Source organism: Trichogramma pretiosum, unplaced genomic scaffold (genome assembly GCF_000599845.2).
Source record: "Trichogramma pretiosum strain Unisexual culture from Peru unplaced genomic scaffold, Tpre_2.0 scaffold87, whole genome shotgun sequence".
Classification (NCBI taxonomy): domain Eukaryota; kingdom Metazoa; phylum Arthropoda; class Insecta; order Hymenoptera; family Trichogrammatidae; genus Trichogramma; species Trichogramma pretiosum.
This window is the reverse complement of record NW_019641711.1, coordinates 441,646-555,432: the sequence shown is the minus strand read 5'-3', so window position 1 is coordinate 555,432 and position 113,787 is coordinate 441,646. Positions and strand designations below refer to the sequence as shown.

The 113,787-nt window shown below is 38.2% G+C and overlaps 2 protein-coding genes across 2 annotated transcripts; both read right to left on the bottom strand.

Annotated features, from left to right (window-relative positions):
* Window positions 1-8,791: 8,791 nt before the first annotated feature.
* LOC106657818 (solute carrier family 26 member 6-like) lies at window positions 8,792-78,217 on the bottom strand. The gene is made up of 16 exons (XM_023463232.1): window positions 78,069-78,217; window positions 77,830-77,943; window positions 62,180-62,341; window positions 62,003-62,113; window positions 61,691-61,878; window positions 49,104-49,268; window positions 47,965-48,069; window positions 47,765-47,898; window positions 47,543-47,705; window positions 45,261-45,437; window positions 27,740-28,012; window positions 21,955-22,137; window positions 18,066-18,370; window positions 17,234-17,978; window positions 8,935-9,268; window positions 8,792-8,847 (listed from the first exon to the last, which is right to left on the bottom strand). Exons 1-16 carry the CDS (start codon window positions 78,073-78,075, stop codon window positions 8,792-8,794), a joined length of 3,222 nt encoding a protein of 1,073 aa, XP_023319000.1. The 5' UTR covers window positions 78,076-78,217.
* Window positions 78,218-85,113: 6,896 nt separating this feature from the next.
* On the bottom strand, window positions 85,114-85,671 carry LOC111694576. Its single transcript, XM_023463227.1, has 2 exons — window positions 85,549-85,671; window positions 85,114-85,469 (listed from the first exon to the last, which is right to left on the bottom strand). Exons 1-2 carry the CDS (start codon window positions 85,652-85,654, stop codon window positions 85,135-85,137), a joined length of 441 nt encoding a protein of 146 aa, XP_023318995.1. The 5' UTR covers window positions 85,655-85,671; the 3' UTR covers window positions 85,114-85,134.
* Window positions 85,672-113,787: the final 28,116 nt, after the last annotated feature.

Here is a 113,787-nt window from a genome sequence, read left to right as displayed (position 1 = left end):
CCGACCATCGGTGGCCCCAGGAGCAGTCGAAGGCGGCTCTACGCGAATGTCGTCGACTCGATCCTCCTCTACGGCGCCGTTAGAAATAAAAATTTTAAATAAAATTGTTTTTTTTTGTAAATTGAAAAATAAAATAGAGTCTTTTTTCTTGATACAGAATAAAAATAGAAGATTATAATCCTATGAATTTTTCTTTGGTGAAAAAAGGAGAGGGCGAACCTCGAGTTGGTACGCTGAAGCTACCAACGTCTGGGGGCGGGGGATGTGACAGTCATGTAACGCTATCACATGCCTCTCCGTTCTCTAGCACGCAGTCCCACTGTGATGGGAAGCAGACACTACGTGTATCTGGCGCAGCAGCTGCAGTGACGCGCGTGTATGTAAGTGTGTGTGTGCAAGAGAGAGTTCACGTGTCAACGCACGCGGAATTGCCTGACTCTTTCTCCCTTACGGAGCAAGGGCCGACTAATTGGTCACGTGACCAATTAGAGCGTCTTACGAGCGCGTGAAACGAGTGAAGACGAGAGATACTCGGTGGTCGCGAGAGAGTAAGCATCGTGCGCGTTGCTCCGAATTCGACCGTTGCGAAACGGAGGCTTTTTGAGGTCTTGCCACCGCCGCACGATGAATGCGTGGACTCGAACTGGGCCGTTTACGCGAAAAATAAAGGGGAAAGGAAAGGCAACACTGGGTGAAATAAATAAAACTTCATATCAATTTTCTTTTTTTTGAAATAATAGAGTCAAATATTTATTATAAAGAAGTGGCGACTTATCCGGCTTTTTATATCACTCGCATACGCACTCACACACACACCTTACAAATAATGTAACCGTACCAAATAAGTTCAACGGCGACAATCCGGCTTTGGCGTAGTAGCTCTCGGCTGGGCTCTGGTCTGGCTTGGGTCGAAACGGTGCTTAGCACTAGTGGATGTTGCGTGAAGTGGACCATACTTCTCTGTCAGTAGCTGCTCGACACAATCACAGTGTCACACCGTGTCGCGAGATAATAATTACGATTTAACGCGGCAAGTGCGTGACACGAGATTCCCACGACTTGCGCGGGCGTATATTCGACGCGGGTCGATCGGGCACGGATCGTTGCAATCGCGAGAAGTATTTCCGACGTGTTGCATTGTGAATTTAGAGTCACGTTATCGTTTGACGATTGCGACTTCGTGAACTGTGCGAATCAGCAGCAGCCCACATGAACGAGAGAGTTAAGCCAGCTGCACTTACTGCGAGCGGCCATTAACGGCATTCAACACCTGTAAGTACCTCTCGAGTACTCTACCTTTCCGGCGTGTGCAATCGCGTCTCAGTGTGATTGAGTGAGTGTGCGATTGCGCTGCTGCGTTCGCTATTTAAAGGTGCATTTAATAAATACTGTATTACTTTGCCTATTTCAATTTCTGTTATATTATTTCGGCAACCCCCTTCCTATTTTTGAATTACATCCTAGGTTGGACCACGACGCCGCCGCGATCGGTGTGAATTGTCGCACCGAGTATTGAGCCATCCAGCGATCAGCGCGAGGACGCGCATGGCCTAGGATCCATCACTAGAAATAGTATCGGTCACGGAAACCGTTACAAATTATATGTTGCCCTATCTCGGTGTAAAAATTATGATAAAATTTTCATTCAAAATAATTCTGAAAACTGCGATATTATTGAAAATGTACGGAAAGAAATTTTTAAGTTGTAACTGAAATAGAAGAAAATTAGACAATACCCCAGTTTACTATAACATTTTTTTTCAAAATAACTATACCAAATTCTTTGGTCAGCTAATAAAGATACTGCACAAAAAAAATATAAAAAATAAAATTGCAGATATTGAGTTTGATGATCGAATTATCTTTATGGGAAAAAAATGTGTAACCTCGCTAATAGCAGAAAATTGAATGTTGCTTATGTCTTGGATGTAATGTCGAACGGTACTTTACACAAAACAATACTTCAGTCTGCTGAAAAAGCGACTCAAAAAAATAAATACATGAAACTGCTTCAGTCTGCTAATACAGTGACTTATAAGGGGGTTTTTGGGCGTCTCAAATAATTATAACAAATTATTCTGTTAGGTAAAATTAGAAATTGAAAGATAATAATTTATTGAATTGTATAAAATAAGATGCTAGTTCGTTGGTTTGTAACAGTAAGGGCGCCACCACGTGAAACGCGGCACGTGGACCGAAAAATACAAATAATAAGTTAATAATAATTAAGTGATATTATTCTGATGACTGGTTTTCGTCTTTATTCGTATTCAATCTTTTTTTCGTCTTCAATTTTACAATTAATTATTCGTCTAGCTTAGTGAGAGCAATAAACACTCGCGAAAAAGTCTCGGGGGGACGGGGGGTCACGGGGGGAAAGATTCTACTAATCGCGCGAAAGAGAGCTCGTATTCTTACACGTCTAGGTTACTTAAATTAGCTTACGATAAATCTTCTCTCTTCGTCGACAAGTTCTGGTGGCCGGCTTCTCCAGGAAGTTGGGCGTCGTCACCAGGGATGCTGCGAAGATGGAGACACACTTTTCAAGATCCTTTGCACGTTTTATTTTTTTGCTTTCTTTCTTTCTTTAACACGACACGATTCGCACATGCGTTGCGTATTAGCAGACTTGCTGTAATGGCTGACTTCTACGTGGTCGTGCTCGTCGTTTTCACGTGTCGTCTGAAGCGACACACGAGCGCCAATCGATTATTGATCGATAGGTCGATGATTCTCGTCTGCTCATTTCACGTGTCGGCGCTGTGGGTTTCTGTCTAGTACGTGTTCGTTGTTAATTTCGTCTGCTGCTGGATGTATTTGCTATCTCAATGGACTGTCTCGTAATCGTACGTATGGTGCGAGTTTACGTAGGTAGCAATTCAGATGTTTAGCCTGCGATTTTTCTCGACCGGGGTGCGGGTGTCGAACTAACCTGTCACCTGTCAAGTTATGTTGATGTTTAGTGACCTCCTTTCTCATATCGTTCTGTATTGTATACGTCTGGTGATAAGTGTCTCGTCGTCTTGATCTGATCTTGTCGCTTTGCTTCTCTCTCTTCTCCCGGTTTCAGGTGCTAAAGTGTATGTGGGAAAACATGAACGTGTGATAGGGGCATGATGTACAGAGTTCGTCTCGTCGTCATAGCTTATTTCTACGCATGAGCTCAAGAGTGACTTTCATCGACTTGTAGGGCATCAAGTATGCCGCTACAGACTATACAAAATTAATAACATACATTAGGCAGTACTGTAGTTTGCTAATAAAGCGACTGACGATAAAGAATTAAACAAAACAATTAGCAATTACACGAAACAATTTTTGTCTAGCATGATAATTCAATTATCGAAAAGAGCGTATCGCACAACTAATAGCAAATTGAGCATACACAAATAGGTTTAGTGGTGGATATAAAAAAAAACCTTTTCGGAACAGTCGATTAGGCCTTTAAATTATTTTTTTCTTAACTATATATTTTTTTCTAAATAACAACAAAGTACCTGACAAAAAAATTATAATTTGAAGGTGTTTTGTAGCCTGTGAAGGGGTAGGTAGATGGAAATACTTACTCACTTCACTTTCTGTATGTTAATAATCACTTTTATTTATTAATCAAGGTTGAATAGTTTGCTATTATTTCTAACTGTGATCTAACTTTACTTTTACTGAATCAAGAATAGTTTTTAAGTGTAATCAAAAGTAATTTAAGGCGTCGAGCGCTGGCAAGAATTAGGGGATTATCGATCTGTTGACTGTGCACAAGGCAACGAGAGAACAGAGAGTGGCGATCATCGCTCGTGTCGCAACGTGTCGGCCGGCGTCGCGCTGGACCGCACATCGACGAGACACGGAGTAGGGGAAGGGGCAACTGAAAGAGTGATGCCGCGCTATACCCAACACTCCCTCCCGTGGTATCATCCCTTCTATCAGTTGGTTCCTGAAACAGACAAGAAAAATTATTCTAACTTAAAATTCAAAATCTCCTCAGCTAACTTATTGTGTAGCTTGAGAGATAGCGGTTTGGTAAAAATATCAGCTAACTGATCTTTCGAGCATATCCAGCTTATTTTAACTAATTCTTTGGAAACGCACTCTCTAACATAATGGTATCTAATTTCCACTACATGTCTAAGTTTATTTCTACATCCTACCAGAGCGCTGGCCTCGGCAGCTTTATTATCGCAATGCAACACCATCGGGGTAAATTTACGTTCTAACATAAGTTCTATCGATTGATGCAGTCCTATCAATTCTTGACATGCAAGACTCATTGCTACATACTCAGCCTCACAAGTAGACAGTGATACGAAGGGCAATTTCTTGGTTTTTCACGATATTGCGTCGCCAAACAGTTTGACGACATATCCGCTTGTAGTCAGAGAATCCTTGCAATCAGCAAAGCTTGCATCTGAGTAACCTTCTAGCGAATCGAGCTTTCCTGTGAATATCAGTCCAACATTTTTCGTATGGGCTGCCTTCCATTCAACATCTGTAAGATTTGTTTGATGTCGGCTCAAAACATTTACTGCATACGAGATATCAGGACGAACGGTTCCAGCTAGATAAAGTAATGAACCGACAAGAGCACGATATGAGCAATTTTCACTGTTCACTTCTCGCAACTCTTTATGTCCTTCCTCTCGAGCTTTTCTCTCTCGGTTAGCAACTTGATTCGTAATCATTGGGGTTTGCTGGGTATGCATTTCACTGTAGCCGAACCTATGTAGCAGTTTGATAATATAATCTTCTAGCGTAAGCGATAACGTGCGATTTTTACGATCTCTAGTAATTTCTATCCCAAGGAAGGTTCGAGGAGCGCCTAAATCGGTCATTTTAAATTCTAACATTAAAGAGGTTTTAGTTGCATGCATTTTCTCACTGTCATTGCTCGCTATAAGCATATCGTCTACATACAGTAGCAATAACAGGAATTTCTTGTTTTCTCTCCAAGTAAAGAGACAGGGTTCACTGGCGTGGGTAGTCAGGCCGAGTTTCCTCGCTACTTGTGTAAATTTTTCATTCCATCTTTTCAGGCTAACTTTCAAACCGTAAAGTGCTCGCTCCAGCTTACAAATTTTATTCTTTCTAACTTCATCAGAGCAATTTATACCCTCGGGAATTTCCATGAAAACTTCACTTTCTAGCGTGCCATTTAAAACTGCGGTTTTCACATCTATCTGACAGACTTCCAAGTCTAACTTATTGATAATAGCGAATGTAGCTCGAATGATTTGCATACGAGACACCGGAGCATATGTTTCATCAAGCTCATAATCATTTTGATCTTTGAAACCTCTGCATACGAGTCGAGCTTTGTGCTTTATTTCCCCATTTACTCCGAGTTTACGTTTGAGCACCCACCTGGAGTCAATAATGTTGGGTCGTTTTCCTTTCGAGCTTACTGGTCGATCTACTATTGTCCAGACTTGATTTCATTTCATTTTCCAGACTTGATTTTCATTCATTGCATCAAGTTCCGACTCAATTGCTTCTAGCCAATGTGCACGTTCTTTGGACGACATAGCTTCTCTAAAAGACGCTGGTTCTTTTAGAATTTTCGTGACAAGTGCTCGAACGTTATCACTTTCCGACCAATTTCCTTTGAATTCTGTTGGATCAGTGTCTGTCTCTAGCAAATCATTATGCATCGTCGAGAGGATCTCGGGAGGACAACCTGCAAGTTGCTTCTCTCCCTCCGTTTCAGTCAGCTCATCATTTATCTTGTCAAACTTTACAAACCAGCTGTCTTTATTAATATCCAACATAGGGTTTCTCCAATCAAGCACTTCCTTGTTATCGTATTTATCACCATACACTAGCTTTTCATTGAATCTAACATCTCGACTTTCATAGTATTTTCCTTCCTCCGGTCTGTACAGTATATACCCAGTAGGAGTGTATCCAACAAAAATTACTCGCTTGCCTATCGGGGAAAACTTAGTACCTTGATGCCTTTGGACTTTCATGTAAGCCAAGCAGCCAAATCTTTTGATCTGATTGAGGTTTAGCTTACAGTCAGGACTGAATTTTAGTAAAGGTGCAATCATTTCATTCGAGCTGTGAGGGGTCCTATTGTAAACAAATGTTGCAGCATTTAATGCTAGGTCCCACATATTTGCCGGAAGGCATGAATCAAACATAAACGATCTGACTTTACGTTGAATAGTTTGATTGAAACGTTCGGCAGTGCCGTTATGCTCTGGTGTGTTAGGACAGGCCAATTGGAGTTCAGCTCCATATTTTGCTAAGACTGAACGAGTTTTATTTCCCGTAAATTCAGTACCTTGGTCACACCTAAGGTAGCAAAATTTCTCGTCGCGTCCTAACAAGTTTCTAGCACTGATTATAAATGAGTCGAGGCATTCGCTCGAATCAGATTTGTTTTTCATAGGGTATGCAATGGCTAGCCGAGAAAAATCATCTATAAAGACTGAAACGAAACGGTATCTTTTTGGGTGACTGGCAGGACTTATAGGACCCATGACATCAGCGTGTACGGTTTCAAGTGGCCTTGAAGCTCGTTTTCTAACAGATTTAAATGGCAATTTGTTGAACTTTGACACCGTACATACCTCACATTCTAGCTGTGCACTATCAAACTTTATCTTCGAAAGATCTTGAATATCGGGAAATTGTTTTTGAAATTCCTCAAGATATTTCAAAGATGCGTGTCCTAGTCTAACATGCCACAAAAGAGCTTTGTTTTCGGACAGAACATTGAGTTGTCTAGCATCACCAATCGTCTCATTTCCTGAGCTGTCGGTATCTCGCAAAACAGTAATTTTTCGATCTTTCAAGGTATGTTCGAAGTCGGGCATCGTCAAGCACGGCTCGACGCCGATCGAACTCCGATCAACCTCGGTGTACTCGCATAAGTTTGGATCTGATCCACTGAGAGTTGATTCCTTTTCCACATTATCAATCATTTCAACGTCTCGAGCTATCGTATTATTTTGTGAATTCTCTGAAGAATTTGATCTAACAGTAGTTTTTTACGGGCTCAGTGTTGTATTCGCGTTTTCTCGTGGACAGATAAGTGCGAATCTTATTCTTTCTAGCTAGTCTGTTTTGGGATTTGTAGTCAGTTTCGAGCTCAACTATCCAATAGGGTCTTTCATAAATACCGGACATGAATATTTGATTCGATAGGGGGTCAAAGATGTCAATGCGCTCATTGTCTAGAAAAATCGTCATCCCCTGGTCCACAAATCGTCGGAGTGATAACAAATTTTCCGACAATGAGCTGGCGCATATGACCTCATCCAACATGTAGTTTTTCTCGCTTTGAGACGCGGCCACGGTTCCCACTCCCTCCGATCTGAATGAAGCGGCTTCATCTTTATTGGCGCATGTGATCTTAAAGTCAGCATCGGTATCAAGCGATTTAAAGATCAGTCTAGAATTGGTCATATGTTCGGTAGCTCCCGAGTCAGCAATGAACCTAGTCAAACTACCACTACTACTCCTACGACAACTACCATCTAGTTTTGTCGACAAACAAGCAAGTTTATTGGTTAAAATTGACGTATTTTTACCTTGGGACGATGACGAACTTGATTTCGAGCTACTGTTTGATTTTTGAGGCTTATCATTCTTGTCACCTTTTGCCTTTTCAAATCTAGCTCTCTTGTTCTGTTGGGGTTTGTCGTCACTTCTAGCTTTCCTCTTGTAATTATTTTTAGTAAATCCACCACCTCTATTATCAGATTTTGAGTCATTACCTTTTTTCTTGAAGGCGCTGATCTGTGCATCACTGTAGGGGCAGTCGGGAGATACATGTCCTTCGTATCTCCTACAGCGATAACACATGGGGCCATTCCGGGTACAATCCTTGGACAGGTGACCCTTGTTGCCACAGGTATAGCAGGCTTTTTCGCCGGGTCTGGACTGGACCTTGACGTTCGCAGCTGACGGTACCTCGAGCTTCTGACCTTCCAACTTTTCTAGCTTCGCAGATTCCTGTTGAGTAATGTATTCTTTCAATTGAGGGATCGATAATAATTTTCCAGTCGAAAATTTGTGCAGACATTGCGTATCTCTAACTTGCGGTATGGCATGAACTATCGCATCGAATAAGGCATCCCTTACTTCGTCCTCAGAAAGCTCGTGTACACCTGGACTTCTATTGAACGTCATAACTAAATTATCAAATCTATCCCAGAAAGCCGAGGCTTTTTCCTTACTTGGATTATATCTAATATTGTACAGGCGCTTTCGAAGGACTGAAGGAGTGATGGCCGTTTCGTTTAGTTTTAGTTCTTTTATTTTTTCTAGCAGTTTGACAGGATCTCGCAGATGCGACACTTTAGAGTAATAAGAGATATCGATTCTGTTTATGATTAAATCTCTTACCCTAATTTTATCCTTTTCTAGCTGTTCTTCCGAGAGATTTTTCTCTCGACCGTTTACAGGATCAATAACGTACAGTAGGTCGCACAGAGTGAGCTCAGAGGAGAGAAAATCATAAAATATTTCGTAGCTGACTTCATTGGTCAATTTATAGCTTCTCTTGCTTGAGCTCTCTCCATTCGACACTTGAATCTGTATTTTATCAGATACATCTAGCCTGCTCGAATTGTCTCTGTAACGGTTCATTTCTTCTCTAATTGTCTGCGAAATCATGTCTCTGCTTACACCTTGAAAATGATCAGGATCTCTTACCGATATTTCAGGATTCTCTCCTTCCAACTTGTTGCATCGATCATTCAGCATGTCTAACTTGTGCATCACCTGCTCCGAAAAAGCGGTGAACTTTTCATACATGAAGTGCGAAAGTTCTCTGGCCACAGTCGAGTCATTGGTGCTTTTTTTTTAATTTAGCTCTAGCATCTTCATTTTCCTTTTCTAGCGCTGAATTGAAATCAAGGATTTTAGATTTAACGTTACTGTTCGAGCATTTTAAAGTAATTGACTCTTTGATGCGAGGTGTGGATTTACCGGCAATTCTAGCATTCAGCTGGTTCGTCATCTCTTCCAGCTCTTTCGACTGATCCGTAGGTTCAGGTTTGTCACCTGACTTCTCTGGGTTATTTACGGCGTCGACCGAGTTCACCTTTGGCTGTTGTTCGTCATGCTTGGTCTCTGTCAAGTCGGCGTTGTCACTCTGACGCTGATCGGAGTTTGTCGAAGCGATGGATGCAGCTATAACTCGTCTGGTCTCGTCGGAGATTTCCGACACCTGATGTCTTGCCCCAGACTCGGTGCAGACGAACACCGTCTCTCCGTCGATTTCCAGAGAAATTGATTCCTCGCCGATGTTGAAGTTTTCGAGCTAAGTCAGGATGAAGACTTGAAGTGTCCTCTCATCTATAATGGTAACGGCCAAATAATTAGTTTTAATTCATTGCTCTATCCAGCTGTCATCTATCATGTACGCATTCTAACTAAACTCATGTATTTCACGATATATAGTTAAATAAAAAAAACACTTGCATGTCTCGGAACACACGATAACATGCAATTCACATACACTCATAAAATACATATCCGTTTCGCGTATTAATTTTGTGTTGTATCACATCGTCTAGCGTTCACATAATTCGTTTGCTTGTACACGTGTTTCGGAACGCACGATTGTACACGCGCAGCAAACGAAGCTACTCACACCGTCCTGCACACATACACACGTAACGTGTCGTGACAGTTCTCGTGATACGTACGAGAGTACGCACCACGCGAGCGCGTATATGACGTGAATGCGTATACACGCTCCACGCACAGCAAATCGCACTCGCAGCAGTATACACGGGACACACGTGAATATACGTCGACGCGAGTTGCGGCCCAGTGCCTATACACACACGCACACACACAATTTCAATTCTGGCAGTGGGCTCGACTACGAGTCGCAACACACCTCGATCGGCGCCGCCTATCGGTCAATCGTCCAACTATACAACGACCGGCACTCGTGCTCGCGCGCGCGTGTGACTTTCCAAGAATTTTGAACGTTCGAGCGATCTTCAAAACAAACGAACGCGCGATCGTGCATCGACTCGTTTTGTCGTCTGTGCGAATGTATGTGAAAATGGCCGATATCGATGTTCGCCTTTTCTTTACGCACTACCGTTTTTCATGCACTCTATGAAATTTTTACAAGACTTACCTCTTGTGGTTGAGAAAACCTTTCTCAACTTGGAGCCTTCCATTTTTCCAACTGTAAAAGAAAGACCGATCAATTCTAGCTTCGTTTCACTGTTGCCGCTGCAACGAACACAATTGCCACACAACAGATTATTAACTTTCACTAAACCGCCCTTCCAGCAAGCAAAAAAACACAAAATAAAGGTTTCAATCCCGTAGTCGCGCAGTGGAAGCGTGCTGGGCCCATAACCTGAAGGTGTTTTATTGCCTGTGAAGGGGTAGGTAGATGGAAATAATTACTCACTTCACTTTCTGTATGTTAATAATCACTTTTATTTATTAATCAAGGTTGAATAGTTTGTTATTATTTCTAACTGTGATCTAACTTTACTTTTACTGAATCAAGAATAGTTTTTAAGTGTAATCAAAAGTAATTTAAGGCGTCGAGCGCTGGCAAGAATTAGGGGATTATCGATCTATTGACTGTGCACAAGGCAACGAGAGAACAGAGAGTGACGATCGCTCGTGTCGCAACGTGTCGGCCGGCGTCGCGCGGACCGCACATCAACGAGACACGGATTAGGGGAAGGGGCAACTGAAAGAGTGATGCCGCGCTATACCCAACACTTTTTCTATTATAAGTATTCTTGAAACAACTTTTTTTTCAATATGGGATAAAATTTTTTTATTGAAATCTACAAAATAAATAAAATGATTGTTCTGAATTAAACACAATTAAAAATAAATTCACTGTACATACTTTCTATTGCCTTAATTAATCTTGAACAAAATTCTTCGGTTACTGCTGAAACTGACAAATTACATTCTTCTGGAGAAGAGATTTTCTGCATTCCAATGTCATTCAGCTGCTGTCCTTTATTAGGAGCATCATCAAAAAAAGTCTGATTATAATAGGGCTGTGCGGGACTCGAAAAAACTCGACTCGTCGTGTTCGAGTTTTTTCCTCGAGTTCGAGTCGAGTAAAACTCGAAAAATTGGATACTCACACAGCCCTAGATTATAATCACTTTTGTAGCTAGGTCAGAATCCAGACTCGACGATGACTTTCTCCGGGAAGTCGCGATGTTTTCAAATAATTATTATCGTCAAGACGTATTTTTCAAATTTTTTACGTGTATTATAAGCATACTTATATAAATAATATAATAATCCGAAATCCCATGAACTCTTGTTTTTTAAAAGAACATTTATAACCAAGTATGTCCGTCTTACCCTCATATTTTTGTGCTACCATATGTTTCTAAACTATTCAATTGGTAATTTCAACTCGTAAACGATAATCAATTTCTTGGCTATGATATTATTGAAATCAAATAAATTCCGTCAAGTATTGAACAAACTAACAATTTTTTATTTTAAACTTTTATCCTACTGAAATGTTTGCAATAGAATAATTCAAAACCGTTGTTATATATTTTTTTAAAGTATAAATAGGGGCAAGTATGACAGTCTGATCATTTTGATTTAAACCTATATTTAAAATCCTTTCCTTTTCAAATTGTTGAAACTCACAATCTCAATCCAACATTGATTAATTACTTAACTATGATAGTAATGAAATCAAATATATTAAGACAAGTACTCACATAGAGTAATATTTTCATTTCTCAAACGATAACGACAATGCAAAGTTTGTAATAGAATGATTCAATAAAATAATTAATTAATATAATTGTTAAAATTCATAGTAACTACTGCTTGTAATAGGTCTATTAATCACTAGTAGAGGTATGTAAAAAATCTTACTTATGACTCTACTTGCCCGGCCGTCTCCATAATATTATATTATAATTATTTTATATTTTGTAACAAGGGTGCGAAGCAGTGGACTCATCCGGGAGTTGTTTTCACCTAATCGTAGCGAGAACAAATTTATATCTAAGAAATCCATATAATCTAATCGATCCAACTAGTGTAGCTGTTATTAAGTAACTATGAAAGCAAAGAAGCTTGAGTAATCTAGCTTATGAAATACTATAATCCCTCGTTTTGTCAAAAAAACCTTACTGCACCGGTATAGAAATATACTATTTTTTTAAAAGAACAAATATTGAAATTTGTGAGAGATTGCTTGTGTTGTACGACTGCGCAAAAGGATGCTCAACCTTAACGAGCCCATGAAAGTATGATCAGAGTCATTACAAAGCTCACGAGAAAATATGAATTTTCTTGAACGACGATGGATTAACTCCTTTGCACATGATTTGCAAGCATTACCACAACGACGAGGTGGAAATATTCTTTAAAATCTTATACTTGTAAGTACTTATTAATGAATTGAATGACGTAAATAGCTGAAAAGTCTTACGAAAATATTTTTTCATAATACCCCAGCCGAAACTAACCTTTTTCGTCCAGGCGCTCAAAACGAAAAAGTTAAGTTCTGCTAGAGGATTCATAAATTATAGTATACCCACCTATGAAGCAAAAAAGAAAGCCTCAGATCACATGTTCATCAGCCTCGGCTTCGCCTCGGATGATATTTACACGTGCTCCGAGGCTTTCCAGTTTTTTGCTACCTAGGCACGTGATATACTATTCTGCAACTGAGAATTGAGCGTTGAATCGTGAACGTCTATAAGTAAGATATAAACGCGAATATGTAAATTCGAACTAATGCTTTGATAAGCTTACACGAAATTATTGTGAGCCTCTCTTTTAGATTGGGCCAATATACGACTCCGTGTTCGCGTGTGTACACATACACACGTGAGGAATAAGTATACATTATACATATAGAGCAGTCGATACAGAAGCGATTAGGAATCATCGACAATTCAATCGAAGTATCTCTGGCTAGCGTGTACTCGTAAACATCTCGCCAAGCTCCAATGATCTTTAAGTACAAAATATGTACATAATAACACGTAAGGACGTGAGTATTCAGGAACGCTTATTTGCTCGAAATCCTCCTAAAACAGCTCCGTGGAGTATTGCTCGCACACACGCATACATAGAACAGACATACGCCAATCTGCTCTTACCTTCATATATATCTTTTCACCATACGCGCCTGTTTGAGGCTGATTTCGCTACAAGCGTGCTAAATGTATAATCCGCTCGGGGTTGTGCATGTAGCTCTGCTCGTACTATACACTCTGTCCGCATTGAGATCCGTGCGTATCTATATAGTCATGTGGTCAATGTTCATTGCTCGACGGGTTGCCTATATGTATATCTCACGCTGCGTAGCGTGAGATACGTAGCGTACTATTCTTTTTCAGTATTGGAGTAACGTTTTTCTGTATCTGACAATCTTTTGCTAGTAAAAGATATTATTTGGGAATTGTTATCAATGTCAAATTACAAAAGCACAGCTCGTAAAGCTACTGGATTGACGTTAGCCATTAGACGTGTACGCCTTTTCGGATCGAAGTAAGATAAAGTTGGCAAATGTGCCGGGCTCCCTTTTAATTTACGGAAACATTCTTCTTGATCTTTATCCCAATGGAATTTTGACTCGCTTTTAAGTGACGACCGCAGAAAATTCGTTTCCGTGCCCAAGTTTACTGAAAGTTTCCCAAAATACGTGATAAGACCCTGTCAACGTCTATTCCTTGATCAGACAATATGTGGCCAAGAAAAGATAACTCTTTAACTCTATACTTGTATTTTGTGGCATTCCGGGATATATTTTTGTCATCCAAAACTGACAACACTTTCATCAGACAAACATCGTGCTTTTCCATTTCCGATCCAAAGACAATGATATCGTCGAGGAGGTTGAAGGAATTTTTGCATGGCATTAAGTTAATTTCTAGGTTATTTTGGAAGATTTCTACTGCTGAATTTACTCCGAACTTCAATCTCTTGTATCTATAAATACCCTCATATATAAAAACCCGTCATAAATGTAGTTATATAAGGACTATCTTCTTCTAGTTCCATTTGATGGTAGGCATCAGTTAGATCTATTGTGGAAAAATATTTCGTCCTTCGCAGTTTTGCCATAATCGACTCGAATTTTGGTATTGGATAATTTCCTTTCAAAACCGTTTGATTAGCTCTCCTCATTAGAGTGAAGCGAAAAACACATGTTTTTGAAAATCGCTTCGTAATAGTGTACAAAGCTATTCTTTTGACATAAAATGAAAGTCAGCGTAAGCTGATACCTGTCAATTGAGTATTTCCACGCTAAGCAGCGAAAATGTTGTGTTTTTTTACCCTTTTTCGCGATTCTCCGTCTTTTTACCGCATTTAGCGCAAATATACTGATGATCGCCTTCCTAATTGTTTTTACCTATTCGAAGGGATAAAAAATATATTAAAGAATCCGATATATATGTCAGGAATCCAAATTTTGCTTTGGCTATTCCCCCGGGTGCATATTAAGCCATTTTTTCACGAATTTTCCTTTATTTTGCTCTTTTCTTTAATTAGCTGCCAGCAAGTCATTTTTTGACTAAATTGGATTCGGGAGCAACGAAATTCTTCGTTATAAGTGTATTTTTCGAGAGGTTCATGCGGCGAGCGCCTAAGATGGTCTCAAAAAATTCTGAACGAGATAGCAATTATCCATTTTTTAAGCACATTTTATGCCTAAACGACGCATTTTATCATATATTGTGAATTTAATATAAATTAAACAAAACATATTTTTTTAACTAATAAACTTTGGTATTGAAATTTATTTATAGTAATTTTCGATACAAGGGCCATAAGTAACACTTTTTGGCACGGCGTAGTTTAGGGCCCAAACGCAGCGAGGGCCCTAATAGCTGGGCCGAAAAGTGTCCCCTATGGCCCGAGTATCGAACAACATCTTATAGTACTGCGTAAAGTTCACATTTATGCCCCCTTTTCCGATTCATGAGTCGCACTTCTGGTAACGTGAAGTGAGGTTAGCGCACGAGCGCATGCGAGTGTGATGCGAACGCATCGGTGCCAGAATGTGCGACTTATGCCACAGAAAAGCGTGCCATAAATGTGAACTTATGCTAAACAGTGCTATAAAATTAAAATGGATACAAATTTATAACTGTACTGTCGTCGCTTAGGGATTAAAGGAAGGCAAGGCCAAATAATGTGTAACACTTTTACTGTCTTTTCTATTCGGGATCCCGCGTTCAAGTGCCTCGTCACTCGCCACGAAGTCCCTTCCTCGCCACGCTCTCGCGCCCCTCGTGGACTCCGCATACACTAAATCCCTTGTTTATTTTAAATTAAATATTTGTTGTACACATTTGTTTAATTAATTATAAATGGCACATAACATGTGAAAGAAAAGTTACAACTAAATAAGTTCAAATTATAGACTTTGAAAAATAATGATCAATAAAGATATTAGTATAAAATAATTAGAGTTAATAATTTTCTTATTAATTTTCTTGGATCTCGATGGAGTCCTTTTCCACAGGTTGTTTTTCTTCCTCCGCTGCATCTTTTATTGTGTTCCAAACACCGTTTACCCTTTTTAGATGAACAATATTTCGCCGACATTCCTGACCCGTTGTGTCAATTCTCACATGTACATTAGACCGGGTCGTTTTTGCAAAAATTTTTTGTATCACCTGGGCTCATGGCTGAGCTGAAAGTTCAAGGTTTCAGATGAAAAAAGCCGGGCTGCAGAAGTCAAAAAAGTGACCGGAACCGGTGTCGATAGGCTTTTGAAGTTTAAAAACGTGCTTCGGAAATTTAGCAAAATCGCTCTGAAAATGGCAATCATATATTAGATTGCTAACATTGTTCAGAAGGTAAAATTTATGTCGACAAGACGTTTTCTTACGTATTTTTGTGTGTAGAATCGAATTCCCTAGTCAGTTTTGACCTAGGAGGACGATTTCATTGAAAAAAATGCACTTTTTCGATATCTTTATTCTGCGTAAAAAACAAAAAATCGTCTTGTAAACGTTTAAAAATGAACAGAAAAAATTTAGAAAATTTTTTGACACTGCTAAAATTTAGGATTTTTTATGACGAATCCAATGGTATAAATTAGTATACACTTTGAAATTATTTTAATGCAGAAAAATACATCTTTATCCCAAAAAACGACATTACGAAAAATTGAAAAATCGAAAAGTGTATTAGTTTCTTCCAGGAAATGGCTAAGTAGAATCAACTATGGAAAAAATTGCACAAAACTATCTGATAGGTTTTTTTCTCACCTTTCCAACGCCGGTTTCAGAAGTTAAAAATTCGCAAGATTCGCTGAGATACAGCGATTTTTGTACGATACGTTTTTTTAGCTTAAAACTCAATAATTCTGAGCTAACTACATTCATCGAAAAACAAGCTTTTTCGATTGTTGAATCTTAAGCTAAAAAAACGTATCGTACAAAAATCGCTGTATCTCAGCGAATCTTGCGAATTTTTAACTTCTGAAACCGGCGTTGGAAAGGTGAGAAAAAAACCTATCAGATAGTTTTGTGCAATTTTTTCCATAGTTGATTCTACTTAGCCATTTCCTGGAAGAAACTAATACACTTTTCGATTTTTCAATTTTTCGTAATGTCGTTTTTTGGGATAAAGATGTATTTTTCTGCATTAAAATAATTTCAAAGTGTATACTAATTTATACCATTGGATTCGTCATAAAAAATCCTAAATTTTAGCAGTGTCAAAAAATTTTCTAAATTTTTTCTGTTCATTTTTAAACGTTTACAAGACGATTTTTTGTTTTTTACGCAGAATAAAGATATCGAAAAAGTGCATTTTTTTCAATGAAATCGTCCTCCTAGGTCAAAACTGACTAGGGAATTCGATTCTACACACAAAAATACGTAAGAAAACGTCTTGTCGACATAAATTTTACCTTCTGAACAATGTTAGCAATCTAATATATGATTGCCATTTTCAGAGCGATTTTGCTAAATTTCCGAAGCACGTTTTTAAACTTCAAAAGCGTATCGACACCGGTTCCGGTCACTTTTTTGACTTCTGCAGCCCGGCTTTTTTCATCTGAAACCTTGAACTTTCAGCTTAGCCATGAGCCCAGGTGATACAAAAAATTTTTGCAAAAACGACCCGGTCTAATGTACATCTTCCTTATTAACATCCATAACTGTATGAGGTACTGGATCGAAATTCGGTGTCAGTTTATTTGTCTTGAACATATTTTTTACAAATACTTGCTCTCCCACTTGTAGATCTTTGTCAGTAGCGTGTCGCTTTCGGTCCCCATATAATTTACCTTTCTCATCTCTTCATCGTTCGTCCAATTTTTTCCAAAATCAGAAATGGTTGGTAACTTGTCCCTAAATTGTCGTCCATAGAACAGTTCTGACGGTGTTTTTCCGGTAGTTGCCTGAGGAGTGCTATTGTACATCATTAAATAGTCCATAAGATCTGCTTTCCTGTCTTTTTTTTCTATTTGACTAATTTTTAGTCTTTTTAGCACGCTCCTATTTTGGCCTTCTACTTCACCGTTCATCTGTGGCCAGTAGGGAATGGTAGCAAGGTGAACGATGCTACACTGCCTACAAAATTCTGCGAATGTATCACTTTTGAACTGAGGTTCATTGTACGAAGTGATTATTGATGGAAAACCTAATCTGGAAAATATTTCTTTTGAAACTTTAATTGTGTCTTCAGTGGTTGTGCTTCTCATGATTTTTATCTCCTTGTATCTGCAGTAGTAATCAACTACTAAAAAGATGTAATATTTACTTGGTAAGGGCCCCATGAAATCTAATGACACATCCGCCCATGGTGCAACCGGGAGTTCACGTCGTTTCATTGGATTTGGAGGATCTGGTGCAGAAACTAGGGTACGACCCTTACAATTTTTTACTATATTTTCTGCATCTTTATCGATTCCCGACCACCATACTTTTGTCCGCAGACGCCCTTTCATGGCTACTATACCTGGATGACCTTCATGAGCTGCTTTTAGGACCTGTTGTCGCAGATTTTCTGGAATGACTATTTTATTTCCTCTTAAAAGTATTTCATCTTGAAAACACAATTCCGTTTGAAATATTTTATAATTTTGAATTGACTGATACAGGCCTCTTCATACAGGCCTTTTCTGATTAATAGAATCTTCTTGTTTATTCTTGATTCTTGTCGGATTTGGCTCAGCGATACTGCCACAGGTCGGCTGTACTACGATCAGATTGATATAGTTTTCATTGTCGAACGGCTGCTCTTGTTTTATTTTGCACAAACGAGAAAGAGGGTCTGCAATATTTGATTTGCCTGGTTTGTAGATTATTTTATATTGGTATGCTTGTAATCTTAGAACCCATCGTTCAATTCTAGCACATGGCTTGGATTTTTCTCCAAAAATCACTTCTAGTGGCTTATGGTCAGTGATCAGTTCAAATACCTTACCAAACAGATATGTTTTGAAGTGTTCTACAGCCCATACTAAGGCAAAAGCTTCTTTTTCCGTTTGGCAATATCTTTTTTCCCTTAGTAATCGTGTGTATCATCAGCTATTTGCTGCATGGCCCTTTGTTGCATTTATGCATAGTTCTTACTGCATGGCCCTTCAGATTCGTATGAACTTTTTAATGTTATAACCTCTTTCCTCTTGAGCGAAAGAACTACATTTCATTGTGTTTTTACAACTACGTTTGTACATTTACCTGGTGTTTAATGTAGTTTTTCTTTTCATATGTATTGTAACGGGGAACAAACTTAGTTTTAAGGCTGGCCAGCTCACACGTCGTGAAATCAAAAGAGACTATCAATTCCGGGTTACAAAATGATTACTCGTCGAGCCCGTTGCTCGACGAGTTACTTAAGTCCAGTGGTGTCGTTCGTGTGCCGTTGCTTGGTGAGTCATCTGATCGTCGAGACCTCGGGTGGCTGAAAAGGGAGGTCGACTAAAAGGAAGAACTCGCGTTTGACAATTTAAAAAAATGAATAAAGATTCTCGTTGTATTTAAAGTGAATGCTCAGTAATTTTGTACAGTGACTTTTACAATTCTCGCGAAACAAAATGTCGGAAGGGAGGCCGATCGCTCGCTCGCAAATACAATTGATAATCGCTTACTCGCTGTTGTTCGCCGATGACTGGTCGAACTCGCTCGCAGGATCTTAGGTGTAGCGTGGTTCGTCGGGGCCTGGAAGTAGCTTTTCGGCTGGTACAACGATGGCTCAGTATGTTGCAGTGCAGTGTTAACCGGGTCTGGTTCGCGCGTATTTATTCGGAGTATCTCCGGCGGGTTCTCACACACTTCACTGCACGCGATTTACAAAATTACAAATATCGATCGATCGCGGTGTGACTAGTCACGCTGGTGCACGGGTCAAGATTGACTCCTTTCTCTCTCATTCGTCGGCCCTTCTACTCACGCGTGTTCGCTGCTGTCGTCTGCTCGTCGTGCTCTCTGCACGGCGAGCTTCGCGCTGACGGGTCTATTCGCGCCCGCGGTTTTCAATTGAATTTAGAAATTCCATTACAGTATATATCCTCGTCGCCAATTGTACTGTCGTCGCTTAGAGATTAAAGGAAGACAAGGCCAAATAATGTGTAACACTTTTACTGTCTTTTCTATTCGGGATCCAGCGTTCAAGTGCCTCATCACTCGCCACGAAGTCCCTTCCTCGCCGCGCTCTCGCGCCCCTCGTGAACTCCGCATACACTACAATAACCTTTAACAATTTCATATTTTTTGTAACGATTGCGTATAATTTATCATCTTTCCAAATAAAAAAAATGTAAAATTAATTAACGATTTTTTTTTAATTTACATTTTTACAAAATAAAGTCCTTCTTTGTGTTAAATTTTTTCATATTTTCCCTTGATTGTAGAGTCGCTTAAATAACCCGGTTCCTACTTTCTTGTCCGTAAACTTTTGAAGAAGCCTCCGTAACTAATTTGACGAGTCTCTCCACTGCAACAGTATGGCACGGATATTACTCGAATTCCCAATCCAAAAATATATCAGCGTCTGATGATCGGATTGTTAAAATTTCGTCACTTAATTTTTTAAGAACTGGCGCTGAATTGTATGAACCATGATCAATCTATCATAAATTGCTGAATTGTATGAACATGACCAAGCTATCATATTATAACAATGAGAGGCATCGAAATTTATTGCGGGAAGTTTGAAGCATTTTACTTCTTGCGTCTAGCGTTTGTCACACCATCGATAAAAATAAGTAAAGTCCGAAATGGCAATTCATTAAAGTGTAGAAAACGTATTATCCACTGCAATGGCTTATTGATAAGTTTTTCCATACGCCAAATAACACCATTTTTCCAGCCAGTATTTACAGCTATTTCGTCGCAACCAATAATCTCTAAATTTTCAACACCTCCTTTTCAACAAGTAAATTGTGAAGTCCTTCACTGATATGCTGCTCGGAACCTTATTGAGGTACAAAATGACTCAAATATTTTGACCTTGGCTCAATTAAAACGATTATATGCTCTTCTTTTCTTATATTTTTTTTTATATTTATTCCCATTTCTTACCTGACAGAGAGTATTATCTTTTCTGCCATCAAAATAAACGGCCGTTAAATTAAATTCGATCGGTTTTTTGATCAAGTAGTCGTTTAAGTAGTTGGCGTTTTATGAAATTATTTTGAACTAAAATAAATATTAGTTTCAAATAGGACTTAGGAAAAGTATTTTTGCAATCTTTATAGTTTAATTTGAAAGAAAGGCTGCATTAACTTTAGATCAAAACAGCAAGTAAAATGCTACCTTTTACAGCGAGTGATTGTATTTTGATCGCCTAACTGGCAGATGAGAGATGAGAACGGAACTTCAAAAAAACTATTGGATTTTTCAAAATTAAAGCAACTTACAGGGAGAGCTTTTCAGGTGCGGGTCATGGATTTGCTCCAAAATTTTTTTACGGTCTCCTGGTACCCAATACTGAAGCTCCCTATGCTTAGTTTGATCCAATGGGCCTAAGGGCCCATTTTGTAGAGAATTTTCCACATTATAAAAAAATCTTTGTTATTTTCTATATCAAAATAGAAGTACTTAAACGAAAAAATAAGACGATCAAAAGTTTTAAAATTTTTCAAAGAATCTGCTTGAATTTTTTCAGAATTTTTGTGACCATCTATCACTTAATTCAAAAGGCCCAAATGTAACCCTTTTTTTAGTAGATTTTAGGACTTCGTAAAGAGAGTCGTAGATGGTCCCAAAAATTCTACAAAAATTCAAGCAGATTCTTTGAAAAATTTTAAAACTTTTGATCGTCCCATTTTTTCGTTTAAGTACTTCTATTTCGATATAGAAAATAACAAAGATTTTTTTATAATGTGGAAAATCCTCTACAAAATGGGCCCTTAGGCCCATTGGATCAAACTAAGCACAGAGAGCTTCAGTATTGGGTACCAGGAGACCGCAAAAAAATTTTGGAGCAAATCCATGACCCGCACCTGAAAAGCTCTCCTTGTTAGTCCAGTCAAATTTGTTTTGAACGTGAAAAAATTCGCAGCCGGCGTATCTCACCGGGATTCGTTAGAGTTTGATGATAGGAATGAAGTTATAATAAATGCCACAGTTGAGTCGATTGTAATTTAAACAATTGGGCCCTTTAATATTAGGAAAATCGGTTTTTCGGCTACAGATTGAAAACCGTAAATTGTATGAAAAGAAGTTTTGGACAAAAGTAATAGGTCCTTGCAAATTCTTCAATTCGATATATGTAACGTTGAAATCGGTTCATTTGTTTATTAAAAACGCTTCAATTGTCAATAATAATAAAAGGGACTTACAGACATCGTAGGAATACCTAACGAACTCTTGCATTGTTCATTTTTCGAGCGGTAAAAAATAAAAATATATTATTTTTATCATAGATTACAAAAGTAGAAGTTATTAACTTTTGATTTGAGCCCACCTAGGTATTTCTACGATGTTTGTTAGTTCCTTTTATTAATTTATTATTGACAATTGAGGCGTTTCTCAGATAAGTTAATAAAAAAAGGTTTACCTTTTCCGAATCTTGATGTTCGTGGATGGTATTATCGTTCGTGATAGTTTTTTTACCAGATGATAGCTCTTGATTTATAATAACATCAGCTATTTTATATAATTCTCTTCGAAATTTCGTTTTTGAAGCAAAATTCAAGCCTCCGCAGTAGTGGAAAATTTTAATTCCAGGTATTTCGACTGCCTATCAATATAAACAAATGTGGGATTATACAGCAAAACAATTGAAGCATGATAATAGTTTTATTTTAAGAAAACTTTCATAATCTTAAAAAAAAATGAGAATAGTTCACCATATTAGTTAAGGGGACAAATACACCTGTTATGAACTAATAAAGTAGGTCTAATTATTGTAAATAAATATAATATTCATACAGCGGCTACCCGTACAAAGGCATGCGTAAACCGTCTCTTGAATTTATGTGTGAGTGTGCTCGGCTAACATACGCTGACTCGTTAGAGCAGGTCGTATATGTATGTAAGTTTGCGTATGTGTGCAAGGCGCGTACGGAGAAAGCGTGACACGCGGGCGCGCGAGATGAAACCTGTGTCAAATGATGCAAATTCAACGAATATGAGGAATAAAACATAGTTTTACGAGCACTCACGTGTTTCTTCATCACCGGGAGATGACACGCCACTAAGGTCACCGAGCGACCCGATGAAGCGGCTTAATGCTATAAGTAATTAAGATTATTCTATTAATTTTTTCAATTTTGTTGTTTGTGTAGACTCATTCGTTATATCAGTATTCATTATGGATTCTTCCAAAAAATAATCTCTGAATTGTAAATTTTCCTCTTCATCTAGGTATACTTTTCTAATCTCTTCAGTTACTGTTATCCAGATTTTCCTAAATTGATTTCTTTTTGTTATGCTTTTTTTCACTTTTGCGAAAACTTCATGGTTTAATATCAGTGTATGTAATGAGGCTGATTGTATTTCATCAGGCAGGATAAACTTTCTTCCATCTGGAGTTTCAATTGAGGTTATGCAAAGCACATTTGATTTCCCATCTGCACTACCTCTCACTTTGAATTCAAACTTCAACTTTTCCATTGTTTCTATTTTCTTTAAACGTGAATGTTGTTTTATAATATGATAGTTATTTATTTGATTAACGTTGGTCTGGGGTACGATTAGTAAAATAATAAACTGAAAAGTTTCTCTGTAAACATGAGATTATATTATATCATAAAACTATTTACAACTTATTTATAAGATTCATTCAATACCTGTAAACATGAGAAACAAAATTCAATGTTTATTAATTATAATTTTGTCTCTCACAGACTAACAATTACTTTAACAATTACACTTCAACTTATAATGTTGTTCTCAGCTCAATAATTACTTTCCAAGTCACTTGCTCGTATCACGTGTTATCGCTTATCAGTACTCTACCTTATCTACTTGACTAACGCGGTAGAATTCAAATCCTTAAGAAGTATACTTCTTATATGAATATTCTCACAATATGGTCACACAAAAACTTTTGATGGTGTTGTAACGTCCTGCGACGAATAGCCTACGCCAAGGCAACCAGCCAATTCCGCGCTCCGACTTAACGCGCCTACACGCACCGATCCGGCCTACAAGACGCATCGTTGAAATATTCAAACTAAAAAATATTTTAAAATCAAAAAATATATCTCGCTGTCTTACTTGTACATAGTTTGTAACTTGTAGTTCAAGCGTATTACTTACATGCTCGCTTTTCACACCTTTCACCGAGCCATGTGTTCACCGATAAAACCAGATTTCGACATCGAACAATCTCGATCTTTTTTACATGTGGTTCTGATGAACAATGCTTAAGGCAATATTGCTTAAACAAATTATGCCACGATGTAGTTGAAAATTATTACTAAATACTAATTGTTGAGACGATCGATAATAAACTCGACCACTTCCATAGTTAACAGCCGACTCAAGAGCCGCTGGCTTATTACATTACGATGTGTTAAACATTGATTTAAACTATGAAAATGGCCTAGCGTAAATCAATCAAACAAATAATGTTTAGTTAATTAATTATTTACCTTTAGCGATTGTTTGTTATATTTCCGTCGCGTTGGACAGAACTAATCATTATTGTCAATCATGCGTTATCGAATCTATTTTATTTAACTTAAACTTAGATTAAATAAATAGTTGTAATTAGAATTGTTTAAAATGGATTAAGTTCAATTTGTACATGGATGCACAAATATGTTTAGTATGATTAAACGTTAATTCTGAGTTACAAACTCGGTTACAATTAATATTCGTTCATACGATATTTATACAATTATTAATTTCCGCATAACTAAGTATACGTATGCTACCATTATATATAATATTAATATTGATAAATATGAATTAATTAACCATTTTCCTGAGTAACATTATAGCGGAATGTATGAAAATTATTATTAATAATCATTTTTGTAACTAATTATGTATTATGAGGTATCGTTGGAAAGGTAATTTTCCCTACCATTCTAATTCACAACTCCTATATTTTTATTAACAATACTTTTCCAGCCTCCTTCATTTAAACATTTAATTCTCCCATCCTACAACTCCCACCACGAATCTGTCGGCTGGCCCCGCTCGATCGGCCCGACTTTCGTATAAATACCCGATAGCTAGCCCAGTAAAATCATCTTTTCGATCAGTCTTCGTTCGACTCTTGAACGAGTAACATCGTAGCTATCATCGCTCTCTAGAGTTAGCTACTCCGCCCTAGTGGGACTTATCGCACAATCCGTTCCTCTCGCCTTCCGACGAACTTCAGTTAAATTATTTCAAATAAAGGATATCACTCAATCAAGAGTAAGTAATATATATTCAATATACCTTTCCATCAGCCTACGACTCTGACTATTCCTCCCGATAACTTTATTCAGTTGCTATCGACACAATTGTCGTATGCGCAGAATAGTTATCTTATATCGTGATTCTATTCAGGAGCTACTGGTTGTTGCCATATGCCCAGAATAATCACTCTGCAATAATTTTATTCAGCTGCTGTCGACACAACTGTCGTATGCGCAGAGTAGTTATTGTATTTCCTCGTGGTTTTATTTGGGAGCTATCAGTTTATTGCTGTATGCTCAGAATAATCACTCTACTTCCTATAACAATTGTATTCAGCCGCTATCGACATTACCATTGTATGAGCAGAATAGTTGTTATATTCCTCGTGATTTTATTCAGGAGCTATCAGTTTATTGCTGTATACCCAGAATAGTCACTCTACCTCCTACAACAATTTTATTCAGCTGCTATCAACATAAATATTGTATGCGCAGAGTAGTTGTTGTATTCCTACGTGATTATATTCAGGTGCCGTCCGCTCATGCCGTATGCCCAGTAGGGTGGGCCGTTTTTATGCTTTTTTCTAGAATCGATTTGTAATAGTGATTTTCTGTTAGTTTCATGTACAAAATGAAAGCTCGTACAAGGCAGGCGCGTACAAATGATTCTTTCTATCTCCTCAACGTCGATTAATATTTTTTTCGCTGTTTTTTGCTCAAATTCGCCTTTTTTTCACTCTACCACGCACCAAAAATGTAAAAATGATGTTTTGCGATTCTAAACTCCACGATTCATCAACTTATAGGCTAATAAACATATTTCAACCATCACCTGAGCTCAGAATTAAGATATGGAACCACGTAATGCGTATAAAGCCGGGATTTTGGCTGTTTTTTTCCCATTTTACCCGATTTTCGACTACATGGTCGAGGTCGATTTTTATATTCAACGCCATCGCCCGCGGTCTCTTTCTTTTCTTTGAGATAAGTACTAACAAGAAAAATGTCCACTGAGGTTATTTTTAAAGCAGGAAAAATTTGGCGCGCTCCAAGAAAATCGGATTTTTATGAATTTCTTAAAAAAATGGATCGTTTCGACGTGTACCTGGAGTTTATTTATTGTGGTATCTTAATGCAAAGTGCATCGTCAAAAAGTACTATTTTCAACGAGAAATTTAAAAAAAAAAGAGTTCTCTACGATCATTTTAGCGTCCTGTAGGTCGTTTTGAAGATACCATTAACCAAATGCCACGTTTAGCTAAAATCGACGCGATGTGAGGCATCTTACGTATACATTCTATGGTATCTTCAAAACGACCTACAGGACGCTAAAATGATCGTAGAGTCTTTTTTTTTTAAATTTCTCGTTGAAAAGAGTACTTTTTGACGATGCACTTTGCATTAAGATGCCACAATAAATAAACTCCAGGTACACGTTGAAACGATCCATTTTTTGAAGAAATTCATAAAAATCCGATTTTCTTGGAGCGCGCCAAATTTTTCCTGCTTTAAAAATCACCTCAGTGGACATTTTTCTTGTTAGTACTTATCTCAAAGAAAAGAAAGAGACCGCGGGCGATGGCGTTGAATTTAAAAATTGACCTCGACCATGTAGTCGGAAATCGGGTAAAATGGGCAAAAAACAGCCAAAATCCCGGCTTTATACGCATTACGTGGTTCCATATCTTAATTCTGAGCTCAGGTGGTGGTTGAAACATGTTTATTAGCCTATAAGTTGATGAATCGCGGAGTTTAGAATCGCAAAACATCATTTTTCCACTTTTGGCGCGTGGTAGAGTGAAAAAAGGCGAATTTGAGCAAAAAACAGCGAAAAAAATATTAATCGTCGTTGAGGAGACAGAAAGAATCATTTGTACGCGCCTGCCTTGTACGAGCTTTCATTTTGTACATGAAACTAACAGAAAATCACTATTACAAATCGATTCTAGAAAAAAGCATAAAAACGGCCCACCCTACTGGGCATACGGCATGAGCGGACGGCACCTGAATATAATCACGTAGGAATACAACAACTACTCTGCGCATACAATATTTATGTTGATAGCAGCTGAATACAATTGCTGTCGGAGGAGATGATTATTCTGGGTATACGGCAATAAACCGATAACTCCTGAATAGAATCACCGATGTTCACTGCGACTATTCTGCGCATACGACACTTATGTCGATAGCAGCTGAATAAAATTGGCAGTGAGGGGAGTGACTATTCTGGGCATTAGGGTGGGCCGTTTTTAGGCTTTTTTCTAGAATCGATTTGTAATAGTGATTTTTTGTTAGTTTCATGTACAAAATGAAAGCTCGTACAAGACAGGCGCGTACAAATGATTCTTTCTGTCTCCTCAACGACGATTAATATTTTTTTCGCTGTTTTTTGCTCAAATTCGCCTTTTTTCACTCTACCACGCGCCAAAAGTGGAAAAATGATGTTTTGCGATTCTAAACTCCGCGATTCATCAACTTATAGGCTAATAAACATGTTTCAACCACCACCTGAGCTCAGAATTAAGATATGGAACCACGTAATGCGTATAAAGCCGGGATTTTGGCTGTTTTTTGCCCATTTTACCCGATTTCCGACTACATGGTCGAGGTCAATTTTTAAATTCAACGCCATCGCCCGCGGTCTCTTTCTTTTCTTTGAGATAAGTACTAACAAGAAAAATGTCCACTGAGGTGATTTTTAAAGCAGGAAAAATTTGGCGCGCTCCAAGAAAATCGGATTTTTATGAATTTCTTCAAAAAATGGATCGTTTCAAGGGGACCTCCTGTAAATTTAGAGACACTTTTCTAGTATGTAGGGATGAGAATATTTTGTTTAAAGGGTTAGTAAGAAACCTCAAAGTTTACCAATCTCAATTTTTATTTTAGGTCTTTTTTCTATTAAATGAAATAAAAAGGATTTTAAGGTGTATGTGTCCCCTTAATTGATCGCCGTTTTAAAAAAAATATTCATCATGAACATACCTTTTTGAATCTCTCTGTATCAAGATAAATTTCAGTTCCGGGTAATCGTCCAAGTATACAAGTGTATGGTCGAGTTGAAAGAGCTAATAAATTAGCCAAACATACTAATGCTCCAACCATCAATCCGTACTCAATATCAAAAATATTAACTGATAAAAAAGTGGCTAACCATATTGTTGCATCAGCACTTGATAATTTTAAGAAACGGAGAAAATCCTTTATTTGCATCAGCATGCCTTTGAGAGCCACAACTATGATACTTGCTAAAACACACTTTTAAAAGGTACTATTTTTATTAAATATATTATTATGAGAATGAGAGATTAAACTGAGTAACTTTTTTGTAATCTAACTATTATAGCTGGTTCTTTATACTATTAACAATTAATAAATTAGATTTTACTGTTATTCTTGCATAATAGGTTGAGGAGAAAGAATGAGTAATACAAGACAAAATTTTTTATTTTTCCACAAAACTAGTCTACTTAACAGATGAACGTCTTCGCATCCACGAATATAATTAATAGGGTATAACCTTTACTATGTAGCTTGACCTATTTCTTATTTTTTCTATAGATTGTACTGTTGGAGTCGCGTAGATTGAAGTTGGAATGCTGCGCGAGCACGTTATACTATGAGAGTGTCCTCCCTTTAACCCTGGTTGATGTGTCTCTATATTGCACATATTAAAATGGGTATATTGATCTAGATTCGTTGCGTTGTTTTGTATAACCCCAGGCATTTGAGCTTAAATCTACTGACTATCTGCCAAAAGTGTTATCTAAACCTTGGTGAAAAACATCAAATAAGACTCGCTTGAGTCTTATATGAGCACGCCAAATTATTGGGTGAGTATCAGGTAAGTATAATCTGAGTCTCATTTGAGTCTCATATGAAATTAAAATCTACATAAGGTAACTATACTTCGTGATTTTTTAGTAACCTACATAACTTGACAGCGAAATTCTAAGTCAGTTATTTACAAATCGAGCGCATCGATGTTGTCAACTTGACAGCCGGCTCAGAGGATTTCGGCAGAACTTATTGATACATTTTCGCGTTTTACTACTTTGATTTTCTCGAAATCTATCAAGTTTTGAGGAAATTACAAAGGAACTTTCGACTTAGAATTTAGGGTGCACGGAGAAAAAGACTGTAGTAATGGCTAACATTTCTTCAGCAAATTTCGCTATGTTCGCCGTAACAAGTGCTCAAGAGTCGGATTATGGGATTTTTTTACTATATTAATACATGCTAAATATTACTATTATATTGAGTTACTTTTGTAACTATGTATTTAAAATTTTTTTTAAGATATTCTAAAAATTGCTATATTACACAATAAAAAACTTACGATATACTAGTGTTTTATCCTCGCTCGCTAAAGCACACTCGATATTTTAGATTTTTTTAGAGAAAATTTTGATTTCGATTTAAAAAGAAAAGTACTATAATAGTACTTATATAGTACTATTATAGTACTTTTTTAATTGCAATCCAAATTTCTTTGTTAATTCATTTTATAACAGGGTTTTTATTCATACGTGGGAAAGGGCAGCAAATGATTCTGGCGAGAAGAGTCGTGTTCAGTTAACAGAGAAACGTTTATAAACAACACAATTTAACAATAATTAATATGAGTGAATGAACAAGGCTTGAGCCTTGGATAAGAATTAGAAAAATATGATATTACATCGGCCACTGCCGTTTCAGCATAACACATACGACTAGATCTGAGCCGAGCCGTTACTATGCTAGACGCAAGCCAGAGAGAGAGAGAGATTACGGGCAAAAAGACGAGCAAGTACTTACGTTGTTTGAATTTTTTCAGAATTTTTTGAATCGTTTATTACCCTTTTTCAGAGGTTTCTAAATTTTGCAAGAAAATCATCAAATTAGGGTCTCTGAAAAGGGGTCGTAGACGAATCAAAAAATTCTGGAAAAATTCAGACAGATTATTTGAAAAATTTCAAAATTTTTGATCGGTGCATTTTTTTGTTTAAGTGCTCCTTACTTGATATAGAAAATCTCAAAGATTTTTAAATAAAAGATAAACCCCTTATAAAATGGGCCCTAAGACCCATTCAATAAAACTAAGCATATGGAACTTTATTATTAAGTTCCTGGAGACCCCAAAAAAATGTTGGTAAAGATCCGTGACCCGAAGGTGAGGAGGTCTCCTTGTCAGTTGCAAAGCTGAGTGTGGTGAACTTGAAGGCGCATGAGCTGGCTACTGTTTCCAGTACCACACCTTCGCGCAAGAAAAAAGGTGGATCCTCTGCAAGGAGTCAAACATCCATGGACTAGGAGTCGCTGAGATCGGAGCTTAACGGCAAGAACGTTGATTATCTGGCAGCCCTCGACGAGAAATTTGAAGCGATGACAGATCAATGAAAGATCTGTAAAATATTCATAAACCACTCGTGGATTATATAAGGAAGGCCAAGGCAATTTTCAAGGTATATCTGAACTCCCTTGACAACGTCTTGCAAATTACAGAGTATTAAACAGATAATCAAAATTATCAAAAGGATCAAAATGCACTTTTTTATTCAAACCAGATTATCACCAGTCAAGATAAGGATGAGATGTGTCTTATGTCGAAAGGAGCTACCTCACAAACCGTTTGTACAAATGAGAATGAGATGTGTCCTACGACAAAAGTGAGGAGATTTTTTTCATGCCAAAAGAAGCTACTTTTCCACTCATTTCTGCAAACGAAGAGTCAATCCTCATTCCTACAAGTGTCTTTAATTGTATTGGACCATTCGTTCAATATACTGTAAGCTTTTTTATTTTATTTATTTATTCATTATTAATTCATCACTTTCATTTTTGATGTAATTTCTTTTCAGAATTCATTAATGGTCAATAAAAATACTAATAACACTAGCTCAATCTATCAAATGCAACAATACTCTAAGAGAATTTATCGTTTGCCATAGTTTTCCCAGGCTGGTTTTTCTCTAATGATTCATAATTTTTTACTTTTATTAAGCTCTCAAATGAAATCTGTTAGTTTGCCGATAACTATAATGTAGTAAAAGTTGTACAGCCTCAATAAAAATATTTTATAAGTTCTTAGGCAAGATTTAAAAAACCGCTGCCAATGTATTGGCAAGTAGCTTCCTCATACTTTTTTTTTAACTTAAAAATAATTTGAAAATATTAATATCATCTTTCTAATTACGAAAGCGAAACGAAAGCGCCTCTCAGCTTTATCGGGTATCTCAAACAAACAATGCAAAAAAAAAATTTTTTTCTTAAATAGAAAAAAAAACGTTACGTTTATCGATAAATGAATTTTTCTGGCTTCGTCCCTATGTCATAACGAAAAAAATAAGCCCTCCCCCGTCACGATACGTGCTACCGTTATCAAGGAATCACTCTACACAGCCATACAGCCGCATACACCCACATACATTCCAAAATGTGTCAAAAATTCGATCTAGTATATAGAAATATCATTAAATATATCCTACGATAATTATATACGAAAGCCTAAATGTATCCCATCACAAAACTTCCTATATGAGGGAGCAAAAGGAAGAAAACGACAATTTCCCGCAAAAAAAATTTTTCCCGTAAAAAAAAATTTTTAAAAATCGAAAAAAAAATTTTTTTTCTTCGTTTATCGCTAAATACAATTTTCTGGCTTCATCCTTACATCATAACGAACAAAAAAAGCCCTCCCCCGTCACGATACGTGCTACCGTTATCGAGGAATCACTCTACACAGACATAAAAAAATTTCCAAAAATTTTTAAAAATCGAAAAAAAATTTTTTTTTCTTCCTTTATCGCTAAATACAATTTTCTGGCTTCATCCTTACATAATAACGAACAAAATAAGCCAAACCCCGTCACGATACGTGCTACCGTTATCGAGGAATCACTCTACACAGACATACAGCCGCACACACACACACACACACACACACACACACACACACACACACATACATACCAACATGTGTCAGAAATTCGATCTAGTATATAGAAATATCATTAAATATACCCTACGATTACTCTATAAAAAAGCCGAAATGGAGCCCATCACAAAGCTTCCTCTATGAGGAAGCAAAAAATCTTGATAAAATTTTAAGACATCTGGTAGCAAGTTCTTATATAAGATCTTGATAAAACTGGAAGACTTCAGGTAGCAAATTCTTAGGAGAGTTTTTGATTTAATTACTAGACTTGAAATAACAAGTTCTTATATAATTTTAATTTCATGATTGTGATGAAGTTTTACGATTTTATCAAGATCGTATACAAGTACTTGCTACCAGATGTCTTACTATTTTATCAAGATCTTATTCAAGAACACAAGGTCGATTATCATACGTAAGTTCTTGCATAAGATCTTATACAAGATCTTTTTAAAATCTTGCCTAAGAACTTATAAAATATCTTCATTGGGGAGTACTTTATCGAAAACGATGGCGAAAGTTATTCTTTTATCTATTGCTAAGACTTTCGCCCCCGGTAGAATATTTTTTCTCCCTGCACGAGAAAATGGTAACCAAGCAACCGTAAATATTATTAATAGAGGTTCTGCTTTGACGTCAATGTTTATTGATTGGTTAGAAATAATCGCTCAGCTTCAAAATGAACAGGAAATCGGTGTGTGATAACGACTTTTCTTCATCTGACGAATTTGGTGATGAATATGAAAGCGGTCGCAAATTTGACGATGAAGCTGACGGTATAATTGAAAGTGAAACGCTGCCAAAAAAATTTGGCGGGCGTTATTTACAAGTGTACGATGCATATAAAAAGTGGAAAAGTGCAAATATAAAAGCGCTTTCAAGTTCAGAGGAAAAAAACTTGATAGTCTATTTCACGGAGCTGAAAACGAAGAATAAGCCTCCGACTCTTTGGAGCATATGGTCAATGCTCAGAACGGCATTGATGACCAAGGACGAAATCAACATCAAGGATTTTTTGAACTTGAAAGCGCTGTTGAAAAATAATAACAAGGGCTATACGCCAAAGCAATCGCTTGTTCACAAATGGGCTGAGATCGAGCAATTCATGAACGAAGCTCCCGATCAAAGTCACTTGGCTGCGAAGGTAATTATTTGTATAAATTTTTCCAAATCAAGCTTAAGAATGAGAGTATACATTTGTGTGCGCGTGTGGTTTATGTCCTTAAATATCTCGTACTTGATGATATGTATGACACTTTATTTGTATTTAAGAATGTATTTTTATTTTTATAGGTAATTTGTATTTTTGGAGTTTGTGAGGGACTGCGCTGTGAAGAGCTGACGAACCTCGAGGCAAAAAACCTAAGGGATGAAGGCAATCGATTCGTCGTATCAGTTTTAAGGACAAAAACTATGCACACACAAGAATTCATCATTGGAGAGATATTTTATGAGAGAGTAAAGGAGTATATTTCTCTGCGACCCAAAGAAGCCTTCACCGACAGATTTTTTGTGCAGTCTAAACAGGGAAAGTGCATCCGCCAAGTTATTGGGTGCAACAAAATTAGAGAATCTCTACGCCTGATTGCTGAATTTTTGAATTTGCCCGATCCCAAAAGATACACAGGTCACTGTTTCCGGAGAACAGCAGCGACCTTGTTATCGGAATCTGGTGCAAATATGCAGACGATCAAGCAGATGGGTGGATGGCTATCGGACAATGTAGCTCAGTTGTACATCGAGCACTCGAAGAATAATCGTCAAAAAATGTTTGACGGTATCACACATGCCTCCAAAGCGCCATGCGAAACTGCAAGATCGTCTATAAATTATTCGATGCCGATGCCATCCACCAGTACAACATGTACAGCAGCTACTCACAGTACAGCTAGTGTAGAAGTGGCTGCTGATCCGCAAATCGATGAATTCGATATAAGATGGGAAGATTTCTCGGAAAATTGTGATGCTAGCGAGCCTCAAAAACTTACTGGTGAGTAAAACATACACTTTTTCTTCATAAAATGTGCCTTGGTCATATGTTTGAAAGATAGGAATACTAAACAAAGTTCTTTTCTTTTTCAGTAACAAAAACGGCGACAAATTTTACAGTGGCTAGAGGGAAAAAATTGATCGAACCGAAAATGTCCACGGAAGTTCAAAAAAGAAAACATTATTAGTCCCATCCCTCTGTGACAGTTGATTTCAATCGACCCAACGAGCCACTGTCTAAGCGATCTCGAAGTGATGTACAACATGACACGAGCATGGAAAGGTCCTCTAGTGTTCGCAATATGATATGCGACGTCAACGCAGTTCGCAATGTAATTGTAAATCCTTCGAAGGATAATATATTTAACTAGCGAATTACCGAGCGAGCGTGAGCGAGCGAGTTGCATAGCCAGGGTTTTGTAAGAATTTTTGAGAAAGCAAGAAATATAAATTAGGTTTCTACATATATTATTTTATAAATACAAGGTATTTATTTATAAAATATATACCTTGTAAATACAAGGTATTTATTATATATATGCCTTATAAATACAAGGTATTTATTATATATCTTGTAAATACAAGGTGTTCGTAAAAAATAATCGTTACGTTTGTCATGTTATGTTTTATGTATTTATTATTCCGTTATGGTTATTATTATGTATTTTTTATGTTGTTGAGTTCTCCGCTACCACTGTGACTCATGTGAATGTGATCGCGTTAGTTATTAAGTACATTAAGTACAATTGTATTACGCGCCATGCGATTTATATCAGAGCACACTTCATGCTTATCAGCTCGACTCCCCACTCTCATCTGTGAGAGCGAGTACGCCGTACACGAGACGCATGCTGCTGCGTCAGCTGCTATCCAGCGGTGTACTTCTGTGCGACCAAATATTATACAAAAATAAAGAAACCGTCGTCTATTAAAAACAGTGCAGTGTCTTTTTTCTACCCTCTCGCTGTGAAAATTCATTCATTGGTCCTTCGAGCCGGATTTGTCAATCAACCAGCGACAAGATGAACGCGAGGTAAGTGCAATCTTATAAGCACAAGTGTGAACGACGTGAACTGAGAAAATGGCGGAGCGAATTGATCGGCTCACAATGCGGCATTACGATCGGAGCCTCGACGCACCGTGAAAGGTAGTGGAATCTTCGTGTAGTAACGAAAAGGCTACGGCATTTTGCGAGCGGACGGCGAGTCCGAACGGATGATGAAACGAGTGTCCGTGTGAGGTGATATCTACGGTGAGAGGCGACCACGTGATAACTCTGCCTGACGCGGGCATCGAGCTGCGTCGAGTGAAGCGAAGCGCGAATGATGCGTGATAGATATGTGTGTGACCCCGTGAGCTGTGATGTGACGAGACTAGCGATACCAACGTGCCAGCACCGTCGCCTGGTCCACGAAGCGAGCGTATCGCATCACGAAAACACGGTCGTGTGAGAGAGTTGGAGCGATGAGAAAGCTGTGTGCTCCGCTAATACTTAGCGTCGAGCTGAGACTTACATTGAGATGAATTTTTGCTTGCAGAGACAATCTGAGAGATACTCAACTCGAGCTGATCGAGATAATGAGGGTTTTATGCGAGGCGATTAACTCCGCCCCTCGTGAGGCCTGGACACTAGGTCAAGTACGGGCTCGAGGAGAGCTGCTGGAGACCTACTGGGCGGACTTCCAGTGCAACCACGTGGCGCTGCAGGACGCGGCAGATGAGCAGCACCAACGAGGGTACATCTACTCGACCATCCAACTGCGATACCTTGAAGCGAAAGGCTTGCTCTACGACGTCCAAGGAGAGCTGGAAGCGCGACTGCCACTGCGCAGCGCCTCGGACGTCCTGGCTGCCGGGCATCGTGACATGCCCGCGTCAAGTCAGTCGCGTTCACGACTGCCCTTGATTCAAGTGCCCGAATTCAGTGGGCGTCGCGAGGATTGGGAGTCCTTTCGCGACTTGTTTAAGGCCCTCATTGACCGTGACGAACATCTGAGTGACGTGGAACGGATGTACTTTTTGAAGACACTTGTAAAGGGTGAGGCGAGCGCCGCTCTCAGCACGCTGTCTATGACCGGTGACAACTACATCACAGCCTGGAATCTGCTGGAGAATAGGTATGAGAACCACCGCTTACTAGTCCAGGATCATCTGAGCGCGTTGCGAGCCCTCAAGCCGATCCGTGAGGACTCAGTGAAGTCCCTACAGGACCTCATGGACACCCTTGGCAAGCACCGGGACCAGCTTCGGACCCTGGGTCGACCAGTCGACGCCTGGGACGACTGGTTCGTGTCGATTGCGGCGTCTTGCATGGACCTAGCGACTCGTCGAGCTTGGGAGTCTGAGCTTGAGCGCATCGATGCGACGACGCAGGAGGGAGGCTCGAGAAAAGGGTGCCAGCTCGCATCTTTTACCACGCTTATCGACTTCCTTGGCAGCCGGTGCAGAATGGCAGCTGCCTGCTCGTCGAGCTTGACTCTGAGCAGCAAGGTTACGGGCTCAGCGAACACGGAGAAATCGGCACGCAGCTATGCGACCAGTAGCTCGACCCCACGGGACTGTGCCCAATGCCACGGCGATCACTACATCGGTCACTGCGAGGCGTTCACCGGACTGGATCCTGCCGAGAGGCGATTGCGAGCTGCGCGCTATCGACTCTGTTTCAATTGTCTGCGACCCGGCCACGCCGCCAGAGTGTGCCCCTCTCAATCCACCTGCCAACTTTGCCGAGCTACACATCACACCCTACTCCACGATGGAGGGTTGAAGAGACCCGGGGATCCAATGGAGTCGAGCTCTTCGGTAAAGAAGCGACGATCCGTGCTAACCACCATCTCGGACGATCGACAGGGGGTCGACTTGGCTGATCGAGAGGAGGGACCGTCTCACCGTTCATCCTGACTCGCGGTGTTGCCAACGGTTGTGCTGAGCATTAGCAGCCCGGGCAGTCGCTCGTTGGCCGTACGTGCGCTTCTGGATCCTTGCTCGGAGATAACCATCATATCCGCACGTATTGCGCGTAAGGCACGTGCGACTCTTGAGAGTGCATCGATCGACATCAGAGCGCTCGGAGGCGGTCTTGCCAGCCGAGCTGTACAGACTGCGAGCATCCAGATTCACCTGCCGGACCGGGCCCAGCCGCTCGTATCCGACGCTGCGTGTGTGCGATATCTGGGAATCACGACGCCCTCGGCAAGGCTAAGGCACGTGGCGAGTGCGCCATGGGTCGGCCGGAAGCTTGCCGATCCCTGTTTCGAGCGGCCTGGCTCGATAGACTTGCTTGTGGGAGCTGATGTACTACCGTCATTGCTGAGAGACGGACTTCTCCACCACTGCGACATGATGGCGCAGAACACTGCGGTTGGGTGGACGATCTCCGGTCGACAACCCATTGACGGCGCTGAAGATCAAGCCATTTGCCTCTCTTCCTTGACTGCGGAAGAGACGCCCAAGTGGCATCAACAGCTCATCAGCCTGCTCCAGCGATTCTGGGAGCTTGAGGACGTACCCCCGGCCTATCGAGTTTCCCCGCTTGAGCGACACTGCGAGGAACTGTTTGCAGCCCACACGCGCGACAACACGGGAAGGTACACTGTGCGGCTTCCCCTGAAGCACGACGCCGCGACTACCCTTGGGACAAGCGAGGCTTCAGCACGCGCGTCGCTGACAAGCTTGCACCGACGCATGGAGAGAAACCCGGAGTTCGCCAAGGCCTACTGTGACTTCATGGAGGCCTACGAGCAACTGGGCCACATGAGACGAATGACCCCGAGCGAGACGTCAGCAGCCGTCGTCCCGGCCAACTACATTCCTCACCACGGCATCTGGCAACAGAGCGATGCGGGGGCGAAACTGCGAGTAGTGTTTGATGCCTCAAGGCCCACATCAAACGGAGCAAGCTTGAACGATGTGCTCTGTCGAGGTCCGAAGTTGCAGCGCGACATCTGGGTCGTCTTACTGAGGTGGCGAACTTATAAGGTCGCCTTCTGCTCGGATATCCGCATGATGTTCCGGCAGATCAAGGTCAACCAGCTCGACGTCGATTGGCAGCGCATTCTCTGGAGCCCGAACAGCAGGGAGCCGGCGCGTCACTTTCAACTTCTCACAGTGACGTACGGCACAGCGTGCGCCCCCTACCTGTCACTGCGCACCCTGCAGCAGCTGTGCGACGACGAAGGTGACAAGTATCCGAGGGCCAGAACAGCCGCGCTGAGAGACCGCTATGTGGACGATGTGCTGTCTGGAGCCGATGATGTGGAGAAAGCCTTGACACTGAGGGACGAGCTCATTCAGCTGATGAAGGCGGGCGGCTTTCCCTTGGGTAAATGGGTAGCCAACCACCCTCGGCTGTTGGAGGACCTGGACGCCGACGACCGTCTTCGACCAGCTTGGATTACCTTCACTAAAGATGAGCCCGTGAAGGAACTGGGCGTCCGCTGGAGCCCTCAGCAGGACACCCTCGGCCTGAGCTTCCCGACCGATCGAGCTGGCTGCCTCTGCAAGCGCGTGGTACTATCCGAGCTAGCCACGCTGTTCGATCCGTGCGGTTGGGTGGCACCGGCTACGCTGCTCGCAAAGATGCTCGTCCAAGACCTCTGGAGAGCGCGTCTTGATTGGGACGATGAACTGCCGGCCTCGATGGCGCGTCGGTGGAAGGAGATTCGAAGTAGCTTCTCTGCGGTAGAGAGACTCTCTGTTCCTCGTTGGCTTGGTACGACTTCGACAACGACTGACTTGAGTATCCACGTCTTCGCCGATGCAAGCCGACGTGCCATGGCCGCGGTGGCTTACTCGAGGGTCGGTCCCGTCGATCAGGAGTCCATCACGAGGTTGTTAGTAGCGAAGACCAAGCTCAGTCCAATTCGCAGTTTACGTCCACCGTCAACTGCTGTACCTCGAATGACGATCCCGCGCCTCGAGCTGCGAGCCGCTCTGATCGCCGCCAGACTGCTACACACCATCTGCGAGGAGCTCAGTGTGGACATTCATAGCTGCTGCGCCTGGTCTGACTCTCGCATTGCCTTGCATTGGATCGGCTCTGAGGAACCGACAGGGAACTCTGTGGTGGACAGTTACGTCCACCAAATTCAAGAACTCGTGCCAGGCAGTCTGTGGCGTCATGTGCCGTCAGCCGAGAACCCCGCAGACGTGGCGTCAAGAGGCGCTAGTCTTGAACAGCTCCTGGATCGTAGCTGCTGGATCTCCGGTCCTGACTGGCTGTCGCGACCGTCGTCAATGTGGCCTTCGACCGAGCGAGCATTGGAGCCGCCAACCAGCCCACCTGTCGCTGCTCAATGCCTACAGATCAGCGTCGAAGATCGCACGGAGCGAAGCCACATTTCGCTTTTCTCTGACTTGAACCGTTTGCTCGACTTCATGGTGCGACTCCGCCGCTGGATGAGATCACGACTCAGACGCCTGCCCGTCGCACCAGTCCTTCAAGCTCTGACACCAATAGAGCTGAGTGAGGCTTATGAGGCTTGCGTTCGAGAGAGCCAGAGACGCAGTTATCCTGAGGATATCGCGGCCTTGTCGAAAAACCGCCCTGTTCCTGCGAGGGGGCCGCTGGCAGCGCTCAATCCATTTGTGTGTCCGAAGGGTGTCCTCCGCGTTGGCGGGCGGCTGCAACATTCGTCGCTGTCATTCGAGCAGAAGCATCCACCGATTCTTGACGCCTCATCTCCTCTCGCTGGACTAGTGATAGCTTGGGCCCACCAGCGAGCGAAGCACGGGGGCTTCCAAGCGACGTATGTGCACGTACTCCAGCGCGCTTGGCTGATTCACGGAGCCCGCCACATTCGACGCTACGTGAAGCAATGTGTCACCTGCGTCGCAAGCCGAGCACGACCGGCTACCCAACTCATGGCAGCCCTGCCTCAAGAGCGCGTCTCACCTAGCCCTTCCGGTCGGTTGTTCCAGCGCACTGGTCTAGATTATGCCGGCCCGTTCATGATTCTCACGGCGAAGGAGAGTAAGAGAACAACCAAGGCCTGGGTGGCTGTCTTCGTTTGCCTGGCGTCGAAGTTGATTCACCTCGAACTGGTCGGCGACTTGACGACTGAGAGCTTGCTTGGGGCGCTCGAGCGATTTAGTGGTCGCCGCGGCCACCCCTCCGAAATTTGGAGTGATAATGCGACTCATTTCCACCGTGCTGACCTTGAGATCAGGGAAGCCTTCGCGAGGCAGAATGTCACCAATCGACTCGCTGAGCAAGGAACTCTATGGCGATTCATTCCCCCTGGCGCGCCGCACTTTGGAGGACTGTGGGAGGCGGCCGTGTGTTCCTTCAAAAAACACCTGAAGAGGACTATGGGACCGAGGCGATTGACCTACGAAGAGTTCTCGACCCTCCTCGTAGGTATCGAGGCGGTCTTGAATAGCAGACCCCTAGCGCCTGTGTCGAACGATCCAGAGGACTTGGACGTGTTGACTCCCGGCCATGGCGTTCTCGGTACTGCATTGACGACGATTGCGGCCCCTGCACCGGATGAAGAGGAAGAAGTAGACCTTGATTCGCTGAAGCACTGGAAGCTCGTCCAAGGCGTGCACGCTATCTTCTGGAAAAGATGGAGCAAGGAGTACCTGAACACCTTGCAGCAAAGAACCAAGTGGACAAGACGCCGGGCCTCCATCGACGTCGGGGACATGGTGCTGGTAGTCGATCCCTACCTTATTCAATCAAACGGGAAGTGGCCTCTGGGCAGGATCATTGGCGTCCATCCGGGTCGCGATGGCCTGAATCGCGTCGCCGTCGTGCGGACTGCTCGGGGAATCTACACTCGTCCCATCGTCCGGCTGGTGGCTCTCCCAATCAAGACGGCGCTTGAGGCTGGTCGTGAAGAAGTTTCAGACGCTGGTCCGGACTCATAAAGGGTCGTTCAAGAAACGAGGCGGGCGGTGTTCGTAAAAAATAATCGTTACGTTTGTCATGTTATGTTTTATGTATTTATTATTCCGTTATGGTTATTATTATGTATTTTTTATGTTGTCGAGTTCTCCGTTACCACTGTGACTCATGTGAATGTGATCGCGTTAGTTATTAAGTACATTAAGTACAATTGTATTACGCGCCATGCGATTTATATCAGAGCACACTTCATGCTTATCAGCTCGACTCCCCACTCTCATCTGTGAGAGCGAGTACGCCGTACACGAGACGCATGCTGCTGCGTCAGCTGCTATCCAGCGGTGTACTTCTGTGCGACCAAATATTATACAAAAATAAAGAAACCGTCGTCTATTAAAAACAGTGCAGTGTCTTTTTTCTACCCTCTCGCTGTGAAAATTCATTCACAAGGTATTTATTATATATATACCTCATAAATACAAGGTATTTATTATATACCTTGAAAATACAAGTTATTTATAAAATATATACCTTGTAAATATATAATAAATTTATTTTTTTTTTTTTTTTAGTCATCGATTTTCCAGATTGGTCGGGTAGGCCAGAACTTTTAGCGCGAGACTCTTTCAACGCGTAATATACAGAAGATAACTCTACTTTTGTAAATTGTACATCTGTCAATTGTACTTTTATCAACAATAATAATTTTGATAGTAAATAATAATATTATTCTCGCGATAAAACTAGGAAATTCATATACCAGACCGGAGTATTTTTTTCTGAATTCTGACGTAAAAAAACGATTCCTTGAATTTTTTCAGAATTTTTCATTCATGTCCATTCAGCCTAGAGCTGAAAACCCGCTTTTTTTCACGAAAATAATTTTTTTAAGGCGCTACGGAGTCTCAAAAAAACTAGAAAAATTTTTTTCTCATTTTGTTCATCAAAATAAATAATCTCAAATTTTTTCAGATTTTTTAATTGAAGGCGATAGCTTCTGGAGCCGAAAAACGTTATTTTTAACAAAAAAGGTTCCTGGAACCCGATGGTTCCGGTAAAAAAATTTGAAAAATTTTTTTTTAAATTCCTTGTCAAATTTTAATAAATTTTGACCGTTTCAAAAGTTCGATTGAAGCTTCCTTGCTCATTCTAGAGCATAACAAAGATTAATGCGAAATTCTGAAGATAACTGAAAAAAATGTAAATATGATGAATGTCTTTGGATTGTTGAAAAGTACCCTCATGAATTTTTCAGATTTTTTAATAGCTTCAGGCCTCCAGAAAAAATATAGATAGAAAATGGACGTCTATAGGGGAGGAGGGGGGTAGGAGGGGGGAAGGGGTCCAAAATTTTGGTTTTGGCACTTTTTTATCATGTACTGTAACATACCAAAATTTCAGGAAAATCCGTGAACCTCGCCCGCAGGTTTATTTGAAAAATTCTGAATCTGACCCATATATATTATGAATGTATTCGAGTTGCTCGATTCATCTGCGTTAATATCCAGTTGCTAGTCGTATTTAAGCATAACACTTTAAATGACAGAAAAACTGGATCTTTTAAACGTTCACGTGGAATACAGTATTTTTAGTCCAAATTAAACTTGTATCATCGCAAAGTTCTTTTCTCGACGAACAATTTAAAAAAAATAGAGCTTTCTACGATTATTTTAGCACCCTGTAGACTATTTTGTAGATACCGCTTGCAGTACATAAAATACCTCGTCTAAATAAAATCGAGTCTGCTCAAATCGTTAACTTGATAGCGAAATATTAAAAAAAAGCATGTTAAAACGTAAAATTTTCTGCTCTTTTAAAATTCGTAGTTAAAAATGGGTACTTTTATAGCTAGGTAGATATTGCGCGATTTGAGTAAGTAATATGGTGTAGCGTGGGGGGGTTGACGTGAAATGCTTCCTATATGTTTACATTATAAGATGCGTCCATCTAACTGGTGTTCATTTCTTTGTAATGCTTGACTGCGTTTATGATTTTGCTTGTTTTTTGGCATCGACTATAAATGGTTTATTGAAAAAAATCACAGTCCTTTTCAATTTTTATTACATTCAGTTGGACTGCGAAACGAAAAAAATTAACAATTATCATACTATTTGCTTTAAAAAAAAGATCGATTGTTTAAAACCATAAGCCTTGCTTTTTTATCAATTTTCAAGTCCAAAATTTTACAAAAAAGCATATTACGCATGCATGCTCCAAAAAAAAAATGTTTTTTTTTATCGGAAAGTTAAAAGTTTCTCGGATTTCCACATATAGGCAAAATACATTATAAATTGGGTGGCAAAACTATTTGGTAACTCTTAAAATTATCGCAAATAAACATAAAAAAATCAAAAACCCAATTCCAAAGTATTTTTCAACGAAGGATCCAATGATAACCTTGAATTTGACCTTGAACATAACGTCTAAGCTATAGCGAACCAAAATTGATTTTTCGCACGGTGACCCCCTTTTTCATTTCAGATTTGAAAAGAGCGGAAAATTTCACGTTCAAACATATATTTGGTTTTTTTTTTTAAGGTAATTTTAAGGGCGCAGATCCGAGAACCTCCTGCACAAAAGTTGTACATATATAAAAAAACTGCTCACATATATATTTTAGTTATGTATTTATTGATCGTACTTATTTATAAGTATTTATTTTTTAAAAATTGTAACTGGCACACTTAGAGAGTTCATTGAGAACTGTATATTTTCCAACATTCAGCCCTCTCAGTCCACCTTGTGTCTACAGAGTTTGAAAGTTGAATTATCATTTATAACGTTTTGCTATGAATTTCTGTCCTAGTTTAGAAAAAATATTGAATCCATGATGTTTTGTAAATAATTTTAATTTTTGTCAAATTTTGAATCAAAAATATTTTTTCATAATCAATCCAGAAAAGTAGAATAAAATTTGATAAATAAAAAATCTAATTGTAAGCTTCTATTGATCCACGAGAGATGGTGTCATGTACAAAGCCGTCGATGCGTTCACGCAGAGGCAGCGTTGGATTGCAAGCGACTACAATATATCTGCCCGTCACTGTTTTATCGATATAGCTAGCGTTGCCAAATTTTGACTCAAACAGTACCATAACATTGTCACGGTGTATGAACTTATAAAAGTGTAAAACATGCCAATATGCATTTTTCATACTTATTATAATTGCTGCATAATTTTGAAGGGCATAAATTTGAACGGTATAAAAATATGAAAACGGATTGCACAGAAGGTAAGTTGGCAATGTCTGATACATTGATAAAACAGTTACTGTCAAACAAATTGTAGTTACCCGGAATCCAACGCTACGCAGATGACGTCTTTGGAGGTTGGTACATTAGCGATCATGGTCATGAAGATAGGTTCGATTTCATTTTGTGTGTTTCAACTTTTTTTTCTAATGTAAACCACGATATTTTTTAATTTAGATATTGCGGACGTGATATTTGCTCGAAGACTATGAGACTTCAAATGGTTTCCGATTGGACAATCGACAAATTAAAATTAAAATTTTTTTCAAAATTACATTTTTTGGGATGAAATCAAGTACAGGCAAACCCCGTTATCTGCGGATTCGTTATCCGCGATTCTTCGTATCCGCGGTACCCCTATTTGTGACCCAACTTCAGTATCCGCGGTTTTTTGTTTTCGTATCCGTGGTTTTTTTCTGGAGGTTAACATTTTGTGCGCGTCAAATTTAAAAATTTTTTTATTAATTTTTATTTAATATGTCTCGACCAACACCAAAAAAAACAGTTTCAATCGAAAAAAAGGGCGATAGAAAAGTTCTTAATTTGGTCGAAAAGATCAAAATTCTCGACGCGTTGGCAGCTGGTGAAGAAGTTGCTACCCTCGCAAGAAGATTCAACGTCAACGAGTCTTCGATCAGAACAATCCGCGACAACGAGAAAAAAACTCGAGAGAGTGCGAAATCTTTGGGGAAGCATGCAGAACAATGCAAGATAAGTCGCTCGCCTCGTCTTGAGAAAATGGAAGACATGCTCATTGTTTGGCTGCAAGATTTGATGCACAAAAAAATTCCGATCGGTGGAGATATCATACGCGAGCAAGCTAAGTATTTTTACAATCATATTCAAAAAAATAGCGCTTACAGCCAAAATTATTGGAAAAATTTTAGCTGATGCAGAACAACTCATTGAACGAGCCATAAATCATGATCCAATAATGACTCGCAGCCTTTAATTCAAGCAAGATACAACAAAATCATTGCAGTGTTATGAAAGTTTATACAAAGATTTGATGCGCAGAGCGAAGCAAAAAAGTTTGACTGAGTATTTTACTCGAAAATAAATAAATACTTTGATTTTTCATAAAAAAGGTGTTTTAATCTTTTGTACATTGACATTTCAGCTGGGCGAGGAACCGAACCCCCCTTTTCCCATAAAAACAATGCTTCGGTATCCGCGGTTTCAGTATACGCGGTACTTTTTCGGAACCGAACCCCCGCGGATAATGGGGTTTGACTGTATAACTTTTGACCTGATAATTTTTACAAAAATCTAAGATTAGATTCAGATTTCCGAAAAAGCATTAAATTTGACATTAGACTTGCTTACTCGCAAATTTTTTGACTTCATTTTTACCAAAAATACAGAGTCTGAAATAAGTGACGAAAAAACATCTTCTTGAGACTTAAGAGGTTAACAGTTCAGTATGCTAGAATGTTTTCTATTAACACATTTAAGCTACTACATAATTTTAATTAACTTAATAAGAAAATAAATTTACGTACCCTTGGTAATAATTCAAAAAATGGTCCAATCCATAAAAGAACAAATAATAAAATTCCACATGAAATTAAGCTCGATATTTGACTCCGTCCCCCAACAGATTGTTGAATCAGAGATCTTGATAAGGATGCACAAAATGGCATACAAGAAAAAAAAGAACCTACTAAATTTCCTAAACCCTATAATGAAAATAAACAAAAACGTTGTTAAGTTAAAATCGAATGTACGTTAAAAATAATTATATAATAAGCTCAAAAAAAATTAAACCTCAATTTGTCATAGAATTAAAAAAACCTCATTTCATTCACACAACAAAAATTAATTTAGAAAACTGCCATATACATTTTCGTTGTTTAAAATTAGTCTAAATTATCACTCATAACTACAGTTTAAAAAATCGATTTTGAGATTTTTAACTTAGATTAAAATTTATCATTAAATCAGCATTTACAATCAAATCAGCACTGTGTCGAACCCACAGGCTCTCGTGTATGTAGGTGTGTCGCGCCGTCTGTCGCGAAGCAGAAGTGACGCGAGAAAACGTCTGTCATCTTCCACTTGGGTGTGAGTGGTGATGATCGAGTGACTAGCGTCGCATACATTAAAACTTTTTGAGACTCCGAACTAATTACCCGAGCGGTGATAGCGAGCGAACAAAAGCAGTGCAAATAAAGTTATCGATTACCAGTGAACACTTGTTATCATTCGATACTGCACCCTTCATCCTGCAATCATCTAACCAAGTGATTTCTGGCCTCTGAGCTACATAGAGCTCTCTACATCGCAATATTACGATTAAAAAGAGTGCTTGATCCTGTTCATTTAAATTGCTTGATACCTCGCAGATGTGAACGATTCTCAATATGCGTTAAAAACTGAAGTGTAAAGATATTATAATTTTTTATGGCAGTACACACATGGAAAACATTTTTTTTGAACATTTAGGTGTGAAAATCAATAAAATAATGTTGCCACTTATTTTTGAAAAAGCTTTATTGAAAAACAACCCCTCCAAAGTTAAGTTAATTTTGGCGTGAATTTTATATGACACGGACGCGCCTAGGAAAAAAATTGTCTGCAGAAAAAGTTTTAGAATTGTTCAAAGAAGAACCCTAAATTTTTTCAGAAATTTTTGGAGCAATTTTTGGGTTTTTCAACGAAATGGTCACATGCAAAAATCCAAAAGTCTGATTGCTCGGGGCACTGTTCCCACTGCGGACAAGCAGGCCACCAGGTAGAGGATTGTACGAACAAACCAACATGTGTTTTTTGTCAAGAACGAGGCACTGACTACGACAATGCGTCTACAAGCGAGTTCTGCCCTCTCGCGCAGAAGACCACTCAAGCCCGCCGATGATAAAGATCTTACAGCTTAATCTCAATCACTGGGAAGCTGCTCAGGATCTCCTGAGCTAAACCATTTGCGAGCAGCGCATCAACGTGGCCATACATGGCAAAACTTTTGAACATGTTTCACGCTCGAATTCTGAAAACGAATCACACACGAGTTTTTCTTAGTTCGTTTCGTCACCAGCACTGAGAGCGATTCACACTCATCTCGAGGTAACTCTCCCAAAATCCAGCCACAATTCAATTCAAATGAAAATCGCATATTTCAGAAAATGTAATAATACCATCGGAAAGATGAGGGAATTTCCTATCGAATACTGTATAGTCAGTTACTTTTTTAGATGAGTTTTGATACTTTTTCAACAACTCAGAAATCGAGTAATTATTTACGTGAAAACTTGATGTTTTGTCTTGAAAAACACAAAACTGACCAAATAAATACCTATCTTCAAATTTCATGTTCACGCGTTTTTTTGTGTTTCTAGTACCCCTAGGAACAATTTTCATGGGTTTGGGACTCTGGGCAAGCAAAAAAAAAAAAATATCACCTTTTTTTGTTAATGAAACTAAAGTAGTTGAGTAAACGAAGTGTCACTTTTGTTTTATAAAAAAGGCAGGTATTGTCGCGAATAAGCGAGGTTTGCAGCCACGTTCAGCGAACAAGTGGAATCGAGACTGAGGCATACTCTCATTCATCTGATGCGGTGATTTTAGTTAGCAGTCTTTTGTATCGATTATTCGTGCCAACAGTGGGATCGCTTAAGCATACCATTTTGTCGCAACTTTTACTTTAATACTTGATCACACAATAAAGCAAATTTGGAAGTTAAATAATCTTCAAGTCATTCAGCAAAATTGAACATTAATGTACTCATTAAAATATTTACACTGATCCTATAGTTATATGTTGAATATATTATTAAATGATATGTACCTGGGCGAATAATTCTTGATTGGAATCGACTTCATAATTGCATTTTTGAGCAAAAATAAGAGCCATTGACATGGATATTGTGTAGGATATCATAGTGATTACAAAACTATCTAAAATTATATTCGATAATAATTCCATAGGAGGTAATATAGGATGAGGCAAACTGTGAAAGTAACCATTTATTAATATCTGCACTAAAATAATAAATGTTATATATCTTACCCAACAGGAATTTTTCCAACGGTAGTAATACTGTAATTATTTTCCAAATCAGTATAGATCGATAAAATTGTGCCTAAGACAACTACAATCATTTCGATAGGAATAGGAAACCTGCATAATTTGGCTGCTCGGGGCTAACAAACAACAAAACAAAGAAAATTAATGATAAAACAAACAGTTTTAATTATAAATTTTCTCACCTTTAATACTTCGTTGTTAAAAATTATAACAATAATTGTTATTGCTGAGATAATTGCAGCTGCAATATTTACCTCATGAATATTTGCAAAGATGTCATAAAATGTCTACAATCATGAAAAAATTAATATTCTTTAATAATTGAAAAGATAGATTTCTATAATTTGAAAAAAATTTTGTAAAATATAAGCAGAATTATATTTAAGAAAGTTGAATCGCTGAAGAGGTGAAACATAAAGTTGTTAAAGATGATTTTTTGCGTGAATTCAAACGATTGTTATTGTTGGTCCAAACCCTTTTTGTATGTATTAAATAGTAATTTTGACTTTGGAGCTAACGGGCATTAAATTTTGAGTGAAATATGTATTCATGAAATATTAATTGAAGGTCGATAATGTGACTCTAAATTGCGATGCAATTCAGCAAAAAAAATGGTACCCGGACCAAAATAAAAAGGTCAATACCGGTAGGGTCAAAACTATTAAAAGGTCAAAGACAAAAAGGTCACAATTAAAAAAAGGTCAAATACCCCAAAGATCAGCTCAAAAAAAGATAAAAAAAATAAAAACGTACAGTTCAGTGCGAGCATATATATGCTACGTAACTTCGTCTGTTTATCTACATAGTTGCTATTATTTACAATTTAAAATTAATATTCTCCCTCTACACAGACGACGTACATTCGTAGCAGAACAAACAACGCATCTGAAGGATGGCACAATCGATTCCAGATGGTTGTCGGAAGACGCCACCCAAGCCTCTATGCTTTTTTGGCTGAATTGCAACACGAGCGAGGCGATACCGAGACAATTTTGCATCTGCTAGATTTGGGCCAGGCAGTTCGGGACATGGCAAAAGGCAAGTTGCAAGAGGTAGAAGACAGGATATCTAACATCGTTAGGCGCTACGACGGGTACGTCGAGGACGACAACGTTCCAAAATACCTCAAGGATCTGGGACATCACATGCACCTATAGATTGGACGATATTTCAGTATTTTTTTTTTTTTTTTTTTTGACTTTTTTAGGCTTTTGACCTTTTTGGTGTTTGACATTGCAGGGGTTTGAACCTTGCGGTCTGACCTTTTTGTACCGGAATCAAAAAAACAACACATAAATAAGTCGTGGATTTTATTTCTTACCAAAATAACTTTGAAAATATCGTTGCGTTTTTTGAGCTTTAGTCCTAAAAGATCTTTGATCTGAGATACAAATACATGTACTGCTGCAGCTGTAGTAAATCCGCTAACTAACGCATCAGATAATAAAGTTGATATTATACCTAGGCGCAAAAAGTACATTGCTAGCTGAAAAAAGAAAATACTTATGAATAACAATGTATATAATAGAAATGAATAATTCTTGTATGTGATTAATGAACTTGTATTAAATATTCTAGCAAATGAATAAATAATCTGTATTTATAAATTATTAGACAATATTTACGTTACTATAAACTTCAATTTTGATCGGATGAAATATATTTTTTATGGATTTTGTGTCTGCAAAAATTTCAAAAATTTATTTCCAGCTCCAGATTATCTAGCTCTAAATCCGATATTAGTTCTGATGCAGGTACCTCAGATTATACATCAGATCTTATATAAGATTGTCGATGATCGATTAATACCTAACATAAGATCTTGTGTCAGATCAGGCATAAAAAATTATGTAAGTTCTGATATTCATTTTATTGTGTAAAATTTACATCAGTTCCGACATCAAATCTAATGTAAAGTATTATAAGCATTCATCAAAACTAACATATGATTTACTATTAGATTGTTCGCTCGTGCATGTCGGTTTTGAATTTAAAACTTCGTCAATCGTGCACTCTCAGCGGTATAAGATCGCGTACGTGTCGTTGGCAACCTCTTGGCTCGTGCCAAGTGACATTTGAAAAAGTATACTCGCTCAGAGCAGGCGATAAAGCTAAATTCTCGATCCTATAGCATCGACTTTCGGATTCAGATTTTATTAAGTTTTTTGTGCACATACTTACGTTGTAATTATTAAAGTGTTGTTATTGTTATTCTTAAAAAACCGAGTCTAAATTCATACTATGATTCGACGGCAAATATTCTCGAAAAGAGTAACGAGTAAAAGCCAATAATCTTACATACCCCGCTCCCCGTTCCTTCACACAATTACAAGATTTTTTTCTCTCTCCATTACTCCTTCTACTTGAGAAGGGCCTGCAGGGGGCTGGAGCCCGCGCGCAGGAAGAGATTACTACTATACCCCCTCCCTATTGTCTCGCATTTGCCCAGACCCAAGGACCTGTGGGGCAAGGAAAACCTGGGGGTATACGTAGTGCATATGCACTACACCCTCCTCCTCCATCCTCCAGGAAAAAACCCGCGCCGAGACAGGCGGAGCACATGGATTCTCATCCCGCCGAATGACAATGGGAAATATTCGATTGTCTTCAGTAGGATTTGAACCCAAGGCTCCTCGAGCGGCCTTTGTTTCTGTAGCTAGCACGCTAACCATTGAGCCAACGACCGCTCTTAGATTTAGTATCAGATCTGATGCACTAGTACCCCTAGCAAAAATTACACGGGCACACAAAAAAAAAATGCTCAGTTCCAGAGACCGGACCCAATAGACTTTATGTTTTTGGGGTCGCTGAATCCGAATCCGTCGTCGGTTTTTCACCATCAGATCGATTTTAGGTCATTTGAAGATCATTTAAAGGTCAAATCATGAAAAATAGGTTTAAAAATCTGAAACTATCCCTTTACAGGTTTATGAGGATGCTGAATTCAAATCTGAAGTCAGATGACCTCTACGATCTTACCTTCAAGGTCATTTGAAGGTCAAACTTAGAAAATTCGATATAAAAATACGAAAAGTATCTTATTTATGTATTGGTGCGTAAAAAAAGGTGCGTTACAAAAGAAAAGGGTAAAAAGGAATGCAAAATTAACAATATTTCATCAAGTTTTGCCCTCTTTTTATTAACTTAATCTTGAAATGAGCTTAAAATAATAAAAATATTGAACTAAAATCAACGTGGATTATCTCAATTATCCTTGTGGATCAGCTCAAAATCCGCGAAGATTGAAAAAAAATCAACGTGGATCAGTTAAATACCCACGGCAATTGCATTTTTTTCAAACCATGATCGATCCACCTGGAATCTTTGTATAATCCACGTGGAACCCCTGTATGATCCACGTGGAATCTCTGTGCGATCCACATGGATAAGTAATCCACGTGGATATCTATGTAATTATTTTTAACTGGGTGGCTTATGAAAATAGGTGATAGCAGGTCTCAAAATTTCTAACAAAATTGAGGCGTTTTATTTGACTAATTTTTAGACCTGTTCATTTTACTATTTTTCATTTAAGACATCCTATTACGAGTTAGAATATTACAAAGATTTTATCATAAATTAGAAAATGATTTTTAAAGTAGGCCCTAATGTCCATTAGATCAAATTAAGCAAAGAGGGCTTCATTATTAGGTACGGAGAGACCAGAAAAAAATTTTCAGGACTTTTGGTAACTCGCCATTCATTTGGTCTCCTTGCGAGATACAGCAATTTCCGGGAGCCTTTTTCTTATACTTGACAGTGTGCTTAAAGAGCATATAAGTTTGCTAAAGCTACCCCCAAATTCTGTAGTAATTGTTTGAAAGCATGTGAACCGCTGATTATGAAACCGTTCGAACAAAAATCCTATAACTACTACTTTAGTGAAATGCTCCCGTAAATTGCATTAAACTGTTATCGCAGTTATTTTATATTGTTATTTTTTAGGGTTTATTCATTTGAAACATATTATACTCACTTAAATTCATATTCGTAGTTGTACAGCTTCAAAGTGCAAACAACCACCTTTAATTTGGTTATTGTAAAAACATTCTGAGTCATATAGAACTTGCGATACAGTTGAATCCCTAATTTTTTCACTTATACACACAGATATAGAAATCAGGTATAGCTCCTGCGCGCGGCTATCAAGACCAGCAAGCGCCTGTGCTGGAACAAACTATGCGACGAGGTCGACCAAGACGTATGGGGCAAGCCATACAAGATGGTCATATCCCGACTATGAGGACCGAGAGCAAATTTGCCAAGCTCTCCGTGCCTGGTGCGCCGCATAGTGGCTGCCCTTTTCCCTCTTGTGCATGACGAGCCAGCTCTGCCACCACCAATCCAGACAGGAGAAATTTTACCAACCGTCAATCTTGAAGAGCTCCAAAGAGTATGCAAGAGGATGAAGGTGCGCTCTGCACCCGGCCCGGATGGCGTACCCAACTCGGTGCTCAAGATTGCTATTGCCGCACGTCCCGACATCTTCTTGCGGGTGTACACGACATGTCTGAAGACCGGCTAAAAGTGCCAGAGGCTCTTCCTGCTTCCAAAGCCAGGCAACCCCCCCCCCCCNCCCCCCCCCCCACGAGCCGTCCTCGTATCATCCGCTGTGTATGCTAGACACGGCAGGCAAGATTCTTGAGAGAATCATATCCAACCGGCTGGAAGCGTTCACAGAGAAATCTGGAGGCCTTTTAGAGCGATAGTATGGCTTTCAGAGGGGGCGATCAACAATTTAGCGCTTTACGCCGTTTGCTCGTACCCGATTACTTGCTGAGAATAATTGCCAGCTACTTCTCGGCAAGAGTGCTCGACTTCACTACGGACGATGGCCTGGAGTCCTACGAAGTCACAGCAGGTGTCCCACAGGGGTCAGTTTTGGGCCCGGTTCTGTGGAATGTCATGTATGACGCCATCTTGCGTCTCAACTTCGAGAGCGAAGTCCGTATCTTCGGCTTCGCTGGCGAAATCGCCGTGGTGGCTGTTGCCAAGCACCTACGGCAGATCGAACAAGATCTGAACGCTGCCATCCGACAGGAGTGAGGCGCGCTCCAAGCTCTCAGCTTGCAAACAGCTGACTACAAGACGGAGGCTCTGCTCATTACCAACAAGAGGGAAGTGGAAACCATCACCATCACGGTAAGCGATCACAGCATACACTCGCCCCCCTCCATCCGATACCTGGGCCTGCACATCGACGCCAAGCTGAAGTTTGATCACCACCTCCAAACAGTCAGCGCGAAGGCAGCCGGTGTGATCGGTGCCCTCACGAAAATCATGCCCCACTCTGGCGGGCCCAGAAATAGCCAACATAAACTGTATGCTCACGTCGTCGACTCCATACTCCTGTACGGAGCCCCCATATGGAGCACAGCCATAAAAAAGCGGGCCTAAATTCGCCAGGTGGAGTCAGCCCACCGACGAGCCTGCCTACGTGTGATCGGTGGCCGGCCGCATGTCTCTTACGAGGCGACATACATTTTTGCCGGCATACCTCCGCTGACCCTCCTCGCGGACGAGCGAACGCGGCTCTATGGTCGCCGCCGGGAGGACGCAAGGGACGAGGAAGGCTTGGCAACGCTAAGTAAATAGCAGGAAGAATGGGACCAGTCGACGAAGGCCCGATGGACGCATCGGCTGATCCCAAATATCAAAGTGTGGATCAAGATGAGACACGGAGAGTTGAACTACCACCTTACGCAACTCTTGACCGGGCATGGCTCATACTCGCGAGCGAGCCGAACTAGCTTGCGGTTGTTTCCTTCGCCCACTCAGTTGTGATAAGACTGAGAGATGAAGTAATGGACAGAAGGGGATGACCGGACGATGCTGATAGAAGAAGATGCCACCCCACTCAAGCCCCCATGAAGCGCATAATGGCAAACCCTTTATCCCCGTAAAGTAATGCCTAACAGCGGTTTCTGTGGGGATGGAACAAAAGGAAATTGAAGTGAATGTATCTGTGGTGACGCACTTCAGAGCGCTTGCACATATATATTTTTGATGAGCTGCAATTGTTTAATGATTTACGTTTTTTTTTGTTGCTTGGGAGATCTAGAGAGATTTTGTTAGAGCCTCAGTTTCGTTGCGACAGTCACCTAGAAAAGATCTCAATAAATTCAATAGCCGTTGTTTATTATTATATTGTAGTTTTCATTACCCATCACTACAAATTGGTGACCCGGACTAAAAATTCATTATCTCTTCAGTAACTTGCGAGTACTACAGAGCAATATCTTTGGCTGCCACATTTTCTCTTTAAACTTTTTACAATAGTTTTGGAACGCGATGATAATCTTCGTCGCAAAAAGCAGCAACGCCGTATAAAGCAGCAGTGCATCGAGCAGCAACCCCTTGCAGAGCAGCAGCGTCTCGAGCAGCAACGTCTACCTATAGCAGCAGGAAGTTTGGCTGATTTACAATAGCGAAATATACCACAGGACAACATTCCTGCTGGATTTGGTGGTCCTCAAGTTTACCACGTTGTGGTGCGATTACCGACATTTCGGTTGGACAAGCCGGCAGTTTGGTTTGCGCAAGCCGAGGCACATTTGCCCTCGGAAACATCACGCAAGAGCAAACCAAATACTTTCACGTCATCTCTCAACTCGACGTGGGTGCTGTCGTAAAGGTCGAGGACATCATCACCAACCCATCTGCTGATAAGCCCTACACGCATCTATGATAGCAGTTCATCGAGAGGTTACCTTCTTCGGAAGAACAGCGTGTCCGGCAACTGCTCTATAACTAGGAGCTGGGCTATCGAAAACCATCGCAGTTCCTGCGTCATCTCAAGTCTTTGGCCGGCCCAACTCCGATGCAACCCAACCTACTTCGTCATCTTTGGCTTCGTCGACCTCCTCTGCACGTGCAAGCCATCTTGTCTACTCGGCCAGAGCTGTCTTTGGAGCAACTGTCCGACCTGGGCGTCAGAATCGTCGAGATAACGCCGGTCTCTGCCGTTCATGCTATCGACAATTCGGCCAATCAGGTAGTATCGACCGATTTTCGTGAAGTTTTAACTACTGTTAAAAATCTCAGCATGGAAGTGAACGAACTTCGACTCGGTCATCGCCAAAATCGACAACGCTCTCGCAGCCGTCACCGCAATCGCTCAAAGTCGACTTCTTGGAACTGTGATGCAGACAAGTTGTGTTGGTATCATTTCCAATTCGGCAGTAAAGCAAAGAAATGCGAACGGCCGTGCAAGGAAAACGTCGAAAGCAGTCGTCAGTAGCGGCCACCGACTGTCCCTCATCCAAGAGCCGCTTGTTCATTACGGACCAACCGTCCAAGCACCATTTTCTCATCGACACCGGATCCGATGTTTGCTGTTTTCCCCGGCGCTTACTACGCGAACGTCGACCCCCCACGAAATTCCGACTCAACGCAGCCAACAACAGCACCATCAAGACATACGAATTTTATACAATTCTCTTGAGTGATCGTTTTGTTTGTCCGTCGATGAACCGAGACTGCACACTCTGGGCACGATCTTGTATTGGACGTCGAACTCTATATATATAGCATACCAATATGGCGGCGTGCCCCCGGCGATTAACATGGGCATCATAGGTGAAATTTTGAATTTTGGACAATTCATTATTATTTGTTCAAATTTGATGTTTAAATTGTTGTCCTAATTATACATATACATATTTAGCACAAAATTGATGTATTCATAACATTTATAATGCGTTTAAATTGTTGAGAATTCCGATTTTTAATATGGTATCGCCCTAAGGATACTAGTTGCAGACGCCAGACGCTAGTAGGTTAGGAAGGTTTGTTTATGTGTTGCTGTCACTCGGTTGAGATTTTTGATCAGTGGAGATAAAAATGTCTCACACATACGTATCTTGCTGTGTTGAGGGATGCTCAAGCAAATCCAATGTTGACAAACTATTAACTTTCCATCAATGTCCTGCAAAAAATAAATCGAAAGTTAAAATAACCAATTTTTTCAGTGAACCCGAAGAAGTGGATAAGCATTGGGCTTGGAAGAAAAGTCTCAATCTTCCCAAAGAAATTACTCCCAGGGTGGTGTGTTCTCTGCACTTCGAGCCAGAAGACTATATTGTTAACAACTTACGTGGTAAATAAATATTTTTATAAGAATATTAAAAAATACAATATAAATCTTTAAATATATGTATAAATATCCAGATTTTCTAACCTCAATCAAAAGATTAAAACAATCAGCTATTCCATCAAAAAATTTATTAAAAACGGCAAGAGATTTGAAGAATGAAGCTCGTGCAAAGAGAAGTCTCAAGAGAATAAGTGATAATGTTAAAACTGTAGGTACTGGCGTGGTTGAAGTTTTTACTGAAAACGTGGAAGCTAATGATGAAAATGATGGACAGACCTCTCAAATCACTGTCTCAACTCAAACTGAATCTCAGCAAGAAGATAAAGAATTAAATGATCCTGTATTGATGTTGATGAAACTGCCTTGTAAACAGCAATTCAACTTAAGTGTATCTTTGACCACTGACAAAAAATTGCGCACAGCAACAGGACTTTCTTCTTTCAAAATTTTAAATACAATTGTGAAAATGTTAGAATGTGTCTATGGAAATCAGTTTAAAAATTATAAACTGAATGTACATGATTCAGTTATTTTAACATTTATGAAATTGAGACATAATCAGCCATATAATTTGCTGGCTCTCGTGTTTCCTTGCCTTTCTGACGTCACATGCAGAAAAATTGTTTTGAGAACAGTAAAAATGTTAAATCAGTGCTTATCCGTTACAATTACTTGGCCATCGAAAGAAGAAATTTTGAAAAATCTACCAAAGTGTTTTGAAGGATTTGAGAATACTCGAGTGGTGTTAGATTGCACTGAAGTTAACATTGAAAGACCAAAAAAACTGTGTTGCCAAGTGATAGCATATTCAAACTACAAAGGGGCAACGACTATGAAGTTCATGACTGGGGTATCTCCGGCTGGAACAATAACATTTGTCAGTGATACTTATGGTGGCAGAGTGAGTGACACAACTATTTTTGGCCAAAGTGAAGTGATAAATTTATTAGAGCCTGGTGATGCAGTAATGGTCGATAAAGGTTTCATGATAGGAGAGCTGTGCCTTAAAAACAGATGGAAGTGTATTCGACCACCATTCCTTCAAGAGAATAAATAATTTTTAGAGGCTGAAGCTCTTTCTAATGCAAAAATCGCTTGTGCAATGGTGCATGTTGAACGTGCCAATCAACGCATAAAGAAGTGGTCTACTGTTGGAGCAAAAATGCCAGCACATTTACTGCCAGTAGTTAATGAAATATTTAAAGTATTGTGTGCAACAGTTAATTTAAATGCTCCTATCTTGAGTCATAAATATTTTATGTGCATAAATTAAACAAAATTTATTTTATTTATACATTTTACATTTATGCATTTATACATTTATTTTAAAACATATTCATTTACATAAAATTAACAAACTGGAAATAAAGAAAATTTTATAAAAATGAATCTAACAAACTGTTGCAAATAACAATTCTTTGGACATGTGACTATTTTGAACACATTTTGTCTTAGGTGATTATAAAATACTTAAACTATTCAAACATTATACACCTTGGCTTGTTCATGGGCAATTAACTTTTCAAGACTTTTGATTTTCCAAGCACATAAAATGTAGAATTTTGTTATAATATAATTTTTTTAAATCTTTCAACAATTTTAGTAAAAATGTATCATTTCTTTGGACTGTAACTATAAATACTTCATTATCACAAGATGAGTATATCACAAGATAGGCGACACTTACATTTATAATACTCATTCCAAGTTGTACTCCACCATAATAGGTATGTTTAGTCTTCAAAACTATGTTTTTTTTATCATCATAAACTAATAAAGTTTTTATTGAAGCTTGCACAGTTTTTTCAATGCATGTAGTTGCCCCTTCAGAAGGACACTTGATTTGCAACACGGCATGAGGTTGATTGTCTTTGAAAATAACTCCATCAGGTGAACAAGCCAACCATGGATTTTGCTGAGATACCACTAGTCCTGTACAAAATACCAAATTATTGGTCGATTGGATGAAGCATCTCCTTGCTTGATCCTCCAAGTTATTTCCATGCTCAATGAAAGTACTAGAAATTGAAAGTGGATAAAAGGATCTCTTTAATTTCTTTGGCCAGTCTGGAGTTTTATTTTTAAGATAAGTGAACAAGCCATAGCGATTTGTGTCTGTGATACGCTTTGTTTTTTCCTTCATCCGAACATCATAATATTCTTTGGATTCTAAGCACAAATTTACATAATCACTGGACACACTTGCTAAGGCCTTGCTGCAGCACTCGTCCAGTCGTTCAACATTAAACTCTTGGATAATTTTCATTAATTTATTTTCTTGGAGATTAAATATCTTAATTATTGCTTCCAGTTCCTCAGGTGTACAAAAAGAAATTTCTGGTAGTTGAAATTGACCATGTCGACCTGTTCTAAAATGAAAAATAAGTATAATTTTTTTAAAATATTGATAAAAACTTTTACATAGGATCATGTATAGATATTTTTAGCATACTTGTGTTTTGCAAACGCACTGTCAGACAATTCCAACCCTAACTCAACCAATTTTCTTTTCTGCTCCTCTGGAAGTGAGACATCATAATCAGGCTCTGACGGCCCCAAGTTAATTTCTTTTTTCATACACTCATGAGTGTGGAGTTTTTTAGGCTCATATTGTTTCAAGCTTACATTTTTTTTCCACTCACACTCCATGTCAGTGCTTGATAGGAATGGCAATTCATCACTGCTATAAAATGAAAAAAAAAATATTTAATTGTAAATAAAAAGAAGTTTTACTTAAAAATTAGAAATTATATAATGAAAATACGTACTAATAGATGTAGAGCAATGTGGACAAGATATGTTTGCACTGCCTTGACTCGCCAGCCTTGCCATTGCAATGGCAATTCAAAATTGTCCCATGCTCGTCAATTTCTACATTGACTTCGTGAGGTTTATCATTCAAGTTAGACGTTTGTAAACACAAAGCTGTTACTTTAACCCCACCACTTTCGGTATTTTCTTTTATACCACATAAAATCACATGCCCGGCCTAAAATATTCGTTCACCTTCAATGTACTTCCTCTGGTCAGTATTTTCCCCCGCCCAATCACATATATTAATCACCTCAATAAATATTATTTAATAAAACAATGTCAAATCCTATACCCTACAATGTTAATCGCCGGGGGTACGCCGCCATCTTGATGTGCTATATATATAGAGTTCGACGCCCAATAGCCTGCCAGAAGTCGAAAGTAACTCGACACGTGCACTCACCATTGAGTTCGTTTGCACAGCCGTCGCGGCGTTTTTCACACGTACACATCGACTTGATCGGTTCGCTGCCTACTGTCGATTCGTACAAGTATTGCTTGACCATCATCGATAGATTTACTCGTTGGCCAGAAGTGCATCCGTTAAAGAACACGCCAAAGGAATCGGTATGCAACGGCTTACTTCAAGCTTGGATTTCACGTTTCGGATGTCCCGACGTGTTGACGACTGATCGCGGTGGTCAATTCATGTCGCACTTATTCAATGATCTGGCTAAGCATCTTGGTATACAGCTCCGACATACAAGCAGCTGGCATCCGAAGTCAAATGGAATCGTCGAAAACTTACACCAACACCTAAAAGCTGCACTTTTGGTCCATCAACAAGAGAATTGGCTTGAAGCTCTACCAATGGTGCTGCTTGGTATTCGCTCAGTTTTCAAGGAGGATATTTCGTCAACGACCAGTGAATTGGTTTATGGAGAAGCTCTGCCCCTGCCCGGCGAGTTGTTTACGACTGCAGCTCCAACATCTTTCATCGACGCTTGCAGTCTAGTGCATCGGCTACATACTATCATGCATCGCTTACAACCTGTGCCCGCTTCTAAACACTGCCAGCCCCGCGTCTTTGTTTATCAAAATTTGCGGGACTGCAAATACGTATTGCTGCGTGACGAGGCGATTTCCAAGGCTTTGGTGAGAACGCCGTTTTCTGGTCCTTGGAGGTGCTAGGACGTTCAGACAAAACCTTCAAGCTCGATATTCGAGGAAAAATTGTCACCGTATCTATTGATCCTATGAAACCTGCCTACGTTTTAGACGACCACGTTTCTACAACGTCAGCGATCAAGAAAATTGTCAACCCCAGTTCTACAGTTTCCGGTGGCTCGAACCATTCGTCTACGCCTGTTCCTGCTACGACTCGCCGTGTTCATTTTTGCATTTAAATATTTAATACATTCTTGTTAAATACTTATTAAATGCTTGTTAAATACTTGTTATATACTGCGTAGGGGGGTGATATGGCAACGTACTTCAGAGCGCTCGCACATATGGGTAAAAACGCGAGTAATTCCCCAGTGCCACGCGCGGGCAGCGCAAACGGCCGGATCGCTCAGTTTTCAACTCACTCGCAAAGGGTTAAATAAAATTCAGAAAAATACACTAACATCGGGTTTCGATAGGTTTTTACCTCAGCTTCCTACTGATGAGGTCAAATATGAAAAATATGCCTCCATAACCTCAAAAAATGGACTTGAAGATAAAACACGTTGTAACTTCCAGAGTTACACTCCGATCGACTTTCTGACTAGCTAGATCGAAAGATCTTGCGATTTTACATAAGAAATGACTCTAAAAAACGGGACTTCTTCGATTTTCTCGAGCGGTGAAGAGGGAAAGAGAGCGCGGTCGGCTGTTTTCGAGGGCCGTGGCCTGTTTTTTCGCTACACTTTACGTTTCTTTACCTTTCACGCGTTAGGCTTTCGCCATAAAAACAAACAATTACATGGTCTGTATACAAGTAAACAAAAAAAGTTCATGGAAATTGCTGTATCTCAGTAAAAAATAAATAAATTTGCAATTTTAAGAAATGTTATGGAAAAAGGAGAAAAAAATCTACTCAAAAATACAATGATTTTTTCGATTTTACGCCTCCTGTTTGCCCTTAAGGGGACAGATATACTTTAAACTCAAAATTTTTTTAATGGATCTTTGAGTAAGATTTATTTATTTTGAAATTTTAAAAGTTTGATTTGGCCCTGAGACACAGCTGCTTTAGTGGGCTTTTTTCCTATACTTTCGGTGTTAAAGGTTTTCTTCTTTTGCCGTTTCTGGTGAGTAGTGTTTTTGGTTGTTTGTCGTAACTTTCAGAGAGTACCGATTCAGCTTCAGCACCAGGGTCGTGTAAACCTCTTTAGAACATACTGGTTAAGGTCACTACCTCGGATGAGTAGATCGAACCAATAGGTCACTCTTAAACAGAACTTTTATGATTTACATTTCGGCAATAACGAAAAATGGAAAAAAAATGCGTGCTTAACTGTTCATGCAGAGCAATCGCGTGTTTGATCGCCTCTCTTGTGGTAGAGGCCGTAAGCATTGATGTTCTGAGGAAGTGTACGCGACCCTGGTGCTAAAGCTTCATACATATGCTCTGAAAGTTACGACAGATGATCAAAAACACTACTCACCAGGAAAATGAAAAGAAGAAAAAAATTAACACGTAAAGTATAAGAATAAGCCTCACAGAATAAGCTGTATCTCAGTGCAAAATCAAAATTTTGCAATTTCGAAAAATTCTATGAAAAGGGGGGGATACTGAAAAATCCAATAAAAAATTTTTAGTTGGATTGAAAATTATGTATTCCTTTAAAGATATTTTTCTGCGCTGAAGTAACGATATAATGTTTCAAAATCAGTATTTTCGAAATTAGGATTAAATATTTACCTCGCACAATTAATATATTACATCAAAGTCAATAAAGGCAGTGCACGTGAATATGCCTTAGATGTTTTTATATCCAGATAAATGATATATTATGCTTCAAAAAATATAACACTTTAAACTTCATGAATTAGTAATATCGTTTTAACATTACCTGCATAATCGAAACCATGAATGTCACGGCAGCAGCAACTTCTGTAGGTGAATATAAATTTACTTCTTGGCTCGCAGATACTTTGTAATCCGTATGTAAAGCAGTGGAATTGTTCGGATTCGATGCAAGAAAAGTACTATGAGCTAAGACAATTTTACCAGTCATCATACAAATGACAGCAAAAGTACCTAACGCATAAACATTTTGTTGGTATGAATACAATTTTGTCAACGAATAATTATATTTATATTTATTTTCATCATTGCGGATATAAAATCATTAAAAAAATAGAATATTTATACTATAACCTACCCATAGAATTGTGTTTTGATGTTCCAAATATAAAGTAGATAAGTACAGGAAAAAATGCCATGTATATTCCAGTTATAGCAGGAACGTTTCCTAACATTGCATAAGCCATACCTGTTAATAAAAATTATTCATTATTCACGTAATTTAAATACAGTCTATAGAGCCCTGGTTTCTTACCTTGAGGTATATGCATGACCGCAACTGTAACTCCCGCAATGATATCTCCATATAAATCTTTTTTCCATTTATAACGAGGTAACCAATCGAAAATAGGTACTGTACGCCGGAAACAGGATGTAGGCTGAATTTTCTTGAACTTGTGGGCAATCTTTTTGCTGACTAAATAGATTTGATAGATTCAAACGTAGATTAATATATTATTTTATAAAATTTGTCTATCATCGCTCCCTAATTTTTATGATAAGAATGATTTTGTCATCAATCAGAATATAGAGCATATGGGGCAAAACACTATTGTTGACCCAGCACCTCGCGGGAGTGACCAAAACGGTCCGATCACTCAGTTTTCAGCTCGCTTGCAAAGGCTCAAATAAAATTCAGAAAAAATAACTTATAGGGGTTTCAATAGGTTTTTACCTCAGCTTTCAATGGGTATAGTCAAAAATGCAAAAATGTTCCTTCATAATTCCAATCGACTTTTAGAATAGCTAGATCGAAAGATCTCGCGATTTTACTTCGTAATAGTCTTAAAAAATGAGTATTTTCGATTTTCTTGAGCGGTGAAGGAGGAAAGAGCATTTTTCGATCGTTTTGGCGGGTCACTTGGCGGGCTACGGCTCTCCTTGCTTTATTAATGCATTAAGTTACGCGCACAAAAGTAAACAAATATATGATTTCGATGTATTTTTTCTCAGCTTTTTGATAGTGATACATATTTTTGGAAAAAATGATTTTCTCAATGATAAAATGCAAAAAATATTAAAACAAATCGTTCTTGTCTACGCTTTCTTTTAATAACTCATTGAAAAAAGTATATTTTCTAAAAACTAACTACACCATCAAAAAACTGAAGAAAAAATACATCGAAGTCATATATTTGTTTACTTTTGTGCGAGTAATTTAGTGTATTAAAAAATCAAGTAAAGTCGTAGCCCGACGAGTAACCCACCAAAACGCTCAAAAAATGCTTTTTCCTCCTTCACTGATCGAGAAAATTGAAAATGCCCACTTCTTTTAGGACTAATTCCGAAGTAAAATTGCGAGATCTTTCGATCTAGCTACTCTAAAAGTCGATTGGAGTGTAACTCTGGAAGTTACAACGTGTTTTATCTTCAAGTCACTTTTTTGAGGTTGTGGAGGCATATTTTTGATTTTTGATCATACCGCTCGAAATCTGAGGTCAAAACCTATTAATAACCGTTTTAAATTAATTTTTCTGAATTTTATTTGAGCCTTTGCAAGCGAGCTGAAAACTGAGAGATCGGGCCGTTTTTGTCACTCTTGCGAGGTGCTGGGGCAACAAAGGTGTTTCGCCCCATATGTGTTCAATTTTTAATTATAGTTTTTAACCGATGTTAATGGCAAACTATATAATAAGTAAGGAAACAACCGCAGATGATATTAAAAAAACTCAGCACAATTTTTCATAAGAAATGTACACAAACGAAAAATATAACCTGGAGGTTGAGGCATTGTTTCAAATTATATAGATTTTTGATTCATATGTTGCAAAGGAAAGAAAAATAAAAAATTCTCGTATTTTCTGACGATGAGATTTTTCGAGGAATAATACGAGGTTAATGTGAATGAAAAATGCGGATAAAGTTGAAGAGTAGGCCTTTGCATTTAAAAATAGCTTATTTATGTTATTTTGGCATTTAGGCACTGTGCGCAAGGTTCAGATCAGAGTTTTTGACGTAAGGACTTTTGGTATGGCCCAAAATCTTCAGGAAAGTACCCTTTATGGGCTAAGTTTTCTGGAATTTTTGTTAGAGTTATAAAAAAGTTTGTACACTAACAAATGTAAAATGTGATACCTCCGAAACTTGTTTGGCTCGATAGATCGCGACTAACATTCACACATTTCCACACACACGCACATAAACAATAGCATTAGGAAAACATGGCAGTACCAAGATACTTCAGCAGGTCAATACGTGGATATTCCTATTTATCGATAATGACACGGATGCACTTGTGTAATTCACAAAGGAGCAGAACGCATTTGAAAATGTGCTTTCTCAGAGAGTCACGTTGACTCGGTACTCGAAATTGGGCCTTTGACTGGCCAACATCGCTAGCACTTTTAGTGTCTTGGGAGAAGATCTCCAAATCGAGGTATCACTTGCCATCCTGCCACCATGCCAACCAATGCATTATATTTATTATACTAACAATGCTTTTACGAAGATGACATATGTCGTTAACCGATTGAATGTATGTAATCTAAGAAATTAAAAATGTTATTGTGGAAATTTTACGGTCACTGATAAGAGGTAATTTGAGTCATGTTCACTTGGTTTTGTTCACATGTATGCCAAAAAGCTCTGGGCACGCAAAGTGATATTTCGTACTGAAAGTCTGAATGCATAAGTACGAAAGTATTATTGTGATAATAGGTTAACCACTGACTAAGAATTGTTTCATGGTTAATGGGTAAACAATATGCACACAATGCATCTTTGACGATTATTTCGATATTTTAATATTTTAATGAATTATCTCCGTAATTGTTGTAAATGTAGCTAATAATTGTAAGTACATCTTTGACGATTATTTTTATGTTTTAATACTAATTATAATCGAATCGTAAAACATAACAATGAATCGGTCACGTTGATATTGAAGTTCTGTTGTCGCTAATAAAAATTTTAATATATTATAATCATGAAAACAATACAATACTTTGCCCGAATTCAAACTCATTTACAAGTTATTCAACATGTGATATTAAGTATGCCCGATCGCTCATGTCGTTATAATGCTCTCATTGAAAAATTATTAATCATTGTCATCAAATTTTTTTATTCGAACAGTAAACTGCAATTGTGACTAAGTTGGTATTTGCACAAAGTTCTTTCTGTTAAGGGGACACTCCCATTGCAAATTTTGAAAAAATCGTTTTTTTTTTTTTTTTACATAAAATCGTTCTTTAACATCATGAAAATAGTCTGTTAAAATTTTAGAACGAAATTTATGAAGGAAAAAAATTTATGGCCTACCGCGCGTGGCCCGATCGGCTTACTTTAATTGTATATGTCATTTGTTTATATTTATATCCTATCTATGAAAGTTTTTGATTTATTTACATAATTACGAAAAATTTGTAAGTGTCTTAGTAGCTTTATTCTCGAATAGAGCTTTATTTAGCATACATTATAACGTGTTAAAAAATTAAATATTAAATAACGTATCTACGATGACCCCAGCGCAAAATGGTAGCGGTTCAAAAACTAATCAAAAAAAGAAACGAAACCATTACTGTTACAAAAGAAAATTTAGAGGAAATCAATTCACAAGAGAATTACCAAGTACTTCGGCCAAAAAGTTAAAAAATAACAACGATTTAAAAACTCCCACTGACTTTTCCATCAATTTCGTGATTCTGTGCTTCAATTTAGTTTTTTCTACACTTTCTGAATACGTGAAGTGTAACAATTGCAATAGTAAAATTGCGTTCACACAACGAAGAAGCAGGGATGTTGGGTAGCAATTATGCCTTGAATGTTCATGTGGACAAAAATTTATTAAATCGTCTCCATCGATTTCAAATAATACCTTTGAAACAAATCAAAGAATAGTTTTTGCAACGAGAGTTCTCGGCTTGGGTCATAATGGATTAACATCTTTCTTGAGTTTGATGGATATTAATTCTAGTTTTTCGCATAATTTATATTATGGTGCTATCTCAAGAATCCATAATGCCGCAAAACAATGTTTCGACTTTGTTACAAAAAAAGCAGTTAACGAAGAAACTAAATTGAACGAAGAAAACGGTAATACGCCTACTTATCTCTCAGTATCAGTATTCAGGAACTTGGATGAAAAGAGGATTCACATCTTTAATTGGTGTATTTACTATAGTTGGTAAATATTCTGGAAAAGTGTTAGACTTGAATTTTAAATCATCATTCTGTTTATCTTTTAGTCAACATAAAAAAAAATATAATGAAGTTGAGTTTACGATGTGGTATGAGGAACATAAAGAAGAATGCTCGGCTAATCACACTGGATCTTCAGGTAAAATGGAATGTGACTAAGCTATTACAATTTTTCAACGATCAAAAGAATTATATAATGTTTTTTATCATAATTATATCGGGGATGGAGACAGTAAAACATATACGAATATAGTCGATGCAAATCCTTACGGCAATGAATTCATAGTAAATAAATTAGAATGTGTTCTTCACGTAGGCAAGCGTATGTACCGAAGACTAGTTGAAGTAAAAAAAAATTTTAAAATTTTGGAAAAAGAAGAAAAAAAAAGCCATGGCAGATGCAGATAATAATAACATTTCTACCGAAAAGCCAGTGCCGAAGAAAAGGGGTAGACGAACAAAATCTGAGATTAGAAATGATGAATCTGCAGTATCAAAACCTCCCAAAGTAACTAAATCAACTTTAAAAATCATTCGATAAATGTCTGTTTTCTATAGTCTTGCCATTCAAAGATATCCGGATTCAGTTGAAAATATGAAAAAAGAGATTCTCGCTGGTTATTACCATAGGATATCTACGAATGAGTTTCCTCGACACGAGTACTGCAATGAATATTGGTGTCGTTACTTAAAAAGTAAAAGAAAAAATAAGCCTTATAGTCATAAGCCACCACTAGATCCAAGTATACAAAGTTATATTTTACCTGTATACGAATCTCTCAGCAATGACGACTTACTGAAGAGATGTCTTGGCCACAACACACAAAATGCTAATGGAAGTTATAATAATTTAATTTGACAAATTACTCCAAAAACAAAATTTTTTAGTAAAAATGTTGTGGAAATTGCAGCTTGGATTGCAGCTTGTTTATTTAAGGAAGGAGCAAAAACTTATCTGAAAATTATGAACCTCATGAGTATCAAGATTGGAAAAAAAGCAACTACATGGTCTGAAAATATTGATATGAGCCGAATAGATCAAGCAAATAGACGCAGTAGTTTGGAGTCTAAAGAAGGTCGAATTGAAAGAAAAAAAGCATTGTCAAATCGTGCACAACTTTTAACAGAGACAAAAATATTGCAATATGGCCCAGGAATTGCTGAATGAAAGTTATTCATACATATTTTTTTGGGCATAAAAATTTTTTTTCCAATTTTTTTTCAATTTTTTTTTGTAACAAATATTTTTTTTTAATAATTTCTTCATCATTTTTTTAAACTGATACTAGATTCTGAAAGAACCCATTTAAATCCCCTAGGCATGAATTTTCAAGAAACTTCATCGATGACTTTTTTACGATGTAAAATCCATGCCGAAAATGTAGTCTTGAACCTTGATTTATTCAAAAAACTTTAAACGCGTTTTTCTCGAAATCACTTTTTTCCAGCTCTGAGCAGCAATTGAGAAAAACTATTGGTCCGATCTTTACGTTTAACGGCTCGTTTTAATCGTTACAACTTTCTTTAGAAGACAAACCTCTAAAAAGTTGAAAAAATCATCCCCGTTTCTTTTTATAGGGGTGAATTCACCCCCATAACCACCGAAAAGAGCATTTTTAAAAAAAAATTCGTGCAAAAATCGTAAAAATTGAAAATATCAATTTTTTAGAGGTTTGTCTTCTAGAAAAAGTTGTAACGATTAAAACTAGACGTTAAACGTAAAGATCGGACCAGTAATTTTTTCTCAATCGCTGCTAAGAGCCGAAACACGGATTTCAGCAAATTCAGTCTACAGCCAACAAAATGGGTCTTGAAGAGAGAATTGAGATTGAATTTTCCGCCCTCCTTGCGAACATCACCGAGGAGGCCCGTGGCAAGAGGCCCCTTGTCATTGCAGGGGACTTCAACGCATGGTCGACGGAGTGGGGATGTAGGGCGACTAGACCGCGGGCTCCCATCCTGCTTGACTCGCTCGCTCTCCTCGATGCGGTGCTGCTCAACACCGGCGACGTACCAACCTTCAACGGCCGACAGGGCAGCTCAGTCGCCGACCTGACGTTTGTTTGCGAGTCACTTGCGCCTCGCGTATTATCATGGACGGTGAGTGGGTGGTACACACACAGCAACCATCAGGCCATCGTATTCGAGATCGAGGACGCCGGCACTTCAACCAGGCCCTCGACGCGCCAGAGCTGCCGATGGAACACCCGTACGCTCGATGCGGACCGTTTCTCTGCCGTCGTGTCCGGCGCATCGGTCGCCCCCGGGACCGCGGAGGATATGGCGTCGAGCCTCATGGACATCATCACCGGCGCATGCGATGCCTCCATGTCCAAGGCAGACCCACGTCGCCGTCGCGAGCCGGTATACTGGTGGACGGCGGAGATCGCTGATCTTTGACGCTCTTGTTTGCGAGCTCGCAGACTCTTCCAGACATCGCGTGGCCGGCAGCACGAGGATGCCCATAGCGCGAACTACGCCTCCGCAAGACGTCTACTGCGCGTGGCGATCAAGACCAGCAAACGCCGGTGCTGGAGACAGCTTTGCGACGAGGTCGACAGCGGCATATGGGGCAGACCATACAGGATTGCCATGTCACGCCTGCGATGCCCGCAGACCAGGCAACCTAGCTCCCCTTTCCTGGTGCGCGGCGCCCGGCCCAGATGGCGTGCCCAACATGGCGCTCGAGCTCGCTATTGCCGCGCGTCCCGACGTCTTCCTGCGGGTCTACACGACCTGCCTAGAGACCAGCGTCTTCCCGTCTAGCTGGAAGCGCCAGAGACTCGTCCTGCTCCCAAAGCCAGGCAAACCTCCCGACGAGCCGTCCTCGTATCGCTGCTGTGCATGCTGGACACGGCGGGCAAGATTCTCGAGAGAATTATATACGACCGACTGGAGGCTTTCGGAACGGCAGAAAGACCCGGAGGCCTCTCAGAGCGACAGTATGGCTTCTGGAAAGGGCGATCAACGATAGATGCCATCGAAGACGTCATTTCCACCGCCCGTGAGACCATCGCCGGCAAGAGATGGTACCGCGGCACCAAGAAGTACTGCGCCGTGGTGACACTCGACGTGGAAATGCGTTCAATTCGGCTCGGTGGGACAACATTCTCGCCGCTCTACACCGTTTGCTCGTACCCGATTACTTGCTGAGAATAATATCCAGCTACTTCTCGGCAAGAGTGCTCGACTTCACCACTGACGAAGGTCCAGAGTCCTACGAAGTCACAGCAGGTGTCCCGCAGGGGTCAGTATTGGGGCCGATCCTGTGGAACGTTATGTATGACGCGATCCTGCGCCTCAACTTCGATGGCGATGTTCGTATCGTCGGCTTCGCGGACGACATCGCAGTGGTGGCTGTCGCCAAGCATCTATGGCAGATCGAACACGATCTGAACGCCGCGATTCTACAGGTGCGAGACGCGCTCCAAGCTCTCAGCTTACAAACGGCTGACCACAAGACGGAGGCTCTGCTCATCACCAGCAGAAAAAAAGAGGAAACCATCACCATCACGGTAGTCGACCACAGCATACGCTTGTCTTCCTCCATCCGCTACCTGGGCCTGCACATCGACGCCAAGCTGAAGTTCGACCACCCCCTCCGAACAGTCAGCGCGAAGGCAGCCAGTGTGATCGGTGCCCTTACTAAGATCATGCCCAACTCTCGCGGGCCCAGAAGCAGCCGACGCAAGCTGTATGCTCACGTCGTCGACTCCATACTCTTGTATGGAGCCCTCATCTGGAGCACAGCAGCACAAAAGCGAGCCTACATTCGCCAGGCGGAGTCAGCCCACCGGGAGGTGGAGCGGGTACCACTCAAAAAGAAGACCGGACTATGTCATCAGCCTCAGAAGCGGTAAAAAAACCCGATCACTGTTCGAGCTGGAAGCGATAGGATAACTATAAGTAGGAGCCCGAGGCGAGGACTCAAAAGGCTGGCAATAGATGGAGCACAACACTCTCATGATGAAGTCAGAAGCGAGAACACACTCACAAGATGTAGCCGACAGAGCAAAGGGATGGGCTTGCCATTGGCTTCAGAAGCGAGAACCACACTCACAAGATGGCACTTATCAGCGAGTTCTAAAAAGAAGATGTCCAACTCAGGAGGAGATGCCAGCAATGTGTGACCACGCAGTAGACGGCTCTGAAAAAGGGGATACGACAATCGACGATGGCATCGTGCAGTATCGGAGGTTCACTAAGCAGAAAGAAGATGAGTCCCTGAACCCCTAATTGTCGCATATCACTATGTGACGGATGGGAGATGTATGGAAAACAATGACTAACAGAAGTAGCAGAAATGCTTAACTAACCCCGGCCTCACCGAAGCAATGCCTAACGGCGGATACCGGTGAGTGTCCGAAAGAGGTGGAATAGGAAAAAAAAATGTTAAATATAGGTATAAAACTCAGTAAAACTACGATTGTGTTTAATCAAAATATATTTAAGAGAAATACAAGTTCACATCAGTTTGACTGTCTACGACCAAGTGAGCAAGACAAGTAAATAAAAGTAGAACCAGTGGTACAGAGAGGCTAGATGACAACATACACATGTACTGGTCAATCATCCACACACACACACACTCTCATATAAATTTACCCCATTCCAACAAAAAAAAACACACACACACACACAAGCAACGCACACACATTTTTATCATGCAATTTTCATGAATTTATAAAAATTTTACTCCTAAAAACACGATTTTGATCCGCAACAATAAGCTGTTGAACAAAAACTATACCGTTTCAAGGGCAAAACTGTGTTGACTTGTAGTAAATTACGTTTGCGATCGTTAGGTAATGAGTTTCATGTCAATATAAATAAAACAGCGATAAAGGCGGTGCCAAAATCAAATTTATTAAAACAGGCGGTGGGCGAGAGTGCGTAATCGCACACTACCTCGTCACCTAGTCGACGTTTCGCCGACCACTTTGTCGGCCTCTTCAGGAGTCCTGTTTTATTTATATTGACATTTACCAAAAAGGCGCAACAATTTTATCATAATGAGTTTCACATGTTGTGATCTTGATACGATAAATAGTTTAAAGATGTACATATAGAGTGTGCATTGGATTTTTTTCAAAATTGAAATTCATTCAATAAGGATAGGATCTCGTCTTAACACAAAGTGACAATTATTCAAAAGAATGAAAAATATCGCAAAATGGCACACGAGTTAATAATCGATAAAGAGCTCAAAATTTTCTGAACAATGAAAATTCTGAGAATGAACTATTGTAGTACGGCTGAAAACCTATCTGCATCACCGGACAGAATTTTGTTAAAATTTTTTTTCGCTGAGATCTCGTGATTTACACAAATGCAACAATTTCTCATGCGTATGCAAAATTGGAAACGTAACCTTAAAACGATACTTCAGTCAATTATCGAATTAGAGGATGAATTTTCCGAGAAATCGATAATTCTAAGAGTGAATTATTGGAGTAGCGCTGTATACCTTTCGAAATCTTGCTTCAGAATTTCGATCGGTTAAGTATTCCGCGAGATCTGGTGGTTGACTCATGTTTGACTAAAAATTTAAAAAAAACGTGATTTGAAGGTAAAAAAAATTTGGATGGTCCAATTTTTTGAACCAATGCACCAAATTATCTGAAAATTTGCATGGGTTCATGATTTTGGATCCGCTATCGAATGATATCTATCTTATTGCTCTCTAAGTACGGGAAGTACCCATCTCGAATTAGCTTTTTTTAATTTGGCGTTTTCGGTGTATATATAGGTGCGCTGCACCTAGCCGACATTTCTCAGCTAATTAAGACTAATTTCAATGAAATTAACATATTATATTTTAACCATTATATTTTTTTATAGAAATATTTTCATAAAACTAAAGTAATAAACAATTTACTATTATAAATAATTTTTTCGCATTCTCTCACGAGCTCTTGCCCTGAGCAAATCTCCCAGACCTCCGGAGAAGTGCGACACTCTCGGTATATCAGAGTCACCAAGACCCAAGCGACGTGTTTTTTCCCGGATCACACAAATCTCTAGGATTTCCAGAGATTCTGCAACTCCTCGAGCTGTCAAGGTTGTTGACTGGATAGGGACAATTTACTTTAATAAAAGTTAACTTTGTTTCTCCACGAAGCAATCTTCTTCTCGTTAACCTTCTCATCTTTCCTACTTCCCGCTTCGGCCGCTAGGTAGCCTCGGCCGAAGGAATCGCTCTCCACAAGAGCTTAAGAAGGGGACTCGTTTGCAAAGTTTCAACTTGCTCTTGATCGAGAGAGCTCACCAGCCTAGCTCGGATTCCAGCTTACTTGGACAAATTCTCTCGAATCTCTCTATACCGCTTCAATATGGGAAGCTGGATAAGTCATTAGCTCGGAGAAATCCGAAGTTAGATTAAGAGAGAGGAGTGGTGCGCTGCGTGGCATCCGTTGGAGTTGTTTCGAGTGGCAGCACTTTGAAAAGGCCGGTCATCATTATTGGCGGAAAATTATGCGCGGTATATGAGTAGCGGCGTGTCGTCACTTAGTTCCTGTCATACTTGCCAGGTGGAGCGTGATACGTGCTCCTCGATACTGCGTCGGCGACGACCAGTCGTTTTAAGCGACAGTTCGCCGGTGCGGTGTATAGAGAAGCCATCGCCATCTCCAGAGTCTGCCCCTTTGGGATCACCTGCGAATCCGCCAAGTGCGCAACTACCGTTGAAGAGGCCAGTTATCATTATACCGCGTCAGCGATGAATAGTCGTGCTAAACCACAGTCCGCCGGTAAGGTGTGTGGAGAAGCCGTCGTCTCTTCCGCAATCAGTAGTTGCGACACTGTTGAAGGAGTTACAGTGTGTCCGTGAACCGACGCGTCCTGTGCTGGTCACACCAGAACAGCGGCTGCCGGCTTGCGAGACGCCCGGAAAACGCCAACCACTGCCTCCTCGGCTAACTGGCAGAGAGTTAGACACTTTGCCCGATTCTTTCCGTGACCTAGCAATCCACAAGCCTAAGATACGTCTACACGACAATGTACCGAAGTCTGATTCTTCAGACGGAACACGATATCTCCGAGACCGTCTGAACTTATTACGTCTTCCCTCTCTGCCACCTAGTAGAATTCGGTCCACCAGGCGTCCGAGGAACGGGAAGTTTAAGACGCAGAGTACGTTGCGTAGAGATCGCAAACGGCTGTGGCGCTACCTAGCCAAGAGGCTAGCAGAGAGGAGAGAAAAGAAGTAGAGGAGACTGGTCCTTTTCAGGACTAAACACAATCAGCCCTTTTCAGGGCTAACAAAACATTACAAACGTGGACAGGTTATACGTTCCCTATTGCATAAGCTTTGTTGGATACTGCACCGAACTTATCAAATTTTACGTTAATTTTTAGTGTTTTTTTTTATTTTTCGTTCAAAATGACGCCATTTTGTAAAAAATCGATTTAAAAACAAAAGCACAGGTACTTTTTTTTAGCTATACATATATGGCTGATTCTCTGTGAAGTCGAATGGTCAAAAAAAATTTTTTCTGCAAATATGAAAAACTTGTTGTTTTTGATGTCAGATTTGTCCCAAAAAAATTTTAGGAAAATTGGGGCCTTCTAAGATACTTTTTTAGAGGCCCAAAGTTGGCCATTTCAGCGTTTTTCCGAAATTCATGAAAAATCGCAAATATTCAAATAATTCCAAACACGGAAAAGAGTATCGAGTAGCTGCCACGGACGCGCAGAGGTGCTGTTACTCATTTGATTTTGGGTGTCAGACCCTCCATTATCGAGGGTTGGGGACTCGTCAGTTTGCATGTATAATATCCTCGATTGCATCGAGTGTCTGACACTCGATGAATCGAGGAAAAACTAATCTTTTTTTTTGTGATCTTACAATTTTCGAGATAAATTACATATCAACGCTCTTTGCAAGGAGAATATTTCTATTTTTTTACGTAAACAAGCTACTCTTTGTAAAGATCATCGATATGCTTTTATTAAAAATGTATGAAGAAGATAAAATTGATCAAGTAAATAATAATAAAACACATACTTCATGAAAATGTTTACATAATTTTTTAATAATTGTACATGAACCAATCAATAAATCTGTTTGCGGCATACAGACCAAATAAAACTTTGGATTCTGGCCTGCTTTCAATGAGATATTACAGTTCATTTTTCACATACTCATACTTCGAACCTGTCAGTAAATAAATCATCAATAAAACGCTAATGTCAGATTAAAAATAGTGAAAAAAGAAATTAGATCTTTAATAACTTCTAAGTCGAGCCTGGGTTTCTTAGCAATATTATGCGAATCAAGTGGAATCAAGTTGATTCATCAATATGCATAGCAACATCTAAATAGCAAACGTAACTATAAGCAAATTGTAGAGAGTCACCGCAGCACAAATTTAGGTTATAAAAATAATAAGTTAGTATTAATTATAATAAGTATAAGTCTTATCTTCTAATTCAAGTTCTTCATCAGTATGCATTAAATCGGAAATAACTTGCTCTGAATCCATAATTATTGTACTATCAATTATAATCTTCAAACGTTGTCGCTTTAACTCGCAGTGATCGAGGAGCTGAAATCTTTACTGAAGAGCAGCAGCGATTTGTTGTTTTGGCTGTAACCGTCACGCGATCATCGAGGGTCAGTCACTCGATGGATAGAGGGTGAACCCTCGATAGATTTAAATAAATTCTAGCGGGCGAGTCGAGTAGCAGCACCACGACTCAGCGTGGCAGCTACTCGATTAGAATAAAATGATTCAAAATTAAATGTGACCACGAGCTTTTTCATTGAAAATTGTCCAAATTTTTCGAAAAAATGTATGCCAAAGTGATTGGAGCTATATGGGAGCTTATAGAGGAAAAAATTGAAAAAAATAAAAAACACGAAATCTGATCCCAGTTGAAAATAGTTGCATGGATTTCCTCGTGGATCAGCTAGGTGGAATCGATGATAATCGGAGATAGATTCTGCATGGAAATAGCGTGGAAACAGCGTGGAAACAGCGTGGAAATAGTATGAATAGTATATCGATTTCACAAGGACAGTTTATAGATTCCACGAGGAAAGATCATAGATTCCATGTAGATTTTTGCCACTTTATCCATGATGACTCTCTTGGACGATCTACGAGGTTATTTCGGTCATTAAAAAAATGAAAGAAAGTTTCTTCCGTAAGCAGGATTTGAACCCGAGATCTTTTGATTTCAAAGCTGGTACTTTAGGAACTGAGCTATTAATCAGACATATTAGTTAACCCATTTCAAAGTAAAATGTACTTGTAATAAATATTATTTTTTGTTTGTTCGATTTTTTTTTGGTTTTTAAAAAATTCAATTCGTTACACTTTATACACTGCACGCAAAAAGCTGCGCACGTGTTGTATAAACAAAGCATTTTACCACACATCAGTGTCCAAAAACGCTTTTAAAGCACTGAAACGTGTACGCAAAAAGGCACTTTTCGCTATACTATTGCATAAAATTTTTTTGGCCATTCGACTTCATAGAGAATCGGCCATATATTGTTGAAATTTTTGTGTCTCATATCCATAACTTTAAAGTTGCACCCGTAACACTATTTTCCCGAAGCACTAAAAAAAAGACGTCTCAGGGAAAATACTGTCAAGCCACCATTTTGTTTTTTACAGCCAATATAAATTTTGAAAAACATTGTTCAAATGTTGTATAAACAAGAACTTTTTACTAAATTTTAGGGTTAAGGAGCATAGTTGCACCTTGCTTTTAACAAATAATTAAAATAATCGCTTCGAGCAGAGTCTGCCCATAGAATGTAAGCAGGAAATTTTCGAGGAAAGCCCAATTTATTTCTTGGTTTTCGTGGTTCCTTTTTTTTATTTATAATCTCTATTTTAAAAACTTGAATACATATAGTATTCTGAGACACTCTAACTGTAACGTCCTGTATTGGTCGGGGTTGATAAATAACATTACACACAATTATTGTTAAATATTTGGCACGCTCATATCTCATGTATCAACACTCTGCCTCGTCATGTATATCTCTACACCGCTACCGCGCAGAGAATATAGATCTCCACTCGGCACTCGATACGCGCGCTCTCTTTATTTGATCTTCAGTAATATCGCATACAACACTAACACAACTAACTGAAGAGTTGTATACAAAAGTTGTAAAATAAAAGGAATTTGCTTAGTAGGCTGATTTTAATTCCAAACCTATCACTGAAGAAGTGAGTTTTTTGGTCTATTTGGACGCTGGTTTTTGCATTGACTTTCAAGTAGAAATCAACCTTCTAATTTTAAATATAGACTATAAAATAATAATAATACAATTGATTTTTGGAAAATCTAAAGTAATTTTTAGTTCCTGATATTAAATAAAATTGCAACATTAAAAGAGGAAAAAATAATAGTTTTAAATTTTATAATTAGATAATGCTGAATCATTAGTAAAAGTATACCTGGTATACAAACAAATATTCTTTAATTGTAACTGTATTTTTTAAATTCACAAATTTCAAATTCAAACAAGCATACACCATTCAACAATGTTCAGAATGACAATATAAAAAATTGCTTTAAATCGAAGCAAATTAACAATTTAATAAAAAAGTAAAAACTCAACTTTTTAAAATTATCAATGTTTATTTTTGGGTTAAATTTTTATCTTGCCTAAACATAGTGGCACTTTTTAAAAGGGCATTCTTAATGTACTTAGCTTTTGATTAATTGAAAATTCAATTATTATCTTGCTTAAATTATATATTTTTTGAGAGTTTTTGTTGAAGTTACATTTCTAGATTCTGTTCTTAAGGGGTTACATAGCATTGCGTCATGAAAATTTTTTTTCAGATAAAAATATTGAAAATTGTTGATTGTTCATCAGTTTTTCTCGGTCATCCTGTTATCCTGCGGTAGACCGGATAATTCCTGGCAGGATCATCGGAAACCGAAAATATTTCTCAAAATTAATACTCTTAGCTAGTGATTGAAAGAAGGAAAAGTAAAAAGAATAAAATTTGTTAATTTGGCACCAATTTTAATAATTTTTTTGGCCTATTTTTGCCGAATATGCAAGTATTTTTTCTCAATAAATCTTCATAATATCTACTTAAACGATTGGCTCAATTTTTCAGGAACGAAAATAGGTACTTTGTAAATTTCAAGACACGTTCGTTCTTTTACTAACACTTTTAGTCTTGTAGACATTCACCAGGTCAGGGTCATTGACAATTCTGTAGGGTAGTCAGCAACTAGATGATTAGCATTTTTCATGTTCAATAACTTTTCGATCAAGCATATGTACTCATTTAAAAAATTACCGAATTTTTTAGTAAAATGTATTTACAAAAAATATTTTGAAAGTTATGAGTAATTTTTATATACGAGCAACGTAAGGAATTTTCTTAAAAGTCAAGTGCTACTACCTTCACCACTTACCCTAAGTTAACTTGGTCTATTTCTAATGAATAAATTATCGCAATTTAAGAGAGAAGTTGTTGAACAATATCTGGATACAGTTATAAATAAACTAATTATCATCATATAAACTCGAATTTGTAGTGTCCTATACTTAAATTTTATGTAAAAAATTTTATGACGAGGTAAATTGATATCGATACTAAAACTATAAGTATAAAGTAACAGCATAGATAAAAAACAACTTTTTTTATTAAATACTCTCAAAAAAATTTTGTATTCATATTCACATTATGTGGTTATAAGTATGCATAATAGAATCATGTAAACCATAGCACATATACCTAGGTTTTTTTCATAATCTGATGCTACTTTAATTTATATACTTACATGGTTTTTGCGGATTAGTGTAGTGAGATAATTTTAGTAAATCATCTTGCTGGTATACTGGTCTTCGAACAATTAACTCAGGAATTATTGTTGACATTTCATCACAAATATCTCCTAGAAAATATGTTTAATTGAACTTTCCGATGCAATAATTTTTGTAATAAAATATAAAATACACCTTATCGTAAAATATGTTTTCATAACTCGTTTATGCTGGTAATTTTAATAAAATTTTTTACCTGTCATCGTTGTTAATCAGCCTGTCTAGATTTCACATAAGCAAATGCAAAAAAATGAAGTTACAGATTATCTTGACTGAGAAAGATCGGAACAAATAATTGACAAGATATAATTTTTCGTATGAATATTTGAAGCTAAATTTACTCAATTAAAGAAAGATAATTTATAATTGGAAAAAATGAACATTATCATAACGTAACATCTATTCTATCATTTTCACCTGTACACTATTTACTGTATCAATTTACTTAACGATTATAGATGAATAAGGACTACAATATGATTCATATCATCATGTCTTTTGAAAATCAACTAGTTACATGTTTGCATGATTTCACGTCACATTTCTTATCAACAAGCGCCAAAATTGTCTGCATAAGCATAAAGCGAATTAGATAAATTTTAATCATGCATTTTTCATCATACTCTAACTTGAAATCTGAAATTTTTTATAAAACGATAAATTTTAATCTTAATAAAACGAGATTGTTAATATTTTACTTTTGTATACTATTTTCAAATAACTAATAATCGATAGTGCACATGCTGTTAAAAACATAACTTAAAAGAGCTAATGCAAGTGATTCATTTTTTTATTTTTGACAGACTGATAACTTTTTATTCGTAATGAAATAAAATTTATTCGTACTTATTTCTTGAATATCAAGTATTCAATTAATATCTTGAACATCGTTTCAACTCTCGAGGAGATAAATATTTACATAGCATCTCGATAAAAACTCACTGATCAAACAATATTCTGATAAAATAACATTATTATTCGAGATAATATGATATATTTTCGTTACTTTGCAATAGATAAATTGTTCACAAGTGTGGAAATGTTGAGAATTTGATTTCTTTGAATTTCAAAATTAATTTTTTCACATTTTTATGATATAAAAATTAGCAGAAATTTCTAAATAATTTTATCTTTGGAATTGAATTCAAATCAACAACCATTTTCATATGATAATCCAAAATATTATTTACCGAAAATATTTGTGGAGATTATTTTTCAATCTGCGATTTTATAGGTGTAGTGCATAAAAATGTATAAACGTGTTAAAGTTGATAAAAATGTAAAAGAAATTTATAAAAGATTATAAAAATTTTAAATATCTTATGCAAAAGTAAAAAATGAACTTTGCTGCATCCTTTAGTCATCTGCATTTTTTATAGATAATTAAGACAGAAACGACTGTATCTTTATGCAAAATAAAATTGCAGAAACTTGAAAAGATGTAATATAAATGGAATGCAAATGTAATGTAATTATTGCTAAAAATTAATTAAAATTTTATTGATTTGAAGGTTTTTATAAGCCCTTGATTAAGCGGAAAAAAATTAGAGTATACAAACATTTTGCACTATGTTTTGATTTGAAATCTCGTGAACGGGAGGTTGTAGGTGAGAAGTGTCAATAGAGATATTATGTTACGGATACATTCATACTTTATCATAAAATTAAAAAATTTTCTTTCAAATAGAAATATTTGAATCAGATTCACTGAAAACTAACGATAACACTTTATCTACTCATATTTCCTCATATTAAATCTAATAGAATTTTTTTTTGAATAATGGAAGCTTATAAATTAAAGGAAACTTTTGATAATTGTTTCAATATTTCAACTCTTTAGAAACTGAGATAGACCAGGAATATAAACTGTTATAAAATCTTTTAAAATTTCATAATGCTTGTTGTTAAAGTTATTATGAGTTTACAACCACTCATAACTATGTGTGTTCAATCCTTAATTCAGACTCTTTATAAAAGTTCATCAGAGCATTTAATAGATTAGAGAAGTTATTTTAATTTTTGTACAAACCCTTTTTTCGTTAGTACTGCCTATGTTTTGAAAAAAAATAAAATTACCTTTTGACCCTTGACAAAATTCAAAATTAATGCAAACACAAATTAATGTACAAAAAAAAGGTTACAAAAGCTAAAATTATAGACTAATATCTTTGCTAAAGTTCAGACTAATATCTTTCGAACAGTGAAACATTTTTTCCATTCTCTCTTCACTCAAATAATCGATCTTGAAACAAACTGAAAGTTAGAAATCAGTGTCATAAAGATTCATGGTCAAGCTTAACAAAAAGTTTAATGAATGCATATCATAAAAATAGTCATTTTTAATCATTATGAAATCGGATGTATTTATATACAAATAGTTTATTATATATTATCTGCCAGAAGGTATGGATAAATTTTAAAAAATTGTCTACTTTGGATAATTTATCATATTTACAAAAATTTAACAAAAAAATTAGGAAAAATTTCACGATCGCGGAAAAATTTCGTTTGAACGATTTCAAACAGCTCCTCTGCAATCAATAGCAGCTCATCTAGCTTTGGCTTTTTATGTCATTTTGTCTTGTATAGTAGAACATTGTCATGTAAGTCAAAATAATACTTTTTTACAAAACCGTGCGCACGTAAGTTACCGATCTGAACTCGCTTTTGGTATGTTATATTACATGGTAAAAAGGTCCTAAAACTGAAATTTTAGACCTTTTCCCCGCTTCTACTTCCATCCCTTCCATATACGTCTATTTTCTATTTATATTTATTTCGAACCCTTGAGGCAATAAAAAAATCTGGGAAAAATTCATGAAGAGACATTTCAACGAACCAAACCATTATTAATTTTTTCAGATTTTTTTAGTGCTTGAGGTCTTCAGATAAAATCATTGAAAATTTTAAACGTCCAGATACGGTGATATGAACCGATATTACACTCAAACATTTTTTTCCCACTCTAACCTAAAATACGCAACTTTGCCGCTAATTTTAGGCTCTCGTAGGAAAAAATAGTATCTCAAACTGGTGCAGATATGGTTTTTTAACAAAACTCGTTACAGCACTCGCCTTCGGCTCGTGCTATAATCCCTCGTTTTGCTAAAAAACCATATGTGCACCCGTTGAGAAATATACTATTTCTCTTTTTTATGGCTTGAAAAACATAACCTCAAATTTTCTCGAATTTTTAATGGCTCCATATCGCCTTAAAAAATTATTTTCGCTAAAAAAAGGGGCTTTTGGCTTCAAAAGGTTTGTTAGCTAATCTGAAAAAATCTAAAAAAATTTTAGGTTACGTTTTTCAAGCCATAAAAAAGAGAAAAAATTTTCGGGTTTAATATCGGTTCATATCACCGTATCTGGACGTTTAAAATTTTCAATGATTTTATCTGAAGACCTCAAGCACTAAAAAAATCTGAAAAAATTAATAATGGTTTGGTTCGTTGAAATGTCTCTTCATGAATTTTTCCCAGATTTTTTTATTGCCTCAAGGGTTCGAAATAAATATAAATAGAAAATAGACGTATATGGAAGGGATGGAAGTAGAAGCGGGGAAAAGGTCTAAAATTTCAGTTTTAGGACCTTTTTACCATGTAATATAACATACCAAAATTGAAAAAATGTAATTAAGTAAAGAACTCTTTTAAATGGAATAACTTACAATGTTTCTTCTTACGTCTGCCAGATTCTCGATCTCAATTTTTCTGTTGATTTCTTGCTAACAGTCCATTCTTCACAGGTAAAAAAGATACTTAATTATTTAACAACTCAAGCTCAATAAAGTATAAAGATTACCTCTTTTTTGTAATGCAGTATCAACATTAGACTGGAAGTAAAAAAAAAATTTTTTTTATTTTGCCCGGACCAAACGAAAAAGTGATCTATGTACTAAAAAAATAGTCTGTGCAAAATTTTAGTTCATATAAATTGAGATAACCCGTGCCACCAGTCGCTTGAAGGTCTTTAAATTCGATTTAAATTCATTTTTTTCGCTTTTTCACAGCAATATTCAAATGGCTCTTTAGCCGTCAATTTTCAAGCAAATCAAAATCGTGGCCGTGAGCATTGATGTTCTGAAGAAGTGTACGCGACCCTGGTGCAGAAGACTCAATCGGTACCCACTGAAAGTTACGTGAGATGACCAAAAACACTACTCGCCAGAAAACGCAAAAGAAGAAAAATTTTAACTCGTAAAGTATATGAAAAAAGCTCACGAAAACAGCTGTGTCTCAGTGCAAAATCAAAATTTTAAAATTTTGAAAAACGCAATGGAAAGGGGAGAAAAAATGCTATTCAAAAATTGAATAAAAAAAATTTGAACGACAGATCTAATGATTTTGCTTCCTCATAGAGGAAGCTCTGTGATAGGCTCGAAAACGAGATTTTGAACCAGACCTCGTAGGACAATTTGGTTTATATATTTGGAAACTACATTGAATTACCAACAAATGTCTGTATGAGGTTTTGAGTTTTTGTTTGTATGAGGTCCTGATGGTCGTGATCTAACGTACTTAGGACACTAGACAGTGAATCAAAATTTAAAAATACGAATTTTCAAGTTAATAACCGATGCCTTTTGTTAATATTATTTTTTATGAGGAAGCTCTTTGCCAATAAATTGGCAGCGGTTTTTAAAATCTGTCAGCACGATTAGTAAAATATACGCTAAAAGTGACCTTTTTTCGGAATTGACCCGGGATAATAATCTAATAATAAATTTGAGGATGCGATTATCGATCATCATGGAGCTTATCGAATATCGAATGATGAGTCGCGCTAAGCGCGCTGAATGTCTCTATGAATTGATGTATATCGATATCGAATCAAAATCGAAATGTATAATCGGAACAAAGTAGATTAAAAAGATTGTTAATAAATCATTCGATAACCTGATCAGTCAGAATAAAAAATCAAACAATACATAACCCCAGGCCGAGGCGAAGCCGAGGCCGCAAAAGAAGTGCTTAAGGGATTTTTTTTGGCGGTTTAGACTACATACGATATTTCATATTAAGTGGTCCCATAATAGCATTTTCCTCTCTGCGCAGGCGAAGGAAAATAGTTGCGTAAGGGCCGCTGGTAAAATCATTTATAAATAAAATATACCTATGTCTCATCGCAAAATGATGCTACTGTGTATTAAGAAGAATAGGACTTGATTTAGCAAGATTCTACTTCGACCATCCGTACAATGAATGATTTCTTAACGGAGATATTGTCATCATCTCTCAATGGTGGATCGAGTTGGCTATCTTGGAGAGGTATATCTTCTCTATCATTAGTATCTTGTACTGAAGTTTTAGATGGGTGATAATTAGTTACTTCCGAGGTTCCAACTGAATTTGTCAGTGTGTCAGTTGAAACTACTATGTGGGAAATAAATTCGACCGCTTTTGAAGAAATTTTTTTATTACCTAAAGTAAATGGTAATTTATAGAAAAAGGTGTTAAGTAAAGAGCAAATAGAACCTTAAAATAATTACTATGTGTGGAAAGGTTCGATACTGAAGTTATGGAACTATCTTCGAAAAGTAGGATAGATTCGTCGGAAGCGTGTTCCAACTTCAAGTACACGAGATTTGCTTTTCCTGCAATCGGATCGGTGTTGATTTCATGAGGACCACCACTACTCTGTACAAGGGTTTGATTCGATAAAAGAATATCAGAGGATCCAGTAATATGTACAAGTATTAAGTTGATCATTACCATGTAATTGTTTAATTGAAGCCGATAAGAGCCGCCTCCGCTTCGATGATACAAGAGTTTCTGTATTGCGTTGATGATAAAGATGTTGCCTTACCTTAACCATCCACCTTCGGCAAAGGTAATTATTGAGTAATGTTAACTTTAAGTTTTTTTTTTTTTGCTCTGCACAGGTGCAACGGCTATATTTTCGTTGCTGCAAGTCGCCTGAATTGAATTACTTAATCGATCGTCGTTTGAACCTAGAACAGAAAATATATGAGAAAATAAGTTGACTAATTGTTTGTTAAAATGTGAACTCACCAAGAAGTAAAAATTGATCTATTTTACGACTTTCGATAACAGAACCTGTAACAGATGACTTGAGTCGACCACCAAAAATTCGATGATTTTCTGTTAAATGTTTTCTAGTCCATCGTCGATCCCATAAATCGGGTACAAACAAATTTAGTTTGAAATCATTCAGTACGGTGAATATGTGCTTGCATGGTACTTCTGCAGATAAGAAGTGACAGCAATTACAACTTGTCCTGGTTACTTGGTATTGGATATTGTGACATGATTTTGATTAAATTAAATAATTGTCGAAATCTATTACTTGTAATTTCAATTTTTCCGAAGACCAAATGATAGAATTACGGTGGCACGCTTTGTGATGCAAAACGACTAAACTTTAACTCGTTTCGGGCCAAACGGACGAAATTTCCTACATTTTTTCCGGTGCTATAAACTTTGTGAAAAAAATTTCTGAAAAATGTTTGAATAGTCATTTCTGACGTGAAATTTTATGAAATTTTCGAATCTGGTGCCAGAATTGTCAAAAAAGTTGAGGAGCAAAAGTTATGAACAATTAAACAACAAAAAGCACGATTTTTTTAAAAAAAATTTTGATTCGACCTAAATTTTCGAATCAAAAGAGGCTTAATCCGTGGGTCTAACACATATTTTTTGCGTCTATGGGGTGTAGACATAAAAGTCCAATAGTTACAATATCAAAATTCAACATGGTGGACAACAAAATGGCGCCTCGTAAAAAAAAACCATGTATAAACTTGGTCAATTTTTTTATATGCTAACCAAGCGTCTAGGAAAAAAACTTTACTTAGAAAAAGTTCTTAGAATTGTTCAAAAAAGACCCCTGAATTTTCTTAGAATTTTCTGATAAAATTTTTGGATTTTTGAAAATGGTCAGAAATCAAAATTACCAAAAATAATCCAAAAAAATCTTAAAAAATTCAGACATGTTCTTTGAAATATTCTAAGACTTTTATAACCTACAACACTTTTTCGTCAAGTTCTTTATTTTCAAGTAAAAAAATTACATTATAATTATTTTAAGAACATAATTTTATTTACAATAAAAATAGAATAAAAAAAAGAAATTGTTTTTTAATTTTATTACCCTTGCACTTTCATGTCATGTTATTATCACTATTATTAAAAGAGGTTGATTAATCGAACACTTGTTTATTAATTTTTAAATACTTGTTTATTTATTGCTTCTTTCAGTACAAAAAGGTATTCAATAATGCATCTAATAATAACGTAGAAAGATCACTTCATTTGACGCTTTGAAAACTGTTCAATGCTTCTTAATATCTTTTGGAGTCTAATCATTTTTAATTTAGTGGTAGGTAAAGACTTGATAGGATCGTTGAGAATTACACAGTGATGCAAGCTTGCTGCAGAATTGTTTAATGCTTTACGTTTAAACTTTGATGAAGACTCCTCGTTACCCTTATGTAGAGTAGTTTTATTTTCATAATGATTTCTTATACTGGAAATGCATCTTATTTCCCAATAAGTCACATTTTCCTTTCGTAGATATTTATTGTCTATTTTACAAAATGCTTGTCTAAGATCAGAACACCTCTGTTTGATTTCTTCAACTGCAAAATTCAAAAAACAAAATACTTAAATTATAGGTTAAAATAAGTTGTCTAATATTTACAATAATATAAACATTACCAGTTATTTGAATTATTAACGTTGTACCTAGTTTCTCTTGTAACTCTTTGTAAAATTTAAATTTTACTTCTGCATCATCGTATAATTCATTATCTTTATTATACATAAAATTTGCTTTTGCATACTGCTAGATTATTATGTCATCCATTTTCGCAATTAACCCCTCTGTCACTTAAAAGGTTATAAAAAAGAATTTTTAGATGTTTATATCTTCGATGTTGGTACTCTATGTGCGCACTGTGGTCGCATTGGTCGGTGTTGCGGAACCGATCCAATAGAAGTCGCACTCAACCCAAGTTATCTAGAGACGGCCAAACCGTCAAAAGACCGTGAACACAATGCTAAGGCAGAGCGAGAATCCGAATATCGTGGAAAAAGAGAGAGAGAGAGAGAGAGAGAGAGAGAGATTGATTTGAACAATTTATTAACCAAGGTCGAAAGACCGAATGGCAACTAGCAGTAAAAATTACAATAATATATATATTTACAAATAAAACAAGTATAAAATAAGCCAAGTAATACAAAAATATGCAAAAATTAAGCCAGATAACAGATATTCAGACACAGTTATTCAGTATCATATTCAAACACTATGACTAAGAGTATGTACAAGTGTAGGTAAAATTAATTACTATAAGTATGAGAGATTACAATTAATAAGCAAAAATACGTAAAAGTTATTGAGCATTCTGTTGTCTCCTCATGTAGCGCCCAAGTAGACTCTTGAATGACGCCAGAGAGCCCGATGACCGTATCTGAGCAGAAAGTGTGTTCCATGAGTTGGCTGCTTTAATCGAGAAACCTGACTTAAAGGTGGAGGAATCCGCAAACGGCACCACTATCGTCGGCGCTCCACCCGCGATTCTTGCAGATCTGCGGACCTCTGCGCCCGTCCAGTGATAGAGATTCGAAATGTATTCTGGGCATAATCCATTGAGCGCCTTGAACGTTTGAATGTTTAAAAAATAGTCGCGTCTCTGTGATGGTAACAGCCAATCGAGCCTGGCGTAGTACGGCCGAAGAGCAGCGTCTCTAGGGAGCTGGAAGATGTAACGTATGTACGTGTTTAGTAGTCGTCTGAGTTTTAAGTCCAGTGTGGCAGAGATGTCTATGAAAGTGAGGCAAGCGTAGTCAAGATGAGGTATGATGAAGGCGTTAACAAACATCTTTTTGATGTTGACGGGCAAAAAGCCAGCCCCAGCTCGCAGTCGATGAAGTACTCCATGAATGCGAGAGGAAATGCCTCTGATGTGAGCATCCCAGGAGAGTGCAGGGGTCATCACCAGGCCCAGATTGACAACTCTGTCCTCAAGAGGGATGACGATGCCATTGAAGTTAATTCTCCCAACACTGTCGAGGTCAATGTGCATGAGATATTGATTCGATGCAAAGAGGATTGCCTTAGTTTTGGAAACATTAAGACTTAGTCCATTCGTGAGTGCCCAATCAGAGACAATCTCTGTGCGTCTTCGCTGAGCCTTGCCACGGTCTCATCAAGCTCATTCGACGGGCATTGCAAATAGATCTGGAGATCATCAGCAAAGAGTATGTGCGTGGACGTGCAATGGCGAAGCGCACGCGTAAGCCCATCAATGAACACTGAGAAAAAGGTTTAGTTGAATCAATTAATTTTTACTTGATCCAACGAAATAATTTAATTGCGGGTTGCTCATTAAATATTTAGTTGAATCAAAGAAAAATATTTAATTGGTTCAATAAGATAAATTAGTTGATTCAAATAAATATTTACGTAGATTGAATATTTATTTAATTCAAGCAACTAAATATTTTATTGAGTTGCAGAATTAATTAATTGTTTCAATCGAATCTATTGTTGCATCAAGGATATAATTTCATTACTTCAAACAAATATTCCTTTGATATCATAATATATTTTTTTTGCTCAATGAAATATTTAATTCATTTTTAACAAATATTAATTCGATCCATTTTAATATTTTATCGATTTACAAAATTCATTACTTATTTCAAATAAATATATCATTGGTTCTGAATATATATTCTATTAGTTTGAACAAATATTGAATTGATCGAATGCAATATTTTTTTGAATGCAAGAACATATTTCATTGATTCAAATAAATATGTATTAGATTCAATTAATTAATTTGTCACTGCGGAAAAATATTTGATTAAGTTGACTAAAATATAAGATTGAATCTAATACATTTATTGAAAAATAACTTCTATGTATTTATCTTATACTTTTATTTGATAATGATGTGTATGTAGCTTCTGTTGTGAAGAGGGCATTATTTAATTAAATATTTAGTTGGTATTATTACATTATGAATTTGGATGAAAATTAGTTTATAATTACATGATTATCTAACAACCTTACAATTATACAATGTTTACATTACTTTCTACCTATTGTAACGCACAAGAACATCGCTAAACAGTAACGCATGGATGACAGTTCGTTTGCAGATGTCAATCGCATGTTATCGTACCAGATATTTCAGTCTTATATAGTAATCTCGAATACCATTTTGCCACTTAGGGGTGTGGAATATACGCCATCTAGGTGAAGGACTGAAACAAAAATAATTTGATATTTAATTAAAAATCAAATAAGTATTTAATTACTTTAATAAAATCTCGATCTATCACAGTGTGACGTATTACATGCGTGTACAAACAAAACAAATCATTAAATACACCATTTGGTGAACAGTTGGTTTAACCACGACTCTTGTCCCTCTCTGGCGACGATAATCATGCTGCCTGTTCGGTCCTTCGGGGGCGAGCCGGTCGTCGCTAAAGCACTCCGTGTTGTTCCTGAACTGTCGGCTCCTCCTTTGTTGATGAAGAAGTCCTCGTAGCAGACTTGGCGGAAGCTAACCGGACGTTCGATTCAGCCGCCTGTCGCACTCGTACTTGCTGAACATAACGCGCCCGAGACTCCGTGGCTACCGTCGCTCGCGATTCCCGTTGCGTCGATTATTATAGTTGCAGCAAGATATGTCCTGATAGTCAGCAGTGAGCAACAACATACCGTCATAGCCGAGCAGATTTATTAAGGCCAATTCGTGGAAGTGTCGGTGCTCTCGATCTCGAGGTTCAGTTTGCCAAGTCGTTTTTAGCTAGGTCGCGAAGAAGCCGGTGGTCCTGTCGATGTAGCCGTTGTGCGTGGAGTAGGCGTCCAGAATCATGTAATTGTGCAGCGGTATAATCTGACAGTTTTACTGGACGATGCAGATTCGAGCGACGGTCAGACACTGACGCTGGAAGATGTCGATGAGCAGATGGCCTTGCTCTGATGTCCCGTATTCCAGCCAGACCAAGATTATCAAGTCATCGCGCACAGCCTGATTGAAACAGTGGAAGAGCGTGTAGATGACTAACGCGATCGCTAAAGCTGACCCAGCTCCTGGGCACGTCGCGGGAGAGGACCGCGCCGCATAGCACCTCTCGCCCGACCGATCGCTGTTAATGATCGCGCCGACCAGTGATCGTAGACGTCGAGGCTCACTGGCCGGAGACATCTCAAGTGCTCGGAATCTGGCTCGTGAATCGAGCAGTCCTGGAAGCGCACGACGATCGTTGGCCGGCTGGCTCGCATTGATCGAGTTCAGAATGGCTTGGTCCGCATCAAAGAGCAGCTTTTGCATCGAGCCTGGCTAGACGACGGCCCCCAGGCGATTCATGGCTAGGCCGATGTTCCACCAGGGGCACCGTCCAAAATGTCCACCTCAGAACTGCCCACGTCGAGTAAAATGTACACAAACAAACGCAAATATTTTGTATATGTTTTTACAATTATTGTACACGGTTAAATTGTACACCGTTAATATGCAGAAAAATCATACACAGTCAAACTTTACACGAGTATTGTGATAAATAGCACGAATTAATTTTACACGATCAAACTCTATACGAACGCTGTGCTCTAAAACCGTAAATTATTTCTACACGGTCAAATTCTACACGTGTTCGATGATCAAAGTAGAAAATAATTTATACACAAATAAACTCTACACAACATTTTTTGTCCACAGACAAATTCTACCCGAGTCCGTCGTTGTAAGAAGTAATATATTTTACACGGTCAAACTGTACACAATTTTTTTTATACACAGACAAACTCTACACACTTATAGTGCGTAAAATTAATAGTGACCTTCTTTAAGATACAATTTGTTGTGTATTTTCTCGTGTACATCATTAGATGGTGCCATGTTTACCCACCTGTTAAATGGAATTAAGGGAGGCCGCGGTGGCTGTGGGGCTTGAGCTCTTGCTTCTCAACCGAGAAGTCGGGGGTTCAAATCCGGGTGGTGGGCTGGTTTTTTCCCGAGGATTTTTTCTGCGGGGTTTGCACCGTTGGGTGTAATCCGTGGAAATTTTCCTAGGAAAAAAGCCGGTGCACTTCAACTGCGGTCTCTGGTGTTGGGGGTCACACCATTATCAAAGCGTAACCTCAGTGGTATGGGAGGCGCAACCATATCGACTATAGGTACACGCTAATACACTAACACACACTTACATATATACGCAAGACCCTCCGTTAGGTAGAACGGTGAGGTTGGCCAATTAGCCTAGTGGCAGAAAGGGCCGTAATCAACTAAAAAAAAAAAAAAAATGGAATTAAGCTAACTACTTGTTTTTTTTCATTTTTTTATTTTTTTTAATACGATATCACCTTATATCATTAAAGTTCTCACATATGTTGTTGGTTCTAATGCGTCTTCCATAAACGCTAACAACGTTTGCGAGTGGAAGTCACTGACGTCTAAAGTACGTATTAAAACGATCTGCGTTTGGAACGTTGTGGTAATTCATCAGCCCCATGACGACGTTAAAGCCTGCTTCTATATTTTCTGCTGGAAGATAAGCTAGTGACATCGCATATTCCAGAATATTATGAAATTCATCTGGAATACGACATTTCCAGTACCAGTATCTACGTAAAGCCTGAAAATTGATGAGATATTAAAAAAAAATTCGTTGCAACTTCAAATAGAACTTATTGGATGTTTTCTTACTTGCATGTAGTGGAACAGGTACCCACTCAATCGTGCATTCGGCAAGGCCTTGTGTGGAGGACGAGAAAAAAAGAGAAAAATGTCAGGAGTCTAGAGCTCGATGAATTCTTCGGTGAAGTGAATCGGTGAGCTATATGCTTACTTTAGTTACATGTGTGTACAATCAATAGCGACTGTAAGCAGTCGACTGATCAAAGGCAAAGGATATAGCAGACCGAGTAAGGCTGCTGTTCTCGACGCATGTCATTTAATGTATTAATTTTTAGGAATATGATTAAAATGATAAATTCGTACGAGTAGAAAGAATTTTTTTTATTAAATACAAACAACAAAAATCTTAGATTGTAGGAACATATACTTCTTTAGAGTTTACAATGTGAACAGTGGTAGGTTTATAATAAGAAATATCGTCATATGCAATAAATCCATAAGTCTTACTTAAATTTACTACATAAGAACATTTATGATCATTTAAATTACAAGTTATCATTTTTTTATAAATGAAATATGTATCGTTATTCAAATTATCTATTAAGATATAGCATATTTTTACAAAATTCGGGTATAAATCAGTACAATCTGTCTGTATTATTGAATTTATTTTGAACAAACTACCATTTATTTTTACCCAATCTACTGTTAAATAATCATCAATATTTTTTGTGATGATTGATTTCATTTTTTCAATATCGGGGATGAAAGTAGCTTGCCCAGTTTTAGGGCTATAACCTAAGCGTTTACGAAATCCAAATTTCAAATAAAATCGCTCGCACATTTGAAGTTGGTGTCTATGAGAAAGAATTAGTGCTGGGTTTACCCGTGAATTAATTGAATCGGCAATTTCTTTAAGAATCTTATGTTTACCCTCAAACCTAATAGTGTTACCATGCAAAATTGAACCGACTCTTTTAATTACAGTTGGATAATGTATAAGATTATGCATTTTTATCGTCAATGGTCTAAATTCTTTGAATAATGAATGGTGTTCATAAATAAGTTCAGTTAAGTGTTCGATTAATTAACTCATTGTTAAAACTAGGAGTATAAACGATATTTACTATTTCTCTTATTAACTTGTATAGTTTCCAAGATTTACATGTCTCGGGCACCCGACTACCAATTAAAATGCCAAAATACTGAATCAAAAAAAACATTTCCGAAGCAGAAATTACAAGAATTTTAGATGTAGATGCGTGAGTAACTTGAGGCAAAATATTTTTATCACCGAGTAGACTGTTATCGAAGTACTTAATTTTCCAATTCAACTGACCTAAAGAAAAATATTTTCTTTCATACATCAAATCATGTAAAATTTCACCCATATCGTAACGGCATATTCCTTCGAGTAAGTCGTGACAAGGATCAAAACAAGTATTTTCTAAGACATGGAAATATGGCAGTTGATTAAAAATACATTCTTCGCGAATACCACTGTGATGAGCTCGGCCTCTGCGCGAGTCGCAATTCCACCTTCACTGGCAGCGACGCCTGTCGGCCTCGCAAGGCACTATTGCGAGGGTCTCTGATACCGACGAGTAAGTGCGCCTGCACTATAGATAGGCTTGTTGGCCGGAAAGTCGGAGTTCGACGAAGGCACGCGTCCGAGTGTGGGCGAGTTCGTGCAGGTCGAGTTTGACCGGTATTTCTGTTGGGCTTATATGCCGAGAGGTCGTGGGATTTCCCGACGAGCGCTTGTTGGACAAGTTGCCTTCGTTTAGGCGAGCCGACAGATCGACGAGCGAGTCAGTCGTGCGTATAACAGTCGCAGCTGCGACGTGCTTTCCCCCTCCTACTCCGGAGCAACGCAGCGGCCAGCGGTCTGATCAGCCGCCGGCCCCGCTCCCTCCTCTACCTACCCTCTAGCTCAGCTGGGACTCCGGTATAAAAGGAGCGAATTTTCGGAGCCGCGCTGCATTACGCTTCGCAGTCTCTGCCTAGCAACATTCGCTCTCAGCTTTGTGTGCAATTTTTGACTCTTGGAGTCTAGCGTACGGAGGATATCCCGGCGTTATTCTGTTAGCAGAGAGTCGAAATTCGAACTTAGCCGCAGACGCATTTAATGTACTTAAGCTTTGGCGCATTAATGACACTTAGTCGCTGACGCATTAACGATACTTAGTCGCAGGTACATTAATGATACTTAGTCGCTGTCGCATTAACGACACTTAGCCGCTGGCGCATTATTTGCACATAGTCGCGGACGCGATAGCGGAACATAGTCGCATTTTAATTAATTGGACTTAATCACTTTCGCGCTAATCGAACATAGCCTTCTACGCTGCCAAATAGTGCAGCTTTCCGAACGAGGATACCACAGTCGCTCGTCGCCGTCACGCCGCACTCGGAAGAATATCCCGGTGCCAACCTCCGACGTACGAGTGCCGATAACTCCTCTGCCCTCTCCTCAGTCGACCTCGCGTTCAGGTGTCAACTTGGGCGGATGTCCTTTTGACCCCTGTCGCGAGCGAGACAGCTGAGAGTAAAGAGTCGCGCTTCCGAGTCTCGCGACTCACGAGTCAACGACTCGCTTTGCAAGCTCCGCTTGCGTCTCGAACGAGCAGAGCACGTGCAGCGGCGAGTATCGGCAAGGCTGCGGTACTTCGTCGGCGCGACCTCTCCCGACGTAAGCCCTCCTTGTAAGAGTTGAGGCAACGTCGGACCTCACCAACAACCTAGTTGCTGTTCATCGTGGCTCCTCCTTCGACCTGATACGAAGATCGGTGCGTGCACCTCCTTCGCGATTCATCGCGTTCATCGGGAATCGAACTCACCGACTCCCTGCCTTATCGACGCCCAGCGGACACGGCCAACTCCGTTCCGTGTACCACCGACTCCGCTTAGCAGCGCGACTTATAGCAGAACTCGCGGCCGGGCCGTAACACCACTACTTTGCTGTAAGCAATCCTAATCATAATTGTTTTTATTTCTAAAAATATTAACATTTTCTTTTGTCATGGTTAGAATTTCTTCTTTACTAGCTAAACACACTCGACAACAGTGGATACCATTAAAAGATCTAACGAAGCCTAAAATGGTATTGGCACCAAGATTATCACTTTTTACTTGAAATAAGAAAAAATGAACTTTAATTGTGGATGAATTATAATTAACATCAATACCATTTATAATCAGGTCTTTGAGCTGGTCAATTACTTGAGCAAATATTTTTTTATTACCAAATTCTTTATGATGATTTGCATCATGCAATTGAAATAAAAATATATTTTCTAATTGTGATGCATACTCATCGAGGATTCCAAAGATTGAAAAATAAACACCTCCTATTTTATGAATGACCCTGCATGCTCCTAATACATTATTAACAGTAAAGTCGTCGTTGTATAATGATAATGGAAGTGCAATACGATTTCCACATTCTTTTTTTATTGATTGGTATAACTGACCAGAAAATGGTGAATCAAAATTTTTACTTGTTTCTTTGTCACGAATATTGGTTATAATTGATTCAAATACATAGTTCTAAAAAATTTTTTTAAATTTTTTTAATTTCAATAGTTTGAATATTATCTGGAGAGACAATAATATTTTGTGCCCCCTTTTTATTTTTAGACTTCAAACCTCTATTCACTGACCAAGAAATAGGTAATATGAAACAACCAATATCTGTAAAATAATTGAATACTTTACTTCTACTGTCAAACTCTTTAAGAGTTTCATGAACACTCATAATCATTAAAGATGGTTGATTTGAATGTTCAAATTTTTGTTTGATTAATCCTACAAATATTACATTATAAAGTTTAATCATTTCTAACATGGTATCACCCACGCATTTATAGTTCATATCAACCTTTGCATACAATCGTATAGTCATACTAGCAATAGCTTCTTTCACGAATAAAGTAAAATTTTTAAGAGTCATGTCTGCTGTAAAATCAGAATGAATTTGTTGATCAATACTTTGTATCAATTTATTGTAAAATTCGTCATTACTTTCGCAAACTTCAGGGGAATAATCATCGTTATCAATAACGTTGTTAACGTTATTTTGATTTTTAACTAGAATCGGAGAATTTTCTTGGGAGCTATGTGAATTATTCTTTTTGGAAGTGACTTTACTAGTTGAATTGACATGTTGATTGTAATGCTTTTTAAAAGTATAACTTGATTGCAAAGTTTGATTGCAATTTGGAAATGTACATACTACAGAAGCCTTAAGTTTAAATTTATGAAATAATTTCATATGGGGTAAGAATTGGTCAAATTTGACAACGATATTACAATGTGGGCACGTTAACATCTTGAATGAAAAAATTAATTTGAATGATATCAAATAAATAAAAAATCGAAGTTTCTAACTTACAAGGAGACCTTCTCACCTTCGGGTCATGGATTTGGCCCAAACTTTTTTTGGTGATTCAGGACAGTTAGAAAACATGCCCTGTTATATTAGTTTATGTGAATATGCCCCAGAAGCCTTAGATAAAAAATGAAGGTCCAAATAATAAAAATAAGCGTATATAGTGCAATAAATATTCATTTCCTATCCTCAAACTATTTTTGTCATTTATTTTAAACACCTGGTTTTTGAAAACATTACATTTCATTGTTAAGAAGTTGTTGGATCTCACTCATGACACAAAACATTGCAATATTGCTTAATTTATGACATTATCAAGCGCTTAATTTCAATACGTATGGCCTTAAACGCTTCAAATAATTATTATTTTAATACAAGCACTGGAGATCCGACAAGTTCTTATCAAATCACTTTTCACTAACTAATTTAGCACTTCAAGTACCTAAACAGAACCAGGTGTTTAAAATAAGTGACAAAAATAGTTTGAGGATAGGAAATGAATATTTATTGCACTATATACGCTTATTTTTATTATTTGGCCCTTTATTTTTTATCTAAGGCTTCTGGGACATATTCACATAAACTAACATAACAGGGCATGTTTTTTAACTGTCCTGAATCACCAAAGTTTGGGCAAAATCCATGACCCGAAGGTGAGAAGGTCTCCTTGTTAGCTTACGCTGATTCAGCTTCTATATCTTCGAAGTTTAACGAATCACAAGCGACCCTTATGTGTTCTATGTGCGCAAACTTCTCGTCGTAAGCAGTAGTAAATTTGTATATTCCTTGTTGAATCAAAGTCCAAAGATGCTTACTCTCAATTGGATAATTAATGTTGAAAACATGGAATAATTTGAAACAAATATCCAGTGCCTTTGAGGCTGAGTCCACCTTGTAAAGGCGATTTTCTAAGGAAACATAAAATCCATCTGGCAAATGTTCTTCAGGACCCGTTAAAATGATGTAAGGTTGACTCTTTTTCCCATGGTCCAGTAAAAATTCCTTTCGCAGTGCCCTGATTGTTTCTATGTGATTAAAAATCTGTAAAAAATATAAATAATGAGTTAATTGTATGATATAAACCTTTTATTTTATCATTGTTGTTATATTTTACCAATGCGTGCTGAATAAGACTCTTTTTGCAGTCACCTATTGAAACTTTCCAGGTTTCCCACTTTTTTTTACCTTTTCCCGCAGTGTTTTTTTTCTTAGATACTGCTTTTGGAACAATGTAATGCCCAAGAAGAAGTAATTGTAAAACAAGTTTTGAATCTGTAAATGAAGAAAAAAATCTTGAGTCATTTTTTGTTTTTAATGTGTCTAAATATTCAAATAGTTATAAATCTGACCGTTTGTTAGATTTTCTTGGTTTAATTTTGAAATGAGTGATTGTGCATCGTCATCTTTATCTTGAATCTCACAAAGATTTGCTGTGACATTAAAAAACTTGGTAAAAGACTCGTGGGTAACTTCAAAATTGTTGGAGAACCACGAGGAGAAATCAATCTCAATTAAATAATATGAATCGGCTGGTTTCAGAATTTCCCAGTGGTTGAATAACTCATCCAAATCTTTGTCTTCTCCAAGAAATTCTTCTTTCCTAATATGAGAGGTAATCTTCCAATGGTCAACTGAAGCATATTTGAAGCCCGAATGAGCATTTGTATCAAGCCATTTTTGACTTGAAACGACTTCTTCACCTAAATAAGTGCACATTATAAGTTATGAACATATAGTATTGTACCTATGCAAAATACTTACTCAAATGTTCGTTAGTATCTTCAATATTTAATTGTTCCAAATTGTCATAATTTTCAGTGTTAGTATCATCCCCTTTCTTAGCTAATCTCAATGCATTTCCCCACTTTACAAGCAGTTGACCTTTACAAGAAATGGATTTTTTCAATTTTCCAGAATTTTTTAATGATATAGCTGGAATGTAATAAGTGGCCTTTGACTCGGATGGAAATTCGCTTATGATAGTGTTTGCTAGATAATCCCAAATATCAGCATTTGCTCTGTAAAAAATATTCATGATTATCACTGTACTATAGGAATGAAAATATTATTCATTTAATTAATACTAACTTTGTATTTAATCCTAGTAATTTATAGATGACAAAATCAACGATGAAAGTTCTATCTTGTTCTGTGAGTAGGTGTGTACAACTTTACCTTTGGAATAATCTTTTCCCTTTCTCACAAGTATCAAGCAGATCATGAAAATTCATGAAATGATCAACAACTATACTTTTATTATACACATATTTTTGACCTGTTTTTTTTGTCTCGCTGTCATGAGATTTAACTGTCTGAAAAATATTTAATATATATTTTTCAATATAATACTTTATATTTCTTATTGATGTTCATTTTATACGTACCAATTTCTGCTGCTGTGCTGAATCATTAGTTACATTGACAATAGGTTTCTCTAACGTTTTTAAATATTCTTCTCGTTTTTTTTTGAATAAAATTCGATCGCCTATAGGTGCGATTAATTCTTTTAGCATCTCATCATTCAGCTCGCCAATTACGTCGACATTTATTTTATTGTCTGCAATTAGAAAATGAACTAACTTTAACAATCTATAATCTTGATCAATGCCAGTTACACGAAAGTTTACTTTTTATCGATTACTGATGACCGCACACTTTGGACATGTTCGACTAGTCAATGCTCGACTTTTCTACACCGTATAATATTGCGTAGTAACGACTGATATTCTTAAATTCAAACTTCAGTTCACCACAACGAGTTTCACAGATAAACAAAGAAACACAGAACGTTCTCGACTATGCGTATGTACAAGCAAATACTCTGATGAAAATAGCGAGAAAATATATTGGGCATGTACGAGCAGTCGATGCTCGACGTTACTATATCGTATATTATCGCGTACTAGCGACCAATACACGTAAATTCAAATTTCAGTTCACCACAACGAATTCCACAGATAAACAAAGAAACACAGAACGTTCTCGACTATGCGTATGCGTATGTAGTTAATACTTATATGAAATTACAAAAACTAGTTGATGCTCAACTTTTCTGTATCGTACATATTATCGCGTACTAATGACCGATACACAACGAATGTCACTGAAAAGCAAAGAAACACAGATGCGCCTCGATATGCGTTACAGAGCCCGACATAATATAAATCGCACTAGAACATGACCGAGCACAGACGTCTAGTAACTGTTTATATTTTGAATTGATTGATACTTGCCTTCGAAAATTTGACAATATTCGTCCAGCTTCCACTCTAAGAGAAGATCTTCCATGACGACGATTGAGTTATATTAATCGATACGTAGAGTTTTAGCTCACAATTGACGATTAAACGTAGGCTACGAATATGCGACACTTCACTGTTTAAAGAAAAACAAATCCCGAATGCACCGGTGGCGGGTGAACTTTTGCTATGTGCGATGTTTGGACCGTTGAACGTATGTTACCGCGCTACTGGGAATTCCAATCCGAAAATAATAATAGTCGCGTGAGTATGTGCTGCGCAGACCAGTTGACGGTGTCATTACCGAGTCAAATGGAACAAATATCTTGCGATGTACGATTTTTGCTCAAGTTGGTTGACGGTCTCGTTATCGAGTGAAACAGACAATAAAACGTTCACCTTAGAGCCATTTATGTGCAATAATTCTCTTAATCAAATAAAGAATTATGATAAATATTGAATATTCAGTAATATTTATTAAATGTAAATTAGTTAGTTTCGATAAATATGTAATTGATCAAATTAAATATTTTTTTATTACAATCAATTTAATTCATGATACTCAACAAAATATTTTTTTGAAAATATAGTATTATAACATTGATCCGATAATTTACTTAATTCCCTCGATCAAATAAGTAATTACAATGAAAAATAAATATTTAATAATATCTATTAAATAAAAATTACTTGATTTCAATAAAATATTTATTTCGAACAAATAGCAGTTTTAAGGTTCGCAGCAAGGTCACGTGATCCAAAGTATCGAAAGCGCTCCGGAAGTCGAAGAGCACGAGTATGGTGATGAGTCCGTCTTCTACACCTCGCCTAATATCCTCCGTGATCTTTATCAGTGCAGTTTGGGTGCTGAAATTCTTCCGAAAACCTGATTGTCTTGGTGAAAGCATACTGAAGGTCTCAATATGCTCGGTTAGCTGTGCCGTCAGCAATTTGTCAAAAACCTTCGCAAGATCCACCAAGTTGGCGATCGGTCGAGTCTGGGACGGTGATTGAGGCACACGCACCTTGCTTAACGGCCTGATAATTGATTTTTTCCAAAGCGACGGATACTGACAGGTTGAGATGGATAGGTTGAAGATAGTAGTAAGAGTCGGTGCAAGCAGCGAGAGAGTGTCACTGAAATAAGACAGGGACAATCCATCCCCAGAGCACGCACTCGCCCGACCAGCCACCTGAGTTAGTGAGAGCAGGACCTCCGTCTCCTGAACAGGAGGGAACTCAAAGCTTGGTATGGTATCGTCAACAGTCAGATTAGTGATGCGATTAAACTGTTCAGGTGAGCAGCAAGGATGAGCAGTTGTCACAGTGAAGTAATGATCCAGCAGCTCAGCAGCCGTGAAGAAGCCGAGTGGTGAGGGAGGCTGAGGGCCAGACACGCCAATACGAAGCAAATAAGACCATCTCTGGGAGTCCGTTTCACAACCAGGGTTGTAAAATAATGAATTAAAAGACACTACGAATCATAAATACGATTGATTTATGAATTAAAACTATTTTAATTCACGAATCAATTTTGATTTTTGACTTAAATGATTTTAAATCACGAATCAATTTTGATTTTTGATTTAAATGATTTTAATTCACGAATCAATTTTGATTTTGATTTAAAATCATTTTCAATCACGAATCAATATTGATTTGTGAATTAAACTTGATTTAAATTATTCATGATTTAAATAAAATTTCAGGTCTCCAGTTTCTATGAGTTGTTCATAATCCAGGTATAAATAATAGCCAAGAGTAAACTTCTCGTGTACATTATAGCTCTTTTATTTATAGAAAATTTAGTTATTTTTATTTTAAAAGTTTCGTAATAAACATTTAAATTATTCTTGGCAAATATTTAATTTTTATTATCTCATTGATCCTTTATAATTTAGTAATAAATAAAAAAATAACCTAAAACTTATTCATTCTTCATTAGTCAATGGGACTATATTTTTACTCTAACAAGTCAACTTGTAAATTTGAAAACTAATAAAATTGTATCAATAAGAAAGAATTATAGATTCTAAATTCTTTTACAATAGAGCAAAATAATACAAATGTGAAATTCCCGAAAACTTATAAAATAATACTTACAGAGGGGTTTTTGGGGTCGCTGATTACGAATTCGTCGTCAGCGATTATCTCCGAAGTACCCGGAGCTCAGGGTGGCTGTCATGAACGACCTCTCCTAGATCGTTAGATTAAAAGTCACAAAAAGTCACAAAATAATACCCACGGGGGGGGGGCAAACAATCCAAAAAAATTAAAACTATCTGAAGGAGTCTATTCTGTACTTCTTTTACCTACCTGAGGCTCGGTAACCCCTGTGACACGGTGATTGTGCCGAGCAGCTACTGACAGAGAAGTCAGACGAGCCGCCGCCAAGAGCCAGACCGAAGGAACTCGAATTCATATGTCGCGCCGGATAAATTGTAAGAGAAGCCGCCAGAGCGCGCCGCGCCGGACACGTGATGCGCGTGAGTGGGAGGCCGAGCGCGGCATTCACGTGTGACCCACGAGCGAGTGTGTGCGAGAGTTACGAGAGAGTTTCGGTGCCGAGTGTGTGCGAGAGTTACGAGAGAGTTTTCTGTGCCGAGTGAGTCTTTGTGCCGAGTGACGAGAGGCACGAGGGAGTTTTCCTGCCGAGTTAGTTTAGGCACGCGTGAGTAAGAGAGGAGTGAGGAAGAGTGAGTAATGAGAGTACCTGCGAGTACCGTGTGAGAATTGTGTGAGAGAAGCGAGAGTGCGTAGTGCAGTGAAGAGAGAGAGTATCAAGTTCCGTCGTGCGAAGTAGTGTCGCGTGTCGGAAAGCCGGGTACACGAGCCGAGACTCTGGTCTAAGACCGCCGTTCGCGACATCAACCAGAACTAATCACCGTTTCGACCCGAGCCAGACCATAGCCCAGCCGAGAGCTATTTCGCCAGAGCCGGATTGTAGTCATCCAATTTGTTTGGTACGGTAACATTATTTGTAAGGTGTGTGTGAGAGTGTGTATGCGAGTAATATAAAGCCGGTTCAGTTGCGCCATTTCTTTTAATAAACATTTGACATAATTATTTAAAAGTAAAATATAAGAAACTTTTATTTATTTCACCCAATGTTGCCTTTCCTTTCCCTTCCATTTCTCGCGTAAACGGCCCAGTTCGAGTCCACGCATTCATCGTGCGGCGGTGGAAGGGCCTCGAAAAGCCACCGTGTCGCACCCCAAAGAAATAAATATTGTTAAATCATCTTATTTTTGGCTTTTTATCCACCTGGGACTCGAGAATTCCATAGAAATGAAACTTCTGTGTCGCTTTTATGCATCAGAGGCCCGAGTAACCCAAAAGAACAGTAACATCTCGGAGAAGTCTGCTCCGATTAGGTACCAGGAAACCGCAAAAAATTTTTGGGAAAGATCTGTAATCCGAGGTTGGAAAGGTCTCCTTGTTAAAGTAAAAATATAGCCCCATTGACAAATGAAGAATCAATAAGTTTTACGTTATTTTTTCTTTTATAACCAAATTATAAAGGATCAATGAGATAATAAAAATTTAATATTTGCCAAGAATAATTTAAATGTTGATTACGAAACCTTTAATATGAAAATAACTAAATTTTCTAAGTGCATGAAAAACTCTTACATAAACAGGAAAATATAAATATACTTTGAGAATTCGAAACTTGGAAAAGCTCAAAAGGATTCAAACTCCCTAGAGAAAACCATTATATACCTAAATAACTCATCTGAGGGCCAAGAAACCCAACAGAACCATAACATCTTAGAGAAATCCGCTCTGATTTATTTTAATCTCCTGGAGCCTAAAAAGCTTAAAAGAGCTATAATGTACACGAGAAGTTCACTCTTGGCTATTTTTAATACCTGGAGCATGAACAATTCATAGAAACTGGAGACCCGAAATTTTATTTAAATCATGAATGATTTAAATCAAGTTTAATTCACGAATCAAAATTGATTCGTGATTTCAAATCATTTTAATTCAAAATCAAATTGATTCGTGAGTTAAACTGGATTTAAAATAAAAATTGATTTAAACTTTTACAACCCTGTTCACAACGCCTCAGGCCATCAATCAAATACGACTCTCATGCACGTTTTATGTCATACTTAATGTCACGACGCAGTGATCTATACTGCTGCAACAAAGCTGAACACCGACTTCTCTTGTATGCCTTATAAAGTCCATCCCGAAATCTGCATCTATTCCGAAGCGCCGGCGTGAACCACGGGGCCCCAGTGGCGCGCGAGGAACGAGCTCGCAAGGGAGCGAAAGTGTCCAAAGTAGCTACCATACCAGTCTGAAGAGCATCGACCATCTCGTTCAAGTCCGACATCTCATGAGCCGAAGTGAGAGCAGATCGTAGTTCAAGTGCAAATTCAGAGAGAGAGAGAGAGAGAGAGAGAGAGAGAGAGAGAGAGAGAGAGAGAGAGCAAGTAAAACTGATTTCTCGCAGCCTAATTAGCTTGAATAACGAGAGATATATGGAGGAAGAGGCAATGAGACAGACAATAAGAAATAAAACATAAATACCAATTTCTTCCCTCGTTGCATAGACAAGCACTTAAATTTTTCAAAATAGGCATGAACTGTCAAATCTGCATTACGCAGAAATAGATCCCGTCTGATTATACAAGCATCTCTCCAATATTCTTCGACTTCAGTCCATGGATCGACATTTTCACTCAATTATTTAATCTTTTCTTCGTCTGCAATCAAAAAGATCAATTATAACAAAATGATAGGATAATTATTTAGTATATAATTTTGCCAGGTACCAGTGCTAGAAATAATTGGTTGATTGATGTTTATAATTTCTTTTTGCATCAAAAGACCATCTTCTTTCATAGAATCCTTCAAATAACCAAAATGATAATGTAGTTTACCTGATTATTGTATGACTACTTTGTCTATTTGTTGGAATGGTACAAAATATGTTGCTGCATTTTCCCGATCAAAAATTCTCTCAAGTTCATAAGCTAAAATGATAAATCTATTTTTGGTGATTCTGACATTTAAAAAATCGTTTTATGAAAAGCACTATATGTAGATAGTATTTTCATGTTTTCTTACACATGAATTTTTCTACTTCATCTGCAGAAATCTTCTTTACTACAAAATCTTATTCTCTCTTTAGAACCAATCTTGCGAGTTTAGACCTAACTTTCCCATTCATAGGTTGTGGAGGTTGTATCGAAGAGAACTTTTCATAGTGCTTCAGAATCACTTTTCCCTCAGTTGTTTTGTGCATGGACTCGAGTAATCCCTATGACAAATAAAAACAAATTTATATTTTACATTATAATAAGCTAATAAACATCATCATAAATAAGAGAATTAAGTAATCATACCGTATTAATATGATGTAGTTCTGCAGCAGGTTCTCTGTTGTCTGCAGGAGGTTCCTCTTCATTCATCATTCAGCTCTCGGAAGTGACGGTTGTGTTTGTGCTCTCTTTGGCTCGCTCTCTGTAATTTGCCGCTAATTCGAGATCTCTTTCTTTTTGTTTTCCACCTGTTGGAAGCTTTGTTGTAGGCAAGATTTGGATTACCTGGCCTATGCTATTACGTTACTCCTGTGGTGATATACCAACAGTGCCAGGGTCCAAAATCACTTGCCTTTCTCGTGCCCTATATCGTTGAGAAGTTGAGTTGATCATCGATCGTCCGCTGCTGCCGATGTCTTGCTATTCTCGCCCTACCTGACGACTGTACGATAGGATGCAACTTGGCGTTGACTGCATTGGTGAATCTGATGGAAGAATGGAGAACGAAAAGAATGAAAAGAGCATTTATCTGTTAAGTATACATTTTTGAAAGCGCTGAGATTTTGAAGTCTCCGTAAACATAGGGTGTTTTATTGTTTTGTATAGTAGTCGCGTATCATGTACGTAAATAGGTATACAGGCATGTAAATACCCGGCCGACCCATTCGATTTTGCCTTGCGTGTGCTATCGTTCAACTTGGGTTCGTCTCGTGGTCTATGTTGTTTGTGTATTTTGAAATTTTGTTCGTACGCCGAGTTGCGCAAAGTGTTACAAAAACGCCAGGAACTTTAGCTTGTGTGCTGGTTGCAATAATACATTTCATCCGGGTTATGGGCTTGACTACGCTTTTGCATTGTCTGCTAGAGACTGTGGCAAAAGTAGCTTTCTTGGCGATTTCGCCATCATGAACTCACTACCACAGGTTACTACCAGTAGTACGAACTCATTCACATTTGCATCGCCACAATTCAGTTCACCATATACAACTTTTTGCTCCTCTTCGACTGCTGTGATGAGCAGCATTATCGCTGCGGGTGGATCTACCATGATTTTTTCAAGTCAGTCTGCTGGCGTCGGTTCATCGAGTCAAATTCGACTTGAGCCTCAACTTGACACCACGTTCGCGGACTTGTCGCAGGATGCAAAGCTTGATAAGCTTTACGAGGCAATCTCTTTTGTAGCTGCTCAGAACCTCGACTTGCACGCTCAATGGATAATCTTTCCACTATGATTGGTGAGCATGAGACGCGTCTAATCTTTCGCATGCTTATGTTGAGATGGAGAAGCTGCGCACTAGTATAAAGTATTGATCAAATGTCTTCTTGCTCCCGGCAGCAGACCACAGAGTTTAAGGTCTTTGGTATCCCTTCGAGCTTGCCTAAGTCGGAGAATGATCAGGTCGTTGGCACGGTTTTGACCTGCATTGGTGCTGGGTGTTTTCTCAGTGACATAACACGTGTCAGGTGGCTGAAGCCGAGGAATGCCTCGTCTGAGTTCCGGACCTTGCTAGTCTTATGTAAATCATCTGTCGCTCGTGATGAGATCGTCCGTCTGAAGATTTTAAAGGGCGATATTCCCGTAGCTGATATTTTGCCGGCATACAGATCTGCTGCTCAGCGTAAACTCTATTTGAATGAGTGGCTGCCCCAGGACACCTTCAAGCTGTTGCAGGAGGTGAGAACGAAGGCTCGCACTTGTGGCTTTGAGCGAGTTTGGATTCGCGGTGGCGTGATATATGCGCGAAAAAATGGCTCATCGCAAAAAATGCAAATTAACTCTAATCTCGACCTAGAGAAGATAGCATGACGGTGTTCTTTTGCTGAATTGAGGTCTCAGCCCGTTTGCTCAAGTAATCTTCACTTTTTAAAAGTCGCGCACGTTAACATTAATTCTATTATTAAAAAGCTGCATCTCGCGAAAAATCTTATATTAAATAATCACTTGCATGTTCTTGGAATTACTGAGACTTGATTTACTCCACTGGTCGATGATTCTTCATTCAATATACCAAATTATTCACTGGTTCGTAATTAACGTAAGCTGAAGGTGGGAGAAAATTATATGCGAGAAGGTGGTGTTGCTTTTTACCTTCATTCATCTCTAAAATACACAAAATTACAAGCCTCTTCAATAACTCATATCGAGGAGACAAAGTTTCTTTTTCTCGATGTCTCTTCGGTTTAGCCCAGCAGATACTAGACCTATATTAAATCTACCCCATCTTGACAAAATCTTTGACCGTCTGTTTACGCGCCAGATGCTTGATTATTTGGAGAGCAACGAGCTTCTCTTACCGAATCAGTTCGGGTTTCGCTCTGGTCACAGTACACAGCATGCGTTGCTTCATCTTACCGATGTTATCCGACTCGGAATTGAAAAGGGACTTCTAACGTTGCTTATGTTGTTTGATCTGCGTAAGGCATTTGATACAGTTGACCATGTGGCACTTCTTAGGTCGCTTCGATCGTTGGGTTTTTCTGATTCGGCTCTGATTTTTGTTCACTCATACATAACGCGAAGATCGCAGGCAGTCATTGGTGGTGATGGTTGCTTTTCTGAATTTTCCAATGTGAAATCTGGTGTCCCGCAGGGCTCCTCGCCTGGTCCAGTATTGTTTCTCACGGTCGTAAACTCTCTACCTGGATCTCTTACCTGCTGCAAGAATAATTATATATTGTTTGCCGATGATACACAATTATATATTCAGTGTCACCGGAGCATATACCCTATGCAATAGCTCTAATGAATGCGGATGCTGCATCTCTCTCATGACACGTTACATTGCTGGGCCTAAGTCTGAATGCCGCGAAAACAAAGGCAATCATTTTTGGCAGAAAACCGTTCATGAAGTATATTCGTAGCTTGGCCCTGCCGCCGCTTGTCGTAAATGGTCAGGTGATTCAAGTGGTTGATCGGGTGCGTAGTCTTGGGGTGTTGCTGTCAAGTGATCTGTCTTGGGATGCGCATCTATCGCAGATCTCTTCTAGAGTGCACGGTACCTTACATCGGTTGCGGTCTCGTGCTTGGCTGCTGCCGCCTAGTATTAAGAGACTACTGGTGCAGGCCTCATTTAGATTATGCTTGTCTCGTTTTCAATCACCTACCAGTAACGCTTAATCTCAAACTCCAGCGCATGGCCAATGCCGGTGTTCGATTCATTTTCAATATGAGAGCCTCTGACCATTCATCGGTCACTCGTCGGAGAGAGCAGCTAGGTTGGAGTAGAGTTGAGGATAGGCGTTTTTTCTTGCTCTGCTGTGCTGTTTATAATATTTTTCGGACTGGCCTGCCTCTTCCACTGCATAACAAAATGTCTTCTCTTACTATCGAGCTGCGTAGCTCGGCGAGACTAAATGTCGGTGCCAGAATCCACATTCCAAATAGCGATACTTCGGCATATGCTGCTTCATTTTTCCAGGATGCAGCACGATGCTGAAATGCCATCTCTTACAGCGCTCAAAATGCATCTCCTTTGACACGTTTTAAGACATTGGTGTTGGACGAGTTGCACAGTCGTGTTAGTTAAAGAGCGTCATCCATTGTACTTCATTTTTTTCCATTTAGATTCATGTTTTTCATTTTTTCATCCTTATTGTCATTGTTATAAACCAGAAATGTACATTGGTTCTATACTTAGCATACCAAAGATCTTTTATAGACTGTAATCTACGATAATCTATATATGTTTAACATTTATATATATGGGTCAAAACCTACTTGGCCCCGGCTTCTGGGCCAAGTAGGCTGAAGCGGTAACCAAAAATCTATCCTATATATGGGTCAAAATAATACTTTTTTACAAAACCGTGCGCACGTATGTCACTGATCTTGACGCGCTTTTGGTATGTTATAGTACATGGTAAAAAGGTCCCCAAAAAAATTGTTAGACCCCCTCCCTCCTCCTACCCCCTACTTTCGGTATAAACGTCCATTTTCGATCTATATTTTTTCTGAGGACATGAAGCAATTGAAAAATCTGAAAAAATTCACAAAAATACTTTTCAACAATCCAAAAAACCTTGAATTTTTTCAGATTTTTGAAGTGCTTCAGGCCTTCAGAAAAAATCATTGAAAATTTTGAAAATCGAGATACGGCGATACAAGCCGATATAGTAAACGGAAATTTTTTCAGTTTTTTATTGTATTGAAAAACATAACTTCAATTTTTTCAGATTTTTTCAGATGACCTAACGCACCTTTTGAAGCCAAAAACCGCTTTTTTTGACGAAAATAATTTTTTTAGGACGGTAGGGAGCCTCGAAAAATCTGGAAAAATTTTTTTCTCGTTTTTTTCATCAAAATACATAACCTCAAATTTTTTCAGATATTTTAATTGAAGGCGATAGCTTCTAGAGCCGAAAAATGCTATTTTTAACAAAAAAAGGTTCCTGGAACCCGATGGTTCCGGTGAAAAAAGTTGAAAATATTTTTTTTTAATTCCTTGTCAAATTTTTATAAATGTTGACTGTTTCAGAATCCCGAAACTATTTTGATGCTCTAGATAGAGCTAGGAGGCTTCAATCCAGGAGACAGCCCTTTGTGTGTCCTACAAAACGCTTTGCCGATTTCGCCCTTTCTATGTGTTACATCCATGCGTAACATCAAGAAATACTTACGCGTGTATTGTACATGATAATTTTAGATTATTTTTAAAAGCTTTGCACACTTGTAGTATTATAGAAGAAAATTCACTATATGGAGTTATTGAAAGTACTCTGTGTAATAAAAAAACCATAGATTGCTATTTTAGAGAATGCTTGAAATGTACAACTAGTATACCTAAATTAAATTTAAATCAGAATATTGAAGTATTAACTTACAAAAAATGGATAAAAGAAACTGAAAAAAGAATAAGCGCAAAAACAAAAACAAGAGATCACAGTAAATGTCACAAAAAAATCAGATTTGAGTATACACTTTGAGTCTATTCCTGAATTGGTAATATCTGAGTTCAATAATATTCTTCAACATCATTATCGAGCCTGCTATAAACAGAAGATGTTAAAAGAAAAACGTAATAATTTGAAAAACAATGAAGGATTTATTCTGTTAGATTTCAGTGAAAATTTGGTCTGCAAATACAGCACAGAGGTCCAACCTGTTCATTTTGGAGCGAGTAAAAACCAAATCCCACTTCACACTGGTGTGTTCTATGCTCAAGATTTTAAAAAGGGATTTTCTGTTTGTTCCGAATGTTTGGACCATAGTGCTTGTGCTGTTATAGCCCACATAATCGTAGCATTAAAAAATTATTTGAATAGATTTCCTGAAATAACTGTGATGTACTTCATGAGTGATTGTGGTAAATAATTCCTTTTCCTTGTAATAACAGAAGTGATAGGGAAGTAGGATTTTTACACAGAGCAAAAGAAACACCAAAAAAAACTTGTAATTGCAGAGCGAAGTAAAACACTAGTTTATTATTTGTGATTTAAATGAAGAATAATTCTTAACTACGCACTCATGCACAGCACCACAAAAACAACACTCTGAACAGTTTTTCTCTTTAAAATAAGTGACACACAAAGCAAAGAAAAAGGTTTGTAGAATTAGCTGCGTTCAGCGTAGAAGCTCGCTAGCAAGTGAGGCAGGCGCGGCAAACTCATGGGGAAGAGAGACGACTCGCGCGCTCATCCGTCGCTTCATCCACGCCGCGCTCTCTCCACCCAAAGTACACTCGGCCTGCCAGCAGATGGTGACACCTATGGGTCACCAACAGTGATAGTCCATCGAGTCAATATAGAAATAAGACAATATTTTATTTTTTAACGCAGTATATCACCTCACTCTTTCCACAACTGACAGAAATCACGTATAATTACACGGAATTTGGGCATTAGTGGTACAAGAACGTATCCAAAACGTTAAATTTTTTACAGCATTTGCACATGAGATAACAGAAATTGAAATTTTTATACCACAAAAACAACAACAATTTAAAGGCACCATGAATGCACATCAATAATTTACATGGGCTAGAAATACGCAAGGAGACGTGTTTTTCAATACAATAAGCTGTTTTGAATGCATACGCGGTGTTTCTTGCAATCATTTTAACATAGGTAAATTAAGTTATGTACCAAGGATGAATAGTATTGAAGAACCAAAAAACATAAACGAAGCGAAAAATAAAGGTACCTTAATTATACAAAAAAAGAGAAATTAGACCGGCCATGCAGGTACAATAATTTCACGTATTTTCACTATGAAATTTAAAATTCAATCATTTACCGATATATTTTACATTTACAGATTGAAACGTTTGCTAGCGAAATTTCAATAATTTCTAAAGTTATTTCCATTATAATTTTTCTATTTGTTCTGCTTAAAAGCTTTAATCTATAAAAAATTTATGAGAATTTCAAAAGTTTAATAAATTATGTCTTTGTCGTCACGCACTATAATCATATTTTCTCTGCTTACTGTCTCTCTTTAAAACTTGATGTAATCCCTCATTGATTTTCAAATTGTAGATAAAAATACGAATAAAATGAGGTATAATACATGGGGAAAATTTTCGAGCAAGGAGCAATCCATGAACGCACCGAAAAAACGACCTTTCCGTGACAATCACCCATACATACAAATGAAACAAATATTAATAAACATAGTGTTAATATCGAACAAGTACCGAGTACATCACAAGAAAATGCTTCACATGTTTCTTTTGACTTAAGCATAGGTAATTTTTTATCTTGAGTTGGCTTTAAATATAACTCAACACCCCTTCCAACCGAATCGAAAATTTTATTCGTAAACGTTGTTTCTATTGTTACTTACATAAAATATTGTTAAGCTTTAACTCTTGTGTGTTATATAGCAACGTAGTGACACCCGCAAAAAAGAAATGTTTTACTCTAAATCTTTATTCTCGCTAAGAAATCCTTGTTATATTACTAAAAATCAGTTGAGTAATTACGCGGCGAAGAAAAGTTTTATTACTATCGTTGAGATAATTTTCGTGATTTCATATTTTATGTGTGCAGCAGGTAAAGCATAAACCTTACATTTTTCAGAAAAATAGGGAATTTCGCGAAATTGTACGCAACAATTGGAAATCCTGTAAAATAATGTAAGTGACGTCTGTGAGACCCTTGTAGATAAGAGAACATTGGATTGCAAAACACGTAGCAATGAAGGAATTGATGATTATCCTGCGAAGTGGATCGTTACCTATGGACTTATTGACGAAATAATTAAAAGAGGATTCAAACAAAATGAAAATGCGAACTTTTCAGCATCCACGCGTAATATTAGTAGTGTAAATAGAAGCATGCGAAAACCATTATTTACATGCACCCTAAAAAATAAAACTAAAACTTCTCTACAAAGAAGCTAGCTAATATATTCAATAAGTGCTGCTTCAATTTTCTGTGGGTCATGCAAAATATTCAAACAGTCATATCTTTTGTGTTCCGGATATAATGATTGGAGTAACGCTTCTAAAATAGTTAAAGATCATGAACGATCTTCTGAGTATAATAATAGCTGCATAATGCTTCAAGAAAGAAGTTAGGATTCAATTAGTTAATCTCTTCAATCACAAGTGGAATCCGAATTGAAATATTGTCGCAAAGTGATATTTTGGCACGATATTCTGGAAAGATTTCAGTCAGTAAGTTTTATCCTCCAATCGACTAAGACTGAACTAGGCTGAACTTGTATGACTCGTTAATCATGTTTTTGAGTAATATGAAATTTGACTTCGAAATATACGAGAAAAAGCTATTGAGCTATATGGCAGCAATGCGTACAAAAAAGATAATACCCGTAAACGTAAAAAAACTACGAATCTTTTAAGCTTAATTTCATCCGATTTGGTCAAGTAGTTAGTGAGATATTACAAAAAATGTACATGAAAAGTTATTTTTCCTCATATCTCCGTAAATAATGACTATTTTGAGTTGAAATTGGCCAGTATCGGTGGATGAGAAAGGCCTCTTTTTTGACCTTGTTGAGGGTCATTTCGACTTATATCTCCGTCAATTTTCAAGATATTGAGAGCTATAGTTGGGAAAAATAAAAAGTCAGTACGAATCTTTTAAGCTGAGTTTCATCTCATTTCATCAAGTAGTGAGTTAGGTATGAGAGGTAAAACCTTTATTTTGAGGTTATGAAACGAGATTTTCACTCGTATCTCAAGATCAATTTTCAAGATATCGAGCTGTTTGTGGAAAATATAGAAAGTACGCATCAATACAAATCTTTAAGCTTGATTTCATCCGATTTGATCAAGTAGTTAGTGAGATATTACGAAAAATGTATATATTTAAATATAAGTTATATCGATGCCACCTTTTACATTCTACTCTTTCTCTTAGTTTAACATTGTAATTTTTAAAGTTCATAATTGCTATTTTGTTGCACGTTTGAGGCCGTTGTGAGTCCCTAAGAGATTAGAAAAATAAACTAACAAAACGAGGTAATTTGATGCGATGCTGGTTTATTGGTTGAAAAAGCTTGCGAACACAGAGCTTCACACCGTCCGCGCGTTACCAGGAGAATGAAGATCGCTGCGTCGCTCCAACTGCTTGGCAACCTAATTCAACAATCTTTAACAAACGACGTTGCTGGTTGGTAGGCATTTGCCGGCCAGTAGGGTTTCGCCTCTGCTTCCGAATTCGAACTTCTCTGCATGCAGCCTTTTGCCACCTCACAGCGAGCCAATATGCTCGACGAGTTTACAGTTGAGGCGCTGTACATTTGTTCCATAACGATTGCTATGATGTTTTCCAATGCAGAGCGACTATTCATGACTTTTTACAAGAGTGCAATATTTCAAACAGTAAAATTACTGAACTTGTTGCATCATCTGATAGAATTGAGTTGCTGAATGCGTTGGTGTCTCTACAAATATCCATTATTCTTTGTTTACTTTATTTTTTCCAAATAGATATCTACAAGGGTACATAGGGTATATAGAGTCTACAAGTGCAATGCATATTGCTGGGTTCGTACAACCTGTCAATTTTATCAGAAATATGCAATCAGCAATATTTCTGATAGATAAAGTAAAAGGTGTGACGTTGTAGTCGTACAGCGGCCTGCCGTGACGCGCCGAGTCAACACAGAGTCGAGCTCACATTCGGAGCAAGGCTCTCGCTTGAGCTCGGTGGGTCTGCGGGCCGAAGGATCGACTCGCGAGTGGGTCGCGAAGAGGGGGAAGCGCAAGCGGCCACACGCGAAGCCGCGATGCGTGTCCAGAGACGAGTCTGCGAGAGACAGTCGAGTCGAGTAGTCGACCGATTGTGCGAGCAATCGGACCTTAGCCCATTCTAAGCTTATCGCTAGGAATACGTCGAGGAGTTTTCCTTGTGCGGGTGTGTGTGAGAGAAGTAGAGTTTTTGGTGAGTAGTTGTATTTGCTGTGTGGTTGAAGTGTGAGTGTTGACCACGCCGTGTGATACGTGTGTGTTTGCGAGGCGCCCAGGTGTGCCAGCAAATAGCCTCGTCGGGTGTGAGTCTGCACGACGTCGCACGTGCAAGTGCGAGAGGGAATAGACGTATGCGAATGTACGACGAAGTACATAGAGAGGTCGGAGAGAAGTTAGCGGACGAGAGCGTAGAGCGTAGAGATGCTTCGCGAAGGGCTGAGTTCACAGGTCGTGTGAACGATACGCCTCTCGGCGAGCAGCCGCAATGGCTCGGTCAAGCGCTTGACCAAGCATCGGCCGACTGCAGTGAGTCGCCGATCAGCCATGCGGTGCGTGAAGAAGAGATAATTGCGGCGATAATGAATGAAAATAGGGACTTCATCAACGTGCGTGTCAACGGCGAGGTGTATCGAGCGATGTATGACACCGGGGCGCAGGTCACGATAGTTGGACCTCGCGTCGCGTAGAAGTTGAGAGATCGGCTGCTTTCGGTTTCATTTTTGATTTTTGATTTTGGCTGAGAACGTTCAAGAATTTTTAACTCGATAACTATCAACTTTACGAGAAAAAGTTATAGAACAAAAAGGGTTTAGAATTGATCAAAGTACAGGCCTGATTTTTTCAGAATTTTTTGGAACGATTTTTGGATTTTTGAAAAAATGGTGTTATCCAGAAATCCAAAAATCGCTCCAAAAATTCTGAAAAAATTCAGGCATGTTCTTTGATCAATTCTAAACACTTTTTATTTTACAACTTTTTCTTTTAAAGTTGATGGTTATCGAGTTAAAAATTGTCGAAATCATTTTATGACATACAGGTCTTCAAAAGCCGAATTTATGATCGCCATTTTGAATTTCGTCATTATAACTATTTTACAATAAAGTATACATGCCATTGACCAAATTTATATGCGTGAGACCCACGAGCGAACCTTCTTTCCGTGTTGAAATTTGAGTTGAACGAGATTTTTTTCTCGAAATTTCATGTTTTTTTTTACAAAATTGTTTATAACTTTTTATT

Bases quoted from the DNA above. Each gene is read 5' to 3' on its own strand.
- LOC111694576 (XM_023463227.1), bottom strand. From the start codon at position 85,654: ATGTATAATAAAGATAATGAATTATACGATGATGCAGAAGTAAAATTT. The intron at 85,470-85,548 runs GTAATGTTTATA...TGAATTTTGCAG, and splicing joins GTTAATAATTCAAATAACTG to TTGAAGAAATCAAACAGAGG.
- LOC106657818 (XM_023463232.1), bottom strand. The intron at 49,269-61,690 runs GTAATGTTAAAA...TTCTTTTTTCAG, and splicing joins TCATGGTTTCGATTATGCAG to CTAGCAATGTACTTTTTGCG. The intron at 18,371-21,954 runs GTAAACCTTTTT...CTGTTTGGTAAG, and splicing joins AACATCAAGATTCGGAAAAG to GTATTTGAACTGATCACTGA.